This window comes from Bubalus kerabau, chromosome 11, assembly GCF_029407905.1.
Source record: "Bubalus kerabau isolate K-KA32 ecotype Philippines breed swamp buffalo chromosome 11, PCC_UOA_SB_1v2, whole genome shotgun sequence".
Lineage (NCBI taxonomy): Eukaryota > Metazoa > Chordata > Mammalia > Artiodactyla > Bovidae > Bubalus > Bubalus kerabau.
The window spans coordinates 12203834-12345106 of record NC_073634.1 but is presented as its reverse complement, the minus strand read 5'-3'; the positions used below and the strand labels follow the sequence as shown (position 1 = coordinate 12345106).

At 49.2% G+C, this 141273-nt stretch overlaps 4 protein-coding genes and 1 long non-coding RNA gene across 9 annotated transcripts; 3 read left to right on the top strand and 2 right to left on the bottom strand.

Annotated features, from left to right (window-relative positions):
* Nucleotides 1-38116: 38116 nt before the first annotated feature.
* Nucleotides 38117-62920, top strand: FHL2 (four and a half LIM domains 2). 2 transcript variants are annotated; one of them, XM_055539539.1, is made up of 6 exons: nt 38117-38188; nt 49659-49836; nt 56087-56261; nt 60848-61017; nt 61699-61885; nt 62445-62920. In XM_055539539.1, exons 2-6 carry the CDS (start codon nt 49681-49683, stop codon nt 62594-62596), a joined length of 840 nt encoding a protein of 279 aa, XP_055395514.1. In that variant the 5' UTR covers nt 38117-38188; nt 49659-49680; the 3' UTR covers nt 62597-62920. The 2 variants fall into 2 exon arrangements, with proteins under 2 accessions (XP_055395514.1, XP_055395513.1); XM_055539538.1 differs by lacking the exon at nt 38117-38188 and adding an exon at nt 39864-40227.
* A 4307-nt stretch (nt 62921-67227) lies between these two features.
* On the bottom strand, nt 67228-75428 carry C11H2orf49 (chromosome 11 C2orf49 homolog). The gene is made up of 4 exons (XM_055539537.1): nt 75157-75428; nt 73265-73431; nt 69374-69749; nt 67228-67554 (listed from the first exon to the last, which is right to left on the bottom strand). Exons 1-4 carry the CDS (start codon nt 75253-75255, stop codon nt 67498-67500), a joined length of 699 nt encoding a protein of 232 aa, XP_055395512.1. The 5' UTR covers nt 75256-75428; the 3' UTR covers nt 67228-67497.
* A 78-nt stretch (nt 75429-75506) lies between these two features.
* On the top strand, nt 75507-78160 carry LOC129622818 (uncharacterized). 2 transcript variants are annotated; one of them, XR_008700144.1, is made up of 4 exons: nt 75507-75645; nt 76311-76361; nt 76731-77421; nt 77751-78160. It is a non-coding gene; the product is annotated as an uncharacterized LOC129622818 (long non-coding RNA). The 2 variants fall into 2 exon arrangements; XR_008700143.1 differs by lacking the exon at nt 77751-78160 and having other exon boundaries at nt 75548-75645; nt 76753-77104.
* Nucleotides 78161-81750: 3590 nt separating this feature from the next.
* TGFBRAP1 (transforming growth factor beta receptor associated protein 1) lies at nt 81751-115893 on the top strand. Of its 3 annotated transcripts, none has more exons than XR_008700142.1 (13): nt 81751-82129; nt 88719-89419; nt 92226-92420; nt 94845-94999; nt 102732-102814; nt 103771-104112; nt 106018-106075; nt 107744-107887; nt 108797-108940; nt 109686-109845; nt 111088-111521; nt 113349-113872; nt 114609-115893. XR_008700142.1 is itself a non-coding variant. In XM_055539535.1 (12 exons), the coding sequence occupies exons 2-12, from the start codon at nt 88732-88734 to the stop codon at nt 113523-113525; spliced, it is 2580 nt and encodes an 859-aa protein (XP_055395510.1). In that variant the 5' UTR covers nt 81751-82129; nt 88719-88731; the 3' UTR covers nt 113526-115893. The 3 variants fall into 3 exon arrangements, 1 of the variants encoding a protein (XP_055395510.1); XR_008700141.1 differs by having other exon boundaries at nt 114539-115893; XM_055539535.1 differs by having other exon boundaries at nt 113349-115893.
* Nucleotides 115894-121380: 5487 nt separating this feature from the next.
* GPR45 (G protein-coupled receptor 45) lies at nt 121381-122502 on the bottom strand. The gene has a single exon (XM_055539065.1). The coding sequence runs from the start codon at nt 122500-122502 to the stop codon at nt 121381-121383; it is 1122 nt and encodes a 373-aa protein (XP_055395040.1).
* Between the last annotated feature and the right edge of the window lie 18771 nt (nt 122503-141273).

The following is a 141273-nucleotide window of genomic DNA, read 5'->3' as shown; positions in this document are numbered from 1 at the left end:
CACCGATATCAGATTGATTATATTTTTTGCAGCCAAAGATGGAGAAGCTCTATACAGTCAGCAAAAACAAGACCAGGAGCTGACTGTGGCTCAGACCATGAACTCCTTATTGCCAAATTCAGACTTAAATTGAAGAAAGTAGGGAAAACCACTAGACCATTCAGGTATGACCTAAATCAAATCCCTTATGATTATACAGTGGAAGTGAGAAATAGATTTAAGGGCCTAGATCTGATAGATAGAGTGCCTGATGAACTATGGACGGAGGTTCGTGACATTGTACAGGAGACAGGGATCAAGACCATCCCCATGGAAAAGAAATGCAAAAAAGCAAAATGGCTGTCTGGGGAGGCCTTACAAATAGCTGTGAAAAGAAGAGAAGTGAAAAGCAAAGGAGAAAAGGAAAGATATAAACATCTGCATGCAGAGTTCCAAAGAATAGCAAGAAGAGATAAGAAAACCTTCTTCAGTGATCAATGCAAAGAAATAGCAAAAAACAACAGAATGGGAAAGACTAGAGATCTCTTCAAGAAAATCAGAGATACCAAAGGAACATTTCATGCAAGGATGGGCTCGATAAAGGACAGAAATGGTATGGACCTAACAGAAGCAGAAGATATTAAGAAGAGACGGCAAGAATACACAGAAGAACTGTACAAAAAAGATCTTCACGACCCAGATAATCACGATGGTGTGATCACTGACCTAGAGCCAGACATCCTGGAATGTGAAGTCAAGTGGGCCTTAGAAAGCGTCACTATGAACAAAGCTAGTGGAGGTGATGGAATTCCAGGTGAGCTATTCCAAATTCTGAAAGATGATGCTGTGAAATTGCTGCACTCAATATGCCAGCACATTTGGAAAACATAGCAGTGGCCACAGGACTGGAAAAGGTCAGTTTTCATTCCAATCCCAAAGAAAGGCAATGCCAAAGAATGCTCAAACTACCACACAATTGCACTCATCTCACACGCTAGTAAAGTAATGCTCAAAATTCTCCAAGCCAGGCTTTAGCAATATGTGAACCGTGAACTTCCTGATGTTCAAGCTGGTTTTAGAAAAGGCAAAGGAACCAGAGATCAAGTTGCCAACATCCGCTGGATCATCGAAAAAACAAGAGCGTTCCAGAAAAACATCTATTTCTGCTTTATTGACTATGCCAAAGCCTTTGACTGTGTGGATCACAATAAACCGTGGAAAATTCTGAAAGAGATGGGAATACCAGACCACCTGACCTGCCTCTTGAGAAATTTGTATGCAGGTCAGGAAGCAACAGTTAGAACTGGACATGGAACAACAGACTGGTTCCAAATAGGAAAAGGAGTACGTCAAGGCTATATATTGTCACCCTGTTTATTTAACTTATATGCAGTGTACATCATGAGAAACGCTGGACTGGAAGAAACACAAGCTGGAATCAAGATTGCCAGGAGAAATATCAATAACCTCAGATATGCAGATGACACCACCCTTATGGCAGAAAGTGAAGAGGAACTCAAAAGCCTCTTGATGAAAGTGAAAGTGGAGAGTGAAAAAGTTGGCTTAAAGCTCAACATTCAGAAAACGAAGATCATGGCATCCGGTCCCATCACTTCGTGGGAAATAGATGGGGAAACAGTGGAAACAGTGTCAGACTTTATTTTGGGGGGCTCCAAAATCACTGCAGATGGTGACTGCAGCCATGAAATTAAAAGATGCTTACTCCTTGGAAGGAAAGTTATGACCAACCTAGGTAGCATATTGAAAAACAGAGACATTACTTTGCCAACAAAGGTCCGTCTAGTCAAGGCTATGGTTTTTCCAGTGGTCATGTATGGATGTGAGAGTTGGACTGTGAAGAAGGCTGAGCACCAAAGAATTGATGCTTTTGAACTATGGTGCTGGAGAAGACTCTTGAGAGTCCCTTGGACTGCAAGGAGATCCAACCAGTCCATTCTGAAGGAGATCAGCCCTGGGATTTCTTTGGAAGGAATGATGCTAAAGCTGAAACTCCAGTACTTTGGCCACCTCATGTGAAGAGTTGACTCATCGGAAAAGACTCTGATGCTGGGAGGGATTAGGGGCAGGAGGAGAAGGGGACGACAGAGGATGAGATGTCTGAGTGGCATCACTGACTCGATGGACGTGAGTCTGAGTGAACTCCGGGAGTTGGTGATGGACAGGGAGGCCTGGCGTGCTGCAATTCATGGGGTCGCAAAGAGTCGGACACAACTGAGCGACTGATCTGATCTGATCTGATAAACAAGGATATCCTTATTTACTGATAAGTGAAAGAAAGTGAAAATGAAGTCGCTCAGTCATGTCCGACTCTGCAACCCCGTGGACTGCAGCCTTCTAGGCTCCTCTGTCCATGGGATTTTCCAGGCAAGAGTACTGGAGTGGGTAGCCATATCCTTCTCCATGGGATCTTCCCGACCCAGGGATTGAACCCAGGTCTCCCAAGTTGTAAGCAGATGCTTTACCGTCTAAGCCACCAGGGAAATGCAAAAGTGAAAGTGAGTAAGGCAGGAAATATTCCATTTCTCAACAGAAAACATAAAATAAAAACGGCCCAATTTTCCACCAGCCCCAGAAAGAAAACCAGAGTCTGATGTGAACAATCCAATGGGCATACTTTTCAAAGTATCTCTGGGCAGCTCTCTCCATGGTCCATGTATATGCGCACAGCACTTACCATGCCACTTTACATCCACGGAATCCTGCCTTACATGCTATTTTATGTTATGCTTTTTAAACGTAATACATGTTGTAGGTGATTTACTCAGTCTACATACATAGTTCTAGGTTGAATTATGTTCAGTGTCATATCGCTTCGATGTACAATCATTTATTTGACTAAAACTGCAGATGACCATTTTGGTTGTTCCCATTCTTTCTACTACAAGTCAGTAAATGATGAAAATCCTCTCATCTATATCTTTTCACAATTATCAAATATCTTCTTAGAACAGAATTCTAGAAAAGGAATTTCTACATGAAATGGCATGCTTATGTTAAATTTTACAGTAAACATTGTCAAACTGCCCTCCATAAATTTGACCTGATTTATACTCCCACCAACTGTTATGTGGTAATTACCTTTTAATTGTGGTGCCATCAACATTGAGTGACATCATTTTTCTTTGGTCATGCAGCTCGTGGGATCTTAGTTCCCCAACCAGGGATCAAACCCATATCCCCTGTATTAGAAGCTCGGAGTCCTAACCACTGGACCATCAGGGAAGTCTCGAGTAATTTCAACTTTCAATCTTTACCAATTTTATAGAAAGAAATGGCATCTCAGTTTTGCTTTTATTTGCACTTTATCACTAGTGAGATTGGCATCTTTAAATAAGATCATTGACTTTTTTTCTGGTGGTTGCTAAATTATCAGCTTTATGTACTCAACCTTTTCTTCTATTGGGTTGTTTACCTTGTCTTTTTAATTTATACAAAGTGCATTGGGTATGTTAGTTCAGTTCAGTTCAGTTCAGTCACTCAGTCATGTTCGACTCTTTGCAACCCCATGAATCAAAGCACGCCAGGCCTCCTTGTTCATCACCAACTCCCAGAGTTCACTCAAACTCACGTCCATTGAGTTGGTGATGCCATCCAGCCATCTCATCCTCTGTCTTCCCTTTCTCCTCCTGCCCCCAATCCCTCCCAGCATCAGAGTCTTTTCCAATGAGTCAACTCTTCGCATGAGGTGGCCAAAGTACTGGAGTTTGAGCTTTAGCATCAGTCCTTCCAATGAACACCCAGGACTGATCTCCTTTAGAATGGACTGGTTAGATCTCCTTGCAGTCCAAGGGACTCTCAAGAGTCTTCTCCAACACCACAGTTCAAAAGCATCAATTCTTTGGTGCTCAGCCTTCTTCACAGTCCAACTCTCACATCCATACATGACCACAGGAAAAACCATAGCCTTGACTAGAGGAATCTTTATTGGCAAAGTAATGTCTCTACTTTTTAATATGCTATCTAGGTTGGTCATAACTTTCTTTCCAAGAAGTAAGCATCTTTTAATTTCATGGCTGCAGTCACCATCTGGTATGTTAATACTATGTCCTATTATAAATATTTCTCCTAATTTGTGTTTGCCTTTTTTAAGCTTTGCATAAGGTATTTTTTGGCTCACATTTAATGTGGCCCAATTCAATGTTCTCATTTATAGCTTCAATATTTCATGTCTTCCCTTATTTCAACCCCAAAATAGCCCATTGGATGTTTGTGTCTGACGATTAGATGGATCCAGCTTCTCAAGTCAGAAATCTGTGTTTCACGTGTACACCCATGGTGGATGCATGTGGATGTATGGCAAAACCAATACCATATTGTAAAGTAAAAAAAATAATAATAATTTTTTAAAAAATAGGAAAAAATAAAATAAATCTGTGTTTCACTTGGTAACTTACACTCACTCTAGTTTTTGCTCCTGAGCAAGTCTCCATTCCTGTTCCTGAATTCTCTTCATGGTGCTAGGGGATCATGGGCAGCCTCTCTCTCCCTGTCACCATGGCTGCAGCTCTCCATCAGCGCTCGGCCAGGCCAATGCCAGGCTCGGGTTACCAGCTACGGGCCAGAACTGACTTGCACATGATCACAGAAAATAAACACCAGTTATCACAGCAACAGTTGCTGTGGCCCAGCCTCCAAGACCTGCTTCTCATTTGGGTCCACTCATCTTGAATTGGGCTCGTATGCTGAGCTCAAGCTAATGTTGGTGACGGAGTCTGAAAAGTCAGCTTCTCCTGGGACCTCAGAGTGCTCATGGTGGTTGCTTGTTTCTTCCTCTATGATTTCATCTGTCTGAGACCCAAGCTTTGAATCCCACTACACAAAGCTAAAGAGTGGCTAGAGATACGAGGTGATTCAGATTCAATCGGGGGTCAGCAATGACTCACTAAACATGACTTTCACCTGAGGTTTCTCCTTAGTGCAGCAGAACAAAGGTTCTCTGAGGTCATGGGAAGCCGTTATTAGGAATGAATGCCCCGCGCTGTGCAAGACAGCATCACCTTTCTCATAAGAGGTAACTGTAAGAATTTCCTGAATGATGAAAGCATGAATAATGCAGGAATGAATGATGATGACTCCCAAGCTACACTACACTATTGCTACATAAGGGCTTAAATTCTATACTGGGGCAGGTCATGATAAAGGAATGCAAAGGATTCTAGTTTCCTCTAAAGAGAGGGTTGTTTTAAGTGCCTTTGAGATGGGCATCTTGTCCCACCACTTCATGACAAATAGAAGGAAAAAGTGGAAGCACTGACAGATTTTATTTTCCTGGGCTCCAAAACCACTGTGGACAGTGACTATAGCCATGAAATTAAAAGACACTTTGGAAGGAATGGTACGACAAACCTAAACAGCATATTAAAAAGCAGAAACATCACTTTGCCAATAAAGTCCATATAGTCAAAGCTATGATTTTTCTGGTAGTCATGTACAGATGTGAGAGTTGGACCATAAAGAAGGCTGAGCACTGAAGAATTGATGCTTTCTAATTGTGGTGCTGGAGAAGACTCTTGAGAGTCCCTCGGACTCGGGCATATGGCCCTGGTGGTATGGCAGGGGCAAGGGTGAGGGTGGATCTAAGCGAGGAGATCCAGAGCCAGCATCCCAGTCCTCCCTGTCATCATGGACCAACACAGACATGATGTGGGGAGCAAGGACCAAGAATTCCTGGGAGTCGGGTCTATTCATCTCCTGTGGCAGGAGACCAGGCCTTCCCCCTGCATCTTCTGCTTTAGCTGTTTTCAGAAACACCTGGATGATAGTAAATGATACACATACACATTTCCTGAGTTATTTTGCAGATGTGAAAAACCACCCTCTCCACCAAATGAGCTTCCCTCGTAGCTCAGCTGGTAAAGTATCCACCTGCAATGCGGGAGACCTGGGTTTGATCCCTGAGTTGGAAAGATCCCCTGGAGAAGAGAAAGGCTACCCATTCCAGTATTCTGGCCTGGAGAATTCCATGGACTGTATAGTCCATGGGGTTGCGAAGAGTTGGGCAGGACTGAGTGACTTTCACTTTCACTTTCCACCAAATGAAAGATGTTAACTACTTGACAATGTTGAGCACACAGCCCCAGGCCTCCTGGAGCCTAAAGACTGATGGTGTTCATCCCCATGACACCACGGGCTGCCGCACCATCAGTCAACCAGAGGACTGTGCATGAGCTGATCACACACCCTGAGACCCTCCTCCGTCACCTGCTTTAAAAGTGTTTTGCTGAAATCCTCTGGGGACCTTGGGGCTTCTGGTGCCTGAGCCACACTCCTTGCTAGGCCGTGCAGTAAACCTTTCTCTGCTCTAAACTCTGAGGCTTTGGTTTGTTTGGTCTCACTGCTCGTTGGTCACAGAAACTCGCGTTAACACTCCCTCAGTGCTGTTGCAGACTTCAAGGCAGGGAAATGTCCACAAAACACCCACTCTTCTGACATTTCTCCCAACTGAGGCACAGAGGCCAGCCAGACTTTTCGGATTCTTAAGTTGTGCTTCAGTGTATTTATTCTAAAAAAGCGTACAAGGTGACTTAAGAAAGTAAATTGTTACCTGTGCCACCCACCATCCATCGACCAATATACGAATGTTAGAAAACAAAATTCAGATGTTAGAAAACAAAATCTGAAGATCTTACTGGCTTTTCCCAACAACTGGTGAATCCCAGTAGCTAGAATTGTGCCCCAGGGAGTTATAATAAATGGAAGGTTACTACGGGTGGAGGCGGGGTGGGGCAAGGAAATCAGTAGCAAAAGAAAAGAGCTGTTTCAGGCCAGATCACCTCCCCTTAAGGGGACAGGCAGGGGTCTTACTGTGCAGATGACTGCATTCTAGGGCTGACGAGGAAGTTTCAGATTGTCTGTTTAAAGGTTATGTTTCTGGGAGAGGTTAAAATTGCAGTTTTAGTCTTAATTGCTGTCCTGGAGGCAAATGACCTCATCCTGGAGGCAAAGGGATCCTATGGTTTCTTTCTAACAGGATCAACAGAATGTGTATATACATGCAATGAAATATTATTGAGCCTTAAAAAGGAGGGAGGGACTTCGCTTTTGGTCCACGGTTAGGACTTCGTCTTCCAGTACAGGGGCCATGGTTTTGATCCCCAGGTCTGGGAGCCAAGATCCAGCATACCTGGTGGCCAAAACACCAAAACAGAAAACAGAAACAATATTGTAACAAATTCAATTAAGAGCTTAAAAAAAAAAATCATAAAAAAAAGAAAGGAAACTCTTGACACCTGCTGAAGCATGATGAACACTGGAGACCTGTGCTACCTGACGAAAGCCAGTGTGAATGAACAGTCGCATATATGTACAGACCACATGGTTGCCAGTTTATGGCCAGACCACCTAAAGCCCTTAGAATTTCTAAGAGATAGGAACAAAAGAGGCATCTTTTGTTATAATATTTGGGTTTTGTCCCAGGTCCTAAAATAGCTCCAGAGGGTAAAGGTGAAAACAAGGTCCTGATGTTCACAACAAGCCTCTTTCAACCAAACCTGAATTTATGTCAGTGAGATGACTTTCTGGAAAGCCCCTAAGGATGCGGGCTGCTTGTTGCCAAGGGAACCAGTCCTGTGATTAGGGTTTGGCACTTTCAGTCCTACTCCCGACCTCAAAGAAGGAGAGATTGAGTTTCTCTCTCCTGAAGTCATTGACTTAATCGATTGCACTTGTAATAAAGCCTCCAGAAAACCCACTGGAGATGGAAAACTTCTTCCATCAATTAAAATTCCATTTTACTTCTTAGAGGGAGGGGGTTCAGAGAACACAGAGGTTCTTCACCTCTCTAAACATGGAGGTAAAGAACGGATTCTTTACTACCACACCATCTGATTGTGTGTTGTATATATTCTACTGCAATAAAAATCCTGGCATTTTAAAATGTATCTACCTGGTGAAAAGGGGAGGGTGGTGCACCTGGGGTTACTCACGCCAGGCCCATGCCCCCACCCACCCACACCTTGCCCATGTATCTCTTCTCTCTGGCTGTTCCTGAGTTCTGGCCTTCATATTAAACAGGTAAACATAAGGAAAGTGTTTGCCATCCTAACAAACCATAGAGCCAAGGGAGGTGGTCATGGGAAAAGTCAGAGGGATATTGCTGAAACTGGGGTGGCCTTGGGGGCCTGAGCCCTTCGGCTGTGTAATCTGACGCCACGTCCAGCAGGACGGTGTCAGAACGGACGTGACTCGTAGGACACTCAGCTGGTGTCCACAGAGCATTGGAGAACTGGTTGATGAGGACTAAAGAAAACACATTTGGTGCCGGAAGTGAAATGCGAGAGCATAAAGGGGAAACAGTGTTGTTCCCTTTAGCTCAGTGCAAAAGGACAAATCCTGCATAAAATTCCACTTACCAAGGTACCTAAGGAGAATGCTGGTTGCCAGGGGCTGGGGAAGGAGAGAAGAAGGAGTCAATAGGTGCAGAGCTTCCGTTAGGAAAGGTGGCCAGTTATGAGGCTGGGTGGTGGGAAAGGCTGCACAGTGACATGAATGTACTTAATGCCACTAAGCTATCCATTTAAAATGGTTAGACTGGTTGACTGTATGCTATGTATGTGCTCAGTACTCAGCTGTGTCTGACTCTTTGCCGTCCTGTGGACTGTAACTCACCAGGCTTCTCTGTCCATGGGATTGTCCAGGCAAGAATACTGGAGCGGGTTGCCATTTCCTACTCCAGGGAATCTTCCCAACCCAGGGATCAAACCCTCATCTCCTGCATTGCCTGGAAGATTCTTTACCACCACGCCACCTGATTGTGTGTTATGTATGTTCTACTGCAATAAAAAGCCTCGCATTTTAAAATGTATCTACCTTGTGATTTTTTAAAAAAATCTTTATTGGATTTGTTACAATATTGCTTCTGTCAGGAATCGAACCTGCACCCCCTGCTGTGAAAGGTGAGGTGTTAAGCCCTGGACCACCAGGGAAGCCCCACCTTGCAGCTTTCCTCCTGAACGTATACAAGCCCATAATCCCAGGCATTTAGGATCTTCTGAAATGACTCTGCGGGTACAGTGTGAGTCATGAGGACTGCGCTTTGAGTGACTCCTGAAACGCTCTTGCTTACAATCAGGCGGGCACTCTGGCCATTCGCAGTCAGGCGATGCTCCACTGGTCCTGGAGAAGGTGGCCCTGCCCAGGTCCGCGCAGATGGAGCCGCCATCAGAATGGTGGTGCACACAGACTTGGTAAACGCTTCAGGCACCGGGGGAAGGAATGAGGCGTGCCTCTCCTCTGATGCAGCAGGAAGCATGAGGTGAGTGAGTGCTTCCTCTCTCTGCTCTTCAGTTTCAGCTTTTATGAATGTGGGAGAGAGCAGAACTGAGGGGTAGGCCTGGGAGGTGGGAGGGAGCCCCACCTGCAGAGGGTTTCCTCTCTGTCTTCTCTATTTTGTCATTGGTCTGGCTTCAAATGTCACCCCCTTGGGGACAGCGAATGGCACTCAAGCAGATGGAGAGTTTCCAGGAACTTGGGTGGCACCTGTGAAGCCGCTGCCGGTGGAGTCCCCTCTCTCTCTGGGCTGAGCTGGGTTTGCCTGAAGACCCTCAGTCTCCTGCAGCTCAGAGGTCCCCTCATCCCCTCAGAGGAAGATGAGGCAGGTGAAGAGTGAGGGCCTCCACAGTCAGAACACTGGCGTTTCCCCAGGCTTCCTCTGGGGGGAAGGGATGGGCAGCCTGGCTTTCACCAGCAGGACCATGAGGCTCGTGGACATGGCCTTCAGGGCACGCTCCACCACATGGATGGCTCCTGGTGTATGGCAAGAGTGCATGAAATGGCAGGGGGCATTGTACATCTTGGTCTAGAAACACAGCTGTGCAGGAAATATTGCTTCATTTCCTATAAAGCAATTTAATGAGGACCTGGGGCACCCACTCCCACAACACAGGAGGAAGTTCTCCCACGAGGCTCTGAGTTCTTTTCTGACCTTTGCTGCTCCAGAGCCTACAGGCTGTGTGGCCCTGAGTCGTGGGTGAGGCAGTCCATTCTTGGATGTGAGCTCCTGACCACACCCCAGCTGTCCCTTCATTCACAGCCCTGTGGGCTGGGGGACAGGGCCCCGCCCGCTAAGGAAGATACTTTCTGTGCCTGTCTGGGTCCAGGCTGCAGAGAGGTTGCACCTGATCCAGGTAACTGGAGGCGTGAAAGTTAAAGTGTAGTTCTCAGTTGTGTCTGCCTCTTTGCCATGCCTACCAGGCTCCTCTATCCATGGGATTTTCCAGGCAAGAATACTGGAGTGGGTTGCCATTCTCTTCTCCAGGGAATCTTCTCCACTCAGATCGAACCTGCCTCTGCTGCAATGCAGGCAGATTCTTCACTGTCTGAGTCAGCTGGGAAGCCAAAGGTTCTTTCTCCTAAGGTGTGGGTGGTGAGAGAAACCAGTAAGGATGGTTGAGGATCTTGGAGCTGGTGACTGTGGAAGTCTTCACACCCTCAGCCCTCAGAGTTCATGAGAAGGGACTGGCACCAGAGCCCCGAGAGGGGCCCAAGGGTGCTGTGGGCGTCCCCAGGTGGACAGAGCCAACCACGGGACCTGACCTCACTCTCCTGTCTTCTGCTCTCCGCTGGTCTCATCTACTGGCCAAACCCAACCAAAAGCTAGAGAACAAATGCAGAGGAGAAGCTTAGGCAGAGAATCACGGCACTGCTATCAACAAGGTGAACTGTTGTGGATGAAGATGGTAAGAGCAGATTTGATAGGGGCTTTTAGAGGAGAAAGGATGGCAAAACAGTGAAGAATCCACCTGTAATGCAGGAGACGCAGGTTCTATCCATGGGTCAGGAAGATCCTCTGGAGGAGGAAATGGCAACCCACTCCAGTATTCTTGTCTGAGGAATCCCATGGACAGAGGAGCCTGGAGGGTTTCAGTCCATAAGGTCGCAAAGAGACACGACTGAGCGACTGAGCCAGAGCTTAGAGGAGAGGACATCAGAGTCCATCGTGTGTGCAGTTGGAGGAATGATGCCTCCCACCTTGGGTAGCACTTGGTGTGCCATTGGAGTGTCACTTGCAGCAGAGTGATGGGTCGAACTCAGGGTTCTTAAATGTGGAGTGCTTAGCCCTGTCCTGGACACACCTGAGATTTCTTCCTGCACTTTCAGTAGTGACCAGGACCCCGAGACCCTGCCATCACTGACTTAGCTTCCCCACTCTGTAATTTGGTTCATTTCAACACCCAGACTAGCTCAGCAGAAGCCAAGTGCAAAAGAAGAGATGCCTGGATTTTCTCACTCCCAACAAATGCTGATGCTGTTTTTCGGGTTGAAATTTTCCAGAGCTGTTTCCAGCCATATTTACACTACCGAACGGTGACGCAGCCATTCCTGCCTGTTTCTTGTTCTGGGAAGTGCGGAAGGAATGTTTATAGAGAGATTTCAGCCCTAGCGCTTGGAGCAGACAAGGACACACAGCAAATGCCGGGCTTGTCCTCATGGCTCCCTCAGCAGATGAGCGGCATCAGGCACCCCTGCATGGCCCAGCTCAGGAGCTGATGCTATTCCTCCCCTCCTACGTGAAGCTGCTCTCTGTGCCCGTGGGCCTCATCCCTAGGTTCCCCTCCTCATGCCCTCTGTCTGTCCTTCTCTGGCTGCCTGGTTAGCTCATCTTCCATCATCTTGAAATCCCCTAATCCAACCAGGGAAAATCTGTCTGGGGCAGAAGAGACAAGCTCCCTCCCGCTAGGGGCAGGTGCATCAGGCCCCGTGCTTTCCCACTCCAAGAGGACAAGGAGGAAAAGGCCGTTCCAGCAGCAATCAGGCTGGGTGGACTTCTGGCCTCAGCAGCAGGGTCCCCTGGCTGCACTCAGGCAGCTGAGGGAGGTGCCCATACCACTTATAAAACTCAGCCCTGGCAAGTTCCAGGAGCAGCCAGGGCCACAAACGGGTGAAGGCTGCCCACCCTAGAGCAGCAATCCCATGAAAAGGTGACAGTGGAGGCCCAGCAGGACACGGCCTCGACTGTGACCAGGAGAGAAAGATGCCCCAGGTTCCAGGTGAGAGGCTCGGGCTCTGACGACAGCACTCAAGAGATCCTTAAGAGCCTCAAGGCGAGAGCTGAGGCCCCAGATCTATCACAGTGCTTGACACGTGGAAAAAGGTCAACGAATATTTTTTAAAAAATGAATAGTACAGATGAATGAACAAGGAGATCTCATGACCTCATGGGCAGAGGGCCCGACAGCCAAAATGCTGGCAGTGCAGGTGACCAGGGACAAAGTCCCGGAAGTCCCGGGATGAGGGTCTCCATCCATGCCCCTCCCGTCTTGGTCCCTGGGGCAGGGCAGCAGGGGGCAGGGCTCAATACACAGATAAAGGATGAATGACAGTGTTTGTCCCAGACCAAGGTGTCCTTCAGTTTTGGTCCCTGAGTTTTTGAAAACTGGACCAAGAAAGGCCGGACAGCCTTTCTCTGTGATGTTATGGAAGTGAGGTGGCACCTCGTCAACAGTCAGTGCGTCTCCCTGCACCCCCAGTCCTGGCCACACCCCAGCATCCTGGGCCACAGCCCCCACCTGTGTCTGCTCCAGGGGACACAGTCTGTCCCAGCCCACCTCTCTCCCTGAGGGCCAGGTGCCCCCGAGAGGAGGGAGCCAGCACTGGGTGCTGCCGAGCGCGTCCTGGAACTCAGAGAAGAGACTTAAACCAGCCCTTATGGAGGACGCATGCTCCGTGGGCACCTCAGGTCTGCTTCCTCCAACCCCCCTTCACCCCGACCCTGCTCTGATTTCTTCCCATGTTTGGGAAACTGGCCTGAGACTGGAAGCACCCCTTCTCAGCTGAACCCATGAGTAGCCCTGAAGTCAGAGGCAGGTAGGCTTTAGAGGGACTGTCCAAGTGGGACTTGGGCTTGGAACTGTCTGGAGGGTAGCTCAGCCTCCAGGCTCTGGCCCTGGGGAAATCTGTATAGGCCCCCTCCTGTATCAGTGACTTGACACAGAGCTTTTTTTTTTGCTTCTCTGGGTCTTGTTATGGCATGCAGGGTCTAGTTCCCTGACCAGGGATCAAACCAGGGTCCCCTGCATTGGGAGCCTGGAGTCTTAGCCACTGGCTGCTGCTGCTAAGTCGCTTCAGTTGTGTCCGACTCTTTGCGACCCCATGGACTGTAGCCTACCAGGCTCCCACATCCCTGGGATTCTCCAGGCAAGAACACTGGAGTGGGTTGCCATTTCCTTCTCCAATGCATGAAAGTGAAAAGTGAAAGGGAAGTCGCCCAGTCATGTCCAACTCTTTGCAACCCCATGGACTGCAGCCTACCAGGCTCCTCCATCCATGGGATTTTCCAGACAAGAGTACTGGAGTGGGGTGCCATTGCCTTCTCCACTGGACAACCAGGCAAGTTCTCAACATAGCTCTTTGAAACCACCCATTCTGTGCCTGAGGGCTTCCCAGGTGGTGCTAGTGGTAAAAAATAATAAAAAATAAAACAACCCGCCTGCCAGTGCAGGAGACGCAGGTTCACTCACTGTGTCCGGAAGATTCCCTGGAGGAGGAGATGGCAACCCACTCCAGTATTCTTGTCTGGAGAATTCCATGGACCGAGAAGCCTGGCGGGCTATAGTCGGTGGGGTCCCAAACAGACAGACGTGACTGAAGCGACTTAGCGTAGCACACAGCACATTCTGTGCCTTAGACCAGGTCCTGTTTATAGAGGGGGCAGACCCGCTCTAGTCTCTGCATCTAGAAAAGGAAGTTTCAGAGGGTGGGGCCCCTCTGTACCACAACCCCTGGAGCCCAGCGGGAGGGGAGGCCCCTTACCATTACACACAGCAGTGAAATCTGCTCTACCCACACAGGTGTGGAGGTCAAACACGTAAAAGGAAGTTGTCATCAGGCATACAAATCCTACAAATAAAAGGCACGAAGCGCCTTTGTCCTGTCCTGTTAGAGCATGAGTGGGGATGTTAAGTCAGATGGTGTGACCTGGGCTATGGGTGTTCTCTATCACCCCTATTACATACACGCTCTTACGCTCGAACTGCTCTTTCTCTTAGTGTTTTTGTTTTCTTTCCTCTCTCCTGCTGACTTACCTACCTTGGCCTTGGTGGGGGCTCTGGAGGCCCTCTCGGTCTTACTACATCACATGGTCGGCACCAACATAAAGAAGAGCTGCTGAGTGCTATGGAGGTCTTTCCAGAGGCTGGGGAGACCCTGAGGAATCCCATAATTCTGAAATAAATGTGGTTCCTTAATGCAGAGGTGCAGCAAGCTCTCTTCTCAGTCTCAGAAATTTAGATTTTAAAAGGAGTTGAAGTTCTTATTATAAAAGCAATATGAGAGCATTGTAAACAATTTAGAGATGGTGCATAAGCCAAAGAAGAAAGTAAAATCAGTCATAATTCCACTATCCAGCAGGCATCCTTTCAGAAGCGGGTGGACAAGTGAATGCAGCCTGTTACAGCAAGTACCCCATGTTCCCCTTCAAGTGGCTACTTGCTTAGTACCGGTGATCGTATACTGTTTCTACATCATTAAACCCTCTTCCACAGCCTGGCTGAAGTTTGCCATGTGTTTCCTTTATGGACTTACTTTTCCTTGTGTAACCAGCCCTCTGTTTTTAGTGATTCCAGTTGCTTCCAGCTTTTCCCAATTATGAAATGAACTGCAAGAAATGTCCCCTTAGGACTTCCCGAGCAGCTCAGCAATTAAGATACATGCTTTCCAAAGCAGGAGGTGCAGGTTTGATCCCTAATAAGGGGGCTAAGGTACCAGATGTCTTGCAGCCAAAAAAGCAAAACATAAAACAGAGACAATATTGTAACGAATTCAACAAAGACTTTAAAATGTGTGTGTTTGCATGCTAAGTCATTTCAGTCATGTCCGCCTTTGTGTGACCCTATGGACTATAGCCCACCAGGCTCCTCTGTTCATGGATTTCCCAGGCAAGAATACTGGAGTGGATTGCAATGCCCTCCTCCAGTGAATCTTCCCCACCCAGGGATCGAACCCTTGTCTCTTGCATTTCCTGCATTGGCAGGCAGATTCTTTACTGCTAGTGCCACCTGAGAAACTTGACTCTAAAAATGGCCCACATCAAAAAATATTTTTAAAAGAAAGAAATGTCCTCTTTGCTGCATCTATGTTCACATCCATGGCTCCCTTCTTAGAATAAACTCCCAGACCTGGGACCCCTGACTTCACACAGACGGCAGTCCCAGATGAAATGCTTTTAGGAAGAAATTCAGTGAGTAAGAAATGTAGGGATGAATGAGACATGGCTGCTCCCCCCAGTTAATCTTCTCCCTTCTCTTCCAGCATATTATTTTGAAAGACTTTCGTAAGATTTCATTTTCTTTAGAGAAAATTACTCGAGGCTCTATTAGCCTGGGGTGGAGAGATTGGGGCCAGGACTTTCTGTAAATGTATCCAAGCTTCCCGGATGCCCAGGATTGATTAGACCCATTCCTGGTCTTCCCAGAATCTTCACACAAACAAACACCCTTAAAGCTAGGGATGGAGTGGTGGGGGGATGGGGAGTAATCAGCTGAAAACCCATGGGGACCACAGAGGGCTGTGTGTGCTGGGGGAGCTTCCTCTGGCTCCTGGGTCTCAGTGACAGCCCCCTAGCCCAAGCGGCTCACCGCCTGGGGGCCTCAGAAGCTCTGCCACTTTTTGGACATGGGGAGATTGCTTCCTGGTGCTCTGGTTCTCCTGCCCCTCCCGCTGCATCAGTACGTGCCAGGCCTGGGATGTCCTTGAGGCTGGAGGGCCAGATGGGGAGCTGGCAGTCCCTCTCATCTAGGGGCTGAGGCTCCTTTAATTTGCATACCTTAAAAGGCTTGCAGGAGCCAGGGGTTGGGTTCTTATCTCCTGTGCGCTGGACCAGCCTTATTTATAGCCCAGTTGGCCGGCCGCTGCCTGAACATTGGGGTGAACCCACAGGCTGGTGGCCCCAGGCTCCTGTCCTCCACTCTGGTCAGGCTGGAAGGCAGAAACAAGACAGGTAAGGTGCCCAGTTCTCTCCTTTGTCCCCTCCCTCACAATTCTCCCTCTCTATATGTACAGCCTACATCCTAGCTGTGCAGGGGTGTGTCCCAGCCCGGGGAAGGAGCTTGCTGGCCCTGTGGACTGCAGGCTCCAAGCAGGGACCCCGAGGATAGGCAGGGGGAGCTGGCTCTCCTGCAGCAAAGCTCCAGCTGTTCCCAGAGCCACAGGAGGGACACACGGGAACACAGAGAACACGAGAGCACCACTGTGCCTCTTGCATCTTACTGTCTCTCAGTGAGAATCAGGAATTTGCACCGAGTTTTGAACACCGAAATCTTAAAAAAAAAAAAAACAAAAAAAAACATTAAATCAACATTGAAAGGGGGAAAAACCATGGTGAGCCATTTCTCCCTGACAGAATTTCTGAATGGCCTGGGGTAGAAAGGTCAGTTACTGATGAGTCTGATTATGCTGGGGAAAGGTGTGTATACAAAATGACTGGTTACGGCTGATGGTTTAAAAGTACAGATCACTGTGGTGTGCTTTCAAAAGGAAACGCATTAATAACTTACTAATTTCTAGAGTGGGATACAGGCAAAAGGCAAAATACTTAGTAATGCTCTAATGTTCAGGCTGAATACTGATAGAATGGCACATACCTGATAAAAGGTATAACAGGTATAAACATCCTCTAGCCAGACCCTGAGCAGGGCATTTGATCAAGTCCAACCTAAAAAGAAAAAGAATTGAGCTCAGTTATTTAAAAATAATTCTGAGGTCAAAAGAGAAATGAATGTCTGTGTTATTGGGCTAATGCTACTTCATCTCATGTGAAAAGTGAAAGTGTTAGTCACTCAGTCGTGCCTACTCTATGCGACCCCATGAACTGTTGCCCACCAGGCTCCTCTGTCCGTGGGATTTCCCAGGCAAGAATACTGGAGTGGGGTGCTATTCCCTCCTCCAGGGGATCTTCCCAACCTGGGGATCAAACCCTGTACTGCAGGCAGATTCTTTTAGTTTTATTGTTTGTTTCTTGAGGAATGCTATTTGAGTCTTGTTTTATTATTGGGTTTATAACAACAAGATGAGCTGTTATAAAGTCGATTACATTTTGGGATCCATTCTATCAGAAAAATATTTTGTTTTTAATGGAGTAGCCAACGAATCAACTCAAATGATTGCACTGTAGAGCCCCTTTTTAATATTAAGGAAATATTAATGTCACACTCTCCTGCAAAGCTGAATACTTTCCCATAAAGTGTACCATGACTGCTGACCCCTATCTCACCTGTCTTTGAGGACATTGTGAAAATTTGGGTTTCGTCGTCCTGTTAGTGTTTCTGATGAGCTGGGGTCCCTGAGGCTGGGCCGCACATTTCTCTCTGCTTCCTTCTGCTCCACACAGGCACCTACACACTTCCTGTTGTTGTTCAGCTGCTAAGTCAGGTCCGACTCTGTGACCTCACGGACTGTAGCAGGCTGGGATCTTCTGTCTCCCACTCTTTCCTGGAGTTTGTTCAAATTCATCCACTGAGTTGGTGATGCTATCTAACCATTTAATCCTCTCTCACCCCCTTTCCCTTTTGCCTTCAATCTTTCCCAGCATTAGAGTCTTTTCCAATGAGCTGGCTCTTCGCATCAGGTAGCCAAAGCACTGGAGCTTCAGCATCAGTCCTTTAGTAAATACTCAAGGTTGATTTCCTTTAGGATTGACTGGTTTGATCTCCTCAATATCCAAGGGACCCTCAAGAGTACCTAAAATACTCCTGTGTGTGCATGCATGCTAAGTCACTTCAGTCATGTCCAACTCTTTGCAACGCTACGGACTGTAGCCCGCCAGGCTCTTCTGTCCATGGGATTCTGCAGGCAAGAACACTGGAGTGGGTTGCTGTACCCTTCTCCAGGGGATCTTCCCGACTCTGGAATCGAACGCTTGTCTCCTGTGGCTCCTGCCTTGCACACGGATTCTTTACTTTGAGCCCCCAGGGAAGCCCAAAACACTCCTACTGGTCCCTAAAACATTCCATATTTAAAGATAGATGTCCAAAATGCACTGATTTTAAATTCTCTTCTCCTTATTGGAAAAGACCCTGATGCTGGGAAAGATTGAGGGCAGGCGGAGAAGGGGGTGACAGAGGATGAGATGATTGGATGGAATCACTGACCCAATGGACATGAGTTTGAGCAAACTCCAGGGGATAGTGAAGGACAGGGGAGCCTGGCGTGCTGCGGTCCATGGAGTCACAAAGATTAGGACACGACTGAGTAGCTGGGAGGGATTGGGGGCAGGAGGAGAAGGGGATACCAGAGGATGAGATGGCTAGATGGCATCACTGACTCGATGGACGTGAGTCTGGGTGAACTCCGGGAGTTGGTGATGGACAGGGAGGCCTGGCGTGCTGCGATTCATGGGGTCACAAAGAGTTGGACACGACTGAGCGACTGAACTGAACTGAACTGAACTGAGCAGCTGAACAACAACAACGAAGTCTTGGAGACAGATTTCTTTTCTCCTGAATCTTTACCGACTCAAGTGAGCCCCCCTCAAACATCCCCCTCTCTGTACAGGGCTTTGCGCCGTCCTTCAGGCAGGAGCTGAGGAAATGCTTTCCCTTCTGGTCAGCTCTACAAATGGGAGTCTTCACCGAAAAGGGAAAAGGCAACCAAAAAAACACAGAACAAAACACAGCAACCTGTGCCATTTCCCCAAGAGGGAAGGGCCGTATGGGTAGAAGTCTGGGGGGAGCGAGACTCCACCCTTCCCCTGCAGCGTCTCCCTCCCCACTGCATAATTCACTTTCCTTCTATGCCCCCAAATGAGTTAAAACACGCAGCCTGAGGACCCGGCCCCTTAGGCCTTGTTTCAGGGTCTCTGCAGCCGTGCTGGGCTTCCAGCCTCTTCCTGTAATTTGGGCGGAAGGGCTGGGGTGGGGGGGGCGGCACAGGGGTAGGGGGTGTGCTCATGGGTTACCCCCACATCAAAGACTGCCTTTTCTGTGACTGCTGGCCAGGGGAAGGGAGAAGAGGGGGTGCAGAGCTGAAGGGAGCAGGCTGTCTGGGAGGAGGAAGAAGCACACTGCCAAGGTATTTTAATAGACGTGCTGGTCTCATTCCTGGCCATGTGTTTCTCATTCTGATTTTGGTTACTCTTGCCTTGAGTTATGGAGCTTTGTTTCTTGGTTTAGGTGACTTAGATGCAATGGCTTTTCCTTTTTTATAACTTTATTTATTTTTGGCTGTTCTAGGTCTTCGTTGCTTCACGGGCTTTTCTCTCACTGCAGTGAGTTGGGGCTACGTTTTGTTGTGTTGTTGGACGTCTCATTGCAGTGACTTCTCTTGTTGCAGAGCACAGGCTCTGGGGCTCATGAGCTCTGGCAATTGTGGCTCCCGGGCTCTAGAGCACAGGCTCAGTAGTTGGGGTGCATGGGCTTAGTTGCTTCACAGCGTCCCTTCCCAGACCAGGGATCACACCCGTGTCTCCTGCATTGGCAGGCAGATTCTTTACCACCACGTAAACTTTGCTACTGGTTTTCTACCTCAAAAATGAATACTGACTTTTTCAGAGTGGGGCTGAGGTTGGTGGTAAGTGACCAAGACAGAAAGTGTGTCGCCTTTCAGAAGGCAGGGAATTCCCTCTCCCTCTTTCTGGTGGAACTAGAGAATGTCTATTTGCAAAACCCAGGGGACTTTGATCAATACAGATGGTAGAACACATCCATAGTGGAAGCGCCGATGGTGTGATGGTGGGGCCCTTCTGCTAAAGAGGAAGCAGCCCTCTCCCCAGAGGCGCAGGACATGGGGACAAGCAACCCCCCACTGCAGGAATATGGTGTACACACCCTAAGGCTCAGCAAGCACTTCCACTCTTCTCCTCTAAACAGGAGGAGTTATATTTGTCAAGTGTCATGAAATATGCTTTTGAGATCCTCGAGTGGCTTCTGAATAGCTGACAGTTGAGCTCCTGTGTCCAGGTTTCGGTGAGCTGCCCCATGGCCTGTGTTGGAGCCCTGTTGCTCTCCCGGACTTTCCTAGCATCCAGGTCTCGGGAACTACCTGAAAAGTGAAAGTGTCAGTCACTCAGTCATGTCCGTGCAACCCCATGAACGTAGCCTGCCAAACTCCTCTGTCCATGAAATTCTCCAGGCAAGAATACTGTGGTGGGTTGTCGTTTCCTACTCCAGGGGATCTTCCTGACCCAGAGACTGAATCTGAGTCTTCTATATGGAAGGCTGAGTCTTTACTGTCTGAGCCACCAAGGAAGCCCAGTTCTGGCAGCTACCTAGTTCTGTGGCAAAATATAGAAGCATCTTTACTCCTCTGGGAGCGAAGATCAGAGAAGGAGAGGGAAGAGGGGCCCAGGGACACCACTGCCTGGATCTGGCCCATCTGAACTGCAGGTAAAGGGCAAGAAGTGACAGAGAAAAATTAAAGCCCTGCTACGGAAGACCTCACCATAGTTCCCTAGACACTTGGGGAACACAGTGTCTACTGAATGGAGAAGTCACATGAAAAACAGTCAGACTGCAAAGATTTTGGTATCTTGATCAATGCAACCCATAGAATAACTGATCCAGACAATTATTGTCTCAATCAGTCATCAAATAAAGAGGACACAAAAATCACCCTCGAGACATAATTTGATTGCTATCTTAAACTGCTGCTGCTGCTGCTAAGTCGCTTCAGTCGTGTTCTACTCTGTGCGACCCCATAGATGGCAGCCCAGCAGGCTCCCCCGTCCCTGGGATTCTCCAGGCAAGAACACTGGAATGGGTTGCCATTTCCTTCTCCAATGTATGAAAATGAAAAGTGAAAGTGAAGTCGCTCAGTCATGTCTGACTCTTAGCGACCCCATGGACTGTAGCCCGCCAGGCTCCTCCATCCACGGGATTTTCCAGGCAAGAGTACTGGAGTGGGGTGCCATTGCCTTCTTCAATCTTAAACTGCAGACCATATGTAATTTCACTGAGATTTCTTTCATCTGGGGCATTCTGTTGTCAGAGATAAGTCACATCTGTTTGGGCGAAAGGAAATTGGTAGAAAATTTATTTTAATAGTCTTGATGGTTTTAAGTGGCTATAGATTCATGTCTAATCTAGAGCTATCATCCTGTAATGAAAAGGTGAATCAAAACATGAGGAGACTGACGAAAAAAAATAGTCCGTCCTCGTTCATGACCTAGGGTTCACGTCTCGGTTTTGCTTCCTCCACGCTCTATCTTCTCTGAGAAGCACTCACTGTCCATGAACGCCAGTCCCAGCCATTCCCACATGTGTGCACACGTGACCTTCATCTCTGCATCCACCTTGACACCAACTTGGGAAAGCAGGGAATTGGTTATAGTTTGTTATTCTCACCAGTGATGTGCATGCTCATCATTGTGTTGTGTTGTTACTCAGTCATGTCCACTCTGCAACCCAATGGACTGTAGCCCGCCAGGCTCCTCTGTCCATGGGGTTTCCCAGGCAAGAATACCGGAGTGGGTTGCCATTTCCTCATGCAGGGGATCTTCTGACCCAGAGACTGAACCCGTGTCTCCTGCATCTCCTGCATTGGCAGGTGGATTTTTTACCATTGAGCCACAGGGGAAATTCAGAAGTAAAAGTTTATGTTGACAAGTACCTGAGATGGCTATGCAACAGCTCTCTTTTCCAACCATATATCTGTGTGAAGCTGCACTATACTTTGACTGTAAACACATCTCTCAAAAGATGAAATGTAGAAGCTGGTATGAGACCCGCCAGCCATCCAGCTATCTTCTATTAAGACTGATACATGAAAGAGATTTGCAAAATACTTTTCTTTTTTTTTTTTTTTTTTTTTTACTATACAGTAGGTCCTTCTTGGCTATCTATTTCTTTTAACTTTTTATTTTATATTGGCTATAGCTGATTAACAATGTCATGATAGTTTCAGATGCACAGCAAAGGGACTCAGCCATACATATACACGGATCTATTCTTCCCCCAAACTCCCCTCCCATCCAGGCTGCCACATAACATTGAGCAGAGTTCCCTGTGCTGTAGAGTAGGACCTTGCGGGTTATTCATTTTAAATACAGCTGTGTGTACATGCATCCCAAACTCCCTAACTAGCCCTCCTCCCCATCTGGAAAGTGAAGTCTTACCACTGGACCACCAGAGAAGTCCCTTTGTAATTTTTAAATGAATTAACTTTTTCTTTCTCCATTTTAATTTTTAATGTAGTTAAAAAAAGAAAAAAGCTATTGGACTAACTCACAGAAACAAAAGCTCTCCTTTGGGATCCTGAATAATATTAGAGTGAGTGAAGGGGTTCTGAGAACAAAGGTTGAGGATAACTGGCTTAATTAAACTTGAAATTGGTTAAATATGATTGCACACATGGAGTTTCAGCTCCCTTAATGTCCCTCACCTACCCCATCGTGTGAAGCACTTTGTCAGAAGCACATGTTTGGGCTTAAATAATCTAGACAACGGGACTGTACAGGATGTGTCCTTATTGCCAGTGACCCCTGTTGTTCCACTTGGGTGAAGACCACAGAGGAATCCTTCAGGGGAGCTGGAATCTCTTGTGCCTTTAAGGAATTTGCTTTGGCGACTATTTTTTGTTGTTGTGATCTATTTTAGGAACAAAAGCTCATCAACCTTATTTTCCCAATACAGACTAATGTGGTTTTCACACACAGTTTTTGTTCTTGCAAACAGATTATTCCACTGCCTATTGTGGAATCACTTTCTTTGTCTCTCTTTTTTTTTTTTTTTAATTAGTTATTTTATTTATTTTTGGCTGTGCTGGGTCTTCGTTGCTGCATGGGCTTTTCTTTAGTTGCAGGGGTTGGGGGTACCATAGTTGCAGTGAGCAGGTTGTCTTTTTGGTGGCTTTTCTTGTTGCAGAGCACAGGCTTTAAAGTACAGGCTCAGTAGTTGTGGAGCATGGGCTTAGTTGCTCCATGGTATGCGGGATCTTCCCAGATCGGGGATCAAACCTCTGTCTCCTGCATTGGCAGGTGGATTCTTTACCACTGAGTCACCAGGGAATCCTTCTTTCTCTCTTTAAAGGCATTAATAAATTTTATTCTTTAAAGACTATTTCAATTGTCATTGCTCTGATAACAGGAATTTTCATTCATTATTCTATTTTGTTGAGTAGATTTCAATGAACATGGTTGCAAAATTCAAAAGGTACAAAAGGAGGAATACGGTAAATCCCCTGCAACGAATGAGTTCTAAGAGTGCGTTTGTAAGTTCAATTTGCTCCTTAAGTCTGAAGAAGTTAGCCTAGGCACCCAATTACAAAATCTGCTATAAAATACTGTACTGTAATAGATTCATAACACTTTTCATATAAATAATACATTAAAAAGCAAACACAAAAAATAAGGGAAGCATCTTTAATCTTATAGTCCAATACCTCTAAAAGAACAGTAGTACCAGTTACATCACTGCTACTTCTACACTTGTTTCTGGACATCCTGGGCTTGAAATAAAGATGTCATACTATTGTACTCTATTTGCTGTTCAGTTGCTTAGTTGTGTCTGAGTCTTTGCAACCCCATGGACTACAGCACGCCAGGCTTCCCTGTCCTTCATCATCTCCCAGAGCTTGCTCAAACTCATATCCATCAAGTCGGTGATGCCATCCAACCATCTCATCCTCTGTCCTCCCCTTCTCCTCCTGCCTTCAGTCTTTCCCAGCATCTGAGCTTTTTCCAATGAGTCAGCTCTTTGCATCAGGTGGCCAAGTATTGGAGTTTCAGCTTCAACATCAGTCCTTCCAATGAACACTCAAGACTGATCTCCTTTAGGATGGACTGGTTGGATCTCCTTGCAGTCCAAGGGACTCTCAAGAGTCTTCTCCAACACCACAGTTCAAAAGCATCAATTCTTCGGTGCTTAGCCTTTTTTATGGTCCAACTCTCACATCCATACATGACCACTGGAAAAACCATAGTTTTGACTAGACAGACTTTTGTCAGCAAAGTGATGTCACTGCTTTTTAATATGCTGTCTATGTTTGTCATGGCATCCAGTCCCATCACTTCATGACAAATAAATGGGGAAACAGTGGAAACAGTGCCTCACTTTATTTTGGGGGGCTCCAAGGTCACTGCAGATGGTGACTGCAGCCATGAAGTTAAAAGACACTTACTCCTTGGAAGGAAAGTTATGACTAACCTAGGCAGCATATTAAAAAGCAGAGATGTTACTTTGTCAACAAAGGTCTGGCTAGTCAAGGCTATGTTTTTTCCAGTAGTCATGTATGGATGTGAGAGTTGGACCGTGAAGAAAGCTGAGCACCAAAGAATTGATGCTTTTGAACTGTGGTGTTGGAGAAGACTCTTGAGAGTCCCTTGGACTGCAAGAAGATCCAACCAGTCCATCCTAAAGGAAATCAGTCGTGAGTGTTCTTTGGAAGGACTGATGTTGAAGTTGAAATTCCAATACTTTGGCCACCTGATGTGAAGAGCTGACTCATTTGAAAAGACCCCGATGCTGGGAGAGATTGAGGGCAGAAGGAGAAGGGGATGACAGAGGATAAGATGGTTGGATGGCATCACCGACTCAATAGACATGAGTTTGGGTGAACTCCGGGAGTTGGTGATGGACAGGGAGACCTGGTGTGCTGCGGTTCATGGGGTTGCAAAGAGTCGGACATGACTGAGCAACTGAACTGAACTAAGTTTGTCATAGCTTTTCTTCTGAGGAGCAAGAATCTTTTAATTTCATGGCTGCAGGCACGATATGCAGTGATTTTGAAGCTCAAGAAAATAAAGTCTGTCACCGTTTCCATTGTTTCCCCATGTATTTGCCATGAAGTGATGGGACTGGATGCCGTGATTTTAGCACTTATAGAGGATGCACGCATGTGACAATGTACACCAGACATGTGAACTAACTTACGTGACTGGACATGTAAATACAAATTCACATCTTTGAAAATTCTCAATTTGAAGGTTGTATGTGGGGGACTTGATGTAGTGAAAAGTGATTCCTTCCCCATCTCCAGGCTCAGTCTCCTCTGCAGAGGCAGCTGTGATCACCAGCTAGAGACTCATTTAACCTGGGAATGACCAGCCCTCTCTGATCTCAGCCTTGAGTGCTCACTGGTGTGTGTCTTGGGTGAGGCCATGTTGACACTGATATCTATAGACCTGAGTGGGAAACCCTCGCCCACAGGATAAAACTCCCTGAGGTGGCACTTGGGATTTCCACAGCCCGCCTGCACTCCCAGCCTCTTTCCTGGCTGTGTCACGCTTGACGTGCCACGGGGACCTCGGTGCCCCGTTTTTGTCAGCCAACTGGCCACCTCGTGCCCCACTGTCAAGACTCAGATCCAATGACGTCTCCTCCAGAGGTCCATCCAGAGGTCTCCTCCAGGACCATGTCTCAGTCAGCCAGTCAGCATTCTCCAGAAATAAATCTCCAGGGATTTATTATTGGGGAAAAAAAAATGGCTCATGTGCTTATGAAGCCCGAGAAGTTCCCAGCCCCGAAGACTGAATTGACAGGTTACACCCCAAGAGAGCCTGTGTTTCAGGTCTAGTACAAAAGCAAGATGAATACTGATGTCCCAGCTTGAAGGTCATCACGCAAAAAGAATTGTCTCCTCCTCAGGGGAGAGGCAGGCTTTTTGTTCTCTGCAGACCTTCAGTCAGTCTGATGGTATCTACCAGTAGGATGGGATCTATCCCGCATAGGGAGGGCAAGCTGATTAACTCTACAGGTTCCTATACTCATCGCATCCAAAACCCCCCAGAATAATGTTTAACTGAATATCTGGGCAGCCTGTGGTCCCACCAACTTAACACATAAAATTAGCCATCACAGACCCTCAGGTTGGGCTAAGGGCCTTTTGTATTCTCATCACTTTCTATGAATGCACTTTTCTGTAATTTTTCTTAACCATCTTTGGTTATAAGTGTACACTGTAGTAGTGTTAGAAATATTCACATTGTTGTACAACAAAGCTGCAGAACATTTTCTTCTTGCAAAACTGAAACTCTATATTCATTAAACAGCTCCCTGTCCTCTTCTCTCCCCAACCCCCGACATCCACCGTCTACTTCCTGCCTCTATAAATTTGAATATTGTAGATCCCTCCTATAAGTAGAATCATTCAGCATTTTTCCTTTTGTGACTGGTTTATTTCACTGAGCATAATGTTCTTAAGGTCTTCCTCAGTGGATCAGTGGTAAAGAATCCTCCTGTTAATGCAGGAGATGCAGGAGACACAGGTTCAATCCCTGGGTTGGGAAGATCCCCTGGAGGAGGAAATGGCAACCCACTCCATTATTCTTGCCTGGGAAATCCCATGAACAGAGGAGCCTGGCAGGCTACACTCCATGGGGTCGCAGAGAGTCGGACAGGACTGAGTGCACACATCTGCACAGCAATGTCCTCAAGGTTCATCTGTGTTGTAGCTTTTCATGAACGGGATTCTCTTCCTTTTCAAGACTGGATAATCTTCCACTGTTTGTATAGACTATATTTGGTTTATGTATTCATCTACTGGTGAATACTCGGAGGAGGGAATGGCAACCCACTCCAGTATTCTTGCCTGGAGAATCCCATGGACAGAGGAGCCTGGCTGGCTACAGTGCATGGGGTCAGCAAAGAGACACAACTGAGCCACTGAGCACTATGAATCTTTGAGTTGCTCCCATCTCTTGGCTGTTGGGAACTCTGCTGCTATAAACACGCAAGTGTTTCTTTAGACTCTGCTTTCGACTCTTTTGAATATATACCCAGGGGTGGGATACACTTCCTGTATCTTAACCCAGATGGGATTGTATTGGGATTTCATCTCTACCACGCTGGCACCCTCCTTTCTAGTCGAGCTGGACTGTGGGCTCTGGGAGCGATAGCCCAGGCTTTATTCATCTCAGTGGCTTGCTGAGGATGACTCACTCGGCAAACAGCAAGTTCCTGCTCAATCACTTCCTCTTGCCTCCCCCCACCTTCAATCCAATGGCTTTGAGAAGGATGTCGTCTGAGCTTCTAATATCGAAGCAGTGCCAAATTCCAAGACCCTTCACAAATTTTTGAACAATCATTCACAAGCCGAACCAGGCAGGAGTCAGCTTGTCCTCTTGGCAGAGGAGAGAGCTGAGCTGAATTATCTGCTTGTTGGAAAAGCACAGTGGGGCACTTCCATGTGGCTCCAGACCCCGGGGGAGGCCAGACGGAACTGGGATGCTGCAGGTGGATCTTTCATCCCCTCTCTGCCTCCTCTTTCTTGGGCGAAGAGTCCTCCATAGGCACTTCAAAAATAGTATCACATGATTTACTAGCTTCCTAAATAGGTCTCTTTAAGAGCAGACCAAGTGCGAACTAACCTGATTAGTCCTGGGCTCAACTGTACTAACCATTTCGTTCAACAAAGATGTAAGTCACCATGAACTTGAGGCCGCTCCAAGCTGATAGATGCCCTCTCTCTTTCCTCAGCTGCTCTCCCACGGGGCTTACAGTGTCCTGGCCTTGCTTGGAAAGGCTGGAGCTGAGTGTGAAGCTAAAGTGTGGGGAGATTTGGGGTAACTTCCTCTTTGTCCTCGGATTGGTTTTTGATTATTCAGTCACTAAGTTGTGTCCGACTCTTTGTGACCCCCAAGGACTGCAGCATACCAGGCTTCCCTGTCCTTCACTATCTCCTGGAGTTTGCTCAAATTCATGTCTATTGAGTCGGTGAGACTATTTAACCATCTCATCCTTGGAAACCACCCTGATTTCCAGACATTGCTTGTGAACAGTGGCCTTATTTGCCCTCAGAAATGAAGCAGCCATGGGACTTCCCTGGTGGTCGAGTGGTTAAGACTTTGGCTTCCAGTGCAGGGATTGCTGGTTCGATCCCTGGTCGGGTAGCTAGATTCCACATGTCTCCTGTCCAGAAAACCAAAACATAAAGCAGAAGCAATATTGTAACAAACTCAATAAAGGCTTTAAAAATGGTCCACATCAAAAAAAAAAAAAAAGTCTTAAAAAAAATGAAGCAGCTAAAGCAGCCCTCTCCCACTTCCCCAGTGGAAGCTTCCTTTCACTTGCTCTGGCCACCTTCCCACCTTCCTTCCCTCACTTCTGTCTGTCTGTCTTGCCAACACTGTCCCCTCATGCATCCATCACAGCAGGCCCCTGCAGACCCTTCACTGAGTCCCAAGGCTTTTCCTGCCACTACATCCAGCTGCTTCCTGGCCCCACCAGGAGGGACCCCACAGTCACCCTGGCCACCATGGACTCCCACCCTTGCTCTGCTCTCCTGCATCATCTTGACTGCAAGGCCCGCCTCCCATCGCCTCCCCTCCTGGAGTTTCAGGCAGAAAAGAATCCTCCCAGACCCTAAATCTGAATCCATACCCATCTCACCTTCCTCTGCCAAACAGGCATCACAACGGCAGTCAAAAATAAATAAATAAATAAAAAGGAGCAAGAAAGAAAAGAAAACGTGTTGAACGGTGATGGTGAATCAGGGATATCAAGTGGACATCCATTGACTCTCGGCGTTTCCTTCAACTGCTTGCCGCAAGTCCTGGGGACTCGAGGGACCCAATACTCATGTAGGGAACTAGATGCACCACCAAAAAAAGGGAGGAAGATGGATTTGAGCCCATGCAAGTTTAAAGAGGTCAGGGAGCCTGTGTATGGCAAGGCCACCTGCCAGGTGAAAAGAGAACTTCAACTGCTGAGAAGAAGGGGAAACAAAGAAAGGAAGGAGGATAAGAAGGAAGGAAGGAAGAGAGAGAGGGAGGGAGGGAAGCACCTTGAATGCTAGGACAGTGAGACGAACGTTTGGATGCCTGACAGTAACTTGCCCCTGGCGCATCCCTGCAGGAGGCGTGTGACCAATCTTGTGCGATTATAGGGTAATTGCTCAGCATCTAACTGGACAGAAGTTTCCAAAAATGTTTATGCAGCAAGGTTGGACCAGAATTTTAAAAGATGTTTTGGGGGACAAAGAGTCCCTTCAAGGAGAGGCTGAAGGTCAGATGTTTTAGAAAATCTTTTCCTGGTTTTTGAACAGTCTACTGTTGCAATGATGTAGAAAGAAGCTTGGCTGTTTCGGAAAGCCCTGCCATGGCTCTGAGGTCTGGAGTCAAAGCACTTTCTGAAAGAGGTGGAAAATAGTCCTTAACTTGTTTTATTTAGAAGAACAGAAATCAACTTAAAATACAATTCTTTGGTATATTCAAATTTGCACGGTGGTAAAGAACCACTCATGGGAGACATTACAGAAATCTTTCAGTTATTGATTAGCCATGAAAATGAGTTGAAGAAAAACTAGATTAACCCTTTAAGGTAAGAAGTGAGTGGTATATTCTTTGTCTCACAGGTCAGGTGGGGTTGAGGGCGTCTCTTATTGTTCATCGCTTAGTCGTGTCTGACTTTTTGCAACCCCATGGACTGCAGCACGCCAGGCTTCCCTGTCCTTCACTATCTACTGAAATTTGCCCAAGTTCATGTGTATGGAGTGGGTGACGCCATCCAGCCATCTCCTCCTCTGTCGTCCCCTTCTCCTCCTGCCCCCAATCCCTCCCAGCATCAGGGTCTTTTCCAGCGAAGGTCTCTTGCCTGTGGTCATATATACACATCCTCCATCAGAGCTCCTGGCTTGGAGCCCTGCCCATGCCCACCCAACTCCGCCCCCCCAGGGCCTGGCACCCGGCTCTTCCTGGCTAGGCCACAGGTTTTCTGTTAATGACCCTGATCTAGGCGGAAATAGTACAAAAGAACTTTGGGATTTTAAAGTTTTAGTGTTGACTCATAAAGTTACTTCACAAAGAACAATTGTGATTTCAGTGTGGTTTAAAATCGACATTCTGAGAAATAAGTGAGGCATGAGGGGCCCCCTTGGCAGGGATGCCAGGAAGGATCATCAGAGGCTGCAGGTAAAGTGCTTTGGGGGACCCTGACATGGTGCCTTTAAAACAGGGTTTTGCCAGGTTTGCACAGACCTAGGATATGTATATGTCCTTTAAATAGATTCTAGACTAACAGACACATGGAAAAAAACAATTGCTGGCAAGCAGAGAGGTGAATCGGGGCTTCCCAGGTGGCTCAGTGGGTAAAGAAGCTGCCTACCAATGCAGGAGACATAAGAGACACGGGTTCAGTCCCTGGGTTGAGGAGATCTCCTGGAGGAGGGCATGGCAGCCCACTCCAGTATTCTTGCCTGGCGAATCCCATGGATAGAGGAGTCTGTGGTGGGCTATAGTCCATAGAGTTGCAAACAGTCAGACATGACTGAATCAACTGAGCACAGCATGCAGAGAGGCGAATGGATTGCTACAGAAAAGGGCTGGAATCAGAAAAGAAATGATCCCAAAGGAAAAGAAAGAAGCAGAGTTCTTCTGGGCCTAGAGTACAAATAGCTTCATCCATCACAGCCCAGCATTTCCTGCTCCGAGGCGGACCCAGAGGAGCCATGGTGTGACGGCCTCCTCTCGCTGGATGTTAAGCCTCAGACAGAGGCAGTTCCTCCTGACTTAGCCAGGCTCCCGGGGACTTGTGTCAGTTGCTCAAACACGCAGGAACCAACCAACGATGCAAAGTTCGATCCTGGCACTGCTTGTGGATCCAAGTCAGACATGTCTGGGGGCTTTACGGCAGCAGTCCCCAACCTTTTTGGCATCAGGGACCAATTTCATGGAAGACAGTCTTGCCTTGGACATCCAGGGTGAGATTGGGGACCCCCTGCTTTACATACTGACTGTTTGCACCCAGTAAGTCAGTTTATGGAAAGGGGAGTGTGCAGAAATAGGATGTGGGAAAGCAGGCGTCTTTCTTCCTAGCCAGAGGGTGGTTAGGAAGGGGTAGGGGCAGTGTCTATCTTTTATGCCCACCTATGCTGTATGCCAGTCCCATCCAGACTCTTTGAAACTCCCTGGACTGCAGCCAGTCAGGCTCGTCTGTCCAGGAGATTTCCCAGGCAAGAATAATGGAGTGGGATCCTCCAGGGGATCTTCCTGACCCAGGGATCGATCCCGAATCTCCTGTGTTGGCATGTGGATTCTTTACCACTGAGCCACCTGGGAGAGCAGAGCTTTTTCTGACCGACTGCCAGGCACAGGAACAACATGGGTCCTTCAGGAGTGAGCTATGTGGAACCACTGTAACCCGACCAGGTTCCTTCCTTTTGCTCCACCAGCTCAGGGGCACCAGCAGTGTGCCACCCTGCCTTTGGGGCCAGGTCCCAGAGAGGGTTTCCTGTGATTTCAGGAAGAGGGAGCACCAGTGCCCTGAACAGCCACAGGCCCTGCCTCCTGAGCCTGCTCCCTTCCCCTCTCCTTTTTCCTCCCCGCTCCTCCCTTCTCCCCTCCCCTCCCCTCCTGGGAACAGGGCCAGCCTTTAGTTCTGAGACACTTACTCCCTGCCCAACCACGAGGCAATTACAGATGATTACCTCTGAATCAGGGGCAGATCATCCAGCAGCTTCCTGCCCCAGGTTGCCGTGGGTGGAACCAACTGCCAGTGAGAAATATCTCTTTAATCTACTCTGAAGATCTCTGTTGAGATGGTGGTTTAGGGTGACTAACCCTCTCCTCCTGGTGGGGGTGAGGGAGGGGGTGCCACAGAGGTCTGAGTGGGCCCACTCTCTGGGAAGCTGGCCCTCCTCTAGGGGTCAGGAGGAGAGAGCTCAGCTTCAGCGTTTGCATCACCGAGACGCATCTGGAACTTCTTGCCTGTACGGGTTGCACCTTGTACTTCCTTCACAAGCCGTGCCTACCTGCCTAAGTGGTACTTGCACTTGGATCCGAGTCCCTGGGCCTGGTCTGTGATTAGTCGATGCTCCCCGCCCCCCATAGAAGTCTCTGGTAAATTACTGAGTCCAGAGATAGGAGTCCTTGGTGAGCGTTTCACCTCAAAGCATGAGCAGTCGTCAGTATCGCTGGAGGCTTGTTCAAACAGAACCCGCCTGAGAAGTTTCCTTTCACCAAGTTTCCAGTGATCCTAACGCTTCTGGTTCCAGATCACCCAGAGGACCACTGGCTGGGCTTCCCTGCTGGCTCAACAGTAGAGAACCTGCCTGCCAATGCAGAAGACAAAGGTTTGATTCCTGGGTCAGGAAGATTCCCTGAAGAATCCCTGGACAGTGGAGCCTGGCGGGCTGCAGTCTATGGGGTTGCGAAGAGTTAGACACGACTGAGCGACTAAACAACAACAGCCCCACAAAGTCTTCCCTCTCCTTCACGTTCCTTGCTGTGCCTCTCCCAAAGCTCTGCAGTGTTGGCTGGGGCAGGATTTCAGGAGAAGCGAAATAAACCCAAGAACAAGCTGAATGACCCATCCGCATTGCCACAGAATCCCTGTCCCAGGAGAGGGAATTTCTTAATTTTGTCCTTCTATGCACTCGACTCAGATCTATATCAGAGAATTGTTCTCTCAAAAAGACAGTCTTTTATCTTGAAAGCAGGATCTAAAGTGTCATCCTTCCTTCCGACAAGAATGAAGTCTGTTTACTGATTTTTGTTTGTGGAGATGCAATTGACATATAACCTTATACTACTTTCAGCGTGATTTGACATTGGCATATATTGTGAAGTGATGACCGCAGTAAGTTGAGTTAACATCCCTTGCCTCACAGTTTTTCTTGTAAACAGAACTTCTCAGTTTCTGTTTACAAGAACTTTTAAGTCCTGACGTCTCTTGTGTGCACCGTGTTACATTCAAGTACACCACACAGCGCTGTTAACCGTGGTCACTGTGCTGTACATCAGATCCCCAGGACTTACTTATCTCACGCAGCAAGTCCCCTACATACAAGCCTTCAGGTTATGAACTTTCGGAGGTGTGAGCGTGCGTTCACACGTCCAGTCACGTGACTTGGTTTGCACGCCTGGCGTGTGTTGTCATGTGCGTGCGTCCTCTACAAATGGTTGTGCTTTCGTGCACTTTACTTGCTACTGTACAGAGAAGAGTCGTACAGTATCTTTATTTGAAGGCCAGGATGTCTGGAAGCAAATGTCAAAGCCCTGGTGATGTAGCTGGTACTACTGTACTTATCAAAGTACTCAACCATAAGATGAAAAACGCTTCTATATTTTGTGTTTCTCATGCATTATTTGTGTGAAGAGTATTACAAACCTACGACAGTACAGTACTCTATAGCCGATTATGTTACATGGGTACCTAGGCTAACTTTGGACTTAGAAACAAAGGGGACTTACGAATGTGCTCTCAGAACGGAATTAGTTCATATGTTGGGAACTTACTGTTACTGAGAAAAAAAACAATTGTACCATTTAACCACCTTCACATTCCCTTCTTATCCTGGAGTCGTCTCTCCTTTAGCCATGGAATAAAAGCTAGTGTTTACTGAGGGCCTACTATGTGCCAAGTGTGTACTACTGGGAAGTGGTTCATGGGCACCGTGTCAAGGGATCTTCCCAACAGTTTTGCAAATAATATGTCACTGGTCTGTCTTACACATGAGCAAACTGAGGTTTAGGGTTTTGTGTTTGCTTGGGGCTACCAAGCCAGTCACAGGTAGGACAGGGGTTCAAAGCGGGGTCTGATGCCAGTGGTCTGTTTTCTATAATATTCCATCGGCTATCCTATGAACTAACAAATTACAAAATGAGAGATGTCACATATTACAGTTCTTCTATGATCCATCCATTTATTCAAATTCTTTATTTAGTAAGCACCTACCATGCGCCATGTGTTGCAGTCAGGTCCTGGGATTACAGCTGGCCCCCTATCAAAGGGTTCAGCATCTGAAAATTCAACCAACCTCAGATGGTAAATACTTAAAAAAAACAACAAATTAAATCTCAGAAAGTTCCCAAAAGCGAAAACTGAATTTGCCAGGCTGATAACTAGTTACAGAGCATTTACAACTAGTTACATAGTCTATGTATTATAAATAATCTTGTTGTTTCATAGTTGCTAAGTCATGTCCACTCTTTGGGAACCCATGGCCTGCAGCAGCAGGCCAGGCTCCTCTGTCTGTGGGATTCTCCAGGCAAGAATACTGGAGCGGGTTACCATTTCCTTCTTCAGGGGATCTTCCCCACCCAGGGATTGAACTCGTGTCTCCTGCATTGGCAGGTGGATTCTTTACCACCGAGCCACCTGGGAAGCCCTGTTAAGTAACCCAGAGATGATTTAAAGTATACAGGAGGATATAAGCATTTTATATAAGGAACTTGAGCATCCTTGGATTTTGGAGTTCTAAGGGGTCATGGAACCAATATCCTCCGACATGGATAAAACAACTGTACAATGATGTTCTGCTGTAGCCACAAGTTCCAGAAAACAAACTCACTCAGGAGGACGATGCAGATAGTGGAGTGCAGTTCATTACAACGGCAGGCCCAAGGCCGAGTCTCCTCTTAGCCAAGGACTTCGACCAGTTTTGTGAAAACCTTATATACCTTAAGTGTACCTGCCCAAATCCACCTCCCCTGATTCCCTGAAACTAGTCTGAACAAAGGAAAACAAAGATACAATCAAAGTTAACCCGTGATTCATATGCCTTCAGCCTAGGTAGTTAACAGTGGACAATTATCAATAGGCCTGTGGTCATACCCCAATAAGCATAATAGAATGTATGATTCTATTCAGTTACACAGATAATTAGGGTATTCTTCTGGCAACGGAGAGTCTAGGTACAAGCCCTGGGGCTCTTCCCTCAGGGGACTCTGGTTTTCCAGTTGGTATGTTGTTTCCATAGATACTGGGCATACAGCTCAAAGTCCACAGTCAGGCCCAAGATGGAGCCTTGCTTTCAAGATAGAGCCTGTTCTGTCTGTTTCCTCCTTCAATACAAGAGAGAATTTTACAAAATAGTTTCCCAGAATGCCTGGTGAAATTTTATTTTTTAGTAGTTTGTCCTCTGGTTCAAGTTGTTCAGAAAATTACCTCTATCATTAGGCCCAGAATGCATTCCTCTGTCTTCAATTTGTTTTCTGGCAAAACATGTTTGAGTTTCTAATAACTTAGTTTGATAAATTTGTTTCCTATTCCTCCTAATGAAGGAACATGCATTGCTTTAATTTTTAAAATATTTTTAGGATTTCTCTGGTAGCCCACTGGTTAAGAGTCCGCCTTGCAATGCAGGGGACACAGGTTTGATCCCTCGTCCCGGGAGAATCCACATGCTGAGAGGCAACTAAGCCTGTGTGCCACAACTAAGACCCAATGCAGTCAAATAAATAAAATATTTTTATTTTTGAAGGAACAGAGCATTTATAGAGATGAAATTTTTAAGAAAACAAAGGATGCATAGTAAACATGTCTCTCTTCTCCTGGCCCTCAACCCCTCCAAATCTCCCCAGAACAACCATTATTATATACCTATATACTGTCTCTCCCTTCTTTCCTTATCAACACAAATGGTTGGTTACTATTGCGCATGTTAAGTCGCTTTCAGTCACGACCCTATGTACGGTAGCTTGCCAGGCTCCCCCGTCCCTGGGATTCTGCAGGCAAGAATTCTGGAGTGCGTTGCCATGCCCTCCTCCAGGGGATCTTCTCCAGCCAGGGAATGAATGTTTGTCTCTTCTGTCTCCTACATTGGCAGGGGGGGTTCTTTACCACTAGCACCGCCTGGGAAGCTCTTTACAAAGTGCCACTTCAATAAACAGTTACCTTGTTCTTCTTCACAGCTGCATATAGAAACAATTCTAAAAGGAACCATGTGATACTGAATTAGGCCCTGTTGATGAACCTATTACATGGTCCAGTATTTTGCTATGACAAACAGTTCTATGCTGACTACTCTTGTGTGTATATGAACTTACACATGAGCAAGTCCACCTATAAGATAATTTACTTTAAGGGGAAATGCTGGGTTAAGGGCAAATGATATGTGCATTTGTAATTAAAATTTTTGATTACTGAATATTTCAAGCATTCAGTAAGCAAAGAGACAAGTACAATGGACTTCTATACACACTCCACCACTTTTCAATTGTTATCATTAATCTATGGCTGATACTATATCATACATACTATATATATATATGTATATAGTTAGGTCCTACTTATCCCCTTCATCCCAAATTATTCTGAAACAATCCTGACATAGTATTTTTTCCATGGGTAAATATTTCTGAAAAGTAAGGGCTTAAAGAATGTGTGTGTGTAATTTCATTAGCATATCTAAAATAAATTAATATTATTTCATTAATGTCATCATTTGTTAGTATCACATTTCCCCAGATTGTCTCATGAAAAATTATTTTTTCAACAGCTTGTTCTTTGAGTCAGAATCTCAATAAGTTTCATCCATTCACTGCAGTTGGTTAAGTTTTATTTTTTTAATCTATTGGTTTTCTCCTTCACCTCTCTTTCTTTCTTTCTTCTTTTTTCTTCTTCTTCCTGAGTGATATTACTGTAGAAACTGAGTGAATTTGCTTCCAGAGGCTGGATTTTTCTGGTTACATCCCCATAGGGACATTTAAAAAGCTCCTCTATCCTTTAGATCAAAGGAAAAATGTAAAATTAAACTGTAGAATTTCTTAAAATGATCAAGAAAAAACATATCCGAATCTGTGTGGCATAACTAAAGTAGTTATTAAAAGAAAACATAGAGAACTAAATATATCAATCAAAAAATTAAAATAAATGAATTAAACATTCAACTTAGAAAGCTGAAAAATATAGCAATAAAAAATTAAGTAAGCAAAAAAAAGCAGAAAGAAGATAAAATACAGAAATTAATGTTTTATTATTTTTTTCAACTTGCTGAAAAGATTTAGGATCATCATTCCAGACCTAGGTGGTCATTTTGTGATTTACAACTAAATAGACAACAAATGGTACTTCCCTGGTGGCTCAGTGGTAAAGAATTCGCCTGCCAATACAGGAGATAGGGGTTTGATCCCCGGGTTGGGAAGATCCCCTGGAGAAAGAAATGGCCACCCACACCAGTATTCTTGCCTGTAGAATCCCATGGACAAAGGAGCCTGGTGGGCTACAGTCCATGGGGTCGCAAAGAGTGGGACACGACTAAGAGACTAAACCGCCACACCTGACACCATAACCTAGGTTAACTGTCAGAGGGAAAAGGCTTTTATACCCAGTTTGCTCTGGATTTCAAGATGAGGCCTGCTTTGACTGTTAGTAAGAAATCAGGTCCGAACCCACACTTAGGTTCTTGGTGAAAAACTTCAAGGATCAGGGAGGAAGCGGGGAAGGGAATCTTGAGGGGTCAGGTCTGGGGCGAGTCGCAGCCCCCGCGGCCCTGGAGTGACTGCTGGGCGGAGAGCATCTCCTCCCCTGTGGGATACAGGGCTTTGCCTTCCTCAGGCTCCAGGTCAGATCACCACTGCCAGAATCATTCATTGCTCGGGAGGCCTTAAGCAGATCCCTCTGAGAGAAATGTCTTTACCCTCAAGCAGGAGTGTTAACCCTTACCTTAAAGGGGCGAGGGTCCAATGAGATGCCCTGTTAGAGCTACATCTCAGTAGGTGACAGCTAACAGGATGGCGCTGGGGTTCTGTGATTCTACGATGGGGACCCGCTGACACATCAGGGGACACAGAGCATCGAACAGGAGAAATCAACCAGACTGCTTCCCTTCTCCGAGGCCCACTCCTGCTGAACGCGCCACGTCCACCCCCGGGCCTTCTGTGCTGCCTAGGCCTCCATCCGCCCACCTTGCACCCCGGCTACGCGCTAGGACAATTCCAGCCCCGCGCGCCGGGTCCTGGCCGGGCTGCTGTGGCTCTCGCCCGCAAGCCGTGCCGCTGAGCCCCCAGGCCGGGCTCGGGGGTCTGGGATCCAGTGGGGGAGGCGCTTTCTCCAGCTCAACTGGGTCTCCCTGCCCCGGAGGGACCACAGAACATCAAAGAGCGCTCCTCCGGCCTGGAGCGTGGGGACTGGTCCTTCCCGTCCCCTCCCCCGCAGGACAAAGACCCGGCCTTCCCCATTCTTCCTGCCATCGGCCGGCTTACTTGGAGGCACGGGAGCCGCGGGGACTGAGTAGAGACCCCCAGCCCCACCCCGCGCCCCGGCGCTCCCTCAGCTCCTGCAGACCGGGTAAGTGGACGCCCCTCCACCGCCGCCCCGCACCTTCCCGGCGGGGTCGCCGCGCGCCAGGGACCTGGCGGGAGCCCTGGAACCCGCGCCCGCGACGCCCGGGGACGCAGGAAACGCCCGCGGCAGACAAAGGGCCGGGGTCCCCAGCGCCGCCCTGAGCCCGGGGGCGCCCGCCCGCCTGGCCCGCGCCGCCCAGCGAGCGTCTCCTTATTTGGTCAAATGACACGCGGGGTTCTCCGGGCGGGGCGCGCCTCTCCGCGGGCCCAGCCGCGCGGACCTCCGCTCCCGTCCGCCGTCTGTCCGCGAGCCGCCGCGCGGTGAGTGAGCTCCAGTCGGGCCAGGGACTGGGGGCTGTCGGTGGGGGACCTGGGAACAAGGGAACCCGGGAGGAGGAGGGAGATCTGTGGACAGTGTGTGGCTGGGGGTGGTGGGGAACCTGGGAGCAGGGGAGCCCAGGGACAGAAGAGGACTTGGGGACAGCTGGCGGTGGGGGATCTGGGGACGGGAGGTCTGGTGCTGGGGATACCCAGAGAGAGGGGAGCCGGCCATGGGGGGGATCCAGGAACAGGGGAGTTGACCCACGGGGACACCTTAGAGGTACCTTAGGTGGGAGAGACCCTGCCGGGGATGGACCCCACCTCATCCTGAAGGGAGGAGGGCAGCCAGCCTCCTGGAGAGGAGGGCCACCAAGCCAGTGGTCTTAGCACGCTGGCCGAGTGAGTCTGCTCTGGGCGCCAGGCTTTTCCTGGGGTAGAAAGGAGTGGACCTTGCTGGTGACCTCAAGCATAGATCAGAACCTGAAACATCAGAGCAGAATAAAACCAAAACGGGCTTAAAAAAAAAACAACACAGTACTCATCTTAAACTGACTCCTGTGATATCTTAGCATACCTGAAATTGCAGGAACAAAGTGTTAAATGTTTCCATTTTAAAGGAAGGATTAATTCTCTTGACTTTCAGATCCCCACTTGGCTTTCCATTCCCATTAGTCTAGCCTGGTCACCTGTGCTGCATTAGGGCACTTGGGAGGCAGTAACCCACCCACCTCTGGGACTTAGAATCCCAAGAACTGTGTTTAGGATCCACCCCCTTGGCGCTAACCCCGCTGATGTGTGTTTTGTAATAATACCTTAGAGGGAGGAGGCTTTCATATCCTGAAGGTGATTTCGACTAAGAAACAAGTGAGGAGAGTCTGAGAAGTACAGGCATTCCTAGGCTGACACTTAAAAGTCCTACAAAAGCAAACAATGAAGAATATTTCATTGTGCAGCTGTATGAATTTTTTCACAGTGTTTTCCAGCCTGTATTTTTAAGCGTCATGAGTTAATAGATGGAATGGGGTTTCCACAGTGTCTATTATCTGGTGAGCTTCGATGCTTCTGCAGAGCTACGTGTTCGCAGGGCTGTGTTGGCTTCCCACCAGCCAGGCATGGTGGGGTAGGCTCAGGTATGGACGTGCTTTGAGGCAGGTGTGGCTCATAGCCTGTGTGCTTAGGCTGGAGCTAGGCTGCCTGGGCTTAGGTTCCCGTTGCTCCCCATCCCTCAACCTCAAGCTGTGCAGTCTTGGCCAGGTCATCTAAACTCATGGTGCTTTGGTTTCCACAACCTGAAAACACAGGATTGGTGGCTTGCTTGCAGGGTTTGTTATAAAGCCTGCCCATCAGAAGCAGTGTACACAAAATGGATATTACCCTTGTTTTACAGATACACTGGAACACAGAGAGATCGAAGTAACTTTTCTCAAGGTTTCCTAGCTTAGAAGCGGTGACTTCAAGAGCAGACCCCAGACAGCTTTAATTTGAGAGCCTGAGTTCTAACCACTAAGCTGAGGGTGGGGTTGGGGTGGGGGAACCTGAACATTTCAATGAGGGTGTAACTGCATACCTTCACCCATGGTTGTTGTTAAGTCACTTCTAGTACTGAAAGAATCTAATTGTAGCCCAGCAGGATATTGAAAAAAAAAAGACTGAAGACTGGGCTCAGGAAGCCTGGGTTCTCTTCCTGTCCTGCCCCGAGGGCCTGTTTCCCAGCCTCTGGGGCTCCGGCTGCCTTATCAGCAGGAGGCTGGAGGAGGTAGCTTACCTAAGCTGCTCTGACTCAGCAGGAGATAACCCAGTTATCTCAGATAACTCAGACCAGGAGATAACCCAGTTCCGTGAGCTCCCATGAACAGAACGAGCCATTGGAGACTTCCTGGTCATTCTCTTACACCAGATTTATCAGAGCCACATTGTCACATGGACTTACACTAAGCGGTCACTTCCTGAAGATGACCACCTGGAACTGAATGCACAGGCCCATCTCTAGGGACTGTGAGCCCAGTCTTCCAGAGCCGGAGGCTGGCAGTGACTTTGGGGTGAGTTATGTGAATGGCCTCTCTTGTCCTGACTGGTGGATTGCAGCGTTAGCTCTTTCGGTGGTTCATTTTGCGTCAACCTGATTGGGTCACCCGGTGCCAAGACATAAATGTAACTTCTGGATGTGTCTGGGAGGCTGTTTGTGGATGTGATTAACATTTATTTAATCAGTAGCCTGAGTCGCCCTGCCCAGCTGGGGTGGCCTCGTGCAGTCAGCTGGAGACCTGAGTAGAACAGAAGGCTGAGCAGGAGGGGACACCCTGTGCCTAACTGTGGAGCTGGGACCCGGTCCTTTCCAGGCTCTGGTCACAGCTGGAACTTCAGCTCATCCTGGGTCTTGAGCCTGCTGGCTTTTGAGCTAGAATTTACACCTCTGGTCCCTGGTTCTCAGGCCTTCAGACTCAGACTGGAACTTCAGACTCAAGACCTCGTAGCTGTGCTTTGCCAGTAGGTCTCCAGCTTGCCAGCTGCTTGGGACTTCCAGCCTCCATAATAATATGATCCAATTCCTAATAATCAGCCTCTTCATATAATATATACTTTCAGTTCTGCTTCTCTGGAGAACCCTGAATACTACCATTTCTCAGTAACTTTGCTTCACAATTCTCTCCGTACACTCAGTTTTGCTTTTTTTAATTTTTATTGGAGTACCGTTGCTTTACAACATTATGTTAGTTTCTGCTGTACAGCAGCATGATTCAGCTTTTTGTATACATGGATGCCCTCTTTTTTGAACTTCCTTGCCATGGCAACCCACTCCAGTATTCTTGCCTGGAGAATCCCAGGGACAGGAGCCTGGTGGGCTGTGGCCTATGGGGTTGCACAGAGTCGGACCCGTCTGACGTGACTTAGCTGCAGTAGCAGCCATTTAGGTCATCACAAGAATCGAGTAGCGTTCCCTGTCCCCTACAGTAGGTTCTCATTAGTTATCTATTTTATGTTGTTCAGTTGCTAAATTGTGTTCGACTCTTTGTGACCCCACAGACTGCAGCACGTCAGGCTTCCCTGTCCTCCACGACCTCCCAGAGTTTGCTCAAGCTCATATCCATTGAGTAGGTGATGCCATCTAACCGTCTATTTTATACCTAGTATCAATAGTGTATGTGTATCTATCTCAATCTCCCAGTTCCTCCCCTGCCCCCATCTTGCTTTTTAAAGATTCCGTCATCCCACTGCCACTGGTGGTCCTCACATTCCCTTCGCTGTAAAAGGTGGTTGCCCGCCCTCTTGGGTCTCTGATGAGCTGTTTGGGGGCAGCCTCTGGTCTGTTGATCTTCAGTCTGGTTCTCATGGGTGATTCTCACGCCCCGTCTGAGCTTTGGACATCACATATCACCCTGCTCGTCCTTCGCCTGTGTAAGTGGTACCTTGCTGGCCCTAAATTAGTTTGTGACTTAAAGATCTCCTTTAAGTGTTTCTAAGTGAGGCCAGTGATGTCTGAGCCCATGGGTGAAGTGGCTGCCCTGTTTTTGTAAGTAAAACCAGTGTTGAAGGGCATCCTTGAAGCCTGTAAACGTTTGTGTTTCAAGAGAGCAGGTCTGTCTGTTTGATGGTACAACCTTTGGAACAAATGAGAATCAGCCAGTTTAGGCAGTGGTGGGAACGGCAGGAGGAGTGCATGCCTGTCGTGACAAGATTCTGCAGGCTGTGCTAGAAAAACACCAAGGGGTGCGGGGCTGTGCGAACAGGGAGCGGGGCTGGTCTTTTGTGGAAGTTGGGGTCATAGCAGACGGAGGCAGAGAGGCAGACGAGAGTAAACTGCGAGCTGCCTTCTGGAGATAGGAGGAGACGCGTGAAGGGGAGTGCGGGTTTCTCCTTTTGTTTTTGTGAAACCCAACGTGGGTTAATTGGGCCACACGTAACCAGGAAGCGGAGGGAAAGAGGCTGGGCTCCCCTACACACGTTGATGCCAGTTGAGGACCCGAGGCCTCCAACCATTCTAGCCTGTGTAATTATGCTTGTCCTGTGCAGACAGAGCTGATATGTTTTGAGATTAAATTGCCAGATAGACTCTTAAAGGTGATTTAAATTCTTTGGAGCTAGAACTAGACAACTCTTCCGGAGACTGTGTGTTTCATCTCAGTCTCCCGGGGCCGTTTCATTATTCAGTACTACCCAAAAGATAATTCCAAAGACATCAGCTCACCTTATCCAACCCTGTCTCTCACACAAAATATTTCTTAATACGATCATAAACGACTCAAGCTTTTTAAATGTTTCTGAAAGTTACTAGTTAATATACCAAGTTATAATACATTCATGACCCCTGCCTATATACTCACTGAAGACTCAGTAAGTGAACTCTTAAATATACAACAGGTATGGCTGCCCAGGTGGCTCAGTGGTAAAGAGTCTGCCTGCCAATGCAGGAGATGCAGGTTCGATCCCTGGGTCGGGAAGAACCCCTCGAGAAGGAGTTAGCAGCCCACTCTAATATTCTTATCTGGAGAATCCCATGGACAGAGGAGCCTGGTAGGCTACAGTCCATGGGATCACTAAGAGTTGTATGCAACTGAGCTCACACACACACGCGCACAAGGTATAGTCATTCTTACCAAGAATCCCAAAATGGATTTCAGAAGGATTTAAAATACATTATAATACTTTTAAAAATAGCAACATCCTTTGAGATGGTGTCCCTCTCCCTTTCAGCAGACTTTCTGTTTAAAAGAAACAATTCAGCTGGACTAATGGCAAGAGCTTTGGGGTGAGCTGGCCTGTGTGTCTGATCCTTCTGTCCACGGAAAAACAGACTGGTGCAGAGTGTTCTCTGGCTTCTCTGCTGGTGTGAGAGCTTGTGCCTTTGGACAGAGACCTCTGGTTTATAGCTACTGTGTCTGTGTGGGACACCCCGGGTTCCCCCTGGTGCCTGGAGCCTGCGTCCAGGGAGCTGGTAGTTCCGCACAAAGATATTGGGGGCATCTCCTGGGGGGATGTGGGCTTCTTGACCTGGCCAGCCTCATTTGGGGGCCATGCAGCTGTGTGCTCACATGGGTGTGGATCCAAGCACAATAAGAACAATTCTACCCGCTGAGGAAGCAGCAGTTTATCTGGAAGAGGGACGAGGCCAGAGGCGGAGAAGAAAGAATGAAGCTTAAATCTGTTGCTTTAGAAATTGCAACGGTGTCGGATGCCAAACCACATTACATCTGGGGTTTGCTATGCAAAGTGGGTTGTTCACATAACACAGGCCTCGTTTCCTCTGGGGATGTTGCCCACGTGTTTGTGCTCTGGGATATACGTGTTCACCCACCAGCCATTGCGTGTCCATTCATTCATTCTCCATGTGTCCCTGAAGCCCCGGACCCGTGCTTGTCACCTGGTGACACCCTTGCAGGGCTTACGGTTGAGGGTGGTGTCAGGAAAACATTGCATTTTCAAATATATTCCTTAAAAGAGCCCACATGCCACAGACTGGTTTTCTTAATCCTCCCTAGAAAGCTCCAGATGCTGGTAAGCAATGGCGGTCCCCACCTGGAACCTGGCTGTCAGTGAAAGCTGGGCGGGGATTCGTCAGGATGACTTGCTGAGGCTGTGTCGCAGGTTGTGGGATGGTTCCGGGGATGTTTGCAGATTTCTCAGGAGGAATCAAGGCTGTTAGACCAGGCTCATCAGGCAGCATGGATAAAGACGCACAGGCATCATGGGGCTGGAGGCACATGGCATCTCTGGAGTCAGGTTGAGGTGCTTAGTTGGCAAGGGGAGCCCTGAAGAGAAGGCTGAATGGAAGGCCCACTGTTCCGGAAGGACAAGCTGGACGCCTGGAACTCTGGCCCTCTCCTGATTCCCAGGAAATCTTTCTGGGAAAAAAAAAATGCAAAGGGACTCAGCCATACATAACATGTATCCATTCTCCCCCAAACTCCTCTTCCATCCAGGCTGCCACATAACATTGAGCAGAATTCCCTGGGCTCTGTAGTAGGCCCTTGTTGGTTATCCATTTAAATATAGCAGTGTGTGCTTGTCCATCCCAAACTCCCTAACTATCCCTTCCCCACATGCTTCCCCACTCCCGCAACCGTAAGTTTGTTCTCTAAGTCCGTGAGTCTGTTTCTGTTTTGTAAGTTCATTGGTATCATTTCTTTTTAGAGTCCACATATAAGGTATGTCACACGATATTTCTGCTTCTCTGACTTACTTCCCTCAGTATGATCATCTCTAGGCCCATCCATGTTACTGCAGATGGCATTGTTTCGTTCTTTTTGACGGCTGAGTAATATTCCATTGTGTGTATGTATCACATCTCTATCCATTTCTCTAGGTTGCTCCCATGTCTTGGCTGTTGTAAATAGCGCTCCAGTGAACATTGGGCTGTGTGTATCCTTTTGGATCATATTTCTGTTTCTTCACTGTTCACCGGAAACTATCACATCATTGTTGGTCAGCTATACCCCAATACAAAATGAAAAGTTTTTTAAAATGAGGTGTGTTCTTCCCAGCCCTAAATGCCTTCCTCCCTCCTCCACTTCCTTTCCTCCTCCCTTTTCTTCTCATTTCTCTTCTCTTCCTGGCTCTCACACTCCCCTCCCACCCCAGACTTTGACAATTCTTACATCTGAGAAGATAAAAATAGCTCACACATACAAGCCTGTGGACCTTGTGCAGTCCTCATTTTCTGTGGGGAGCCCTCTGCACTCTCTGAACCTGCATCCTCACACCTGAGTCAGCACAGGTGGAGAGACTTGGATCAAAGCACTCTCCCTCCTACCACCCCCGGCCTGCCAGCTGCCCCAGGACTGTCTACTCCCAGCACCGTCAGCTGGGCCTGCAGCCACATCTGTAAACCTGTCCCCTAAGATCGGCTTCTTGTTCAGAGCCAAAGGGGGATGACATCAGAGGATGACTTAACCTGGGGGAGGGGTAAGAACGCCTCGACACTGGGATCTGGGTTCAGTCCATGAATGACAAGTCAGCAGTCATCCCTGAGGTCCAGGGTCTCCTTGGCTGCTGCTTTGTACACTTAGCATCTGTGCACAGGCGATGGTCTGAGTGACAGGTAACCCACAGGGAGGGATGTGGTGGTTTGGTGAGGGTAAGCAGGTTGTGCACAATTAGGTAAAAAACAAAACAAGATGTTCTGGTTTTGTTTGAGGAAATGATTCAGAAGTGGTCTTAGACACCCCAAAAACATTTTGAAAGAGTCACTGCCTCTTGGTTTTGTCTCCCGCAGCCCCACAGAGTGAAGTCAGGCTTCCACACAGTAAATCTTCATTCACTGCAGGCTGAGGAGTTCACGTGCTACAGCTAACTGCCCGTGGGGCCCATCTGTGTTCAGGGTCATGGTCACAGGCCCTCCTTCCCCTGGCCTCTGGCTATCTCTTCAGCTTCATCTTGAATACTCCTGGAATGACCCGAGTCACTCCCATCTTCCTGGGGTGTCTGCTCTCCCCCCTCTCCGTGATTCCTGTCCCTGAGCCTCCACTTTCTGCCTACATCATCACCTGGATAACTCTTTCCCGGCACAGGTAACATCTTAGGAAGCCTGTCCACCCTTCCAGGACGGGTGACTCAGGGGCTGCTCCTCCCGCTTCCCCTGGTACCCTTCGGGTCTCTCCCTCAGGGTGCTGAGCATGGAACTTAGTCTGTTGGATACACACCATGCATCTGTTTCTCACTAAACAAATTCCCTCTGGGAGGTCCCGTATCTTACTCATCTTTATAGCTTCAGCTTTTTGGATAACATCTCACACAGTTCCAGCTCAGCTGATGCCTCTAGAATGAATGAATAACCAAGCATTTTAGAACTTCCCTGGCGGCCCACTGGTTAAGACTCTGCACTTCCAATGTAGGGGGCATGGGTTGATCCCTAGTCTCGGGAATAAGATCCTGCATGCCGTGTGGTGCATCCCCCCAGAAAAAAAATTTTTTAAGTAAAAAAAAAAAAAGAAACAATTTTAATTAAATAAAAATAAGTCATTTTATAAAATTTAAAAATGGAGTTATAGGGGGTGTCTAAAGCAAGGCTGTAGCTAAAAATTTCCCATTAAACAGAAGCTTAAGAAGATTGGACTGTAGCCTGCCAGGCTCCTCTGTCCATGGGATTTTCCAGGCAGGAATACTGGAGAGGGTAGCCATTCCCTTCTCCAGGGGATCTTCCTGACCCAGGGTCATACCCGGGTCTCCTGCATTGCAGGCAGACTGTTTACCGTCTGAGCCACCAGGGAAAGCCCCATTCAAATAAATAAATAAAAATCAGGCATTTTATAAGATTTAAAAGTGGAGTTATCAGTTCAGTCTCTCAGTCGTATCCGACTCTGCGACCCCATGAATCGCAGCACGCTAGGCCTCCCTGTCCATCACCAATTCCCAGAGTTCACCTAGACTCACGTCCATCGAGTTAGTGATGCCATCCAGCCATCTCATTCTCTGTCATCCCCTTCTCCTCCTGCCCCCAATCCCTCCCAGCATCAGAGTCTTTTCCAATGAGTCAACTCTTCGCATGAGGTGGCCAAAGTACTGGAGTTTCAGCTTTAGCATCAGTCCTTCCAAAGAAATCCCAGGGCTGATCTCCTTCAGAATGGACTGGTTGGATCTCCTTGCAGTCCAAGGGACTCTCAAGAGTCTTCTCCAACACCACAGTTCAGGGGATGTCTAATGCAAGACTATAGTTAAAGTTTTTCCCATTAAACAGAGGCTTAAGATTGATAGTGCAACTTTGGATACACAATTGTGTCATTTTCTGTTTAGTAGCATTAGATTAAAGAACTGGTTTCAAACTCTGCAGGAGAAGGGAGGCTCTTAGATTCCTTAGGAGCTCGTGTGCTGCTTGTTCTGAGACTCAGGGCTTGTGCTTCGTGGAACTCACTGGAAATGGGTTCAGATTCATGTCCGTCTGCTCTGCTTCTGATTAGTGGTGGTCTTGCTTTCCGCCCCAACCTGTTGGTTTAAGCAGAAGCACTGTCCTGATCAATAAAGCTGTTGTGACTCTTTAGAGGAGATAAGGAGCAAGGTAGGAGAGAGACCCACCAGCACCTGAAACGATCTGCAGAAGTGGGGGCCATCGGACCTGGAGGGCAGGTGGGGACGTCACTCGTCCTGCCAGAAGTCAGGATCAGCGACGGGGGCTGTGCTGGGGCCACCTCAGCCGTCTTCATCCGCCATGGGGCCCTGCGTGTGCTCACAGTTGACTTCTGATGACTTCTGTCACAATCCCGAGGAGTCAGAGGAGGCAGAAAGCACATCCCAGGCATATGAGCATTGTTGGGGCAATATCCTGAAGGAAACAAAGCCCCCTTTCATAGCTCCAGAGCACAGGAATGGCTCTCGATGGGGGTTACTGGTACAGCCTGTCTCCTTCCCCCAGAAGGGCCTGTGCTCTTCCAAACCCACATGGAACCGCTTTTCCATGTTGACTGGAAGTTTATTTTGTTCTAAGTGAGAGGGCTGTTTGGAAACCAATGCCCATATAGTCTTCTGTTTTCGTGAATGTTTCTGGCTTCCCATTTTTCCGCCCATAAAATGAGGTTGTTGTTGTTTAGTCGCTCAGTCATATCCAATTCTTTATAAGCGTACGGACTGTAGCCCAGTAGGCTCCTCTGTCCATGGGATTTCCCAGGCAAGAATACTGCAGTGGGTTGCCATTTTCTTCTCCAGGGGATCTTACAAACTTAGGGATCAAACCCTCAGTATCCTGCACTGGCAGGCGGATTCTTTACCATTGAGCCACAAGGGAAGCCCATAAAACAAGGTAGTTGTATTAATAGATAATCTCCTGGGTTGTTCCCAGATTTAAAAATTTTCTTTTTTGTAGCCCTATCTTCTTTCCTTGTTCTTATTTCAAATCTTCAGGTCATTATTCTGAAAATTGTTTGACCCGTATAGGGAATAAGATTCTGCAGTTAAATCATAGTCTCTGTGGAAAAATTCATAGGTTGGAAGGATGGTGCTTAATTGCAATGAACTGAATGGTGGCCACTTTCAAGGCTAGTAACAGATTTCAGAAAAGCATCACGTCTTCTGCCAACTTAGCAGCTGAAACCTGAGATGGCCTTAGGACAGATGATATTCATACACTGGGTTTCAGCACAAAGATCAAGCACTCAAGAGCCTCATCTTGTGATGTTATCTTAAGAATATCCCGGCAATGTTTTCTTTAACTCCAGGAAGAGCGATTTAGAGGGATGGATCTTGCCACATGTGTCCAGCTGCGAGTTTAATACTTTCGGGAAAAAAGACTGTCCTATAAACACAGAAGTCACCAAGTATGGGTGCCTGAAAGTTGTCTGTTTCTTTGCTTACAGTCGTCAGAATCTTGTATACACAAAGTACAAAATTAATAAACATGGTGAAATTCACTATTATCGTAAACCAGCCAGCAATATTTTATTTGCACCCTAGGGTATCATTTTGGAATTTCACTCTTCAGTGGGTGGAGATGACCGAAAATCGAATTGAGTTTCATCAGTTTGTGAAACATCCCTCAGGAGTTGTATGGTCAACCTGTCTCCAGATTTAATCATTTATAAAGCTTTTCACTTTTCAGTCAATTAAATATTGCCACCTGAAAAGCTATTTCTGAAGAAGCTGGACGGTGTTTCTCATGGCGTGGAGGCGTTTCTCCACACCTGGGCTTCCCAGGGTAGACAGGTTCTTTGTGGGGTGGCTCTGACATGTTGGTGCAGGAACCGCGTGGGAGGAGGAGGAGGGGAAGTCCTGCCTCCCTCTATCCCCACCCAGTCCGTTCTGCTCACACACACGCCATACTCATCTTGGAAACATGCAAGTCGGGGTGTCGCCTGGGGAGACGGTTGATTGCGGTCACCGAGTTTCCAACCTGATAATCCCTGTGCCTGGCGGCCAGCCTTCCCTGTACCCTGCTTGCTGGCTGCCCGGGCTGCAGCGGGGGGGCAGGGCGGCTCCTCTCATGCGAGGGCAGGGGGCATGGTGTGCTTCCTGGTGCCACCCGTCCAGGTGTGCTCCTGTGGCCTCAGGTTTCCAGCTCCAACAACCCTCCCCTGGCTTCTGTGGTCTCTCCTTATTCAAATCCATGAATCATGGAGGAGCGCATGGAAAGTCTTTTTATAGACATGAGCATATTGTTTCTATCCCTGCCGAGCTATTCTGGGGGCAGCAGATGGAGAAGATGCGATGTGCAGGTCCATCCTGTCTGGGGCAGGCACTCCTGGGGGATGAGGGCTCTGGCTCCAACTCTTGACTTGTGTCCAACATCAAGACCACTTTTTCTGACATGGTCACCAAGAGCTAGGACTTTAAAGGAAGCGGAATGTGCTCAGACACAGAACTTCCCCCAGATAATTTTTTTTTTAAAGTACTATTGAAAATGACAAGGTGTTTCAGGGGTGAGTGTCGATTGCTCAGCCAGGAGACGAGCCACCGATGGTAAAAGTGATGGTCAAGGTGACCGTGATGGAGGGGACAGTCATGCCATGTGAACGCTCGCTGGAACCTGTCCTTCTCTCCTCCCTGGTAGGTGACAGACATCCGGGGCCAGGATGACCGAGCGCTTTGACTGCCACCACTGCGAGGACTCGCTCTTCGGCAGGAAGTACGTACTTCGGGAGGAGCAGCCCTACTGTGTGGCCTGCTTTGAAGCCCTGTTCGCCAGCACCTGTGAGGAGTGCGGGAAGTTGATCGGCTGTGACTGCAAGGTACCCCGGCCCCTTGGGGGACCCCCTGTGCTCCCCACGTCCTCCCTCACCCCCTGGCTTCCCTGGGCCCCACCTTGGCTGCCCATGTTTCTCTGCATAGTTTGCACTCAAGTCCTGGTTCCCATCACCTTGAACACTCCCGAGCCCCATTCTGTTGGGCTGGGACCCTGCATGAGCCCTTGCTAGCCTCCCCCTGCAGGCTCAGTCTCTGCCCTCTCCCATTCGTGCCTGCTCAGGGCTTTCCAGGAAGTGTGCGCCTGGCCTCCCAGGTACACTTCTGATGGCCCCAGGTCAGCATCCTTATCTAACCAGACACCTGCCGCCCAATCCCTTGCTCCCCTGAGGCTCCCAGCTCTCCTCCTGGGCTGACTCACAGGGCAGGTGTGCGAGGTCAATATTTGCGAAGTGAGTGTGGTGCGGGTGACACGGCGCCCGCCTCTTGGGTGGAGGGTTTCAGAGGCTCTGCCTGCCCTGGGGCATCCGGGGAGCTTCTGGTCTTCGTGGGGAGGGTCAGCTTGTGTAGCTGCTGGCTGAGCGCGTGCGGCTGGCTCTACTGCGTGTCTGCCCCGGGTCTATCTTGCATCTCATCCTTCCGAGGTCCCGCGGTGAGCAGCTGGTCGCACACCAGCTTCTGTCTCTGTGTGTTTAGTAACAGTCTAGGAATGATTTCCATCTGGTGAGGAAGGCAGACTTTGCCTTGAGCAGAGACAAGGGGCGTGGGATGCCAGCCGCTGCAGTCACGCATCCTGGCTCCAGAGCAGGGTGGATTCTGAGAGGAAGGGACATGGGGACCCTCAAAACAACTAGAGCTTTGGCTACAACCAAGAGCAAAAACAGCTGGTTTTGCTCACCTGAAATCTGCTGGCCCTCCGGCCTCCAGCTCTGGGGGCATGTGTGTCTGAGTTCCTCCGCATCCATCTCCAGGCCAAGCAGGAGAGCTCAGACACCAAGTTGCCCTGTTCCAGCCCGGCTCTGTCTCACTGGCTGTGTGATCTCAGGCCCATGTCTTGACTCCCTCAGTGTCCGTCTACCTGTTTACAAAATGGAGCCATGACAAGGAAGCCTGGGTCATGGGTTCTCAAATGTGCAGCTACGAAGCAGCCAGAATTCTAAGGAGCAGCTACGTGTGTGCTTAGTTGTGTCCGACTCTTTGCAACCCCATGGACGGTAGCCCGCCAGACCCCTCTGTCCATGGGATTTCCCAGGCAAGAATACTGGAGTGCTTTGGCATTTCCTTCTCCAGGGGATCTTTCCAACCCAGGGATCAAACCCGAGTCTCTTATGTCTCCTGCGTGGTCAGGTGGGTTCTTAACCACTAGCGTGACCTGGGAAGCCCAGGGAGCAGGTGCTGGTGGTGTGAACTCCAGTCCCCTCTTCTCTGCCGACTGCACCCCTGCTCTTTCTGCAGCTCAGTCCCTCCCCAGGCCTCCTGAAGCTTCACCCTATCAGTTTGCACTAGAGAAACATCAGTAAGAATGTGTGCTTTGAGGGAGAACTAATAGGCAGAGAGAAACATTATTTTCTAAAGGCTGTCCCCGGAAAAGATGTAAATAGGTGAGCGTTTTGGATATCATTCTGACAAAGAACAGCTCTGGGTTTTGGGGGGTCTTTTGGAGCATAATTGCTTTAGTGTTGTGTTGGTTTCTGTGTACAAGAAAGTGAGTCACCCTCCACATCCTGTTCCTCTAGGTCATCCCAGAGCACCAGGCTGCTCCCTGTGCCATACAGCATCTTCCTTCCCACTAGCTGTCTGTCTCACACATGGTCGTGTAGATACGTCAATCCCAATCTCCCAGTTCATCCCACCCTCCTTTTCCCCACTCCGTGTCCACAAATCTGGTTTCTACATCTGCGTCTTTACTCCTGCCCTGCAAATAGGTCCGTCAGTACCATCTTTCTAGATTCCACATATGTGTATATTCATATACGATGTTTGTCTTTTTCTGGCTTATCAACTCTGATTTGAAGGAGATGTTTTGGAGATTTGGGGCTAGTCATCCTTGGCTGGGAGCTAAAGTGAAAACAAAACTAAAGTCACTGATCGTTTCTTCAGTATGATTTAGTGGACAGGCCCTTGAAACTGCTTATCCTTCCGCACATGCTTTATGAGTAAATAAACAAGAATCCCCCCAGAGCGGCCAAAATCAACAAGACTGCTGCAGAGTGAAGACTGCTGTTCAGTCAATCACGCTGAACTTTTCAACCCGGATAACGGTCCACTGTGGAGTCTCAGCATGTGATTCTGTGCATTTGGGAAGGAAACAAAGAAGTGAACTTGCAGTTAGACCTCAGCATGTGGGGTTTTGAATGTTTGGAACTGTTTTCTTGGCTTTCGGAAATAATTACGAAGTTGGCTTTGTGGAGAAAGTGATGGCAGGAGAAACGTCCCTGCCTTTCAGGAAGCGAACCCTGAGCCTGGCAACAGGGTAAGTGGCAGGGTTTCTGCCAGAGTCTTTCTTCAAGGATTTGAGAGACCATACGGATGGGGACGTAGTGGCCTGACTGGCACAAAGCACGGAACATCTTTGCAAAGTGCTGAGCCGAGTGGCATGGCGCACCCCCCGACACGGCGGGATCCTGTGGGCCTGAGGACTGGGTAGCTCGGGAATCAGCAGCTGAGCTTCCCCCAGCCCAGGAGAGACAGACAGGGGCCGGAAGACGGCGAGGGACCCCACCACCCTGGGCCGCCCCCGTTAACTGGGGGGTGCGGGGTCCCTCCAGGCCACTGACTCCACCCACGGCTCAGCCGAGGCCTCAACAAGGGCAGAGCAAAGCCACAAGCCCTTCCCACATTAGGAGTGTCTCTGAAATGGAAAAATGGGAAATCTGAAAGGAAGTGTTTGCGGCTAATCTCACATTGTTTATCAAACATTTTACAGCAATTTATGACATTCTGTGTGCATAAGATTACCTTGCTAGTTTTTCTGGGATGTGTTGAAGATTTTTTTTTTCTTCCTTTCTTTTTCACCCCTTCATGCACTCTCTCTCTAGAGAACCTTTAAAACAGGGGCATTTTCTAGGATGTTTCAAAGTTCTTGAAAGTTAGTCAGCGAGCCCCTACTTCTTAGCCTTGAACCTCTGGCATCTCAGTGGTGTCTCTGGGGACCACCCGGTAGGCTCGACGCACAACAGAATTCAGCGAGACAAGACTAGCTCAGTACTACAAGACTGAAACTCCATTTGGAGCAGCAAATGCCAGCGGAGAGAAGAGTCACTCAGAGCCCAGTTTACAGACACACGTTTAGAGCAGGCGTCAGCCTGATTCAGGCACCAAGTCGGATCACCTAAGCAGACCAGATGCCTCGGCCTTTCTGTGCCGACTTGCAGTCCAGGCCCACGAGCCCCGAGCCAGCAAAGCCTTTTCCCACCTTGGCGCCCGTGCAGTGTGGACTTTTCCACAGAAGGGAGTCCCAGAGGAGGTGGGGACGTGAAGTATCAACTTGACTCAGACTGACATGTAAGGACGGCACGACAGAAGGAGGATTCTTAGGGAAGCTGACAGCACGGCCTCAGATGGGGCTTCCCACAAGTGCCCCTGAGCAAGCTGCGGGATGTGGCTTTTCCAGGTGTGCCCGTGGGGGTGGTACACTCGTGGCCACACGGGCATCACCGAGCAACTGATGTTCTAGCCCGGCCTCATAGCTAAGGGGGATGAGGGTGAGGGCCTTCAGAGGCCAGGACAGTGCAAGCCGGGGTATGGTCAGGGGAGAGGGGAGCGTAGCAGAGAGGAGGCTGTGGCAGAAGGTGAGTCTGGGTGAGCATGCTGGGGCCTGCTTGTAAAGATGCTGCCAGGCCAGGTAAAGGTCTATGCCCTGCCAGATGCAGACCAGGAAGAGGGATGCAGGGGACCGGGTTCACGGCATCTTAGCATCATTCAGTTAAACTTTCTCACCTATAAAATCGGAATAAAACGTTATTCCATGGCGTCATTGTGTGGTTCAAAACAAGAGGGGATTAAGGGAATTTTAGAGTTAGAAGGGCCGCGGAGGCTGAAAGTGCTGTACAGGGTAGAGTGACTGAGCCCAGGAACCTGGAGCTCTTAGAGGAGGGCATGGAATCCATCTTCGTCTCATGAGTAAAGGTGACCCCAGCAAGTGACGCTTTGGGGCACCTGCTGTCACCATGAGCTGGGATCGAAGACCAATGTTAGCTGAGCAGTTACAGTGTGCCAGGACTGTGGTCAAGTCTTCACCATCATCTCTGCTTCCTGGGTGGCATCTGAGGCTGGAAGGGGTCAGGTTACTGACCCCACCCACCCACCCACCACCCCCTCACCCGCCACCATGCAGCAGGTGTGCGGCAGAGCCAGGACTTGAGTCTGGAGCCTTCAAGTTTAATCGCTGGGGTGAAATACATCAGGCGTTTTAGACACGTGCTCCCAGGGTCCCCAAGGGCACTAGTGGCATGGCGGTGTGCAGGGCGGTGGCTCGAGGTTCCCCACCTGCCTGCAAGCCAGGTTTCCTCGGCCTGGGGCGGGCGCCGCTGACTGCAACTGGAACAGGGGTGGGTGAGCTGTCGTCCCGCCTCAACCCACCCCCCTCCCCGCCCCACTGATGGTGATGCCAGCTTGTTCAGAGAGAGTTGTGACTCACCATGGCTCCTGAGAGCGTGGGCGTAGATTGGTATTTATCTTCAAGAAAAACATTTTTGTCAGAAGGTTGAAGAATTATCAAATGTCTTTGAATGGACAGTTCAGGGCTGTTGTGTGTTAATGCAGAAACGTGTGTGTGCGCGTGTGCGTGTGTGCAAGAGAGGGCAGACAGAGGGAGCAGCTGTGCAGGGGGGTGAGGATGCCCCAGGGAAGGGATGGCCGGTGACTCAGCTCGGCAGGAATCTCGGCAGGATGGTGACCAGCCCCCCGGAGCGGGTGTGGGATGGGGGCGGGCGAGGGTTCCAGGCAGCTGCTGTCACCAGCCTGGAGGGCCATACCATAGCCAGGGTGTGATCAGTCCCTCCCTTGAATGCAGGACGTGGGACTCGGGACAGCGAGCTACCAAATGACCAACAGCCTCAGGAGGGTGGAGGCCAGGAGCTGGACCTCCCTCTGGAGGATCTAGTCAGGACAGGGCATAGTATCAGATTTAGAGGGAACTTTCTAGTGTCAAGGGGGCTTTCTTAGTGGCTCAGTTGGTAGAGAATCTGCCTGCAATACAGGAGACCCAGGTTTGATCCCTGGGGTTAGGAAGATCCCCTGGAAAAGGGGATGGCAACCCACTCCAGTATTCTTGCTTGGGAAATCCCATGGACAGAGGAGCCCGGTGGTCTGCAGTCCATGGTGGTGCAGTCAGCTTAGCACACACTCATGCAGTGTGTGTCAGAATTTCTTTCATTTTGGACGCTGTGAATAAGAGTCCGTGTTTGTCCATCACTATCTGTCCACTCCGTGATGGACACTTCGGTGGCTTCCACCTTTTGGCTTCTTGAGGGCTCTACAGAATCTGGGTCTACAGATTCCCGCTTTCAATTCTTTGGGACATGTACCCAGAAGTAGAATTGCTGGGTCATGGGGTAATTCTCTGTTTAATTTTTTGAGGAACTGCCTGCCATACTGTTCTCCATACCAAAAAGAAAAAATTGTTAAATTCATTTATTCCATAATCAGCATTACAACAGTGACCACGTGATCCAAACCCCAACTCGTCTTTAATTAGGCTGATTACTGTCCTCAGTGGAGAGGACTTTAGATGGTTTGTCGTCTTTATTCAAATTCTCAACAAAGACAGAGCTGAACTGTACTCACCTGGGTACATTCATCTGGCCTCCTAGTCCAGCCCAGTGGGAACTCTCCCAGCCAGCACCCCTCCGTCTGACCCTCCTGGTCTGTGCCCTTTCTCTGCCCAGCTCACACATCCTCTGGTCTTTGATGTTCAGCTGGTGGCACTTCCTGGAAGTGTTCTACCTGCCTTCTGCAGGTTGACCCAGGGCCCCCACCCCAGGCTCTGTCTCTGAGGTTCCCGCAGCCCAGCCTCCCTCCCCTGGGAATCACAACCACCCTCTCGGGCATGGTTGGCTCTGCCCCACGTGCTTGTGGCCACTGGACCCCCAAGGTCTGTGCGTCCAGCTGAAGCACTGATGAGTTTCATGCGCAGCTTCTCTTTCTTACAGAGAGTTCCCAGGGAAAGCCACCTGTTTTTCAGCAGCTTCTAAACAGTGGCTCTGTACCCCACCTGACCCGTTCCAGCCCCTCGAGTTCCATTTCCCTGCCCCCCAGTCCCTCTCATGTCTCTGTCTCTCTGCTCTGGGTCTGCAGGACTTGTCTTACAAGGACCGGCATTGGCACGAGGCCTGTTTCCATTGCTCACGGTGCCGGGGCTCCCTCGTGGACAAGCCATTCGCTGCCAAGGAGGACCAGCTGCTCTGCACTGACTGCTACTCCCAGGAGTACTCGTCGAGATGCCAGGAGTGCAAGAAGAGCATCATGCCAGGTGGGCGCCATGATCCTGCCTTTTGCACATGCGTGGAGTCCCCAAGCCCTAACCCCCGAATCCCTCCCCATGCCCTCCTCCACCCCCTGCACACTCGTGCTGGATCTGGAGCTGGGTGCTGCGCCCCATGCGGGTGACATCCTGGCAGACTTGACCGCAGCTGGGTCTAGTGGCCAGAGATGAATGACCTGTCTTTTGATGGGGGGATGGGACTGTGTCCCTTGCTTTTGGTGGGGTGGGGGGGGTTCTTTGCTTTATGGGAGAGAGGAATCTTCTTTTAAAGAACAGAATGGACAAAAATGCTATATGAAATATTTCAACACAGTATTCAAAAAATGAATCTTGTTAGACACACAAAGCGAGGGCAAGAAGAACCTAAGATCTGGACCCTGGATAGTTCATCGGCCACGGAGGGTCAGTAACTTCCTCTGTATGACCAGTAAGGGGTGACTGGACATAACCTTGCCAGACTTAGCGAATAAAATACAGGACTCCCAGGTAAACTGGAATTTCAGCCGATCCCACTTGAGCCCTTGTTAATCTGGCTTCTCTGCCAGACAGCCACATAAAATCAAGAGAGGCCTCTGTCCTTTGACTGTCTTCTGGGGGTGTGCCCCCAAACCAGGCTCAGGGTGGTAGGAGCAGGGCACAGGTCTAGGGTCCCCAGCTCTTGGAAAGCTGGATGCTGCTGCCTGGGGAGCCCTCAAATTGCTCAAGAAAGTGTCTGTCCTCAAGATGGCTTCTTGGAGGATGCGCTTCCTTCAGTCCTGAGAAGCTTTAGAATTAAGGGCACACTTATCAGGAGAATCCAACCCAGAGCAATAATATTGTGTTAAATAATCTGATAAAGCATGAGTGAAGTTTAGAAAAAAAAATTGGTCTCAAGGGTTAATTTTTTGATTCTAACTAAAAGTGTGCAATTGAGTGATTTAGGTTTGTGGTTTTATACGGGGATTTTCTTAATCTGTAAATGTTTTTGACATTTAAGATACCTTAGTTTTTAAGGTTGTGAATAACGGTCCATGTTTGTCCATCATTATCTGTCCACTGTATTTATATATTTAGCTAACTTCATCGACAATTACTTAAGAACCTGAGGTCCAGTTTGCCAAGGTCCTCCTTGGCATCGAACTTAGAAGGGATATCAAATACATTAAATTTTGTTGTTCATTCACTGAGTCCTGTCTGACTCTTTGCAGCCTCATGGACTGCAGCACGCCAGGCTTCTCTGTCCTTCACCATCTCCCGGAGTTTGCCCAGACTCATATCCATTAATTCGGTGATGCCATCCAACCATCTCATCCTCTGTCACCCCTTTCTCCACTTGCCTGCAATCTTTTCCAGCATCGGGATCATTAAATTCTAAGTGTCCTTTTAAAGGACTTCACTACATTGGTGAATGGAACCAAACATAAAGTCATGCCCCTTAAGAGTGATTTTTAAAATGTGCTGTATCCGTGAACACGCTGATAAGATGTGCAGGGTGAAGTTCGATGGAGGGTTTTCAATTTTCAGCTTCAGTAGAATGAATGTCAGCTTGTAGAAACCTAGGTGCCCTGCAGAGTCATGCTAGTCCACACAGCAGCTGGGGTTGCGCCGACACATTCAGAGAACTTAGGCTGCAGGGATCATTTAGAGTCAGACTCCTGACTCTGCAAGGAGACTGACCCAGGGGATGCCCAGCCGCCGGGACCCGAGCCAGGGCCATGCGTATGGTGAAAGACACAGCTTTCCAGGGCAGCAGTCCAGATTGGGAAGAAAAATGTTCACTGCCGTTTTGACAAAGACAAATATACCTTAGAATAAGAGGTGAATTTTTCCTAAAATTCCTGAGGCCACCAAGATGATTCTTGATTCTGGCAGGCTGGTCTCTGAGGGCTGCTCCCCCTCCCCCGCCCCGCTTTCTCCCCAGGGACATGCATCTCACCATCTCTGCTGTTGGGGTTTTTAGGAGAAGCCTGGCTGGTGTCTACTTTGATGGAGGCAGTAAGTCAGAGCAGGGCAGCCAGGAAAGGGGCCCTTGGGGATGTGACCTTTGAGCAGTCTCAAGGTCGACCTGATGTCAGCGGATGGAAAAGTCAGAAGAGGGCACATCTGGCAGAGGAAATGGACCAGGCATCAAAGGTGGTGTGCCCAAAAAGGCCTGCAAAAATAAAACAAGTACTAGATACTTAAAAAAACCAAACAGGAAAAAACCCACAAAACTAGATCAGAGCGCTAGCTTCCTTCCTTGGTTTGGTTTTCAAAAGTGCTACAACCAAATCCAGATGAGAGCAATGCAGACTGGCAGCACGGCTTCTGCAGGCGTCCCCACTCAGCACCCACAGCTGTGAGTCACCAATCTGAGGTACGAGGCTCCCGAGCCCACGCAGGGATGCTGAGCCCTGGCTTGAAGGCGCACCACGGCTTCCAGGCAGCTTCATGCTGTTGCCAGGCCTTCACTGGTTTTCAGATTCCTCACTTGCTCCTTTGAATCAGAAAGACACCCCTTCCTCCAGGTGGTCTCTGTCCCCTGGCTCCTCCTTATCCGCACGTCCTTAGAAGGAGGAGCTTTGCCGCCCCCTGCTGGCGACTCTGCGCAAGGACCACAAGGTCTGCCCCAGGTCTGTGGGTACCCAACCTGGGTGGGATCTGGGACCTAGGACTGGACATCTCCCTGAGCTCCGGGGTGGACAGAAGGCTCATTCTGAACATGCAGAAGGCATGTGTGGTCTTGTTTGGGGGCTTTAGTGAGACTCAGGATTGTCGGGTATTTATGGACAAATTCTTTGGGCTGAGTGACCAGAGGGAAGGTCAGAGGTTAAAAGAACTAGCGTCAGAGGTGTACATGGGAGATTAAAATCCCAGAGACCAAAGGAGATTTTGGTTCTAGAATTTACAGCAAAGTTCTTCCATCATTTTTACCTGAAATTTAATTGCTTGGTGTAATTTTTGCCACTTTCAGGATTCATTGCCTCACAATTTAATCACATAGTTGTGAAGATCACCATTTGCTCCCTACCCCCTGCACACACACTCTGAGTGTTTTGTACTCTCTCTGGGAGGCACCACCTCCCAGAGAGAGTCTAAAAGGCCAGGAAGCTGAGAAAGTGAACCTGAAAAAAATGACACCTGCTAAAACAAGCAGGCCGTGATTCTGGAGCGATGCTCAACTCTTTCCAACCAGCTACAATTTGGCTGTGTCATTTCAGCCTCAGTGCTAAAACCTAGTTACCCAACGCCTGCGTCCCAACACAAAGCCCCCCACACCCCGCCTCCAGCTCCAGAGCCGCCTCCCTCCTTGCTCCCTGATCTGAGTTCAGTCTGACTCACGTCTTCTATCTGTAAGCTCTGTCCTTCAGGTGCGCCCAGGGGGTGGCCAGAGAGGAGAGAACCACAAAGCAGCGCCCATGGTCGAGGATGAGCCAGCGGGTGGGTTGCGGCTGTGTCTGGGAAGACCTTGGTGATGACCTGCGGAGTCCGGTCTGCCCCTGAGCTGCCCAAGGACCAGGAACCCTTCTGTTTCCTCACCCAAGAAGCTCCTTCTCCCTAAGTCCTTCCTTGTGAGCATGCTAAGTGCTTGCTAAGTTGCTTCAGTCACGTCCAACTCTTTGTGACCCCATGGACTGTAGCCCACCAGGCTGCTCTGTCCCTGGGGATTCTCCACGCAAGAATACTAGAGTGGGTTGCCATTTCCTCCTCTAGGGGATCTTCCCCACCCAAGGATCAAACCCCAGTGTCTCCTGCATTGGGAAGCAGTTCTTTACCACTAGCGCCACCTGGTAAGCCTGCAAATTCTTCTGTAGTACTTCACAAAGGGAGCTCGCATACACATTTCTTTTACTTAAACCATCTCTTTCTATAAACAGACACATGCTCTTTTTTTGGCAAATATAGGGAAGAAGTCCAAACAAATACAGCCCTCCCTGCTGTGAATCAAGCCTGATGGGGGGTGGGGGGGGAGGTGAACCAACAGCGTTTTCTTGATTTCTAGTCTGCTTGAGAAATAATGTAACCTCTCAGCTGATAGAACTTTTTCCGGAAGGAAATGGAATATCGAGATAAGATCAGAAAATTGTTCAATGGAAGTACAAGTGAGGCAGGTGGGTTTTAACCACTAAGATTCATCACAGCTCAGTCTACATGGCCGGCTGCATCATGTGAGAGAGACTAAGGCTCCTCCCTGAAGCAGGCATTAGACTATAGGTCACTTACAGCCGCCAGTTTCCACCCCGCTGGGAACCAGACGGGTGTTCATCCTCTGGTCCCCGTGCTCCAGATTTATGTTCCCTAAGGATGAATCTGAGCTGTGCCAGGTGTCTGTCAATATTTCACAAGCTGAGAGACAAGTATTTTTTCCACTTAATGTTCATAATCGTCCTGTTTAACACCTAAGTACCGACTACGTACAGATTCTGTTCCAGGAGCCAGGTGTGTGGCTGTGAATCGACTAAATAGGAAAGATGCTGGTTGAGAGGCAAGCCTTCCGAGCTGGAGTGACTCTATGCGGGTCCCAGGACTGGAGGGCGGCAGGTTCTCAACGTCAGTCACTGGGCCTCCCGGGTGGTTAGTAACGACGCAGCTGCTGTCTCCTTGACCCCCGACAGGCACCCGCAAGATGGAGTACAAGGGCAGCAGCTGGCACGAGACCTGCTTCATCTGCCACCGCTGCCAGCAGCCCATTGGAACCAAGAGCTTCATCCCGAAGGACAGCGAGAACTTCTGCGTGCCCTGCTATGAGAGGCAGTATGCCCTGCAGTGCGTGCAGTGCAAGAAGGTACCTCTTACTCGCCCGGCCTGTCTGTCTGGCATCCTTTCCTAAACAGCGTCCTCCCATCCCCAGGGTCCCTCTGCTCACCGCTCTCCTTGAATAAATGAGAAACCAGCCCTGGACCGGGTCAGGGAGGAAACAAGGAAACTGGAAAGGTCTCGGGGTGGGGGTGGGGGTGGGGGTGGGGGTGGAAGCAGACCACTCATCATACTGTCCAGGGCTGTGTCCTAACACCACTAGACACGGTAGGGAGGCAGGCCCTGGGCTCATTCCCCACGCCTTCCAAGAAGCCGGTTCCACGGTGGTGCTGACTGACCCCAGGTGTCTGTTAAGGCTCTTCCTTCTAACGCCCGAGTAGCTGAATAGACTATTGAAGGAGGTACCCCTGGAGGTAGAGAGATGCTCAAAGGGACCTGCGCGCGGGCGGGGCTGCCGAGGACGGCGGGTGACATTGCATTCTAGCTGGAGCTAGTCTCCAGCTTTGCCCTCCTGCCAGCCAGTAGGCGGCGCTTTCCTGGGCAGATACCCTGGTAACCCGGTCACAGATGGGGACCCGGGTCTGCAGTGGAGGGCATTGGGACGGGGCTGGGGGGGGTGCCCTTCCGTCTGGAGAGCGTGTCTGGGGCGAGGACCGCACGTCCTCCAGAGGAGTGGGCATGGCGGGAGCTGAGGTCCCTCTACCTGCAGCCCATCACCACCGGGGGCGTCACGTACCGGGAGCAGCCCTGGCACCGCGAGTGCTTCGTGTGCACCGCCTGCAAGAAGCCGCTGTCGGGCCAGCGCTTCACGTCCCGCGACGAGTTCGCCTACTGCCTGGGCTGTTTCTGCGACCTGTACGCCAAGAAGTGTGCCGGCTGCGCCAACCCCATCAGCGGTGAGTGTCCCCTCCGGGCACTAACCCTAACCTGCCCCTCCCCGCGGGTGTCCTGTGTTAGCTTGCAACCGGGCCTGTGTCTAGACTGAAACAAGGTCCTTTTGTTTCAGTAAAGGATGGTTTTCTCTGCACACAGCCTCCTAACCCGCTCTCAGCTCCACCACCCTGTGCAGGAGAGTCCACCCCACCCCGGCCCACGCAGCGTCTCCTCCGTGAGGCCACGTTCCACCTCTCTTCTCCCTCATTCTTTACATCAAGAACTTCTGAGCACCAGACCTGAGGTGCACAGTGAAGGAGTAACAGAAATCAGTTCCCAGACGCACAGTAGGAGGAATACACACACACAGCAGGAGTCTCATGACGAGTGATGACCATGTAGTGCTGGAGCCCGTCGTATTTTTCTGAGGCTCAAGAGCTCCCCAACCTGAGTGTGGAATCTGATTTAAACGTGGAGCCCAGCCCCTCGAAGTTGTAAGAGGTTCACACTGTCTATAGTGCAGGAGCCAGGCCGCCCGGCTCCCTCTTCATCTTCACCCGTGTCTTCTTCCTGCCTCCGCAGGACTGGGCGGCACCAAGTACATCTCCTTCGAGGAGCGGCAGTGGCATAACGACTGCTTCAACTGCAAGAAGTGCTCGCTGTCGCTGGTGGGGCGAGGCTTCCTCACAGAGAGGGATGACATCCTGTGCCCCGACTGCGGGAAGGACATCTGAGCGACCCCCCACTACTCTGACTCCCCCACCTACCCAGGTCCCTGCTCGAGCTGCACGCAGATGCTGTTTGCTTCCTCCGCCTGCCACCGGGCAATGCTGCAACCCGGTCCCCTGGCCACTGCGGGACTTTCCTCTGCGCTTCTCAGCGATACTCACCTGTTTAAGTCCTTTAATCCACACTCTGTGCATGGGAAGGAGAAAACTCATGGGAACCTTAGGCGGGAAAGGGTTTTGACTCTGTAATCAAGCGAGACCAATCCGAGTGTAAAAATCATTTTGAGTGATATCTTTATAAACGTTTCTTTCACGCGTATTTAAGTGCAATCAGTCTGTCACAAACTTGACCGTTTCTTAACTATGGTAAAGTAATAAGGAGCTGGTACTTCCGGTGTAACTTCCTGCTGTGTGGGGCTGCAAGCAAGATGACATGGCTTACAATAAAGGTATCCAGGGCAAAATCTTTTGCCAGGCGCAGTGTGTGATCTGGTGATGAAACATGCAGGTTCTGAGTATCAACAACACTTTACGGGACTTCCCTGATAGTCCACTGGTTAAGACTCTGCGCTTCCATGTCCCCCTTCCAGGGGCCATGGGTTCAATCCCTGCTCAGGGAATTCAGATTCCGCATGCCACACAGGTTCAATGCCTGGGTCGGGAAGATCCCCCGGGGGGAGAAATGGTAACCCACTCCCGTATTATTGCCTAGGAAATCCCATGCATGGGCCTGGCAGGCTACAGGGTTGCAAAGAGTTGGACAGAACTTAGCAACCAAATAGCAACAACAAAAGCTTTAATTATTAGCCTATATATATATAAGTTCAAATATGCTTAAAAAAGATCAATAATTTTTACTAGAAAAAATGTATAGAGCTATTATGTACTTACTGAACTAGTCTTATATCTGTTCTTTGATTAAACTGAACGCTTAGTTAAGGCTGGACACAGTTAACAGTTTCCAGTTACCCTTAGAATCAAATCCTAATTCCTACACGGCTGTGTAAATCCTAGGTTATCTGGCCCCTGCCCTCCGCCCCCACCCTGGTTTCTGGGTAATTTCATAATAGGCTACCTGCTCTCACTGATCTGAGCCACAGCGGCCTTTCTGCCATGAGACCCTCATTATGCACCTAGCTGGTGTCTGAGTTATCCAGGGCTGGGAGCAAAGAACCCCAACACTTTCTGCTCCTCATGATTCCAAGTCAGCTGCTGGCGCTGGTCTCATCTGGCAGTGGAGAAGGGTGACCCACAGTCAGGGGTCTGGGGGCATGCTGACTGCTGGCTGGGACACAGTTCTCCAGTGGGCTTTTCCCACAGCTGTAGCATGGGTCCAAGCATGAGCACTTGACTGGTTCCACACCCAGCAGTGGGACGCAGACTCTGCCTTTTATGGGCAGAGCAGCAACGACCACACAGTCCTTTGAACCCCATGACAAACAGGACTCTTCTGAAAGCTTTCCAAGCTGCCTCCCCTTAAAGCACCATCTCTTCCTGGAGGACCTTCCCTAACACTCCTCACCACCCCCATCCCTCACTGTTCAACTGCAGAGTCTGAGTTTCCTCCTATCATTGCTATTATCTACCATCCACTGAGCAGGAACTTAACTAACTCGCATCTTTATCTTTTCTGCCACAACAAGGAAGACAACCGAGTTCAGTACAGATAGCACAGAGTACATCAGTCAGCAAAAGGCACTTTGGTAAAACTGATCTAAATGGAAATGAGATTTTTTTGGTCTCTTCTGTCCAGACAAAAGAAAAGATCTACGTTTAAGTTCAAGGTAGAAAGTCACCTGAGGCTTTTCCAAAGTCATTAGTTAATTTAGAGCTTCAATTTCCAACAGTAAAACATCAGTAAAAAAATAAGAGATAACTTGTTCAAGATTACTCCAGAAACAAATCACCGCTCAGCTGAACCTCTGGTCAGTCCACGTTTGCCAGGAGAGCTGACCGAGGACACATGGGGGCTGGTGGTTCCATCCCTGGAAGCACAGGGGCCACCAGTGGGTAGCCCAAGGACCCCCACTCAGCCCCTCACGCAGGCCCAGGATGTGGCTAGACTACTGAGAAGTCGATCCAGGTACAGAAGGTTGTACTATAAGGAATAAACAAGTTTCTATACAGTAAAAAAAAAAAAAAAAAAAAAATCAAATCACTACATGTTTTTACATTTTATTTTTGTTATGAATGACAGACCTACTCAGTAATTTTACTCCTTTTATTTAAATAAGGATAAGGCTACTTAAAAGACTGTTGACATACAAAAATGTATATTACAAGGTTAAACTCTCTGTAAACTCTCTGTACCGAATTACAAAACAAGCATGTAATAAAAGAGCACACTTAAAACATCATGGCCATTCTGGAGCCTCTAAGGATGACAAGTTCCACAGCAATCAACAAAGGAAGGATGTCTCACAGACCTATGATTTCACCTACAGGAAGTTTCACTTAATGTAAGTTTTTAGAAGGTCGTTGCTATTGAATGAGTCTCTAGATCAGTTTTAGAATCATCTCTCAAAACTTAAGTCAACCAAAATGCTATTTCAAATAAGAATTACAATTCTGAAGAATTTTAATACTAGCAGAGATATGATGGCCTAATAGTGGTATTTGCAAAGTGCCTGGTCGCTGCCCATAGATATTCTGGTGAACTGCTCGCCTCCTCGGCCACTGGGCGACAGACCCTCTCAGACCCCTGCACCAGCGTCTGGTCCGCCAAGGAGCTCGGGGCTCACCTAGCTCCGGCCTCAGTGATCAGCGGGCCAAGCAATCTCTCTTGCAAATAAATGTAAGCCTGGAGTTCAGGATCTATAGGGTAAAGGAGAAGGAGCAGAGAAAGTAGAACTGTGGGAGAGGAGAGTACGAAAAAGGAAACCAGGGAGCAAAGAGGGAGAAGCATAGGAGCCCACGTGCCTAGGAAGTAGACATGTGCCTACATCGGGAGCCACCTGACTTGACCACCCACCCTCCACTCACTTCATCCAAGCCACCAGATGGCCCCATGCCAAGGAGCAAGGGGTGGTCCCCATGAGCGCTGCTCAGGTCAAGGCCTGGAGACAAGCCCATACAGTGACTCTGGGACCGCTGTCATCGCCCACGGAGCCGTGTCCACTCTGTGCTCGGATTTGGCGAACGTGACCCACAGTACTTGGCCGAGGCTTCTCCACTCTTCAAACTCAAAACGGCTCAATAATATGCTGCTATATGAGCACTGACGCTGAATGTTCATAATATAAACTTCAATTTGAAGCAACAATGTTACACAGTTCAGCTGTTATTACCAACCTACTCTGTAAGTTAAACATACAAATTAAAAATTATTTTTATTGAGTAACTAAAAACAAGTTTCCACTGACGTAAAACTGTCAAACAGCTAACTCTCTCTTAACTAGGAGAGAGATGCAAATGGGAAAGGAGACAGCAGAACATAAAATACAATCTGCCATTCTACCCTAAAATCTGCACTTGCAAAATCTCCCTTTAGGCACAGTATGTATAGGATTATGGTTGTCCTTTAACATACCCAGATGTCAGCCCTGCAGATAACAAAGCATGTTTAACAATTTCCCGTAACATTAACAACTGACACAGCACTAGTGTCTGTCAGTTTTGTCTTATGTGTACGGATTTACAGTCTGGATAAAAGCAGAAAGGCTGAAAAATGTAGGGTTAAAGTTTGGGTATAGTACCTATCTTCAAGGCTGAATGAATGTTTTGTAAGGCGATTCAAGAGCTAAAATGCTTGTTTTAACAAATCAACAAAGGGATGAACTGCTCTAGGAAGGAAAACTCCAATCTGAGGGTCACTCATACGAGGGAAGAATGCGAAGTGCCCTTGACCTTGGTCAGAAACACACGGCAGAACGCGGACCTGGGAACTCATGAGCACGAGGCTAGCGTGTCTCCCCACTGACTTCTGCTAGCGGACTGGAGTGACACCACTTCACACACCATGAAACCTCCAGTGCCTCCGCGGTACCCCCACTGCCCCGCGCTGCTCTGAGCGACCCCCAGACTCAGCGGCCTCTCTCCTGCCAACTGCACGTGGCACTGAGCCCCCTGGCTGTCTCCCAGGCTTCCTGGATCCTCAGGCTCTAGCCTTCTACCCCGTCTTCCTATCCCCCGAGTCTCCTGCCATCAGATACCACCTCCAACAGGATCACTCCCCTCAAGAGCTTAAAGCCAGCTTCACTTGGAAAAGACTACGCTCCCAGGAGGGAGTGATTCCTGACTGAGAGGGAGGTCAGAGCCGCCATGACTACATGGCAGGAGCATCCAAGGGCTGGGCACTTTACTCTCCAAAAAGCAACTCACAATTACAGGGAAGAAGGAGCAGGAAGAAGCACTGGGCTCCCTTTTGGCTTCTATGAAAAGAGGCAGCATGGGCGTCAAGGACAGCAGTGTCCTCTGAACGTTCTGCAGGCATGCTCTCCGTGGGGGCCCTGAAGAGGACGCTGGCAGTACTCACTAAACACTGTGATGGACCGCTATATTCTTTTGATTGGGAAAAATAATAAAAATCATGAATTTCTAATGTATTTGAGTTTAAAAAAACCCTCAAATTTCCCCAAAGACCAAAACAGACAATTGAGCATAATTCTTAAAATTCAACAAGACTTGCAGCTAATTATGTGACTAGGGCCAATATAAATGACTTTATTACACTGCTTGTTTAAAAAGAAATTCCTTCCTAATCAGAGCATGAAAGGCAAGATTTTCCCCCCCCACAGGAAGGAAAGGAGGGAGAAAGGGAAAGAAAAGGACTTTATTTTTTTGAACCTAATTTAAACCTCTTAAGAAAATTCCACAATAATCAAGATCTCTGTAAATACTGTCAATATATGTGAACTTGCTTGAAAAACTACAGTTACAGTTATATTTACATTTTTGGAAACTTTCCTTCACGGCCATGTCACATGCTGTATCTTCCTCTTGGCTTCTGGGGGTTTCAGGTTAATCTGAAAACACAGGAGCAGAAGTCAGTGCACACTTGCAGAAATGTCGAAGGATACCCCAAAGGCGTATTTTACACCAAGACTGACGGCTGACACAGGAATGGTGGCGCGCTGCTGCCGCCTGGTGAGGGAACTGGAGGCAGCAAGAAAGAAGGCCAGCCCCCAGTCCTGTGTTTACAGCTGCGTTCTCAGAGGTCTGTTGGACAGACTGGCCCGGGGCACAGACAACATGCCCAGGCTTGGACCTCACCCCAGAGCCAACTCAACCAACACCCTCAGGAGGTGCTGGAATGCGACCCTGACCCCAGCGGGGTTTTCTGGAAGCGCCCCCAGTTACACTCAGAGCTGAGAACGACAGCCATTCCAGACCTGCTTCCTCCCTGCGGGGCCCATCGCACCCCAACCTCACAGTCTACGATCTGAGTACAAGATTTAAAAGAAAAGTCACACCTCTGAAAGAATGAAAGTTTTCTGAGTAGAAAAATGCTTTCCAAGAGCTTGGGGGGAAAAAAAAATCCTCAGTGCTCACTGACCATAATATTCAAGGGCCTCCCTCACAGTTCCACCTCTCCTCTCCCCCCGCGCCCCGCAGTGACTGAGGACAGACGCAGTGTGGTGCCATGAGAAGTGCGTGTGCTGGGGTCAAGCAGACCTGAACTCAACTACAGACTGCAGCCCTAGACTAGTTTAAATTATTGAGGCGGCTTCCTCCTCATCTGTGAAATGGGAAGAGCTACTGTACCCACTGCAGGGGGTGGCTGAAAGGAGTCTGAACAATGAACTGAAACGAGAACTGTGGGCTGGTCAGGTCACTGCAGCTCTCTCTCCGGGGTCTGCTATTTAGGTCTCAACTAGTCAGTCTTGATCTCTTTGACATAGAACATGAAGATGATAACAAAGCTGAAGAATATACAGGAATGCTGTGGACTGAATACCTTTGTCCCTCAAACTCCCTGTGCTGAATCCTGACCCACAAGGTGGCGGTGCTGGAGGGGGGCCTATGGGAGGCAGTTAGGTCATGAAGGGGATGAGTGCCTGCCCCCATAAAACAGACCCCAGAGAGCATCCTGCCCCTTCTGCCAGGAGAGGACGCAGAGGGAGCGGCTGACTCTGAACCAGGAAGTGGGCCCTGACCAGACGCTGAGTCTGCCTTGACTGTGGGCCCCAGTCTCCAGGGCTGCAGGAAACGAACGTTTACTGTTGGAGCCACCCAGTCAGTGGCGTCTGTTGTTAATATCGGCCTGAATGAACTAAGACAAGGAGTGAAAGCTATAAAACTGCACATATATATATATGTAAAATCTCATAATTAAACTCAATATATTCTGGCAACTATACAGATCTGCCATTTGAAATGCAAGCATTCAGACAGTAAGTCTAGTGGAGCCTAACAGAGCAGAGTCTCCCAAACCACCTCCATCCTCCTAAAGACAGGTGCATGTGAGGCGGGAGGGGGAGGCAACTGGTAAACCCTAAAGACTCTGGTGTGATTTTAAGGTAAATGCAAAACAGACCGATTCAAGGTCAATATCTACAATGCCGCTTAATAAATGTGTAAGCCTGCCCAACCGAGTTAACATTCTGAGTCTTGCTAACACAGGACTACTTCCCTCCTTTAGTTCCAAGAGCACAATCTAGGAAAAGTGCCCAAAAGGCACTCCCTTTACATGTTTTAAGCAGAAATAAACTGAGTGCACTTTAAAAGACATTAGCTTATCATGGATCCCAGGGCCACACACAGGGACTGAGACATAGAAACGAGACATCTCTGCAGAGCGGACCCCAGGCATGCAGCTGGCGCAGACCGCGAAGCAGCACTCACCGAGGCCTCGGCCTCCTCCTTGGGAGCAGCTCGCTTTAACTTCACGGGAGTGGCTCCCATAGGCGACAAAGGCGGCGACCTCACAGGGCCCAAGGGACTTTTCCTATGTGTTAAGTCATGGTTCTGCTTAGTGTCATTATTATCGTGTTCCATTTTATTGTTCGTAGGCAAATTGGAAGACAAAACTAGGGGTGAAACACTTGAGGAGGAATTTGACGATTTTCTAAAGGCATTACTGGTAGCGCTCGCCTGGGGCGGGGGCCTGAGCCGGTCATTATCCCCGTTCTCCGTCTTCTTCACTTTTATGCTTGTACTTGTTGAACTTCCGTCAAACACAATGAGGGGTCTTTTCCGCAACCCATCTGCAGGGCTACTCCTGAAATCACAGAGATGTATTCATGAAAAGTACTCTCTGAATGGCAAACCAGTTCCCTGGAACTCAAAGCTAAAATGATCAAAAAAGACTTGCCTAATCCAAGTAGGACTACTGGAAATGAAGTTTTCTATGTTTACCCTAAATGAAATAACTTTCTGCTGCTTTGAACTTTACAAAATTTATCAACAAAAATTTAGTTATCTTTCATGTATACAAAAGACATAGTTATTTTTAGAGCATCAATCCATCAACTAACCCTAAAACTTCAAGTGGGCCTTATGAAGCATTATACGAACAAAGCTAGTGGAGGTGATGGAATTTCAGTTGAGCTGTGTCAAATCCTAAAAGATAATGCTTTGAAAGTGCTGCACTCAATATGCCAGCAAACTTGGAAAACTCAGCAGTGGCCACAAGACTGGAAAAGGTCAGTTTCCATTCCAATCCCAAAGAAAGGCAAAGAATGTTCAAACGACCGCACAACTGCACTCATTTCACATGCTAGCAAGGTAGTGCTCAAAATCCTTCAAGATAGGTTTCAACAATACATGAACTAAGAACTTCCAGATGTACAAGTTGGATTTAGAAAAAGCAGAGGAACCAGAGATCAAATTGCCAACATTCACTGGATCATAGTAAAAGCAAGGGAATTCCAAAAAACATCTATTTCTGCTTCATTGACAAAGCTAAAGTCTTTGACTGTGTGGATCATAACAAACTGTGGAAAACTCTTCAAAAGATCGAACACCACACCACCTTACCTGTCTCCTAAGAAACCTGCATAAAAGACAAGAAGCAACAGTTAGAACTGGACATGAAATAATGAACTGGTTCAAAACTGGCAAAGGAGTACATCAAGGCTGTATATTGTTACCCTGCTTATTTAACTTCTATGCAGAGTACAACATGCGAAATGCCAGGCTGGATGACTCACAAGCTGGAATCAAGATTGCCGGGAGAAACATCAACAACCTCAGATATGCAGATGACACCACCCTTATGGCAGAAAGTGAAGAGGAACTAAAAAGCCTCTTGATGAAAGTGAAAGAGGAGAGTGAAAAAAGCTGGCTTAAAACTCAACATTCACAAAACTAAGATCATGGCATCCAGTCCCATCACTTCATGGCAAAGAGATAGGGAAACAATGGAAACAGTGATAGACTATTTTCTTGGGTTCCAAAATCACTATGGATGGTAATTGCAGCCATGAAATTGAAAGACTCTTGCTCCTTGGAAGAAAAGCTATGACAAAGCTAGGCAGCACATTAAAAAGCAGAGACATCACTTTGCCAACAAAGGTCCCTATAGTCAAAGCTATGGCTTTTCCAGTAGTCATGTACCAGTGTGAGAACTGGACCATAAATAAGGCTGAGTGCTGAAGAACTGATGCTTTCGAACTGTGATGCTGGAGAACTCTTGAGAGTCCCTTGGATAGCAAGGAGATCAAACCAGTCAATCCTAAAGGAAATCAACCCGGAATATTCATTTGAAGGACTGATGCCAAAGCTGAAGCTTTAATCCTTTAGCCACCTCATGTAAAGAACCGACTCACTGGAAAAGACCCTGATGCTGGGAAAGATTGGGGGCAGGAGAAGGGGACAACAGAGGATGAGATGGTTGGATGATATCACTGACTCAATGGACATGAGTTTGAGCAAACTCAGGGAGATGGTGAAGGACAGGGAAGCCTGGTATGCTACAGTCCATGGACAGAGACTTGGTTATAACTCATTGACTGAACAACAACAACAAATTTTAACTTTTAAAAATTACCATCCTGTTTACAGAGTTATCCTGCCCATGTATCACTGATTATTTAGAAAGGCTAACAAACTACAAAACTACACTAATCACCATACTGGCAGCTTACAAACAAGGAACTGACAGGACATCTGACCCCACTCATTAAAAGTCCTTAAGTCCAGGCATTTTCCAATCTAACTGTAACATTTATATAATTTTAAGTTTGTAACTGCCAAGTCTTCACATTCAGTTTCTGAAAACCTAATTTCCACTCTTAATTGTAAGTATAAATAATAAAAGCATTCATTTGTTCAGTATTAATTAGACCTCAAGTGAAACAAACGTCTTGGCCGGGACGGGGTGGGGGGGCACTTTCAGTTAGACATGTTAAAAGAACTTGAACAACCAGTTATTAGGAAAAACACTTCAGCTTTGCTACTGAGAGTCCTAGTAGGGACCAGCAGCATCAGCACCATCTCGGGAGCTTATAAGAAATACGCTCATCCTGAGCTGACTGTGTTCTGATCAACACTGAGACTGTATACACATCTGTTCGCCAAAAGACTATACACAGACGACACACGTGTTATGTTCTTCCGCTCTTCTCAGAAGTGGGAAATAATCACCCATCAGTCAGGAATCTTTCTTCGTCACTAGAGATTAAAACCACTAACTCAGAGCTAAGGTGCTCCTTATGCAGCCCTCTTATGCCATCTTCTCCCATTGTCTGCACTGCCTAGGACAGTGAGGCTCTACAAAAAATATTCAGTGATTAATCAACAGCACCCACATGTAATGAAATAGACACAGGAAAATAATTAATTAGGCCACTTAGAGATCTTAAGATACTTCGTCCTAACTAACTATGCTGACTAATTAAATGTACAAAAGGAAATTCATCTGCTTGTGGTTTTACAAAAAATTTTCTGGAATTTAAAATTTTCTGGACTTTTCTGGGGTTTATGGAAGTGATACAACTTTATTTCTATTTTATTCACAGACCTCATGGCCTTATCTGACTCCGCTTTTTTCTCCTACTTTCGCTTTTTTCTCCTACTTTAATAAATCTTGTTGGCTCTGCCTCCAAAACACAACCAGACCCCAAATACTTCTGACCAAGTCCAGTACCTCCCCCAGAATCACCACTGTCTACTGCCAGGAATACAGAACAACACCCGGCCTGGTTCCGTCACCCTCCCCCAACCTTAAACCACGTCTCAGTATAGCAGCCAGAGTAAACCTCTTAACACGTGCATCAGACGGTATTATCTCTCTGCTCGAAATCCTGCGGTGGCTGCTCATCTCAGGGCAGCCCAGGTCCTGGCGCACTCACCCTCTGCGCCGCCTTCCCTGCTCGGCCCCACCTGCCTCCAGGCTGCTCCTGGCCATCGTGCGGACACACCCCTGGCCTGGCGCTCGTGTTCAGCCCAGAACCTGGCTCACCCCCTACTTTCCACAGGTCTCTCCACTGAAATGTCACTTCTCAGCGAGGCTGTCCCTGGGCACTTCACCCACAGCTGTCACCCTCTTCCCATGTCACTTTTCTCCTTCACGGCAGTATGCCCTGTATTTGACTTAACTTTTTTACTGTGTTTCTCCCAATTCAAATTTGAGCAAGGAGTTCGGGCAGTTTGATTTACACTACAGCACAATGCCTATGCTCAATAAACAGCAGCTGAGTAAGTATTTTTTTTACTTAAATTCACCTGGGGAAAAAAAGAAAAGCAAGATTGTTCAGTCATATAAAACAATAACCAGAACCACAGAAAAAGTACCTTTTTGTCTCCTTTTTTATCTCGTGTTGTTCTCTCTTCTTTTCCATCATTTTCCCCCATCTACTCTTTGGCAAATCCCTCTGAGGCAGTGGTATTGCATGCTGAACATAAAGGTCGGTCAGGCTGTCTTTGTTTACTCTCATGTCATTTTCAACAGTTATGTTCTTCTGTGGAAAAGGAAGCAAAAGCAATTTCCAAACAACAGCCTTCATTTTAAGCACCTATCCAACAGGGTAAGACATGAGTGCTGAGATAACAAGTATGAAGCCCCTTCCATGTTTGGACACATGCCTAACATCCTGTATGCTGCTGCAAGAAGCGGTACTATAGAAAGGCTAAGCTCTTCAAGTTTTCTGTCCAGCTTCATCCTAAAGACAATGGTCATGTGTCCTCAGTGTGGAAGGACAGCAGTCCACACTGCTCAACCCACACAGGAGGCATAAAGGCCATTTCCAGTAGCAGCATCTTAACCTATGAATGCAACTGCAAACTGGGAACTGTCTGGGGAGACCAGACAAAAGCAAGCAAGCAATGATAACAGTTACTCCATCCTGTCAGAAAGGTATCTAGAGAGTTACTGTCATGAGCAGATCGGCAGGCTGGAGGTCTCACCCCCTATGTTCTTCCCCTAGTTTTCCTCCTTGGGAAACTATATTAAACCTGGGCTCACCACCCAGACCTCAAAGCGATTCTCAAACTGTGGTCTCTGGACCAGCTGCCAGAACTCGTTAAATATGGCACTCCTTAGGCCACACTTCAAAATTACTGAACCAGAAACTCTGTGCATTGAACCCAGCAGTCTGTGTTTTCACACATGCTGGGGTGACTGTGAGGGACCTAAAACGTTTCACAACCACAGGGAAAAAAGGTAATTGATATCTCTAAAAAATTCTCCCGGGGTGTGGGGTGGGGGGTGGGAGGTGAGAGGGCCCGGTTTGAGGAAACCAGAGAAAGAGTATTGAGGGGAAAAACAAAAGGAAAATAACAAAACATGCCACTTAAACCCCCCCCCCAAAGTTTTCAGCAATTCTCCACCACTTTAAACAAAACTCATCACTTAAAAAACAAAAAACAAAAACTTTTTTATACTGGACGATTAACAATATTGTGATAGTTTCAGGTGGACAGCAAAGGGATCCAGCCGTACATATATACAGATCCATTCTCCCCCAAATCCCCCTCCCATTCAGGCTGCTGCACAACACTGAACACAGTTCCCGGTGCTCTCAGATCAGATCAGTCGCTCAGTCGTGTCCGACTCTTTGCGACCCCATGAATCGCAGCACGCCCGGCGCTCTAGAGTACAACAAAACTCAACACTTTTTTTTTTTGGTCTTATCTTTCGTCTGCTATCAGAGGTCACAACAGCTGAAAAAGAGCAAACGCTGCTTTGAGAGCCAGGAGCCCTGAGTTCTCCGGCTGCACCATCTAACGGCGGTGTGAACACAGAAGTCACTCCACCTGTCTGGGGCTCAGTTTCCCCATCTTTGAACTCAGTGAGTGTGGAGAACTGACGACTTCTCCGATGCCCTCCAGGCCGGCAGCCGGGGACCGCCACCCCTTGTTCCCATTCTTCCACGACCTTCCCCAGCCCCTCTTGGCAGGCCCTTGATCACACCCAGGCCGCGGGGGCCGTCTGGACTCCCCTTTCCGAGCCATCGGAATCCCAAAAGACTATTCCTAACTCCCAGGAGTCCCTAGAACTCTGAAGACGTCTCTCTCTCGACAGGCGAGGGCGGAGACCCGGCCGGTCCGCGCGGGGCAGAGAACGGCTCGATCCGGCGGCTGGCACGGCGGCGACGGGTGTGTCGGGTGCCGCCGAGGACTACTCGGGGCGAGCTCAAGTCCCAGCGCCTCCCCGAAGCAGGCCCGCCCGCAGCAGCGCGCCGCACCTGCTCTAGGGTGAGGAGAAGGAACTCCTGGGACAGCAGCTCCGGGTGCAGCAGTAGCTCCGAATCCGTGCAGCTGCGACCGCCCACATCCCCCGCCATCGTCGTCGCCAGGAGACCCCGGCCGGCTACCCACAAGTCTCCCGCGAGCAAGCGTCCCGGAAGTGACGTCACGCAGGCGCGGCGGCCTCGGGTGTGTAGTCACTCTGTGTGTGCCGCGCGTCGCGCTCCGCCTCTCCGGGCAGGCTAGGGTGCTGGGCGGGCTCTAACCGGGGACTATCCCCGGAGGCATAAAGAAGTGAAAGAGCTCCCTGCAGAGGAAACTGGCGTTTCCAGTCTGGCAGGAAGAGAGGGAAAGGCGAAGTTCACGAGCCACGATTGGTCGCGCCTGGTCGCGCTTCCTATGGCGTCATAGACAGAAACCAATGGGAGCCCAAGGGCAGCCTCGCGGGAAGACGGCGAGGGAGGACGGTAGAAGTTAGTGTAAATATGGTGAGTAGTGTTATGAAAGCGTCTTGGCTTTATTTTTTGAACCTTTTTATTGTTTGTTTCCTAATCTTCCTTCAATATGATGTAAGGCCAAAGGCTTTAATTCCCTGGAACCCAGCGCCTGGCACATAGTAGGCACTCAAATATTTGTTCCCGAACTTAGACTCGGAATGAACCTACTCCCACATGAAAGTAAGAGCAACCGAGAAGTGCCGGGGACACAGACGCACGTTAGTTTAGTTTCCCCAGTTGTGAAATGGGAATAACGCCCCTCACACTGTTGTGAAGATGGAGCCAAAGTAGGGCAAATCCCTCCCCTGTTACCTCTGCTGCTGCTACTGCTAAGTCGCTTCTGTCGTGTCCGACTCTGTGCGACCCCATAGACGGCAGCCCACCAGGCTCCCCCGTCCCTGGGATTCTCCAGGCAAGAACACTGGAGTGGGTTGCCATTTCCTTCTTCAATGCATGAAGGTGAAAAGAGAAAGTGAAGTCGCTCAGTCGTGTCCGACTCTTAGTGACCCCATGGGCTGCAGCCTACCAGGCTCCTCCGCCCATGGGATTATCCAGGCAAGAGTACTGGAGTGGGGTGCCATTGCCTGTTACCTCTGGCTACCTGGAAATGTGACTACCGGTTCTTGTTTTTTTTTTTTTCCCCCTGTGGTTTTCAGGACTTAACTTGATGTCTCAAGCGCTTCATCAGCAAAAACGTTTTATGGCAGGTAAGACCTGTGCTTTTTATTTTTTTCCTCGTATTTTCCAGTTTAAAACTAGAAGTACTTCCCTGGTTAAAACGAAATCCTTTAAGATAACTATTGGTGCCTCTGAAACAAACGTTTCAGGATAGGAGTGTCGCCAGGGCAGAAGAATAAAATCAAGAGTCAGAGAGGAGGAAGTATTGGTAAAGTTCCCGTGCCCTCCCCACTCCAGGGGAAGGAGAGACAGGGTCTTTGGTAATGCCTGCCCTCACTCCATCCTAGGAAGAGCCTTAGAGAGAAGAGCCTCTGAAAACAGGTGGTCTGCTGTGTTTTAATCAGTTTCTGATGCAGAAGTAGGGTGGGGGATAATTTGCCTTTCTAACGATTTTTGAGGTGCTGTTTCGAATGTGTACAGGCAGAAGGGCCACCTGAAAGAGACTTCTGCCACATCAAAGCAAGGAAGCTACAGGCATCTGACCTGCAAGCCAGGCAGACACCGTGATTGGAGGCTTCAAGCCGGGCTTGTCAGCACCTAAACCACAAGACTGAAAACCAAACCCCAGAATGGACAAAGAGCGCCTCTGAATTCATGCGGGACCAGAGATGTGAGGACCAGACATCTCCTGCTTCTCCTTGTCCTGGCACCTTACACATTCCCTAACCAGACACAGCCCTGAGGAAGAGCGCTGGCCACCCGTGATAAGATTATTGTCACTGGCAGCTAAGTGGGGCTTAAAGTAGAAATAAAGTTCAGTTACAGAAAAAAAGTTCCATTTGTTCCACATTTGAGTTTCTAGACTGAAGTTCATTCCTGCTACAACAGTATTATCTGTGTTATATAGTAACCGAAAATGCTCAGGTTTTATTATGAGAATTTCCCCTTCCTCAGAGATCATGAGGTTTTCATTAACATTTTTATTTGGGGCCTGTAGTTGTCAAGAACAAAGCTGAGGAAAAACAACAAACACTGCCCTGCTTGGTGTCGTCGCCTCACTGGTTATGAGCTCCTCTGGAACATAGTCCACCACCCCACCCTGACCCCCTGCCTCGGCCCTAGCAACACAGTGCATACGCTTAAGTATGCGTAAGTATTCAGTGTCTACTGAATGAATGAATCATGAACAAGATATATAATGAGAACCTGGGGTGTTGATTTCTCTTATTAGCAGTATAATACTAAGAATTCAGTTGTATCTATTCAATGCTTAATCTTCATTAATGTTTTAGGCCATCTTTTTCACACTCCATAGAACTTGTTTAGTATGGACCAAAGGGATATATAATAAGGATAATAATTACTTCCCTGGTGGTACAGTGGATGGGAATCTGTCTGCCAGTGCAGGGTACATGGGTTTGATCCTTGGTCTGGAAAGATGCCACATGCTGCAAGCGACTAAAGCCTTTGTTCCACAGCTGCTAAGCCCACACTCCAGAGCCTGTGGGATGCAACTACTGAGCCCATGTGCTGCAATTACCGAAGTCCATGAGCTTAGAGCTGGTGCTGCACAAGAGAAGCCACCACAATGAGAAGCTCACACACAGCTAGAGAATAGCCTCTGCTTGCTGCAACCAGAGAAAGCCTTTGTGCAGCAACGAAGACCCAGCACAGCCAAAAATAAATAAGTATCATCAGTTCAGTTCAGTTCCATCACTCAGTCGTGTCCAACTCTTTGCGACCCCATGAATTGCAGCTCACCAGGCCTCCCTGTCCATCACCAACTCCCGGAGTTCACTCAAACTGACGTCCATCGAGTCAGTGATGCCATCCAGCCATCTTATCCTCTGTCGTCCCCTTCTCCTCCTGCCCCTAATCCCTCCCAGCATCAGAGTCTTTTCCAATGAGTCAACACTTCGTATGAGGTAGCCAAAGTACTAGAGCTTCAGCTTTAGAATCATTCCTTCCAAAGAAATCCCAGGACTGATCTCCTTTAGAATGGACTGGCTGGATCTCCTTGCAGTGCAAGGGACTCTCAAGAGTCTTCTCCAACACCACAGTCTAAAAGCATCATTTCTTCAGCGCTCAGCTTTCTTCACAGTCCAACTCGCACATCCATACATGACTACTGGAAAAACCATAGTCTTGATTAGACAGACCTTTGTTGGCAAAGTAATGTCTCTGCTTTTGAATATGCTATCTAGATTGGTCATAACTTTCCTTCCAAGGAGTAAACATCTTAATTTCATGGCTGCAATCACCATCTGCAGTGATTTTGGAGCCCCCAAAATAAAGTCTGATACTGTTTCCACTGTTTGCCCATCTATTTCCCATGAAGTGATGGGACCAGATGCCATGATCTTTGTTTTTTGAATGTTGAGCTTTAAGCCAACATTTTCTCTCTCTACTTTCACTTTCATCAAGAGGCTTTTTAGTTCCTCTTCACTTTCTGCCATAAGGGTGGTGTCATCTGCATATCTGAGGTTATTGATATTTCTCCCGGCAATCTTGATTCCAGCTTGTGCTTCTTCCAGCCCAGCGTTTCTCATGATGTACTCTGCATAGAAGTTAAATAAGCAGGGTGACAATATACAGCCTTGACGAACTCCTTTTCCTATTTGGAACCAGTCTGTTGTTCCATGTCCAGTTCTAACTGTTGCTTCCTGACTGCATATAGGTTTCTCAAGAGGCAGATCAGGTGGTCTGGTATTCCCATCTCTTTCAGAATTTTCCACAGTTTATTGTGATCCACATAGTCAAAGGCTTTGGCATAGTCAATAAAGCAGAAATAGATGTTTTTCTGGAACTCTCTTGCTTTTTCCATGATCCAGCGGATGTTGGCAATTGGATCTCTGGTTCCTCTGCCTTTTCTAAAACCAGCTTGAACATCAGGAAGTTCACGGTTCACATATTGCTGAAGCCTGGCTTGGAGAATTTTGAGCATTACTTGACTAGCGTGTGAGATGAGTGCAATTGTGCAGTAGTTTGAGCATTCTTTGGCATTGCCTTTCTTTGGGACTGGACTGAAAACTGACCTTTTCCAGTCCTGTGGCCACTGCTGAGTTTTCCAAATTTGCTGGCATATTGAGTGCAGCACTTTCACAGCATCATCTTTCAGGATTTGAAATAGCTTCACCTCCACTAGCTTTGTTCGTAGTGATGCTTTCTAAGGCCCACTTGACTTCACGTTCCAGGATGTCTGGCTCTAGGTGAGTGATCACACCATCGTGATTATCTGGGTCATGAAGCTCTTTTTTGTACAGTTCTTCTGTGTATTCTTGCCACCTCTTAATATCTTCTGCTTCTGTTAGGTCCATACCATTTCTGTCCTTTATTGAGCCCATCTTTGCATGAAATGTTCCCTTGGTATCTCTAATTTTCTTGAAGAGATCTCTAGTCTTTCCCATTCTGTTGTTTTCCTCTATTTCTTTGCATTGATCGCTGAGGTAGGCTTTCTTATCTCTCCTTGCTATTCTTTGGGACTCTGCATTCAGATACTTATATCTTTCCTTTTCTCCTTTGCTTTTTGCTTCTCGTCTTTTCACAGCTATTTGTAAGGCCTCCCAAGAAAGCCATTTTGCTTTTTTTGCATTTCTTTTCCATGGGGATGATCTTGATCCCTGTCTCCTGTACAATGTCACGAACCTCTGTCCATAGTTCATCAGGCACTCTTATCAGATCTAGTCCCTTAAGTCTATTTCTCACTTCCACTGTATAATCATAAGGGATTTGATTTAGGTCATACCTGAATGGTCTAGTGGTTTTCCCTACTTTCTTCAATTTCAATCTGAATTTGGCAATAAGGAGTTCATGATCTGAGCCACAGTCAGCTCCCGGTCTTGTTTTTGCTGACTGTATAGAGCTTCTCCATCTTTAAATGAAGTTAATTGATAATTCCTTTGAAAACTTTATATTCTTAAATATGATGAATCAAGACAACATGAGGAGTATAGAATTAGCCATGTGCAGATCTTTGCATGTTTATGGATTAGTTACATACAGCTGCCAGACGTGTGAAATAGACTTCTCAAAAACTTCAGGAAGGTTTGTAGATGGAATAACATGCACGTGTAGAGTTTGCCATTTTAAGAATCTTCTGACAAATTTTTTCAAAAAGGAAATAACTATTTCTGAATTATCTTCTTTTGCTCCTCTTTGTTAACACATCTTCACTCCTAGATTGTGTAAAGCAGAACACAAATGTTCCATAAAGTATTTCAACCAACAGAGCTTAATTTTATGTATAAAAAATTTCACCATGGTGTTGAGTTCTTATCCTTGCTCTGTTCTTACTCTGTGGAATGTAGGAGAAGTCTTTCACTTTGTGTCTGTTAATTCCTGTGTACAATGTAGAAATCAATAGGGCTTACTTCATAAGGATATTGCTTAAATGAGGCCACCACGGTAAGTCCCTTAGCCCTGTGTCTGGCTGGCAGTCAGTAGGTGTCACCTCTACCTAATCTCATGCCAGGGCATGGCAGAGCCCTGAAACGACAAAGCAGAGTGGATTCTAGGCCAAGTGGGCCAGTGATGAGCTGAGTCACACATTCTCCATGGGCCTGGGCAAAATGAGATGGATGAAAACTCAGGTGGAGCCAGAGAGCTGGCTCCACCAGACCTGCACTTGCCTTTGAAGCTCAGGTAGCTGTACACTCTGGAAACCCCTTACCCACCTGGAGGTTGGGCCAGTGATGCTGGATCCACAGGGTCAGGACTGAAACTCTTGTCTGGGTGTGGTGGGACGTGTGTAGCCAGAAAGGATGGACGTAAGAGGTCACAGAAAATTAATTCCTGATGATTATTTGCTTCACTTGACTTTTTGGGGGGTCATTTGTTTTTCTCCCTTTGAAACAGAAGGCTGCAGAGTAGTAGCTGGTATCTGCCTCTAGATAGGGGACTACGTCTTTGTTTTATATTCTCCAGGGGCTGGAGGAAACCTGAGGTCTTGGGGGCTCTTAACGTCAGGAAAATCATTGAGAAAATTGGGCTTTTCACATGCTGACAGTTGCGCACTGGCGGCTGTAGGGGGAATCTTCTTTTTCTCTGTGGAACTGGAGTTTGACTATATGTTGAAGAGAGGCCCATGGATTCATCCTAACCTAGGACTCTACGCTGTAGTTTGACCCACAGGGATAGCTATCGATTGGCGCTCCTGAAGGAGTGGGTAAATAGTCCAGGACTCCCTGCTTCAGTAAGGACACCCTGCGAATTCACCGCCCCTGGGGCTCGGGGCTAGCTGTGGGCCTGGGGCGGGCGGCGGGCGGCTCGTGCCCGGCCAGTCCATTTCAGCCCTACCGGGGCCACCAGCCGCCATCCACTCGCTCCTCCAGTCCAACTATGTAAGGTGGCCGTGCGGTCCAGCCTTTCCCGGGATGGAGGGATGGGTTCATTCACTTGTTCGTTCAGCAAGTACACTGCCCAGCGCCGTCGCGGTGCTAGAAATAGGGCGGCGAGCGTGTCCAGCAGGCCCGGGGGAGGAGAAAGCGCGGTCCCGGCAGCTGCAGCCTTGCAGCGTTACCGACCCCGCCCAGGGCCCGGCAGGCTCAGCTCGTGCGCCGCGGAGATCTGCGCGTCTCCCCGCCCACCGCCCCCGCGAGCCCCGAGGCAGGCGCTCCGGGCCTCCCAAACCCGGGGCATCCGAGGCCGGAGGGGCGCCCCCTCCCGCGGCCCGGCCCAGGGCGGGGTCTGCAGCCGACGCGGGGCGCAGGCCGGACGGGGACCGGCGCTCCCGCCCCGGCCACCCACGTGACGGGAAGCGGCGGGGCCGGGCCGGGCCGGAGCCGAAGCCGGGGCCGGGGCCGGGGCTCAGGAGCGCGCGGCCCGGGGCGCGGGGCCCGGAGCGGCCGGAGCGCGGCCGGTGAGCGGGCCCAGGGGCGGAGCGGGGGCGGGAAGGGGGTTAGGGGGCGGCGGGTACTAGCAGGTGCGCGCGGGCAGGTGGCGAGGAGGGGACTGCGGCCGAGCTGGGGGTGGGCGCGCTGCGCGGGGACCCGGCGGGTGTGCGGCGTGCGCGTGTTCGGGGCTGGGAAGACCCGAGACCTCGTCCGGGTTTGAGTGAGCTGTTCTGGGGGGAGGAACCCAGCAGGACGACGCCCCGCGCCCCCTGCCCCTCCACCCGAGCATGCGATCGTTTCGTCGCCGTGGTTGACATTTCCTGGAGCTCCTGGGATTTGAGAGCGCAAATTCCGGGCCACAGTCGGGGCCGAATGTCTGGCCTGAACTGGGAGACCGGGCAGGGGTGTGTGATGGGAGGCGGGGATTCCTCGCCGCCGTTCTGTCCTGGGACGCAGGTGCTATGGAAGTTGGCTTCTCCTCTGCCCGCCTTCTGTGTTTTAAGAGGTGGCTTTCAAGACAGAAGCTGTCACCTCTGGTTGCTCGCACCTGCCATCACTCCCGCCAAAGGCTTCCGGTGACCATCAAACCCCCCTCCTAGGTCCTAGCTGGCTGCAGGAAATGGGGTTTCACACAGCTCTTCTTCATGCACATAGGCCGTATTGAGTTCAGGGGTCCCAACCTGTCGGATCAGGGTTCCATCCTTGAGCAAGTGCCCGGGGAGGGCAAGCAGCCGTGGGGACAGTGGTGGCAGGTGGAGACCCAGGGAGAACGTGTGTGGAGGGTCCACCAAGGTGGGAGCCGGCAGCCCGGCCCGGAGCTCACGGCTGGAGGGGGCACCGAGCCCACTGCCCTCCTCCGGCCTCCCTTCTCTGTTGGTCAGCAGGAAGCTCCAGCCTTATGGTCGGATAGGAAGGAAGAGCTGGACAGCTGCTTCCTTTTCTTTTTCCTTCCACTTCTGCCAGCCCTGCTGCCTCCGCGGTCACTGAAGCGGCCTGTCTGGCGTATGACCTTCCCAGGCTGGGTTCTTCGCTTAACAGGGGCAGAGCCACTGTGTGGTGGGAGTGGGGGGATGGAGTTGTGGGTTCAAACGCTGACCCTGCCCCTTCTAACTGGGAGCCCTGGGCATTCACTGGACGTTCTGAGCCTCAATTTTCTCAATCAAAACCAGGGAAATATGAGAAAAGATACATGCAACGCATAAAGAGAATGTGCATGTGGCACAGAGCCTGGCACTTAGTAGCTGCTAGATAAATTACAGTTCATAAACAGAAGTCATGGGGCCAGAGCTGTCTGGGCTCTGAAGTGGGTGGGCTCGGCTCTGAGTAATTGTTAACCAGGTGAGGGCTCCCTCTGCAGTTAGTAGACCCCTCCTGGACTCTGAACTCAGAGTGCGCATTTTCTGTGCTCATTTTCCAAAGACCTGGGGGGACAGGTGTGGTGGCCGTCACCTGCAGGTCCGTCCTCTGCCCCTTTTCCACTCGACAGTGAGCCTCAGCCCTCTGGTCCTGGAGGCAGCTTGCCCTCCACTGCAGGCTCCCGGGACACTCCAGCCTCTGCCTAAGCCTCCAGCGACAGGGGTTTGCCTGGGGTCCCTTTCTCCTTCAGGCAGATCCAGTGGACAAGTTTTAAAAGCACAGAGATCAGTGTTTAAAAAACGCTAAACTTTCCAGGCCTGATTTGCAGCTAACCTCTCTGTTCTTACACAAAACATTATGGCTATTCCTTCATGCTAAAGGATCATGTGATCCTTTAAGAAAACTCGAGGAAATTTTCCTTAATAGGTTAAGCATCTTCATCTTGGCCTGAGCCCAGTTCTCATTAGAAATACATTAAAGTAATCATTTGTGGTGGCCAGGTGTTTGGAGACTGCCCAAGAATTTGGCCCATACTTTACAACTCATCTCTTCTGTGGCAAACCTGACTCGTTTTTCTTTATTAAAAAACACTGTACTACTAAATGAAGGCAGAAGAAGCAAGTTAATCTGGGGCTACCCTGAGTGAGCTGAAATGCCTCATGCAGAAGGGCAGGAGGAGTCACTGAGCGTGCTGTGAAATCTTGCAGGTGATTTGAGGTCAGGATCTTGTCTTGATGGTCAGGTAGCTTTGTTGAGGAAATAAACATTCAGGAAAAAGAACATGTAAAAGGGGACAATTGCCTAGCATCCAGAAGGCCCTCAATAATTCTTAACAGCTGTTTGAAAGTCCAAGATTGAGGAAGATGTTACAAAGGCAATGCCCTGGAGACCCAGACCACCCTCCTACCCCCCACCCCTGCTCCTGGCCCACCTACCCTGCCCTCTCCAGATCCCTATTTTGCTTGTAACTGTTGCTGTTGCTCTTATAGGATCCATAGGATAGGTATATAGACACACACTGTGTGCATGTATGTGTATACAGGTGGTGTGTATAAATGGTGTATCTGTGTATGTGTACATACACTTGCGTGTGTGCTCAGTTGCTCAGTCCTGTCCGACTCTTGTGTGACCCCATGGACTGTACCCTGCCAGGCTCCTCTGTCCATGGGATTTCCCAGGGAAGAATACTGGAGCGGGTTGCCATTTCCTCCTCCAGGGGATCTTCCCAACCCAGGGATCCAACTCACATCTCCTGTATTGGCAGGCGGGTTCTTTACCACTGAGTCACCTGGGAAGCCCAACTTTAGGTAGAAGGTCCTTTTTAAAATGCACATTAGAATTCATCTTTAGTGGATTCATAGGAAGAGCCTCCTGTTACAGGGCTGTGATACCCATCAATGGGTCTTTACCTCTAAAGTGATGCCTCTCTGGTGCACACACAGCTGTGTGGGGCTCTAAAGGGTTTGTTTCATTTTAAAGGGTTGGTGTAATTCTCGAGTGTGTGATTCTTTGCAGACACATGGGACGCCACGCCCATCTCAAGGCCGTTCTCATATCACGTGCGCATTGTATGACAGGAGGTGACTGTCCTTTGGTTCAAGAAAAATAATCATTGCTATTATTTTTGGCTGCACCTCTCAGGGGATCTTAGTTCTCTGGCCAGGGATCAAACCCGTGTCCCCTGCATTGACAGCTCAGGATCTTAACCACTGGACCACCAGGGAAGTCCTCCAAAAAATAAACATTGGCGAGGATCCCATTTCAATCAACTGCACTTTGTCATAGCATTATTTTAGGATATGTTTATTTCTGTCTCAGATCAGGAGTCTCTCTCTTTCTATATATATACATATATATATATATTTTTTTTTTCCTTTCTGTATAATTTTATTTTTGGCTATGCTGGGTCTTTATTGATGCATGGGCTTTTCTCTAGTGTGGTAAGTGGGGTTCTCATGGTGGAGGCTTCTCTTGTTGTGGAGCACAGGCTGTAGGGCACACAGGCTTCAGTAGTTGTGGTGCACGGGCTTAGTTGCTCCACGGCATGTGGGATCCTCCCAGACCAGGAATTGAACTCGTATCTCCAGCACTGGCAGGCAGATTCTTTGCCACTGAACCACCAGGGAAGTCCTTTCCCTTTCTTTAATCTTGTGACCTTGAGTCTATTAGCCAGTTTCTGCAAATAGATAATCTGTCTACTTCAAACATTGCCTTTATTCTGTTTTTATTCTTTGAGTGGTGACCTTTAATGCAGCCTGGCCTTGGTGAGATTTAGTTCAGAGAGAATGCAGAGGGAAGCCAGGCCTGGAGTAACACAGCATGCAGCTCCAGCTGGCTGTGGATAGAAATGGAGGCATTTGTGTGGCCGGGGTAGCAGAGGCTGAGCAGAGGTCGGGAAGTAAGAGGCTGGGGCCCTGAAAGGTGCCCACACTGCCCCTTGCAGGGCTTCTGACTCTGCTGGACCGTTCCCCATCTTCCAGTAACCCGGGATGTATGGAAATATTCAGACTTTGTAAATACAGATTCAGATGAACTAAGCTCTGGATTTAGATGAACTAAGAAATGACAAGTTAATCATTGACATGGGTTGTAAATGTTTCCGTGAAGTGAGATTGTAAACAAGGAACGTGCATTTTATGATTCCTGCCAGGCTTATTAAGGGCTTCCCCAGTGGCTCAGTGGTAAAGAACCCTCCTGCAATGCAGTTGACGAAGGTTTGATCCCTGGGTGGGGAAGATCCCCTGGAGAAGGGAATAGCAACGCACGGCACTACTCTTGCCTGGGGAATCCCATGAACAGAGGAGCCTGGTAGGCTACAGTTCATAGGGTTACAAAGACACGACTGAGCATGCGTGCACACCAAGCTTATTTAACCGAGGCTCTGTATCTATTATGTTTCCAGGGTAAGCTGGTTTGGGGAAATGAGTATATTTTTTATAAATATTTTTAAATTAATATTTTATATATTGAAAAGAACATTTACAATTCACATGAGATGTAGAGAGGAGCAATAAAAGCAACTTGGCATAGGGAAACAGACATGACTAATACCTTTGAGATCAGCTTCTGCCCACTCACATCCTATCCCCCTTGGGTTTCTGTTCTTTATTCCCTTACTTTTCTTTATGATCTCACTATGTAGGGCTGCAGCTCTAAATAGTACATTAGTTGGGACTTCCATGTTTCTGCATCTTACAAGGCCTGAAGTATCAGGCCGAATATAGCATCCGCAGCTCCCCTTTCCAGGGAGGTTTACCGAGTCATGGGTGGGCTGCAGTGCATGCCCTCACTGCTGCGTGGTGCTCCATCCGTCCATCCATCCATCGTGGCATTTCCATTTCCCCCCAGTTGCAAACAGGACTGCTGCTAGCTTCCTTGCTCATGTCCTGCTGAACATCAGTGAAGCCAAAAGGAGAATCCCCAGCTCCCCAGTTGCCAAGGGCTTCCTCCGTCACCCACGTGGTCTGGCCAGCCCAGAAGCCTCCACCAGCAGCAGGGGCATGCCCATGGATCCGGATTCTTGCAAACCCCCAGCATCATCAGACTTGGGAGGTGTCCATTTGATGGGTATGAGATGAAGTCTGCTTGTAGCTACAGTTTGCAATTACAGGTGGTTCTGCAGGTTGATCTCTCCCCCATGGCTGTTGATCATCGTGTTTTCTCTTCTGAATGTGAGCCCTTTGTCTGAGATGGCTATCACAGATTTTTCTCCCAGTCTGGGCCTTGCCTATTCATTTCCCTAGTGGTGTCTTTCAGTGGACACTCTTTTTAAATTTCTATAAAATCCTGTTTACCAGCTTTTTCTCTTTTATGGTTAGTGCTTTTTGTAACCTAAAAAAATCTTTATGCACCCCAAGATCCCAAAGATGTTCTCCTATCTTTTCTTCTAGAAGATTTGTAGTTTTAGCTTTTGTTTTTAAAATAACTTGATGCATCTCAAATTAATTTTTATATTAAGAGATGATATGAGGTAGGGATAACCGAGGTTAACTGGAAGATCCCCTGGAGAAGGGAATGACTACTCACCCCAGTATTCTTACCTGGAGAATTCCATGAACAGGGGAGCCTATTGGGCTACAGTATATTGGGTCGTAGAGTCAAACCTGACTGAGCTGCTAACACTTTGACTTTTCACTTTCAATGTTAACCACATGTTCCAGCAGCCATTGATTGAAATGACTTTATTTTTCCCCACTGAATTGCACTGGTGCCTTTGTTTCTGCTACTTCTAATTTGTGAAACCAAAGTCCTTTCCAGAGGAAGAAGTAAGAAGCCCAGGCTTCAAGTTTGGGACAGTGTGTCTTCCAAAGGGAGTAATCTATTAACTGACCTCACAAATTTGCTAAGTACCTCAACTCTCCACCTGCAAGCCTTGGAGATTCAAGGCACATCTTTACCGCTCCACACCAACAGATTGATTCTGGGAGCCAAACATGGCGCTGGGGCAATGCGCACACCTCAGTGAGAAGAATGCAAGGGAATTGGGGGTGTGGTCCCTGCTTCTGACTCCTGTGAGATCCAAGGGGCAGGAGTGAACCCCACCATGGAGCTGTGCTCCACCATTCACTTAGACATCCAGTCAGGTGGCTGGTGGGGTTTGGGGGCACATTAGTGGCAATCATTTTTGTCTTTTTCCAAAATGTTTGTCTTGTGTTGTCTGTGGGTGAGTAGACGTGCTCTTCTTCTACCCAGAGGTTTGTTTCTGAAGAACAATGTAGGGAGACTCCGTATATAATAAATCTCAGCTCTGTTGAGAGTTGAATATTCATTGGAAGGACTGCTGCTGAAGCTCAATCCTTTGGCCACCTGATGTGAAGAGCCGACTCATTGGGAAAGACCCTGATGCTGGGAAAGATTAAAGGCAACAGAAGAGGGCAGCAGAGGATGAGATAGTTAGAAAGCATCACCGACTCAATGAACATGAGATTGAGCAAACTCAGAGAGAGAGTGGAGGACAGGGGAGCCTGGCATGCTGTAGTCCTTGGGTTCAAAGAGAGTCAGACTTGACTTAGCGGCTGAATGACTGTTGAAGAGAGTTGGCAGTTACTTACAAGCACGTGTGTGCTCTCCTGCCAGGGTCTCTGTTTGCCTGTGGGAGAAAGCCAAGTCAGAAGTCTTTCTTTCAGTATTTTTCACAAGTGTCAAATGATTTCCTTTCTCTGAAGTTACAACTGGGAATTGACGTTTCTTTGTCACGCCCGGAAATGGTTCTGTCCGTCCCTCGTTCCTCTAACCTCCCTTTCCTTTCCTGTCCCTCAGAGCCGCCGCCAACATGATGAGTACCAAGGCCTTCACCCTGGTCCCCGCCATCGAGCGGGAGCAGCTGCTGGGCGACCGGGACCGGGGGTCGCTGGAGTGTGTGGAGTGCTGCGGCCGGAACCTCTACGTGGGCACCAGCGACTGCTTCGTGTACCACTTCCTGCTGGAGGAGAAGACCTTGCCCGGCGGGTCAGCCACGTTCACGGCCACCAGGCAGCTGCACAGACACCTGGGTTTCAAGAAGGCAGTGAGCGAGCTGCGGGCCGCGTCGGCCCTCAGCAGGCTGCTGGTGCTGTGCGACGGCTGCATCAGCCTGGTCCACATGCTGAGCCTGGAGCCCGTGCCCTCGGGTGCCCGCATCAAGGGGGCCACGGCCTTCGCCTTGAATGAGAACCCGGTGAGCGGGGACCCCTTCTGCGTGGAGGTGTGCATCATCTCGGTCAAGCGCAGGACCATCCAGGTCTTCCTGGTGTACGAGGACCGCGTGCAGATTGTCAGGGAGGTGTCCACGCCGGAGCAGCCGCTGGCCGTGGCTGTGGACGGCCACTTCCTGTGCCTGGCCCTCACCACCCAGTACATCATCCTCAACTACAGCACGGGCGCCGCCCAGGACCTGTTCCCGTTCTGCAGCGAGGAGAGGCGGCCCATCGTCAAGAGGATCGGGAGACAGGAGTTCCTTCTGGCAGGCCCTGGGGGCCTGGGTGAGCAGGGCGCCCAGGCGCCTCCACTAACCTTGCCACTCTCTGCCCTGTCTCTCCACCTTCTGTCCTTGCTTTCATGCTGAGGTTGGAGAGGGAGGTTGTGGTTGTGAAAAGCAGACACTCGTGGACTGTGTTTGGCGACATTGAGGCAACAGGCAAACAATCGCATGCCCAGTGTCTGCTCAGTTTTCATTAGACTGTTTTGTGAGTGTGGGTTTCATGGCACAAAAATAGGCCAGTCATAGCATCACCTATTTTGTGCTAAAGTACAGCCTGAGGAACTTCCCAAGTGGCTCAGTGGTGAAGAACCTGCCTGTCAATGCAGGAGCCTCAGGAGATGCAGGTTCAATCCCTGGGTCGGGAAGATTCTGGAGAAGGAAATGGCCACCCACTCCAGTATCCTTGCCTGGGAGATCCCAGGGACAGAGGAGCCTGGCAGGCTGCAGTCCTTGGGGTTGCAAAGAATCGGACACGACTGAGCACAGTACAAAGTAGAGCCTGAAGATGGCTCCAGAGAGAATTCCTGTAAGGGGATAAGAGCAAAAATAAGAATCTGTAAGACTTCCTTATAGGATTTTCTTCTGTGTATGGGTTTCCACCTGGTCTGTGTTTATTCTCCATTCTAAAAAGGAGTTGGGGGAGCTCACTTCTAGATATTTTGAAGTGTGGAGGCTCCAAGGTCATGGCCCTGATTTTCTCTTATTGACTGCAGTTTCATGCTACCAAAAAGCATCTAGTTTAGTCGCCAGCTTCTTGGAAGGGCTTTCCTTGTGTCCTGTGGCCTTTCTATTCTCGGCATCACCTCCTGAGAATCATAGCTAGCCGCGTCGTTTTTGGTTGTAGGCATGGATGACACACAGTGTCAGGCAGAGCTTTGTTTCCTGCAAGCTGGGAATTAGGATGATAGGTTTTCCAGATCAACTGTGTTTTGTTTGCTTGTCTGTATATATCCCCACACCTGCTTCAGGAGTCAAAAAAGTCAGACACGACTTAAGGACTGAACAGCAGCAGTTAGCGCTTTAAGTACAAAGTAGATAAACCGTCAGTGAGTATGGATGTTATCATTGACAAACACTCAACAGCAGACTGTCTTGAATTGCAGAGTTAATTGTACCCCTGTATCAGAGAAAATGTGGAACCAGAATTATACCTGAACTCTCAGTGGTGGCAGGGGGAACAGGACGAGAGTTCCGTATGGGACATCTTGTCGAGTGGCCCACATACAGTAGGTGCTCAATAAGTATCTGAATGAATGCGTTCAGTGTGGAGTGAATGTCTAGGGAAAAGCTGGTGCGGAGAAGGCAATGGCACCCCACTCCAGTACTCTTGCCTGGAAAATCCCATGGATGGAAGAGCCTGGTAGGCTGCAGTCCATGGGGTCGCTAAGAGTCAGACATGACTGAGCAACTTCACTTTCACTTTTCACTTTCATGCATTGGAGAAGGAAATGGCAACCCACTCCAGTGTTCTTGCCTGGAGAATCCCAGGGACGGAGGAGCCTGGTGGGCTGCCGTCTATGGGGTCACATAGAGTCAGACACGACTGAAGTGACTTAGCAGTAGCAGAGACGCAAACCCATGGGAGGACTGGATGTGGCAGAAAGCTTGTGAAGCTTCTTAAATTGTGCGGAATTCTCTCTTCCCCACGTGTGAGGACACGAGCAGCGTATACCTTCATGTGGGTGTGTGTACACTATTTTTGGTTTGTTTTTTATTTTGTTTTTGTTTGTTTGTTTATATGGCTGTGCTGGGTTTTCATTGCTTGCAAGGGCCTCTCTCTAGTTGCAGTGAGCAAGGGCGACTCTTTAATTGTGGTTCATGGGCTTCTCACTGCGGTGGCTTCTCTTGTTGCAGAACACGTGCTCTAGGGCGTGTGGGTTTCCGTAGTTAGAGCATGTGAGCTTAGTTGCTCCAAGGCATGTAGGATCTTCCCGGATTGGGGATGAAACCCTGTTTCTTGCATTGGCAGGTGGATTTTTTACCACTTGAGTCACCAGGGAAGACCCATGTGCACATTTTTTAACCTTATGTTTAATTTAGTTCAGCTCAGTCACTCAATTGTGTCTGACTCTTTGCGACCCCATGGACTGCAGCACACCAGGCTTCCCTGTCCATCACCAACTCCTGGAGCTTGCTCAGACTCATGTCCATAGAGTCGGTGATGCCATCCAAACATCTCATCCCCTGTCGTCCCCTTCTCCTCCTGCCTTCAATATTTCCCAGCATCAGGGTCTTTTCAAATGAGTCAGTTCTTCACATTAGGTGGCCGAAATATTGGAGCTTCAGCTTCAGCATCAGTCCTTCCAATGAATATTCATGACTGATTTCCTGTAGAATTGACTGGTTGGATCTCCTTGCATTCCAAAGGACTCTCAAGAGTCTTCTTCAATACCACAGTTCAAAAGCATCAATTCTTCAGCGCTCAGTTTCCTTTATGATCCAACTCTCACATCCATACCTGACTACTGGAAAAACCTTAGCTTTGACTAGACGGATCTTTGTTGACAAAGTAATGTCTCTGCTTTTTAATATGCTGTCTAGGTTGCTCATAGCTTCTCTTCCAAGGAACAAGCATCTTTTAATTCTATGTTTAATTAGAAGGAGGTATAAGGTGGACATTCTGGGGAGAGAGGTTCCCTTCATTAGAACAGATACGAGGGTCTTCTGTCCACGCAGGCTGGTATATCATCTCTCCCATCCTGAAATGTGATGAAGAGAACAGGTATTCCACGTCCAGACACCTCTGCAGAAAACAGGCAAGCAAACCACAGCTCTCTGAAGCCCCCTGACGCTCCCTGTTTTCCCAGGCATGTTCGCCACGGTGGCTGGGATCTCCCAGCGTGCGCCTGTTCGCTGGTCGGAGAACGTGATCGGAGCGGCTGTGTGCTTCCCGTACGTCGTCGCCCTGGACGACGAGTTCATCACCGTGCACAGCATGCTGGATCAGCAGCAGAAGCAGACCCTGCCCTTCAAGGAAGGCCACATCCTCCAGGATTTTGAAGGTACGAGTTTCCACCGAATCTTTAGGTCTTTTGTGATGCTATTTCTTCACTAAATGCTATTAAGGAACCACTGGGAACATGGCCTCTTGCTGAACACAGAAATTCCATAGGCAATGGTGATACAGTCTTTGAGCTTCAGGGGCACGGAGATTAAAGGGAAAGAGGCATTTAAAAAAATAGCTGCAGCATTTGAGAGCTTGACAGCAACAAATAAGGCCACCTAGGAGAACAGAGTAGGAAGTATTTCCTAACTATACCAAGGAGGGCTTCCTGCAGGAGGTGGCATTTGAGCCAAACTTTTGAGGATGAGCTGGAATCAGCCAAGCACGTATGGTATGAAGGAACCTTTAGGCAGAGAGAAAGGCACATGTGAGTCTGCACAGGAGGGAAGCCCAGGTCCCGGACTGTGTAGGTCATTCAGCATGACTGCGGTGCCCAGTATGTGAGGAGGGCAAGCAGGGGATGAGGCCTCAGCAGATCAGGGCAACCAGGGAGCGAACCACACGAGGGATCTATTGTGGCTCAGTGGTAAAGAAACCGCCTGCCAAGCAGGAGATGCGGCTTCCATCCCTGGGTCTGGAAGATCCCCTGGAGAAGGAAATGGCAACCCACTCCAGTGTTCTTGCCTGGGAAAGCCCATAGACAGAGGAGCCCAGTGGGCTCTAGTCCACAGGGTCTCAGAAGAGTCAGACATGACTTAGCAACTAAACAACAAGAACAACAATTTCATTATGAGCATCTTCACATGTACTGAAAAGTTGAAAGAGAAGCAAAGTGACTTCCCATCCCCTGTTCACCTGGATTTGGTACTGGTTCACTTTCAGCTGAGCTGTCTGGAAGTGTGTAGAAGAGATCATGATACTGAATCCAGAACCCTGCAGCAGGCATTTTTCCACATAACCCCAGAGCCCTTTCCATACCTCGGAAATGCGCTCTCAGCCCTGCCCCTGGCCAGATTTCCCGGCTTCCTAAGAACACCGCTTGTGAGGTTGCTTTGAAGCCAGGAGCTCATGTCTATCTGTGCAGTCATTGCCTTTGCCCCCAGGGCTCCCCAGACACTGCCCTTCCTGTGTTAGGTGCTAGGGACACAGCCTGCTGAGACTTGTCATCCCACATGAGTGTGTCAATGTTCAGCTTGGGCTCCAACATGTACACGCATGGGAGAGCTTATTCACAACAATGTTACATCCTCCGTGGGCTGAGGGTGGAGGCAGCCCCGGGGGTCACCGGCACAGGGAGGCTGGTGGCATAACTACCCCAGGCGGGAACATGGGAAGCCTCCTGGAAGGAGGACCCAATGCGGAGCAGGGGCTGAATCTCCCAAGTGTTGGGGGATGATGCTGGGTGGCGTGGAGACAGAGGACGCAGACAAGACCACCAGGCAGGGAGCCCAGGAAGGGAGGTGCGGGGGCATCCGGCGGGAGAGACCAGGTGGTGGGCCTGGGCTGAAGGTGATAGATCCCAAGGAGTGGGGAGCAGAGGGAGCAGGAAGGTGTGGCTGACCCTGAACAACTTTCAGACAGAAAGACAAGGCCATTCCACTGCTTTCTGGGAATAGGCATTAATTTAGTTGAAACGCACCTCCAGAGAGAGCAGAACTCGCTCTCAATGCTTGGCAGGAGGAGTTCTCTTGGGTGCAAGTCTGACTGTCCTTTGGATTGTGCAGGACTTCATGGTGCCGAGGGTCAGGGTCTCTCATGGGATGGAGACCATAACCCTGGGACTCGGTGATCTTGACCATAGTGGGCAAGTGTGAGATGTTAGCTTATGGTTCAGAATGTCACCTTGTAATCTTAGTTTCTTGTAAACTGACCAACCTGGAGAGAAAAGAATTTTGAACAGCTTTATTTGAAAAAGTGAAAGTGTTAGTTGCTCAGTCATGTCCAGCACTTTTGTGATCCATGAACTGTAGCCCACCAGGCTCCTCTATCCATGGCGTTTGCCAGGCAAGAGCACTGGCATGGGTTGCCATGACCTCCTCCAGGGGATCTTCCAGACCGAGGGATCAAACCCAGGTCTCCCGCTTTGCACACAGATTCTTTTCCATCTGAGCCACCAGGGAAGCCCCAGCCTTATATGAGGAGTAGCATAATTCTTATTGCTCATTTTCTGTGATGGAGCTCTACAGACTCATATGGATCTATTCAACTGGCTTTAAATTTATCAGCATCATAGAATAAAAAAAGGCAAAGCATCTTTATGTCTTATACTTCAAAAATGTAGTGTTAAGAGTTTGCCTTTTTCTCATGATGGAAAGAAGATAAGAGAAGCATTAATTTCTGATTGCCGTGGCGATTCTCTGTTGGGAGAACTGTGATGACATTGTTCAGACGTCAGCTTGCGCTCCTGTGTGGGGTGAAAGCGGGGTGTTTTCTTGCCAGCACAGTGTCTGTTTCCTCTCCAACCTGTTCCATTTCTTCCCAGGAAGAGTGATCGTTGCCACGAGTAAAGGTGTTTACATCTTGGTTCCGCTACCTCTGGAAAAACAAATACAGGACCTGTTAGCCAGCCACCGAGTGGAGGAGGCTCTAGTTCTAGCGAAAGGCGCTCGGAGGAACATCCCAAAGGAAAAATTTCAGGTTTGTAGTCAGCTAGCCATGTGGAAACGTGCCTCCAAGCTAACATTAGAAAATGTTAGGATCTAAGGGCGCCAGGCCCTGCAGACCACTTTGTGTCTGTCATTCAAGTTCTCTGTGCGTCCACGTCATACAGATAAGGACGCAGGCTGCGGGAGGGGGTCACGATGCCGGCAGAGGCCAAGCCAGGATTTGAGCCTCTGACATGATTCCCATGCTTAATACACCACATTGTATTTCCAATCGTGTTCCTCCAGAGTAGACTACGGGCACTGTGATTACAAGCCAAGAGATCCTCAGCGTAATTGGTTTCCCAATGTAGAATTTGTATTTGTTGGGATGGGGTTTAATTTTTTAAGTTTCTGTTATCTGTAGGAAAAGCTTTGTGAACCATACTCATAAATCGTCTAATATTGCTGAAATCCATATAATTAATTTCCTTAGGAGAAAGCTTGTAATGCATTTAAGAAATGCTAGCTTTAATATCGTTGGTATGATCAATATAGTTGATGAAACAATCATGAATTATTCTCACATCTGATGAAATCAGGTTTTCTCAAATTTGCTTCTTGATTGGTTGCAAGGTGAGTTCAGGTCACTCTATGTATTTGAGAATGATGACGACTGAGTGACTTCACTTTCACTTTTCACTTTCATGCACTGGAGAAGGAAATGGCAACCCACTCTAGTGTTCTTGCCTGGAGAATCCCAGGGACGGGGGAGCCTGGTGGGCTGCCGTCTATGGGGTCGCACAGAGTCGGACACGGCTGAAGTGACTCAGCAGCAAAGTGTAATATTGGTGCATGCACGCTTCTTACAAACATCTAAGTCACTCATGAAAGATTCTCATGAAGTCAGAGTGATCCCCCTCTTGTTACCTGCTGGCCAGATTTTCAGGACGATATGGTTTGTGGGATGAAGCTGTGCTTTCTGGCCTCCGTGGCTTTTTGCAGCAGAAGGTAGACTAAAGGTGGAAAAAGTCAGGACGTGTCATTTATGGTCACAGGATAAATATTGATAAACTTTTCATCTTTATTCCTTATTTTAAAAAGTTTTATTGAAGTATAATTGATTTACAGTGTTGTGTTAATTACTGTGACTCAGTTATAAATATATATACATTCTTATTCATATTCTTTTCCATTATTGTTATTGCAGGATTTTGACTGTAGTTCCCAGGTTGCGCTAGTGGTAAAGAACCTGCCTGTCAATGCAGAAGACAGAAGAGGTGTGGGTTCGATCCCTGGGTCTGGAAGATCCCCTGGAGAAGGAAATGGCAACCCACTCCAATATTCTTGCCTAGAGAATCCCACGGACAGAGAGAGGAGCCTGGTGGGCTACAGTCCACGGGGTCGCAAAGACCTGGACATGACTGAGTGATTTAGCACACATGCAGCCTGTGCTATGCAGCAGGACCTTGTTTATCTATCCTGTGTGCTGGCATCTGCTAATCCCAAACTCCCAGGCCTCCCCTCACCCCAGCCCTATTCCGTGTGTTTCAAGTGAGATGATCTGGGAACTTTCAGCAGGGGGCAGCAAAGCACAGAGAAGGAAGCTGTCAGTTCAGGGCGAGTTTCCGAGTGGAGAGCACCTGTTTCTGCCCAGTACATTGCATCCTGGTGGGAAGGCCAGTGGGGCTCTGGCGGCCTCTGCTCTCAGCTCCTCTCCCCTGGGAGTGGCCTCGGGGGGACGGGCACATATCAGGATCCCCTCTTGGACACACCCAGGGACATACCTCAAATGTGTCTTAAAGAGGCTTCCTGTGTTGAATTTTTGCCTCCCCCTTGTTTTCCCATGAGCACCTGGACAGTGGGCACTGGCTAGTGTTGGCCCTTATCCTGCCCTCCTGTGTGATGTCCCTGTTGGGGTCTGTCCATCTGGCAAACCCCTGTCTCCCCCCACCCCCTGTTGTTTTAGACTCCTATTTGGGCCCAGGATATGCAGCCTCAATGACCTTGAACTTGGCCCTGGTTCTCGTGCCTGCATGACCACGGGGAGCCCTCCTCCCTTTTTGCTGGAATTGTGTTCACAGCCCCCTCCTGCATGTCTGCAGCCCATCCACCACGCCACCGCCAAAGGAGCTTTCTGACGTGTCCACACCCCTTGCTGTAGGGCCTACAGCGGGCACCTCCTGGCCAGATCAGGTCCACACCAGGTGGCCTTGGTGGCTGGACCCTGCCCACATCCCCAGCCTCTCCCACCGCCTCTGTCCCCCTGTGACTGGGCCTGAGCCACCTGCCGCCTGTGTACTGGGTAGGCACTCCAGAAGCACCCTGAGAACAGGTCAGAAATAAGCAGCGTCACCGACCAAAGACGGAGGGTGCTGGGGAAGACAGCTGCCTCTGGGCGTCCCTGGGGAGTCTCGGCTGGTCTCCGCCCCTGCGCCATTGCTTTCTTCCCTTGTTGTTTGTGCTATTTTTTGTCAGTGGAGAAAACATCCATCATCCACCAAATACAGGGTTTTTGGTTTTTTTAGATTTTTTTTTTTTAATGTGGGCCATTTTAAAAATCTTTATTGAATTTGTTACAGTATTGTTTCTGATTTTTTATTTGGTTTTTTGGCTGCAAAGCTTGTGGGATCTTAGTTCCCCAACCAGGGATTGAACCCACACCCCTTGCCTTAGAAGGCAAAGTCTTAACCACTGAACCACCGGGGAAGTCCCCTAAAATATGGTTTCTATACTGTGCTTACATATGTCTCTTCTCTGAATCTGCCCCATCCTCCAGGCAGCACTGACTCCTCTGAGCTCCCACGGTTATCCCTGTTAACCTATAACACACAGCCGTTTACTCCCCAGCTCCAGCTCACTCCTCCCCCAGTCCTGGGCAGACACTCGCCTCCATTTCCCTCGGCCCCTGCTCGCGCCTGGGGCTGAACATCGAGGAATGAGTGATGGTTGATTCAGAGCTTTGAACTGGTCTTCAAACAGCTAGGCTCTGTGGATCAGGGAGCAGAGGAGTTTTGGTTTAAAATAGAACTATGAGAGGAAAAGAAGACAGTATTGACAAAAAGGTTCAGAGATAATGTCTCATTCATATTAATGTGTTTTTAAGGGTTGACTGTGACTTTTACAAGGATTAGGGATGTTAGTTATTTTAACTTTAGGAGGCTTTGCAATCACATGCTAGACCCTGGGCTCAGGAAAACCAGAAAGTGGGGAGGGAAAGAGACCAGAAGTTGAGGGGACTGGCTTTTCACAGTTCGCCTTTCTCTCCATTAAAGCGAGTGTTGGTTTTGCTTCACTGAGTTCTGAATTAGGGAGGGATTTATGGAGAAGTTTAACTGTGGGACTCGGATTAAAGGAATATTCCTTCCAGAGATCCAAAAGGTGAGAAGGCTTAGATCTTTAAGAAGCCAAGCTTAAATTATATTAAGGTTTGGGATGTTGTAAAGACAGAGGCAGTGAGGGGGTATTTACAGACATAGGTGTGTGTCTTATAGAAAGCTTGTTTGATGTGTATCATGTAGTATGGATAGTGTCATATTTAAGCTTGGGCTTTGATACCTGTTCTTTTTTTTTTTTTTCCCATTTTAAGCTTGGGCTTTGATACCTGTTCCTTTTTTTTTTTCCCATTTCATCTAAAACTATTTCACTGTGTGTCTTCAAAAGACAAGAAAGCCCCCCTTTGAAACATAAGTGTCACATACATCTCCGAAATAAACACTGATTCCTTCCTAGGCTGGGGCGTCCCATCTGCCCAAGTGTCGCCAGTTGTCCTGTAAATGTTTGCATCTTGCATCCTTTCAATCCTGGAGGGAAATCCTGTTAGGGCTGCACCGAAAGATTTCTCTGTTTCAGAGTCATGGGGCCCAGTTCTCTGAGCTGGTCTGCCACCTACTCTTTCCTGTAGATACTTCAGTTCAGTTCAATTCAGTCACTCAGTCGTGTCCGACTCTTTGCCACCCCATGAATCGCAGCACGCCAGGCCTCCCTGTCTATCACTAACTCCCGGAGTTCACTCAGACTCACGTCCATCGAGTCGGTGATGCCATCCAGCTATCTCATCCTCTGTCATCCCCTTCTCCTCCTGCCCCCAATCCCTCCCAGCATCAGAGTTTTTTCCAATAAGTCAACTCGTCGCATAAGGTGGCCAAAGTACTGGAGTTTCAGCTTTAGCATCATTCCTTCCAAAGAAATCCCAGGGCTGATCTTCTTCAGATTGGACTGGTTGGATCTCCTTGCAATCCAAGGGACTCTCAAGAGTCTTCTCCAACAGCACAGTTCAAAAGCATCAATTCTTCTGCGCTCAGCCCTCTTTATAGTCCAACTCTCACATTGATACATGACCACTGGAAAACCATAGCCTTGACTAGACGGACCTTTGTTGGCAAAGTAATGTCTCTGCTTTTTAATATACTATCTAGGTTGGCCATAACTTTCCTTGCAAGGAGTAAGCATCTTTTAATTTCATGGCTGCAGTCACCATCTGCAGTGATTTTGGAGCCCAAAAAAATAAAGTCTGACACTGTTTCCACTGTTTCCCCATCTATTTCCCATGAAGTGATGGAACCAGATGCCATGATCTTCATTTTCTGAATGTTGAGCTTTAAGCCAACATTTTCTCTCTCTACTTTCACTTTCATCAAGATGCTTTTTAGTTCCTCTTCACTTTCTGCCATAAGGGTGGTGTCATCTGCATATCTGAGGTTATTGATATTTCTCCTGGCAATCTTGATTCCAGCTTGTGCTTCTTCCAGCTCAGCATTTCTCATGATGTACTCTGCATAGAAGTTAAATAAGCAGGGTGACAATATACAGCTTTGACATATTCCTTTTCCTATTTGGAACCAGTCTGTTGTTCCATGTCTAGTTCTAACTGTTGCTTCCTGACCTGCATATAGGTTTCTCAAGAGGCAGGTCAGGTGGTCTGTTATTCCCATCTCTTTCAGAATTTTCCACAGTTTATTGTGATCCACACAGTCAAAGGCTTTGGCATAGTCAATAAAGCAGAAATAGATGTTTTTCTGGAACTCTCTTGCTTTTTCCACGATCCAGCGGATGTTGGCAATTTGATCTCTGGTTCCTCTGCCTTTTCTAAAACCAGCTTGAACATCTGGAAGTTCACGGTTCACATAGCGTTGAAGCCTGGCTTGGAGAATTTTGAGCATTACTTTACTAGCATGTGAGATGAGTGCAATTGTGCGGTAGTTTGAGCATTCTTTGGCATTGCCTTTCTTTGGGATTGGAATGAAAACTTTTTCAGAGTTCAATGAGACCTTTTCCAGTCCTGTGGCCACTGCTGAGTTTTCCAAATTTGCTGGCATGTTGAGTGCAGCACTTTCACAGCATCATCTTTCAGGATTTGGAATAGCTCAACTGAATTCCATCACCTCCACTAGCTTTGTTCATAGTGATGCTTTCTAAGGCCCACTTGACTCCACATTCCAGGATGTCTGGCTCTAGGTGAGTGATCACACCATCATGATTATGTTGGTCGTGAAGATCTTTTTTGTACAGTTCTTCTGTGTATTCTTGCCACCTCTTCTTAATATCTTCTGCTTCTGTTAGGTCCGTACCATTTCTGTCCTTTATTGAGCCCATCTTTGCATGAAATGTTCCCTTGATATCTCTAATTTTCTTAAATCTCTAGTCTTTCCCATTCTGTTGTTTTCTTCTATTTCTTTGCATTGATCACTGGAGAAGGCTTTCTTATCTCTTCTTGCTATTCTTTGGAACTCTGCATTCAGATGCTTATATCTTTCCTTTTCTCCTTTGCTTTTCACTTCTCTTCTTTTCACAGCTATTTGTAAGGCCTCCTCAGACAGCCATTTTGCTTTTATGCATTTCTTTTCCATGGGGATGTTCTTGATCCCTGTCTCCTGTACAATGTCACGAACCTCCATCCATAGTTCATCAGGCACTCTGTCTATCAGATCTAGTCCCTTGAATCTGTTTCTCACTTCTACTGTATAATCGTAAGGGATTTGATTTAGGTCATACCTGAATGGTCTAGTGGTTTTCCCTACTTTCTTCAATTTAAGTCTGAATTTGGCAATAAGGAGTTCATGATCTGAGCCACAGTCAGCTCCTGGACTTTGGTTTTATAAAGATTGCTTTATTTATTTATTTTTGGCCATGCTGGGTCTTTGTTGCTGTGCATGGGCTTTCTCTAGTCCGCCAAGCAGGGGATGCTCCCTAGCTGGGTTGTGCAGGCTTCTCATTGCCGTGGTTTCTCACGTGGAGCACTGGCTCCAGGCGTGCGGGCTTCAGTAGTTGTGGTTCCCTGGCTTCTGAGCTCGAGCTCAGTAGCTGTGGCACACGGACTTAGTTGCTTTGCAGCATGTGGGGTCTTAGCTCGCTGACCAGGGATCCAACCCACGTCCCCTGCATGGCAAGGTGGCTTCTTAACCACTGGACCACCAGGGGGGTCCTCAAAGTGGAGTCATAAAAACTGATCAGGTCAGTGGGTGATTACAAAACAGCAGGTACCATGCCAGGATGTGAGGATGCTAAGGTAAATAGTGGAGTGGCTTCAAGGAAGTGATAGCTTCTTGAGCAGCAGGGTGTTCTGGAAGGGGGAGGAATCTAAACGTGATTGGAGTCTTCAGTTGTGAGGCAGTGCAGGCGTGAGCTGAGGTGCTGGAGCCAGGGAGGACACAGCAGAGACGGCTCCCCAGAGCCTTTCAGACAAAGGTGGACAGAGCTCACGGCTGATCAGCTGGGCAGTGACAGGGTCGCGGTGGAATTGAAGACACCACAGGGCATCTTTTTTTTTTTTCTTTTGAATTTTTGATTTCGTATTGGAGAATAGCCGACGAACAACAGGGTGATAGTTTTCAGGTGAACGAGGAAGGGACTCAGGGCATCTTCCCTGAGTGTGCTGCTATTCCTGGAAGTTTCCAGAACCAGGGGCTCGTGGTCCAGGAAATCTGGGTAGGACCAGATGAGACAGAGATAAGCGGCGCTTGTACTGCAGGAATCCTCAGACTGACTGTGGGCCTGAATGTGCGTCACCGCCGGGGGAGGGGACGGAAGGCACAACATCTCCCCAGCTTCAGCAGGAAAGCCTGCTTATTGATCTATCGTTAAATGAGATGGACCCCGTGTTCTGAGGGATGCTCAGAAATGCTGCTGTGAAGAGAGTTCCGCAAGAGTGAAGAGGGGTGGGCAGCTTCTAGGCTGCCGGGAACACTGGCCTTGTTGACATCCATCTGAGCGCTCGAGGTAGCAGCGATCAAGAAAGCCAGGGAGGGTGGGAGGAGGAATACAGACCAGTGGGAAAAAGTGAAAGTGTTTGTCACTCAGTCGTGTCCGACTCTTTGTGACCCCATGGACTGTAACCCACCAGGCTACCCTGACCATGGGATTCTCCAGCAAGAATACTAAGAGCGGGTTGCCATTCCCTTCTCCAGGGGATCCTCCCGACTCAGGGATCAAACCTGTGTCACCTACTCTGCAGGTGGATGCTTTACCACAGAGCCACCAGGGAAGCCCAAAGTATGTTAGTGACTCTGTGATACAGACCAGGATGGATGGGAAATCATGAAGAAGAAGGAGCAATAATTATTCAGAGAACAACTTGATCTCAGGAACAAGGGGTGGATTGACATATATGTGTGTGTACTAACATGTTGAGAATAGTTTTGAATAAACCTTGTTTCTTCCTTACCATATAACTTCAGGATTCCCTGTAATAATTAACATGTAGTCTGGGTTGTGACCAGGACCTCAGTTTCCCTCCCTTGGTGAGTGACTCCAGCTGGTCTGAGCGACGACGCCTGTGTCCCCTGCAGGTCATGTACCGGCGGATCCTGCTGCAGGCGGGCTTCATACAGTTTGCACAGCTCCAGTTCCTGGAAGCTAAAGAACTCTTCAGGTAACTCGAGGTGTTGGCAGCGAGCCCTCCTGTGTCCCTGCAGTCAGGTCTGCGGTTGGACCTCCGTCGTCACTGGGATGCTGTGACGGGAGAGTCGCGTAGCTGCAGTGCTCTGGGAGGAGTGGGGAGGCCCCCGCCCCCCTTAGCCCAGGGGTCACTGTCGTGTGTCTTCAGGGTGGGGCTGATGAGAGGCGTACAGAGTGGTCCTCGGAGAGAGGAGACGGCAGTTCTAAAGAGCACATGTGATGACCTGTGGATTCCCTGAGGGCTTGGTTTCCCTTTGCTCCAGAGATTTTAACTAAAGGCTGTGAGTCTAGAGAGAGAGCAGGTGGATTTATGAGAACTGTTCTTGTTCTAGAGACACTGTGAACCATGTGCTCCTGACTCAGTGTCTTAGGAAGCCATGGTCCCTTCTGTACGTCATGAATCCTGCACACGGGGGCCCTCCCACCCCCACTCCCTACATGGCCCAGCACCCCATCCCCAGCAGCCCTTCTTCTGGTGGGGGGGAGCAAGAGGGGGTGGTCAGGTGTGTGCTCCGGGGTCAGCAGCTGTTTATGTTCGCTCAGCACTCATGCAGAAGATCAAATTGCACCTGCTATGATAGCCCTTAAATGTCCCACGAAGGTGTGGTCTGTAGAGTAAGTTTTCTAAACGTCCAAGTAGAACAGACTTTGCACTTCCAAGCCGTGAAGGAGGAGGTGTGCACCGAGCCTCAGAATCCGCCTTGGATCAGAGGTGCAGTGCCACTGCCGTTCCTTCCTGCCCGGGCTTGCAGGGACCACCCTCAGCCCTGGGGGTGTGATGTCCTCGGCGGCCGAGCCCCCTGTTCCATTGTGGGGCCTGAGGTTGGCGGAGCGTGGTGCTGGGCTCTGCGGGCAGTGGTGGGGTCCACTCCCAGTTGGCTTGCACCCTTCTCTCTCTATGCTTCACAAACTCCGCCCCTGTGGTTGCAGGAGCGGCCAACTCGACGTGCGGGAGCTCATTTCCCTGTACCCGCTCCTGCTGCCCACGTCCTCCTCGTTCACCCGCTCCCACCCGCCCCTGCACGAGTTCGCAGACCTCAACCAGCTGACACAGGGTGACCAGGACAAGGTGGCCAAATGCAAGCGCTTCCTCATGAGTTACCTGAACGAGGTCCGCAGCACAGAGGTGGCCAACGGCTACAAGGAGGACATCGACACGGCCCTGCTCAAGCTGTACGCCGAGGCCAACCACGACAGCCTGCTGGACCTGCTGGTCACCGAGAACTTTTGTCTGCTGCCCGACAGCGCCGCCTGGCTGGAGAAGCACAAAAAGTGAGTGTCTTTCCATCCCCACCCCAGACGCTCCCCAGGGGCTCCCCGCCTGGCCCTTCCCTGCCCCCCACCTTCGGATGCTGTTGTGCTACTGATGAACCAGAGCGACTTCCGAGTCCCACACCTTCCTCCAGGGACCACCTGTCACCCTTGGGTTCGTCAGCCCCATCACGGTCTGCAGACTGGCCAAAGGGGTCTCAGAGACCACTCAGCTCCCATGTCAGTCACTCAGATGGGTCCATCTCTAGGCAACCACATGGACTGTAGCCCGCCAGGCTCCTCTGTCCATGGGATTTCCCAGACAAGAATACTGGAGTGGGTTGCCATTCCCTTCTCCAGGGGATCTTCCTGACCCAGGGACTGAACCCGCATCTCCTGCACTGCAGGCAGATTCTTCACCGTCCGAGCCACCAGGAAAGCCCCTCCATACTAACTCGTTAATGACAGAACATGCAGTCATGGGCCTTGTGAGTCCGCGCATCGTCCCATCTTCTCCGTGTTCCTTCTCAATGGGATTGGCCTGTGCTAGCTGCCACATGTGTGTTGGTAAAATGACAACTCACTTCAGCCACTGATGACCAGATTGAATAGAGAGGCGGATACCTGGATAAGTAGATAGAAAGGCAGGCTTCCTGATCCTGTGGGCAAAAGGGATCAAACTCTGCCTTCATTACAGGCATGAGCTGGTCAGCACCCATCCCCTTGCTGACTGACCGCCGGGTACCATGCGGGCCTGTCTGCAGCGATGACCCGACTAGACCAGCTTCATCCTGGGGGCAGGGGTCTAAGCCTTCCAGGCCTGGGCTGGGGGTTTCTTTAAGAATGAGGGTGTTGGGTGCTCCCTGTAAGAGTTTCTGTCTGTGACCTTTGTTGAGCATGTGACATGGCCGAGGTGCTGGTCAAATCCTGGGGGACGGGCTCACAGCCCAAACCCCGTTCAGAGGCGGGACATCACGGGCCGGTGACTGGTCTCCACGCAGGCGGTGTCTTCTTCGGCCGTTTCCCTGAGTTTCCAGAATGCACTGTGGAGCAGAGTGATTTATGAAGGAACCAGACAATGCCCTGCCCTCTGGTGGCAGCGACGCTGCGACTTGGGACGGGAGGGTCCGGCGAGTCAGTGTAACGCTCTAAAATCTCCCTAGAGAAGAGAAGGGTTCCAGGGGATAGTGTAGTGTCTTTGCTCTTTGAGGGGAGAAGCCTGACAGTCCCTGAGGCAGCTTGCCGGGAGAGGAGGGGGACCAGGAGGGGACACCCCTAAGAGCCGGGGAGGTGGGAACAGCTCTCGATCCAGGCAGTCCCGTCTTCTCACTGATCCTGTCCACTTAGAAATGAGAACACAAGGGCCACAGAGGGTGAGCTGCTTGCTCAGGGTCATACAGTCCATGAGTGATGAAACCTGGATTGAAACTCAGGGCCCAGGACTGTGGGTGCCCCCCTGCCCCTGCCACCCTGACTCTCCCTGACCTGTTCTCTGCCATGCCTGCATGCTGTTGGCCTTTCTTGCAGTTCAGAATCCCCCCTTCCAGAATAGCTCACACAGCCTCCCTTCCAAACAGTCTTAATTCCCTGTGATGATTTTAATTTCCCTCAAGAGATGGGAAATCATACTATTATTGGAAGTAAATAAAGCAATTCCCAATGCGAGTTTCCATCGTATAATTGTAGTTTTACTTTTCAGCTTATCTTAGATTTGAATATGGTCCTTTATGGAAGTTGATAGGGAATACATTTTCATATGATACGTAAATAAACAGAGGTGGGGGTCTTCTTGCTGCTTGAAATGTGTTGCTGATCTGAGTTGAATAGAACACGCGGGGCTGGGGAGAGGGCTGGGGCATCGCTGTGGGGGTGCCACCCGCAGTTTGCGGTCAGGAGAGGGTGCCCTGACCCTGAGCTTTCTTGCAGGTACTTTGCTCTGGGCCTGCTCTACCATTACAACCACCAAGACGCCGCTGCGGTTCAGGTGAGTTCAGAGGCTTCTAGGTGTTGCTGTAAAACCACGTTTAACTCCGAGTTACTTGAAAAAAAAAAAAAAAAAAATCACAGCTTGGTAGAGACCGCTCTTGCCTGATCATAGCCCTTTTTACAGAACAAAAGTGACACCGTTTTAGAAAGTAAATTCCCCGAGAAACACCAGCCAAGGATTTTCTTGTCTTTGCCTTTCTGTCTCTCTAAAGAACATTGTTAAGACTGAGTTTTTTTAAATGTGAGAAAAATAGGATTTCATACTGAGCCACGAGGCCTGTGACATCATTGCCTTATCAGAAATTGAGACTGTGAGTAGTAGTTTGTGATTTCTACCATTAATGACAGCAAGTTTTGCAGGCAGCTGAGTTGCACATCATCTGCGACAAAACTAAAGCTGATTAAGGCCAGTCGCTTGCCCATGGGACACCACTGGTCAGGGGGGAACTGGGGTCTGAGCCAGTGCTCCGGGCCTTGGCAGGGGTTCTGTGCTCAGATGTCTCGGCCTGTCTCTTACGTCTTTTGTGAGCGGCTGGGAACACGGCAGTGCTCACAAACTCACCAAACATGCCTGGTTGCTTTGAGAAACTACCATGATAATCTGATTGTGGAATAGGTAAAAAAAAAAAATTCCCATCAACATGTACCCCCATGGCTAAGAACAGATTTGGGAGTCTAAGATAGCATTTTCATTTTTTTAAACACCAAGTTGTAAGAATTGTAGTTTGCTTTAAATGTATTAATAACATTAGCAGAGCTGCATAGAGAAGAATTTATAAAACTGAAGTAATTAGGAATAAATCTCCATCTATGGCAGAATTTTTTTAATGACACATTTCAATGATTGTGTGAGTAGTTGGGTTTAGGGAATTCAGCACTGAAGAAATTAGTAATATAGAAAATGTTTGTACACTTGTATCAGAATTGCAGCGTTTACACTGCCCACCTGTTTCTCAGGCTTCTTGCTGGGGGTGTGGTTCAAAGGTCAGTGTGGACAGGTGGGTGAGGTCTGCGGCACAGGGATGATGCAAGACAGGCTCCCAGACAGCGCCCATCTCTTCCACCCCTCGTGATGCCAATTCATTCTGAGTCTCAAAGTAAGATTCCATCTACACGGCAAGGAAGTGCCTGAGTGAAATAGCAAAGGCCTTTATTATGAGAATCTACCCTGAGCCTCGTGCCCACAGGGGTGGGAACACCAGGGCACAGGGTCACTGAAGTGTTAGAAAGCACATCTGAGTACAGCAGCCCAAAAGGGGCTTCAAAATGAGGAATTCCTGTGATCGAGAAGGTGGAAACGCCTAGCTGATGGGTGCAGGTCAATTTCGTCTCTGTCCAAACATTGTCAATGATTATTTTATTTCAGGAAAAGACGTTTTATAATGCATCCACGTCTCCCCATATTTTATATTTACTATTTGTATTACTGAGATCTCACGAGAAAGAAAAGAAAGAACTTGATGCTTTATGTTCTTTATTTCTTAGGCCATGTCCTCTGTATTTTTTTCATTTATTAGAAAAAAATTAAGATGGACTTAAGCCTTTAAAGTTTGTGTTACCACTCTGAAATATTTCAAGGCCAAGTAAGCACACGCACATCCTCTCTAAGCTGGTTCTAAGCTGTCTGTGTCCTTCGATCCCACCCGTCCCGGCTCCGCCCCTCCAGCTCTGGGTGAGCATCGTGAACGGGGACGTTCAGGACTCCACGCGCTCAGACCTGTACGAGTACATCGTGGACTTCCTCACCTACAACACTGACCCCGACCTCGTGTGGCGGCATGCCGACTGGGCCCTGCAGAGGAGTCAGGAGGTTCGTGCTTCAGCAGTGCCTTTGCAGGCGGGCGGTGTGTTCAGACGGGCTGGGGAAGCGTCTCCAGGCTGGTCACATGGTGGAACTGAGACTTGGGTCCTGGCTCATAGAACTCGGAGTCCATGCTCATTAGAGCTATGCTGTGTTTTGGGGTTGTGGAGTGTGTGTGTGTGTGTGAGAGACGGAGCGTGCATGTGTAAGTCCAGGGACACGCTCCCCCCGACCCCCACCACCTCAGTAGCATTTCTTGGAAGATAGTGTTGTACTACGAGCTCCAGTGACTGTCGGGAGGCGGCCTGGAGATGCTGGGGTCCCTCGCGGGTCAGGCACACAGTCTGTCGGGGCGTCTGGAGAACCAAGTTGACTGAATCTTCAGCCGCTTATATCCTCTTTCACTTACCATAAGTGGACGTCCTTCTTTTGCTTGATCTGAGTGTAACAAAGCTGTCGTTTCACAGATTGTGGAAACCCGCTATATAAATGTGTGGTTCTTTAGTTTCCAAGCCTTTTATTTATTTATTTTTAAGATTTTTTTTTTTTTTAATGTGAACCACTTTCACAGTCTTCATTGAATTTGTTACAGTATTGCTTCTGTCTTATGTGTGGGGTCTTTTGCCCCTGAGGTGTGTGGGATCTTCACTCCCCAGCCAAGGATTGAACCTGCACGCCCTGCCTTGAAAGGCGGAGCCTTAACCACTAGACCACCAGGGAAGTCCACCCCCAGCTTTTTTAGAAGGCCCAGCGGGAGCTCTGGGTCATTTCCTGTCTCTGTCAGCACTCCACACTGCTCTGGTTTTCTGAATCATCACGATTTTGACAGTGCTTTTACCCAAAGCATGCAGCACTCACAATAAAGATAAGATGGGGTCTTTGAAAAGCACGCTGACCAAATGGCTACTTTTCTTTCAGGTCGGAGTTCAGGTTTTCACCAAGAGACCACTAGACGAACAGCAGAGTGGTTTTAACCCAGATGATATCATCAGTTGCCTTAAGAAATACCCTCAAGCCCTGGTTAAGTACCTGGAGCATCTCGTCACAGAAAGGAGACTGCAGGTGAGGCCCGGCTCTCAGGCCAACGTCGTGGGTTTGCAGGGGCCCCATGGAGACCTGAACTTGGCCAATGGGTCTAACTGAACGTCTTATGTTCCTGGTGCTCAATCTGTACTTGTGGGAGGTCAGAGAGGGAACCAGACATTTGTGAAAGAGACCAGAGGCCCAGGTGGCTTGTTTTCACCCTCCACCTCTTGTCCCATCCACTTTCATTTTTCTTCTTTGTTTTTCTTCCTTGTTATTATTCTTAAAGGAAATGAGTGAAGCTTCCTTTCTTTGGAGGCAGCTAAATCTTGTGGGCCTTACCTAAATCCTGTGGCCCTTACTTCTCAGAATGAGATACTTTCCCCTAGATTCTGTTTCATTCTATTTATTATTTATTAGGCTGCATTGGGTCTCAGTTGTGGCACGTGGCATCTTCCTTGTGGCATGCGGGCTCTTTCCTGTGGGCTTAGTTGCCCCCCAGCATGTGGGATCCTAGCTCCCCGACTAGGGATCAAACCTGCGTCCCCTGCGTTGGAAGGTGAAGCCTCGACCACTGGACCCCAGGGCAGTCTCCCATAAAGTTTATATTCAGCTCCTCCATCATGCTTTCTGAAAGCTTTCTCTCCAGTACTTGCATTCTATTGACCTGGAGCCCCTGCTCACGTCACACATCTGGGCTCCCACACATGCCGTCAGGGGCGGGGGTGGGGTGGTCTTCAGGCCCCCTGCACATGCTGCCTGTCTGCTCGCCCCTGTCCTGCAGAAGGAGGAGTACCATACGCACCTGGCTGTCCTCTACCTGGACGAGGTGCTGCAGCAGAGGCCCTGCACCCCCGACAAGGATGCAGAAGTGACTGAGACGCAGGCGAAGCTGCGACGCCTGCTCCAGGAATCTGATCTCTACCGAGTCCACTTTCTGATGGGTGAGTGGACCCACGTAGCCTCTGTGGATAAACGTCACAGGGTGCGGGGGGGACAAGGCGGCGGTCTGTGAGCCTCTGTGGCACCGAGTCAGCCTCCCGGAGGCCAGGGGTGCCTCCCATCTGTCCTCTGCCCTCTGGCCACAGATAGGCCCTTTAGCCAATGACCCAGAGGCTGCGCAGGGTGCTGGGAGGTCTGTGCATTCGCTGAGCAGAGCTGCTTTGGACTTGCTCACTCGGCTTTGAAGCCCTCTGATCAGTTCCTTCTGAGGCTCAGGCTGTAACCATGACTTTGCTGGCTGGCACTACCCCCAGCAGCCCACTCAGCCACTCCAGGCTGGGAGGAAGGCATCCTTCCTGGAGGGGGTCCAGTTTTCACTTCCTCCAGGGCAGGGACCGCAGTGTCCATGTTGTCTGGCAGAGTGAACTGTCTCCTACTCTATGGGCACTGTGGGATTTCCAAGTTGTCCTTACTGGGTTAAAATATTTCTCTTTAGCAGCATTTAACTCTAGTTTTTGAGCATTAGCTACAGTCCTTTCTCATGGTTCATGGGAGGTGTGTCCTGTATAGACCCCACAATTGAACTCACAGGCACTACACCATCAGGCCTGGCAAACCACTGGCCACATGTTTCCATCCATACCTAACCTTGTTTATGTGTGTTCTGTTGAAAATGCTGTATTTAGTGTATATTGTTGATTCACTGACACTGACCTCATGGCCGGAAAGAAGCACATGACTCAGGCCTGAATGATGTTCCCGTGAAGAACTTTGTCCCAAGGCACCTGGCAGTCCTCCTGTACCTAGACACCCCCAAACTCTGTTACCCAAGGCGGTGTCCAGGTAGCCAGAGTGGCAGTGTTTAGGGCTGTCTGGGCAGCCTGGGGGACTTCTCAGTGGCTCAGCAGTAAAGAATCTGCCTGCCACTGCAGGAGACACAGGTTTGATCCCCGGGTCGGGAAGATCCCCTGGAGGAGGAAATGGCAACCCATTCTAGAATTCATGCCCAGGAAATCCCATGAACAGAGGAGCCTGGTGGGCTACAGTCTATGGGGTCGCAAAAGAGTTGGACGACTGAGCAGCTGAGCACAGGCAGCCTGGGTGGTGGCGTCTCGGGGTTTCCATGTAGCCAGAGTTGCTTTGGGCACTCTTAAGCTCACGGTGCTGGCGGGCAGGTGCAAGGCTGGATGTCCCCCGCCTGGCACGGGCGCTTCAGTCCCTCACTGGCAGGTCCCACCCCGCAGACAGGACCCGGGGCGCCGGGCTGCCCCTGGAGAGCGCCATCCTGCACGGGAAACTGGAGCAGCATGAGGAGGCATTGCGCATCCTGGTCCACGAGCTGGCGGACTTCCCGGCAGCAGAGGACTACTGCCTCTGGCGCTCTGAGGGCCGCGACCCACCCTACCGCCAGCGGCTCTTCCACCTGCTGCTGGCTGTCTACCTGGGCCCTGGCCCTGCCCCGCCCGCGCGGACCGTGGCTGCCGTGGACCTGCTGAACCGCCGCGCCGTGGAGTTCGACGCAGCCCAGGTGCTGCAGCTACTGCCGGGCACGTGGTCAGTGCAGCTGCTCCGCCCGTTCCTGATGGGCGCCATGCGGGACGGCATCCACGCCCGGAGGACCGCGCAGGTGGCCGTGGGCCTGGCCAGATCGGAAAACCTCATCCACAAATATGACAAGGTGAGAGCTCGGCCCTCCTGGGTGAGACGTTTAACGTTGATGTTAACCCTGGAAAAACAGTCTTGGTCTGTTTTCTTCTCTATGACTTCGACACAGGGCATGTGTGGGTTACTCACGCAGACACAGCTGTGGGAGCTAGGCTGGCAGTGGTGAGGTCGGGGCAGTCTCCCACCCTGCAGACACCAGCGATCAGGAGAACAGGGGGAGGTTGTGGCCAGGCCCCAGTCCACACCGCAGGTCACGGTGTCACTCCGTCCATCCAGCACATCCGTGCAGAATTGGCTGTTACTGTCCCCTTTCACAGAAGGGGGTGCAGGGATGTGGGGTGTCACAGAAAGCACACAGGAGCCAGGTGTGGACCACAGGCCGGTTCAGAGCCCCATTCTTCATCCTGTCTCCATCCTCCAGGGCTGCTGTAACAGATAAGAGCGAACCCCACAGGCCAGGGGCTCAGATGACTCACAAACAGTTCTCCCTGTCTGGAGGCTGGAAGCCTGGAGTCAAGGTGCCGACTGATTCAGTGCTTTGGGAGGCCCCATCCTTGCTATGTGCACATGTCCAGGCGTGGGCACCAGCCTCCTCTAAGGGCCGTGCAGCCATCATGGGGGCCCCGCCTCCAAACACCGTCCCGCTGGGAGTCAGGGCGTCCACGTAGGGAGAGATACAGGCATTCAGTCCATAGCAGCCCCAGCTCATCAGAAGCTCCTCTCTGGTGAGGCCCTGCGTGTGCCCTGCGGCTGGCAGGATGTCCCTCCAGAGCAGGAATCTGCAGGTTTCTCCCGCTGGGGAGACATCCTTGACCTCCCCCAGTGGAGAAGCTGAGGTCTGGAGGATCTGGCCTCCCTCCTCTGACCAGTCCTTGCCCATCTCACTGTTTCCAGGACACGTGGAAGGAGCAGTGGGCCTGCTGTTCCATTCAGACAGCCTTGATGTCCACCGGTTCCTCTGCCTGTGTCCCATCTCTTCCTTTTGTGCCTGGTGAATGCCTCCTTGAAACCCAGGCTAACCTCTCTCCCCTGTGAAGCCTTCCCATCCCTCTAAGCAGACTAGCACCCCGTATGCTCACCCAGTGCCGCGCCTGTGGTGTCCCTTCCCCTGTGAGGCTTTGGGTACTCTGAGGGCAGGAGCTTCCTTTACTGATCTCCATATTCCTGAGCCAAGGCTGGTGTCATCTTGACGGCATCAAATGTTGTTGAACGACTAAAGAAACTAACAAATATGGTGATTCCCCAAGCCACCAACAGGCTGACTTGCTGGGTTTACTCACGTGAATTGTGCAGAAAGGCTTTTAACTTACAGAACTCAAGTCCTGTGTTTCAGACAGGAAATGATAAAGTTGTATTAGTTTCGTTAATTACCTTTAAAGAAAGGAAATTAAGTGTCCTGGGACAGGTCATGAATGTGCTATGGACAGACCACGTGGCTTGGACCCCGTCTCTTATCTGGCCTCACTTTTCTGGTGTGCAGACAGGGGTAGCAGGAATTAGATGACTTTCTTGGCCTCGTCAGCGTTAACGCTCCATGACTGCATAATGACTTTTTTGAAAGCATCAGGGCTCAGAGAACGTTTGAGAGAGGATCTTGGTGAACAATGCCTCAACCAGAGAAGAAGCAATTACTTTTGAAAAATAAGAAGGCAGTTTTGTAGCTTTTTTGATTTTTCTAGTTCCTGAGGATAGTTTTGTTTATTTTCACTGCTGAGATTCTGTTTCCAGAATTTGATGTTCAAGCTGTCCCCACCAGGGATGACTTTAATAACTACCCAGGGGGTGATGCTCATCAGCTCTGAAAACTGGTCACAGACATCTCCATCTTTTCTTTCTGCAGATGAAGCTGAAAGGAAGCTTCGTTCGACTCTCAGACAAAAAGCTTTGCCAGATGTGCCAAAACCCCTTCCTCGAGCCTGTGTTCATTAGGTACCCCAACGGCGGTCTCGTCCACACCCACTGTGCGGCCAGCAGACACACAGAGCCCAGCTCCCCCAGCGCCGGGGCTCGGACTTGAAGAGGCAGGGCCTTGGGTCCTCAGCTAGCCTGCCGGGTGTGCAGATGGGAGGCTGTGACTGTGCTCTGTCGGCCGTCACTGGGTGCTGGGGGAATTCGGTCCACGGGAAACAGGCTGGGGCCAGCCCCCTGCCTCGGATGGAAATGGACAGTCCCTCCAATAGAGACATGCCAGGTTTCCGCGTCCAGGGACCTCGCCGCCCACAACAGACGTCTGCTCCCTGAGGAAGTGAGCCTTCCTGTACAGCCCAAACAAGTCAGACCCCCACCCCTCGCCCTGATCTGTAGACGCGTGTCCACACTGGAATCGTCTGCTCCAGGGTAACAGCGGTGATCTCGTCCTGGTCGGTGAGTGGCTGGAGAACCCAGCTCTCCATCCTGATTGCCCGCCCACCGGCCACACCTGGGCTCTGCCTCTGCCCTGCAGGACGGCTGACCTTGGGGAGGAATTTTTGTTCCTTTCCACTTCCCATCTGGCTACCAGCCCCCAAAAGATCTGCCTGGGTGCCCCACCCTTCCTTTTGGGGTAAATTCGTTCCCTTCTGGCTGTCTCAAGAATGAGGCTCCGAGAAGCCGCGGACGCGCCTGGAAGAGCTGCTCTCGGGTCTGGAGTCGTCGGCGGGGGTGGGAACCCACGGCGTGTGGCCTGCTGGTTTGAAACTCCACGATTCACATGGTCGAGCAGAACCTTTTATTTGAAGTTCTGTTCTCTTCGTGGTTTTTCTCTAGTTTGGAAATTCACCCATCATGTTCACTAGGGACAGTTTTCCTTATGAAAACATATCTGCCCTTGATCACTTGGGAAGTTAAAAGGGAAAGGTGTGAGCACAAGCCGGGTGTGTTTGCTGGGGCTGCTGGTGGTTGCCTCCATGCTGGGCGGGCTGGGCTGTGGGTGACAGCTTCTCCTGCACTGGGGGTCGTCACCCTTCCCGGGGGAGTGCTGCCCCCACAAGGAAGCCCAGGCAGGCTGCCTTACCTCCCAGCACTTTACACGCCTGTCCTGCGGCTTCCCAGACACACAGGACACAAGTCTCCCGCAACCTCGGCATCGCAGGCCCGCATCCACTCTTGCCTCTCTGTCCAGCATCTCGGGGAAGCTGACGCTGTGGTTACTTCACTGCCCTCCTCTGAATTTCGTCCTGCTGATGACTGACCGACCATCAGGGACTAAGAAGAAAGATGCCATGACCCCTACCATGAAGCTTGGCAGATATGCATCAGCCTGTGTGTGTGATGGGAGGACCCCCAGACCTGGCCTGTGTCCTCAGCCCAGGCCTTATGGACCAGGTGTAGAGCTCACCCACCTGTAGAAAGGATCTGTACTAATAACCGTCCGTGTTCTCGTCCCTCTTGTGATTCGAAGGGGCCGGGAAGCACAGGCACCCGCTTACCCTCCCTGCTGTGTCTCAGTCTCTATAGAGAGTCAATGATGAAGAAATTCTTGCAGCTCGGCTGTGTGCTGTGTGCAATACTGGCAGTCAAAGCCGAGTCACGAGTCTTGCCCTGCAGGCGGCCGTGAAGGCATGCTCATGTTCCTGGGGACGCTATCCTTACAGCCTGTGAGTTTGGGTTTATGCCTCAGAGAACGAGCAGCTAGGACTTGGAATTCTGCACTTCTGAAGGCACTGTTTCTCTCCACGAGATGGGCACAATCCGGGAAAAGCCTCCTGGTTCCTAACTCGGGGGCACAGGTCTTTCTTTGCTCCACACTTTGATCGATATTTTGACGTTTGTTATCCTTTAGAATAATGGAACTAAAGTTGAACAGTTTTCTATCTCTACTGAGCCCTCAGATGCAGCAGGATTCTGTGACCCTGTGCTGAATTGTAAAAACTTTGCCTCTCTAATCAGCGCCCCCACTGACCAGGCCCCTTTCTCAAATTATATTTTTAAAAGTTCATGGTTCTTTCCAGAGGCCTGCTCTTTTGTGATCGTACCGTTGATTAGAGGAATTAGAACCGTCACTCGTTCCTTTCCTCCCTGGGTCAGTTTGGTGTCACCTACCTAGTTAAAACAGCATGAAGTGGACACAGCTGACATTAATATTCTCTGGGCAAGACTTTAATTTCATGAGCTGTTAATCTGCTGTAGCTTATCAGGCATCCCCATGGGAGGGTCGCGTGGGCTATGGAGCCTTGGGCCTGTGCTCCGAGCTGGAAGGACCCAGGGTGTGCTTGAAGGGGATCCGGGGCCTTGGGTCCCGCCCTCAAGTCCCTGCCCATCACACAGCCAGGGTGGCCTGGGCTTCCTGCTCGCCCTCCTATGGAGACCTGGCCCTTTACCCTTTAACCCCTGGATGGGTCCGAAATACACAAGATGTACAAATGTAAACTTGTTGATTTTATTAAAAATCCTTTTAATTCTTTGTTCCTCCTGTAGTTGTTTTTTTAAATAAAAGCTGTCTTGGTGAGAGGATGGCTTCCACCCCCAGGGCATCCAGCCTAAGGGGCTCCTAGAACTTAGTCCTCCGCCCTGGCGGCCCCTCCCAGCTCCATCAAGGACTTGTGTTGGCCACCTCGAAAATCCTTAGGTGTTACTTCACTAAATTGTAAGCGATGCACTTCTGTCTCCTGCGAAGTCTTTAGGTGCTCCTGGACACCTTAAGGCCTTTGGATTCATCCTGCCCTGCACAGTTCAACAAAGGAGATTTCTGGTTACTTCTCTGACAGGTCACCTTTAGCCAGATATTCCTAAAGAAACTTTCTGCCCTTCGCTTTCTGGCCCTGAATATATTCCGAGGATGTTTGTGTGTGCGTGGTCGCCAAGTCGTGTCCAGCCCTTTGCCACCCCAAGGACTACAACACGCCAGGCTTCCCTGTCCTTAACTGTCTTCCAGCGTTTGCTCAAATTATGTCCATCACAGTCTCATCCTCTGTCACCCACTTCTCCTGCCCTCAATCTTCCCCAGCATCAGGGTCTTTTCCAGTGAGTTGGCTGTTCACATCAGGTGGCCAAAGTATTGGAGCTTCAGCTTCAGCACCAGTCTTTCCAATGAATATTCACCATAAGGAAGCCCCCAGATCGATTTCTAGATTCTTTTTCAATACAGTGCTGTTGAAGTTGTTGTTTGGTCCTTAAGTAGTGTCTGACTCTTTGCAACCCCATGGACTGTGGCCCACCAGGCTCCTCTGTCCATGAGATTACCCAGGGAAGAATACTGGAGTGGATTGCCATTTCTTTCTCCATGGGAACTATCAGACCCAGGGATAGAACCTGTGTCTCCTGCATTGGCAGGCAGATTCTTTACCACTAAGCCACCATGGAAGCCCAAGTTGTGGAAGAGTATAATCTAAATTTTACCAAAAAAAAAAAAAAAAAAAAATCTACTTTTAATGTAATTTTTTTAAACTAGAGACTCTTCAACTTTGGGTAAAAAAGAGGTTTCATTCTACAAGGAGAAAATTACCTCTATAATAATTTTTTTAAAAAATCATTAGGTATTATTTTTAAAACTTGTCTTAAACCTAGGGAACATTCATTCATAAGGATAGCAAGTACACCATTCTCTTACAGAATCTAAATCTAAACTTTAAAGTATAGCATCACCTTGTGTCTAGTTAAGAACCTGCCTATACCTGCTTATTGCATCATTTGAGAAGGGAAGACTCAAGGAAAACGGAGAAGGGGGCCAGACAGTGAAAAGGATCTGAGGGCAGGAGAGGGTATAATGGAGATTTTACAAAGGTATAATGAAGATTTAGACGCTGGTGGACAAAAGTTGGGTGGAATATCACCCTAAGAGAGCAAAGGAGACCCCACGAGTGACCACACAGAGTGTGGCCTGAGCAGATGCACCTCAGCTGCCTGCTCCCCGGGAGCACTTCCCGGCAGCCTGGACCGCCTAATTCCTGGGAGGGCCCGCAAATCCGAGCCGGTGGCAGCCTTGGGGAGTCAGAGCCTCCTGCCTCCCACACTGTTTCTCCCTTACCTCTCTGTACGCCTTGAAAGCAAATTAGGGCTTTGCACTTTTCCATGTGCATTTCTAAAATTATTCAGTCCTGTTTGTCTTTTATGGAGAGGTGCCTGACCCTCTCTTCACGGTTTAATAAAACATTCGAAGTCGTCATGACACTGCAGCCAAACACCGTCAGGAGGGGAGACGATGGCAGCATTTCAATGAGGGAGGAAATGAGAAACGAGTCCCCAGAGGACACTTCATAAGGAGCAGCAAACCTGTCTTTTCAAACATGCTTCTGAAAACGAAGTTGGCTATTTTTTTTCCAGCTGGGATAGTTGGTGAAGGGACAGCGGCTGCCAGACCAGAGGCAGCAGGAGGGAGCCAGGGGAGCTGGACCACGTGGATCCCGGGAAAGGAATCATCCTTACCACCCCAGCCTTGGGGGTCGTTAGGAGTTTACCTGGACACATCCAGCCTGAGCCGGTGTATTGGCATCCTCGGATTCCTGATGCAGAAGGTATTGTTCCAGTCACACCTCGTTTCCATTCGGACGAGTTCTTTCTGCTCCCATCGGGCTAAGTAGGAAAATGCCCTGTGAGTCTCTCCCTGGTTCCCTTGGAGCTAGGCGTGCTCCAGCACTTCTCCTATTCCTGGAACACCTTATCCCCGGTCCTCCAGGACTACAGGGCAGACAGCGGGAGGTGAACTAGGACTGCCTGGTGCAGTGAGTGACCTTGGATGCCCACCCCAAATATTGCATACATGTGCATGCAAGTGCACACTCACACACTCACAGAAACACACACACCCACCATGCTCTTGTGTCCCAACATCTTTCACCAGGCCAGTGCTCTCAAACTGCTCAAGAAAAGGGAGGGCTAGGGACCCTAGGGGAGGTTACATCCAGATCGTGTAAGAATGAAGAAGCTGTGGTCACCCTGCGGGTGGCAGGGAAGGAAACAAGAGCTTGCTATTTACATAGGATTTTAGGACAAGGTTCACTGAAGGCTCAGCGAGGCTGGAGGGAATCACGAAGGCGGCAAAATGAAAGTCAGAGGTAAGGGACTTCCCTGGAGGTCCAGGGGTTCAGAATCTGCCTTCCAAGGGAGAGGATGCAGGTTCGATCCCTGGTCCGGGAACTAAGATCCCACAAGCCACAGCTACTGAGCCCGTGTGCTATAGAGCCTGTGCTCCACAAGAGAAGCCTGCTGCCACAAGGAGGACCCACCACAGCCCAAAAAAAAAAAAAAAAAAAGTCAGAGGTGAAACTAGCTAGTTGGAATTACTGAGCAGGGTGGAGAGTTTTATTAAAACCATGGGTGCTGCCTTGCAGTAGGAGATTCCCTACTGCTGAATCTCCCATTGGTCATCTAATCAGTAATGTCTTTCAGTCGTTGCAGCTCCGTTAATAGCTTACAAGTTCTAGGAAGTGATTGTGTCTTAGGAGATGTTTGACCCCAGATACCTGTCTTGCTATCATGGCCCTGGCGCTAATTTTGGCAAGAACACAGCCTTCTACACGGAAAGAACAATAATACTTTATTTAAAATATATACAAAATTATTACTTTGAAACATATATATTACTGTCCAACACACATCATATAACACTGATTGATGTAAATTTTGGTACCTTCATTCATTAAGTTTGGGGATTTCTCTTTTACTCAAGGCTCCTGAAGAACATTCTCTTAAACGGCCACCAGTGGGGAGGTGCCCAGAGGCTCAGTCCCTTTGGCAGGCGGGCTGTGCTCTCGGACACCACCAAGGCCATGCAGCTCTGCCTCGTGGGGACTGAGGGCAAACCCTGACCTTGCTGGGGGCTCACAGGACACAGACGTGAGGGACACACCTCAATCAATCACACACCAACTGCCCATCTTCAATCAACCTCTCTCTCAGCTCTCTCTCTGTCACTTCTCTCTCCCTCTCTGCGTATAAAAGGGTCCAGGGGCTCTGGGTCAGTGTATAAAGGGAGGGTGAGGTTGGTGAGAAAAGTGCCAACTATTTTCTGGAAAAGAACTCCTCTGGGCTTAGAGGAGTGTAAACTGTGTTATCTTTCTTTTTTGCTTCTGTCACAGGAGGAGAATGAGGAGCTAGTCTGGTGATACAGCCTTGGAAAGGAAACGAGAAGAAATACACACGGGGAGCATCTGAGTTCTTGCGCCAAATGTGAGTCCTGATTATCCTGAGATAACTCTGACATCTGCCTCCAGGCCCAGCCCCTCCCACCCCTCCAACCACACAGTGCCTTGCACCTCTTAGGCACTTAATTAATGATAGATAAACGCAGGCGGGGGGTGTGGTGTCGACGAGTGGAAAACATACGCATTTCAGAATGAGAGTGTGTGAGAGGTGGCTGGGACCTTGGAGACCTTCTAGACCTGCTTCCTCAGGGATGGGGAAACCAAAGCCCAGAGAAACTGGGGAGAAACCAGCAAGGTCGCATGACTAGTTTCTAACTGAGTTGGGCTTGGAATCATGTTTTCTACATTTCTCTTTAAATCTCCCACTCTCTTCAGATCTGAAAGTGTAAGGACAGTCCACAGAACCAACCGTGTGCCCTGAACTCAGGAAAGTCACTCTCAGCAGTGGAAGCTCCTGGTGGTAACAGTGGCCCAGGGCGTAGAGGCCCAGTGCCCAGGACAAGCAGAAGGGTCCCCTCCAAGCATCTGCCCTCTGGATCACGGTCCTGCCTGGGCTGGGGGACCGGGGTCCCAGGGTCCCGGGGAGGTGGCCCAGGCTACAGCGGTCAGACTCCTGCAGCCCTGCGTGAGGTAGAGGAACACAGAGGTCACAAAGGCAGCCCAGTGGGGGTTGTATTCCCGCCGCTGTGACGGGGTGATGTGGCGGGCCTCAGGGCATCACGAGAAACATGTAAACAAAGCCCCCAGCCACTTCTGAGCCTGAAAGCAAGTCAACACAAGTACTGAAATGATGAATCAGCAGGACAAGGCATGTGGTACCCGCTCATTGGTCAGATGGAAGGAGGGCCAGGTGGGGCGGGGCAGGAAGCAGGAAGAAGAGAAGGGGCAGGGCTGTCACCGCTGGCCCAGAGGTGGCTTCAGGTAAGGGGCCATGGCGGGGAGGAGGGTTGAGGACATGCATGAGCAGTGGGGTGGGCTTCTCCTCTCAGCTGAGCTGCCCTCGAACATTCTCTGGGCTTCGAGCCACCAAGGTCTCCCCTGTGTCACACGGGAGCTGAAAGGCCCAGGGCCCCTCTGCCTCCTATGTGACTTTGGTTTCCAGAAATGATGGTTTGGGATCACCCCAAATGCCCATCTGACCAACATAAAGAACTCTGCATGCTTCCACCACACACACACAGACACCAACGCCTGTGGAGGATGCTGGCGCCGCGGACAATGCCTGACCACCCAGAGATGGACGCACCGGGGTTTCTCACATCAGAACAGGGCACCCTGGTGTCTCCAAGGCAGGCCTGGAGAGGGCTCACAGAGCCTTCCTCCTGCCACTCAGCCAACCTCCCTACTGCTCCCCTTCCTCCCTAACTTTCAGCCCAACTCAGGCATCACTCATAGCTTAGTTGGTAAGGAATCTGCCTGCAGTGCAGGAGACCCGGGTTTGATCCCTGGGTCAGGAAGGTTCATTGGAGAAGGAAATAGCAACCCACTCCAGTATTCTTGCCTGGAAAATCCCATGGACAGAGGAGCCTGGGAGGCTACAGTCCATGGGGTCGAAATAGTCGGACACGACTTAGCGACTAAACCGCCACCACCTGCATCACTGCACGCATCTCCCCTTTGGTCCTGATGGCCTTCGGGTTTCCAGCAGGTCTGCACTAATGTTCCGCAGCAAGAAACAGAAATAATTCATCGTGCAAACGCGGGAGCCCGTTTCCCTGGTGACCAGCGGGTCCCTTTGTGCTAAGCGCTGACTGCTCGGGAGTCCCAGGAAGTCAAGTGAGGGGCAGATGGTGGCTATTGCTCGGCCCTCCCCTAAACCGCGGACTGGTTCTCCGTGCACGCGTACACGGTGCTCGGCTGGATTCGCCTCCGGATCCGCTCAGGCACTTTGGGGAGGATCTGGAAGGTGGGGGGCAGCAGCTCCAGACAGGCCTCGCGGAACTTCTTGATCCGCCAGCAGTAGACGATAGGGTTGAAGACGGACTTGAGGTAGCTCAGCCCCAGCACGCAGGAGCTGGTGGCGTAGAAAGAGGGGCCGCAGTAGAAGCGCCGGCTGAACACGGACAGCAGGCTGTACACCGAGTGCGGCAGCCAGCACAGCGAGAAGCCCACGAAGAGGATCAAGATGGTGGTGAAGGCCTTGGTCTTGAAACTCAGGTCCAGGCTGGCCTGCTGCTGCTGCCGCCGCAGCCGCCGCAGGCAGGCGCGGGGCAGCCGGCGCAGGTCCAGGCGCTCGGACTGGTTGTGCACACGCACCGCGTTCTTGCGCACCGCGTGCAGGACGCCCAGGTGGGCGCCGAGCATCACCGCAAAGGGAATGAAGAAGGCGGCGCCCACCAGAGTCAGCACGTAGGCGCGGCCGGCCGGGAGTTCGGTATAGCCCAGCACACACTGTGGGGCCCGCGCCGGCACCTCCACCAGCGTCCAGCCGGCCAGCGCCGGCGCCGAGACGCAGAAGGACAGCGCCCAGGACGCGGCGATGATTACTTTGGCCCGGCGGGGATTCAGCCGGTCCTGGCGCTGCGCGATGATGAGGAAGCGGTCCACGCTGACGATGAGCAGGATGGACACGCCCTCCAGGACGAAGAACCAGTAGAGTGCGGCTGAGAGCCGGCAGAAGGAGTCCCCAAAGTGCCAGTGGACAGTGACGAGGGTGACGGCCGTGAAGGGCATGCAGCACAAGCACAGCATGATGTCCGAGAAGGCCAGCGTGGCCAGCAGCAGGTTGATGGCGGAGCGCATGGTCGGCCTCTGGTACACGATGATGCAGACCACCGCGTTGCCTAGGAACCCCACCACGACCATCAGCATCATGAGGACCGCCAGGGACATCCTGAGCGTGGCGGGCGGTGGGGGCACCCTGGAGTCCCCCTCGTGGCTCCCGTTGGGCAGCAGGTATTCGTAGGTCTCGATGGACGATTGGTTACAGGCCATCGTGGAAGAGGCCCTGGCGGTGAGGCAGAAGCGGAATAGGAGGGGCCTCAGCGATTCGGGGGCTGCATGTTCCTCCTGCTGGCTTGGATCTCAGGGGAGCTGGAAGGGCTGGGAGGAGCCTGTCTTTGGGAGCAACAGGCTGGGACTTGCGATTCATCAATCACAGCCTCATCGTCTTCGTGACAACTGGCTGTGCAACTTCGTGGGCTCTGGATGGCCTGGAGCAAAGAAGCAGGAAAGAAAAGGGGGTTAGACCTTCCAAGCATGTGTGGAATAGAACAGTTTTTTTACCTTTTACAGGTATTTTAAGCATCGGAGTGGAGATGACTCACTTATTTACCACTTGGACCAAGGCTGGGTCTTCACAAGTATGACAAGCCTTGTCACATCACCTGGGAAACCTAATCAGACCCGCCTTGTGGGGGACCAGAGTTTGCAATCAACATTTCCATAATCAGCATTTATTTAATACATCCTAAAAGAAATCAACCCTGAATACTCATTGGAAGGACTGATGCTGAAGCTGAAGCTCCAATACTTTGGCCACCTGATGTGAAGAGCCAGCTCATTGGAATAGACCCTGATGCTGGGAAAGATTGAGAGTGGCAGGAGAAGAGGGTGCCAGAGGATGAGATGGTTGGATGGCATCACTCAATGGACATGAGTTTGAGCAAACTCCAGGAGATGGTAGAGGACAGGGACGCCTAGTGAGCCGTCCATAGGGTTGCAAAGAGTCAGACACGACTGAGCAACCGAACAGCAATTTATTAACCTGAATTATAAGCACCCTGATCCAGCGAAGCTTTGAATGAGGCACTGCTGGAGCAAAGCCAGCTTTGTGAGGGCAGGGCTTTGTGTGTGTTGTTTGCTGTGTCCCCAGCAGAGAAGATGCTCAACAGAAACTTTGTGGAGTAAATAAATGTTGGTGTATGCCGCCACTCCTTGTTTAGCCTTTTTGTTGTTTAGTCACTCAGTCATGTCTGTCTCTCTTGGGATGCTATAGGCTATAGCCCGCCAGACTCCTCTGTCCATGGGATTCTCCAGGCAAGATACTGGACTGGATTGCCATTTCCTCCTCCGGGGGATCTTCCTGACCCAGGGATTGAACCTGCATCTCCTGCATTGGCAGGCGGGTTCTTTACTGCAGAGCCACCTGGGAAGCTTGTTTGACCTAAAGCAGTTGTAAGAAATAATCCAGCAGGATCGCATGTCTTCTTCCCCCAGTTTCCACTGTGGTAACACTCCAGAAAACTGTGGTGCTGCCAGAGTGTTGGGCTTCCCTGGTGGCTCAGATGGTGAAGAATCTGCCTGCAATGCAGGAGATGCAGGGTCAATCCCTGAATTGGAAAAATCCCCAGGAGGAGGGCATGGCAACCCACTCCAGTATTCTTAAGTCTGGGAAATCCCATGGACAGAGGAGCCTGGAGGGCTACAGTGCATGGGGTCACAAAAGAGTCGGACTCAACTGAGTGACTGATCACACCACACACACACACGCGCGCGCGCACACACACACACACACACACACACAATTATATAATAGTTGGGGTAAGAACCCAGCCTGGGAGTCAGATAGATCCTACCAACTGGGTTGATTTTGTTTCTTAATTTCTCTACATCTTTCTTTGCCTGTGACGTGCCCCCCAGGGAGGGCTGTTACGGGGAGCACAGGCGGGGACTGGCCCTCAGTGCTGGGAGCAAGGCAAGCAGGTCGCTGCCCTAGCTGCTCTTTTGTTTTCTTCTTGTACCTGAGCTTTTACTGAGAGACTGTCGACATATCACACGTGTCAGTTTAGGGTGATGATGTGATACACATATATACTGTGAAGTGATGCCCACAGTAAAGTTAGTTAATAGCTCCATCTCTTCATGTAATTATCAGTTTTGGGGTGTGTGTGTATGTGGTCATGAAATTACGATTTCCATTCTTTACAGCAAATTTCAACTGTATAATACAATCTTGTGAATTGTACTCACCATGCTGGACATTATTCACAGTATCCAAGGCATGAAAACAAGCTAAATGTCCATTGATGGATGAATAAAGATATTTTCATATGTGTGTGTGTGTGTGTGTATATATAATGGAAGCACTTTTGAATTATTAAACAAGATATCAATTATATACTTTATTTAAAAATTACCTAAAAGGATAAAGCAATTTAAAAATATAAGACTTAATGAGCCAACAATTTGACTCAATTTTCTTTTTATAGGCCCAATCTTTATTTCCCCTGAGAAATAAATGTTTCATAATTTCAGTAAAAAGATTGTTGCAGTGGAGCATGTAGGTGACTGAGGTGGCCATGGAACCAGGAGGGGAGGCAGCATCAGCTCTGGGTTCCTCAGGCTCCCCCAGAGGAAGCCCCACTGGCTGTAGGGAGGGATCACATGGGCAGTCCCTCGCTTGGGCTAGCATAGGCAGGGCCCACAAGGAGCCAGAAGAACACACTTGACCGACTGGAGCCCCCTGCCATCGGCAGCGGTCCGGGAATGAAAACATTCGAAGGAGAACTGAATTGTTTCTTCTTTCCACTACCTTCTGCCAGAAACAAAATGCATGAGCCAGGTGTGAATCAGACCTGTAGACGCTCCTAGAGACACCTTAGGGATATGGCAGCTTCTCTCCTTTAGAAGCCCTCTGGCTTTCCACTTGTTTGCACCCACTTCTTCCTCTGTGCTGGTGAGAAGCATCTTTTTTTCCAGATTCCTTAGAGTCAATATCATAGAGATCTCAAGTTGAAGGACTGGGGTGGCGAAGGAATTCAGGAGGTCTCACACCACATAGTCTAAAGGCTCAGCCAGTGACAATGTCTTGGTGATGTTACTTCAGCTCAGGTCCGCCTGGTCCTCAGTGCTCCAGGGTAGACCCCACGGTCTGAGCTCCAGTTCTGAGCATGGCCAGAACAGGCTTATCTCAATGGTGGAAGCAGTTATCCAAACCTGTGGAGGTTGAGCTATATAAGTAGAGATCTTCTGTGTTATTCTGTAAGTGAGAAATAGCTCTCTGCAGATCACAGATACTTGTGTTAGCACGAAACAATACTCCCGTGCCTCTGTCTTCCAATCTATGAAATGAAACCAACCACGTGTCTACCCCCAGAGTTGTAAGAACATGTGCAAGGCCGGGTACAAAGAAGGGCATTAGTCAGTAACTCACCAACTAGTAATTAGTAAGTTAATTCCACATCCCTCATTGTTTCGAGTTCATGGATTTCTGTCTCTTGAATTAAAGAACAGGAACCATGACAGGTATGCTTGAAGCCCTGGTGGATCAAGTCCCTCTTGGAGCACAGAATACGGGCCACTGAGAAAAAGACAAACCCCTGCGTGTCCATGTGTTTATCAATCCTGGCTGAGCCTTTCACCTGCCCCCGTCTCCACGCTGTAAGAGTGGATCTTTCCTGCAACGTAATTATAGGGAGCGATTTCATGCTTAACCAAAGGAACAGATGGTGCAAGGAATTTTTTTTTAAATATGTGTCTTGACGTTGAATCAGATTAAAATTGTTTGGGCTTCTGGGCAACAACTTGTCTCAGATATTTTAATTCAGCGTTTTGGTCACAGTCCTGTTGTTCGTCCCCAGATCAACAGCGTTTTTCTTAGCAAGTGCTCGGGCACATTAAAGATCAAAGTAAGAGGTAACAGGCGAACGGGAGATGTTCTGGGGCCTTCTTCAGTCTGAAGCAGCTCTCAGCATCTCTCCTGCGGCTTGTATGTGGAAGAGAGGGGTCGTGATGGGAATTGTAAGCCCAGGAAGCATCGAGCTGGGAACGGAACCATTTCAAGGCACTGACTGTAGTTCCCATGCAATTGATCCCACCCTGGGGCTAAGTAGACGTGCAGGTGTTGAAGATAAATAAGCATCTCGGTCTCACAGAGAACCGAGCTGAGCTCCCTGTGCTGTACAGCAACTTGCCACTAGCTACGTGTTTTACACATGGTCGTGTATTGATGTCAATCCTACTCTCTGAATTCATCCCACCCTCCCTTCCCCTACTGGGTCCACATGTCCATTTTCTATTGACCTAGAGGGGAGAGGTGGGATGTGGGAGGTGAGTGGGAGGTTCAAGGTGGAGGGGATATACGTACACACATGTGCTGTGCTAAGTTGCTGCAGTCATGTCCTACTCTTTGCAACCCCGTGGACTTTAGCCTGCCAGGCTCCTCTGTCTGTGGGATTCTCCAGGCAAGAATACTGGAGTGGGTTGCCATTTCCACCTCCAGGGGACCTTCCCGACCCAGGGATCAAACCTGTGTCTCTTCTGTTTCCTGCATTGGCAGGTGGGTTGCTTACCACTGGTACCACCTGGGAAGCCCCCGTGTATATATATAGCTGATTCATTTCACTGTACAGTGGAAACTAACACAACATCGTACAACTGTACTCCAATTAAAAAATTGTTGGCATATTTTAAAGAATAAAGAAAAAGTTGAGAAAAAATAACAAGCATTGTAAACTGAGGTTTCATTTACTAAGGGGAGGTGACAGCCTGTGCTCCGCTGTGAGCAGGGGTCCACTGGCGGCATGCTTAGTGAGCTGTGTCTACACCCGGGGTGGAAGGAGCCACTGGCAGTGAGCAGAGAGGAGACACTGAATGGAGCACGGCATTTGTTGTCTGCAGCTCGTAGGGTTGCAAAGAGTCGGACATGACTTAGCAACTTAGCACCCACAAAGGGTTTTCAACAGAGGCTCATGCCTCCTTTCTTGTCACGACTGAAGCAGGATTGTCCAAAGGTGGGTCTGCGTGGAGGCAGCAGATCGTCTTATTACACTTGTTAACTGGAAAAAAAAGAAATGTGCAACCTAAACGTTGAGAGTTACGTTTTATTCGGAGGACAGAACTGAGGTCTTATGCCCGGGAGACTGCCTCTCTGCAGTCTCAGAGGGGCTGCTCTGAAGAAGTGCCAGGGTTTGGGGAGAGGACCGATGGCAGGAAGCCAGGATATGCAGGAGTTTTTACAACAAAGACCAGGTAGTCAGAACCAGAGATTACTGTTAATTAAAGAAAACCAGACATCTCAAGTTAAAGAATTTACCGCTTTTCTAAGTGCGAGAAGGTGCAAGAGCCTGGGCTCACTGAAATCAGCCCTTTGATGTGCACCTCAGCTCTCCACGGCCAGTATCCTGTGTTTGCACATCCTGAGCCCCTTCAGGGTGCATCACCAAGGTGGCTGTAATGTGATGGCCTGATGTTTACCGATATGGCTGGTGGCATTGGCAGTTCACACAAGTCTGAGGTTGGTCCGGCCCAGAAAGCCCGAATCACCATTGGGTGTTCAGAAAAACGACTGACCCTCCCCACACGACGGCAACAGCAGCTGCCCACTAGTCCCACTATCTTCAGAACCCTGCTGCTGCTCTGGCTGCCCCCATAGATGCTGCTCCTCTACGTCCTTCAAGCAAAGGTGGGCGCTGGCCTTCCTCAATCTGTGCCCTGGGTGTCCGGAGAGTCTCCCTGGGGTGGGGCCACCATCCACTTTGAAGAATAAACTCTCAAAGCACTGGGTTGGGGAGCAAGCACTTCTTAGGGAACTATTTTCCAGAAATATTAAAAATAATTCTAATAGTCACTTCACAGCAGCACATCTACATTCTAATTCACAGATTTAGAAATATGTATATAATCTCTGGGGCTTCCTTGGTGGCTCAGTGGTAAAGAATCTGCCTGCAATCTAGGAGACGTGCGTTCGATCCCTGGGTCAGGAAGATCTACCTGGAGAAGGGAATGGCAGTCCACTCCAGCATTCTTGCCTGGAGAATCTCATGGACAGAGGAGCCTGGCAGACTGCAAAGAGTCGGGCATGGTAATCTCCAGTAGAACTTGCTGTCTCTGCTGGTGGGGAATTGGTGAGTTCTTTCTCTGAAGCTGTGGTTATTGCTTCCAGTAACCAATCACATTTGTGATACAGGACTTTTCATCCTTTACTCCAGGAAAATGCTGGTTCACAAATGCCGGATCTAAGGAGTGATGTCAGCTTGGGCAGATGGGGAAGTCTACCGTGGAAACAGCTTGAGTCTGTCTTTACCTGCAGCCGTGTCACCTGTCTTTTTGATACAAACTCTCAAACAGATGGTATATCCCAATTTCAATAACTTTATTGGCAATGAAAAACTAGGCAAGAGCTGCCAGAAGTAATTCATCAATAGCTTTGCTTAGAAACAGGTGTTAGGCTACATGTCTCAGCTTCTAAGTGAGCTGAGAGAGACCAGATTTTTTATTTCTCGGCTCAGGCAAGACTCCTGGGAGGAAAATTTTCAAACAGAACAAAATTGGAGGGACTTTCCTGGTTAAGACTTTGTGCTTCCACTTCAAGGGGTGTGGGTTCCATCTCTGGTTGGGGAACTTAAGATCCTGCATGCCCCATGGTGTGGCCAGAAAAAAAAGTGGGGGAAGGGGGAGAGAACAGAATCGGGGAGGCTTTTAATGAAGCACAGCTTTACTGAGGATTCTTAGGATCACCTGAAATGTATTGTGTGCATTATTACTGCCAGGCTTAGCCCTGTGATAGCTCAGGGGTCCTCTGAACCTGCATTGGCCAGGATATAGAAACTTGTTAAAAATGCAGGTTATCAGGGCCACCAGACCTGCTGAATCACAACCCCAGGGTTGGGGGCCCAGCAAGCCTTCTGTTAACTATGGCTCTAGGGAATTTAAAGTTCTCAAACCTCAATTTTGGGACCTGCTGACAGCCTACCTTGTAGAACCCTGCCACTGATGCAGTTTTATAGACTTCAGTCCTTCACCTAGAAAGTGGTGACAAGAGACGCCCACATTAGGACCCAGGAGGGCTGGCTTAACCCTGAGCTGGGCCACTTCCATGAGATTTAGGTGGGCGTTCACAAACATGCGTTTTTTAAAACTATTATTCTTTATTTATTTTTGGCTGCGCTGGGTCTTGATTGCTGCTTGCAGGCTTTCTCTAGCTTCCGTGCCTGAGCTTCCCATTGCAGCGGCTGCTCTTGTTGTAGCACATGGGCACAGTAGTGGCAGCTCCTGGGCCCAAGGGCACAAGCTCAGTAGTTGTGGCTCACAGGCTTGTTGCCCTTGGCATGTGGGATCTTCCCAGACCAGGGATTGAAGCAGCGCCCCCTGCATTGCAAGGATTCCTAACCACTGGACCACTAGGGAAGCCACACGGGTCTTTCATATTAGCAGTGAGTTAGTATTTTGGGACAGGAGCAGTGAAGTCTTTCAGCAGGAATAGGAGGAGGTAGGAACAAAGTAGCTTGGAGGCTCTGTGGGAACAGAGAGGGGCAGGAGCACATGGGGCCACGGCAGCCGTGGACAGACCCCAGGACTCTGGCTGCCCTTGAACGCGTAGGACACGCATATCTGAGCTCTCCCGGGTGCTTCTGGAGAGAAGTGGGTGAGAACTCCTTGTCCCCCTGGAGTTAACGCTGCTGGCTGCAGAGAATGTAGGATGACTGCCACATCCACGGGAGATACAGGGAAGCACCAGGATTTGGACACTATCTGGTTTGTTCAGTCCCCAATGCCACCCCGAGGATATGTACAAAGAGCATTCATATGGCTCCGTGGAGTGACCAGGCTTGGGCCTGAGGGGGCTAAAGCCTGGACACACTGGCAGCCTGGGCATTGCTTTGGGGTCAGGCACCCAGTTGGGAAATTCTAGTCTGTGGAACCAGGCTGCAGGACTCTGTGTGAACACGGGGGTCTAAGACAGACTGAATTCTTGCTCGGACCAAAGAAACAGTAATAATACCTACTGTTTGGATAAGATTTCAAATGCACAAAATGGGACTTCCCTGGTGGCTCACTGGATCAGCATCTGACCATCAATGCAGGAGACACAGGTTCGATCCCTGGTCCCGGAAGATCCCGTGTGCTGCGGAGCAACTAAGCCCGTGCTCTACAACTACTGAGCCTGTGCTGAAGCCCATGAGCCTGGGGCCCGTGCTCTGAAACAAGAGAAGCCACAGCGGTGAGCAGCTCTCGCACATCAACGAGAGAGGCCCCACTCACCACACTAGGGAAAAGCCCACACGCAGCACCAGCCAAAAGAAACAAATACTTTTTTCATAGGGAATAACTTTATTTTTTTAAATTTTATTTATTTTTTAATTGAAGGATAATTGCTTTACAGAATGTTGTTGTTTTCTGTCAAACCTCAACATGAATCAACCAGAGGCATACGTATATCCCCTCCCTCTCGAACCACCCTCCCATCTCCAAAATAAATAATTTTTAAAAACAAAATTTTAAAAATATACAAAATGTTCACAGCCATTCGATTGCATTAATATTCCCATTTAAAGATGAGAAAACAGTCAAGTGGACTGAGGGCCTCCGGTCACTTCTGCCTCCTCTTGGGCCCTGATCCCTGCTCTGTTCTGGGGCCTTGTTAGCGGTGCCCACTCAGGGTGCAGGTGGGTTTCATTGTGCAGACGAATCCCTTTCTACAGACTCAGATGCCGACTTGGATCCACTGGCTACCTACACTTGCTCTAGTCATGACATAGAACAGTTGGTGTTATATGTCCTTCTGAGAAGTCCAAATAGCCCACCCAACCTTTACCAAATGCCCATTTTTTTCATCTTTATCTTTAGTTGCTCAGTCGTGTCTGACTGCTTTCGACCCCATGGACTATAGCCCACCAGGCTCCTCGGTCCATGGGATTCTCCAGGCAAGAATACTGGAGTGGGTTGCCATTCCCTTCTCCAGGGGATCTTCCAGACCCAGAGATTGAACCCACATCTCTTGTGTTTCTCTTGCATCGGCAGGCGGGTTCTTTACCACTACTGCCACCTGAGAAACCCTTTGTATCTTTATATCACCTTTAAGCATATGGCTCACTTAGGGACCTTAGGCTCCAAGTGATTCTTAAAAATTGTATTTATGCATTCCACTGTGAAAAGCCAACTTCCCCCCTCTCTGATTTAGAAGTATTGCATCTAAGGGGTGGTGTTTAAAGTCTCTGAACCAGGTATAAAGATTTTGCTAGAGGCACAAAGCATATGGTGCTTCTTTAAAAATAGACACAGTTTGATGTTTTAATGAGATCTGAGACACTTAGCCCTTTTTCAAGATGCTAAAAAATAAGATCTGCCAATGTCGAGTTTCTCCATGTAGAACAGGTGATGTCCCAAGCCACTTGCCACCTACCACCGGCCCCCACCCAACCAGGCTCCCAGTGCAGCTGCGGCTCCTTTAAATTCTAGAAACCCTGGATGCACGCGGGCTCCTCAGACTTCTCAGCCTTGCAGCCTGGCTGCTTGGCAAAACCTTTTTCCTTCTCCAAAATCACATCTGCAGGTGCCCATCCTTCCCTTGAACTTGACTTCCTCTGAAACTATTTTTAAACTCTTGGGTACCTTTGCAATTTTTCTAACATTTTATCCCCCTATTCTGAAAAAAGAAAACCCTGACTCTGATAAAAAAAAAAAATATATATATATATATATATATGCTTTTTCATTAGTAATAATGAAAACACAGCTGATAAATTCTATTAAAATGACTTTTGATAACATTTTAATGTTTTAACAGCTTTACTGAAGCACGATTTACATATCATAAAACCTGCCCATTGTAAGTTTACAATTCAATGATTTTTAGTCAATTTATAATGTTAGGCAACTCTCACTACAGTCCACTTCTGGAACACTTCCGTCGCCCCAAAAAAGACCCGTTGCGTCTGTTTGCAGGCGACTGATTGTGTTTCATTTAATTTCATTTAATTTTATTTTTGGTTATGCTGGGTCCTTGTTGCTGCATGGGCTTTTCCCTGGTTGTGGCAAGGAGGGGCTACTCGCTAGCTGTGGTGTGCGGGCTTCTCACTGCGGTGGCTTCTCTTGTTGCAGGGCATGGGCTCCAGGGCGCTTGGGCTTCAGTACTTGTGGCACGTGATCTCAGCAGTCGTGGCTCCCAGGCTCTGGAGCACAGGCTCAGTGGTTGTGGCACCCAGGCTCAGTTGCTCCACAGCATGTGGGATCTTCCTGGCCCTTGTCTCCATCATTGGCAGGTGGGGTCTTTATGTCAGAGCCACCAGGGAAGGCCTAGTGTTTTAAATTTATTTTCCCAGAGTCCCTAACACTGTTGTCTGGAGGGCTATTAATCTGGCAGCCCCGCGCTGACAATCCCAGCTGGGTCCACCCATGAGGGAAGTGGTATCGAAGGGACCACCTTTGTGATAAAGATGAAACAGCACTGGAACCATGTCAGTCCTGCAGCCTCGGCCCATGTGGAAATTCGTGACCCTTGAGTGAACAAGTATCAGTTGAGCAGGGAGCTTAACTCCTTCGCCCCTGCCTCCACCAAACCACCACCCAACCATCACGGAGTTGAGATGGACCAGTGATGTACAGGAGGCTTTGGCATGGGTCCAGTCAGGGAACTCCAGACCTAAAGCATCGTTCTGCCTCTGCTTCTCAGCCTGGGAAACTGGACCCAGAGACCACCACACTGAATGAAGTCAGTCAGACAGAGAAAGAGTGCATTGGTCTCTGCATTACATATTGACCAAACTTCCTCCATCAGCAGGAATACCTGCTCAACCATGCTGTTGTTCAGTTGCTCAATCATGTCTGACTCTTTGCAACCCCATGGACTGCAGTACGCCAGGCTCCTCTGTCCTTCACTATCTCCCGGAGTTTGCTCAGATTCACATCCATTGAGTTAGTGATGCCATTCAACCATCTCATCCTCTGTCGTCCCCTTCTCCTCCAGCCTTCAATCTTTCCCAGCATCTGGGTCTTTTCTAATGAGTTGACTCCTCCAATCAGGTGGCCAAAGTACTGGAGCTTCAGCTTCAGCATCAGTCCTTCCAATGAATATTCCAGGTTGATTTCCTTTAGGACTGACTGGTTTGATCTCCTTGCATTCCAAGGGACTCTCAAGAGTCTTCTCCTTGCTCAACCATAAATAGCAACATTCTCCTAGCACCAAGACAACTCCTTAAAAGATAGCATGCCTTCTTGAAGAGAAATATCATATGATGTCCCTTATGAAGTGAAGTGTTGGTCACTCAGTCATGTCTGACCCTTTGCGACCCCATGGACTATAGCCTACCAGGCTGCTCTGTGCATGGAATTCTCCAGGCAAGAAAACTGGAGTGGGTACCCATTCCCCTCTCCAGGGGATAGGTCTAGGTTTCTCATAGCTCTCCTTCCAAGGAGCAAGTATCTTTTAATCTCGTGACTGCTGTCACCATCCACAGTGATTCTGGAGCCCAAGAAAATAAAGTCTGTCACTGTTTCCAGGTTTTCCCCATCTATTTGCCATGAAGTGATGGGTCTGGATGCATGATCTTAGTTTTTTTGAATGTTGAATTTTAAGCCAGCCTTTTCACTCTCCTTCTCCCTTACTTCCTGCAAGTGTTTCTTCAAAAGCCCACCGCGGTGTGTCCTTTGCTGCCCACTGACGTTGACAACATCCAACCGGGAGTGCAGCCTGCACGTCCTCTCGGCGGGGACCCTGCCCACACGTCTCCAGCAACTCAGGCAGCTTAGAAGCTGTTCTTCAACATTCATTCAGTGGGGCTTCCCTGGTGGTTAAGGATCCATGCTGCAGTGCAGGGGATGCCGGTTTCATCCCTGGTCCGGGAAGATCCCACCTGCTGTGGGGCAACTAAGCCCGTGCGCCACAGCTATTGAGTCCCTGCTCTAGAGCCTGCGAGCCTGCAAGCTCTGAGCCCTCTCGCCCTAGAGGCTGTGCTCCGAAACAAGAGAGGCAACTGCAACAAGAAGCCCACACACCACCTAGACAGTAGCCCCTGCTCGCTGCTAGTAGAGAAAGCAGCATGCAGAACAAAGATCCAGTGCAGCCAAAAATAAAATAATTTTAAAAAACAAACATTCATTGAGTGAATGATTTTACTTCTCTTCCATTGCAAATCTATATATTCTAAACTTTCTGCAGATAACAGGCCACATTTTTTTTCCATAAAAGTTTCATTTTTTTAAATGTATAGCATTTATGGGCTTCCCTGGTAGCTCAGACTGTAAAGAATCTGCAATGCAGGACATGCGGGTTAAATCCCTGGGTCAGGAAGATCCCCTGGAGAAGGGAATGGCTACCCAGGCCAGTATTCTTTCCTGGAGAATTCCATGGACAGCAGGGTCTGGTGGGCTACAGTCCATGGGGTTACAAAGAGTTGGACATGACTGAGTGACTAACACTTCATTTCACAGCATTTTATCCGTATGTTTCAATTTTACACTATGTATGTTTTGAACTCAAGAATCATGGATATGATGGGTATGGTGTTGGGGGGAACAGACAGTTGAGAGGGAGGCAGGTAGAGGGGACAGGCACAATCCACTATTTCTGGCCATTTCCTAGACAGCAAGCAAATCCTTTACTAAATCAAAGGCCTGGAATTTAATATGACTTCTTATCAAGAAAGGCAACTCACTAATTTGAACCCAGGGCCAAAAGATTTCAATACCAGCTGCTCCAACTTCTAAAAATTCGCAACATCTTTTTATTGCTTAGGATGGTAATAACATCAAACACGTCCTCCCCTGCATGAGGAACACATTTAGTTCAAAACCAGCCAAGACGGAAAACATTCGGAACACACAAAGCCGGAGGGTGATTGGGCCCACAGGTCATCGAGTTCCACCTGGGCTTCCCCCAGAATCAGCCGGGAATAGTTCATTTACTATAAGGGAGCTTGGGTTCAGGTTTCTTGAGACGATGTTTAACAGTCCACTCAGACACACAGGCCTGTTCTGCATTAACCTCCTCAGGTAATATTATCCAGACGTCTCCAGTGTGTGGAAGATGAGGGCTGCCTTCTTACTTGGAGACAAAAATCTCTGGAGCAGGAACCATGAGGGTCCCGGGGTCTGCCCTGGCTTTTTTCACACACTCACCTGAAAAGATCCCTTCTCTTCCAAGACTCCTAATGTCCCAAGAGACTGCTCAGGCCCAATTCTAGAAGCCACATCCAGCCCCCTTTCTTGACTCCCAGGGTCCTCGGAACATCAACTCTTGGTCTGTTTTCTGCCCAGCCTGCCTGAATCAGAACTCAGCATCTTCACTCCAAACGAGGTTGTCCCCTCATCGCTCCACATCTCAATAACCAGCCCCACCAGCCCTGCAGGGTCATCTTTGACCCCTGCTTCCCCCCCACTCCATGCTACCATCTAATCATCTAGTCTCTGTCTTAAGAATTGCAGGGTCTTTCCTGGAGGCTCAGTGGTTAGGAATTCACCTGCTACTGCAGGACACGTGGGTTTGATCCCTGATCTGGGAAGATCCCACATGCCACTGAGCAACAAAGCCCATGAGCTGCAATTACTGAGCCAGGTGTCCCTAGAGCCCTTGCTCCGCAACAAGACAAGCCACCACAGTAAGAAACGCACGCACCACAACTCGAGAGTGACCCCACAGGCCACAACTACAGAAAAGCCTGCACAGCAGTAAAGACGTAGAGCAGCCCAAAATAAATAAAATTAAGAGGAAAAAAAAAGAACCACTGAACTGAACCCACTTCTCTCCACCCACTCTGCTGCTGCTCCAGTTTGGGGGGCTGCCACCTCTCAACAAGGTCACGGCCACCGACCAGCCCTGAGAAAGAGACGAGACCCAGCCACTTCCAGCTGAAAACCCATGGACAGCTCCCTACCGACCTTGGGATGAAGGGCAGCCTCCCTGCCTGAACATCCAAGAGTGTGTGCAGACACCCCGTGAAGGTGATGAGATCAAGTCTGGGGTCATAACCAGTGCTGACGAAAATAGAACAAGATGGACGTGGAGGTCTTTGTGCAGGCGAGTACGGCTGGTGAAGGCTGAGTCCTACCTCGCTGGGTGTCCTGAGCTACGACGTAAATGCATTTCTCACTCTGGGCTATAGTGAAGACTAGTTTGAGAAACGCTAGTGGATGAGACCTTTGGTGAGCTGGCCCCGGCCTGACTCTCCAGGCCCCTCCTCGTCGCCTGCTTCGAGGTACTCTAGTCACCTTCGGACTCAGTTGCCCACTGCCCCTGGCCTTTTGCACAGGCTCTTCTCTTTGCTTGCCCCACTCGGGACTTGCACGTCCAATTCTCACTCCTCAAATCTCAGCTGAAATGTCCTTCCCTCGTGGAAGCCCTGACTGGGTGGGTCCCCTACCCCATGTCACCTTCCCTTCCCCACTGTTGCCCACATCACAGTGCAGAGCAGTGGTTTGCATCTGCTTTCCCGCTATTGACTCCACCAAGGCAGGAATTATGTCTGTCTTTCCCCTCTGTGACTCCCTGGTGGCTCAGATGGTAAAGAGTGTGCCTACAATGAAGGAGACCTGGGTTTGATCCCTGGGTTGGGAAGATTCCCCTGGAGAAGGAAATGGCAACCCACTCCAGTGTTCTTGCCTGGAGAATCCCACGGACAGAGGAAACTGGTGGGCTACAGTCCATGGGGTCACAGAGAGTCAGACACGACTGAGTGACTTTCACTTTCACTTTTCCTTCCCTGCTCCTGGCACGCAGTACATGGAGCAGGCACTCAGTGACCACGTGCTGAATGAACAGACGCTTGAGCCTGTCTGTTAATTCAAGCCTTATGTGTTGCCTGAGCCCCTCTGCTGCACTGGCCCTGTGGACACACAAACAAACAAGGCAGCATGACTGCCCAGAATCCAGAGGTAACATCTTCCAGACCTCTGCATCAGGACCACTGCTCCCCAGGGACCACTGCTCCCCAGGGAAGAGCAAGTTCAGGAGCACAGCTTCCTGTGGGTGATGCCGGGTGTTTAAGGGAGACCCTTTCAGACCCAAAATAAATCAAACAAAACCTCCTCGAGCCCAAATGCGGGACTCAAGCATTGATTTCCAGCATGGAAATCTTGTATTGCATAGAACATTGTTATATGAAAATTATGCTTACATGTCATATAAAATTTCATATGAAATAGATATGAAGTCCTTGGCTTGCTCAGAACTTTAATATTCTGGGGCAACAACAAGGTGCCTTGAGGACCTTACATGCCTGACATGGTGTTTAAAAATAGCTCGACGTCTGCATTTAGTTCTTACGCTGGATTCCTGAGTTCTAGTTGTACTTTATGGGAAGGGTCAAGGGTCTCAGACAGGTTGGGGTAATGGGAAATGTTGGCTCTGGAGTCCCAAACTGTCCCTCCAGGGATGGCTGATGGCACCAGGGTTCCCCAGAGGCCCTCAGATGAGCTCGGGGTCCCTCCTTACTCCCAAGTCTGCAGAACAACAGTCTCCCTTGAGTCCGAAGTCTCCTCTGTTCTGACTGTCATCTCTTCTTGCATCTCTCAAAGGCAGAAGCAAGTCAGGGAACACCATTAGCCTTCTCAAACTTTGTTCATTCTCTTCCCCGCGAAAGAAGTGCCCCTCAGCAAACGCCCCCACTGCCCACTGACTGCATGAGCCAAAGACCCCTGGGGTCAGGCTGGACACTGTCCTTCCTGCCAGTTCATCACCAGCGCCTGCTGCTTTTATTCTTGTCTCTCTAGACTAGCCGTCCCCAACCTTTCTGACACCATGGACTGGTTTCCTGGAAAACAACTTTTCCATGGACCAGGACGGGTGGGGGCGGTGTGGATGGCAGCGGTGGGTGGGTGGGGGGGGGGCTCAGGGATGACTCAGTGCATCACATTTATTATGCTCTTGGTTGTTGTTATTTAGTCACTCAGCCATGTCTGACTCTTTGTGACCCCCATGGGCTGTAGCCCACCAGGCGCCTCTGTCCATGGGATTTCCCAGAGGAGAATACTGAATTGTGCCCTTTATTTCTAATCTAATGCCACCGCTGATGTGACAGGAGGTACTGGTCCATGGCCTGGAGGCTGGGGACCCTGCTCTACACCACAACCCCTGCATGAGTTTTGACCTGAATTAACACATAAAGGCCCTGAGAAGTCCTGCACGAAAGAAACCATTGGCACAGTTAACCCAGCCTTTCCAAATCCTATGCGGTCCTGGAATACTCGGCCCCTCCACCACATCTCCCAAAACTATGCCTCATGGGATACTCTTTGGGAAACACCTCTGACCTCCCTGGGGGTTCCCCAGCACGTCCACTCTGTCCTCAATGCAAGCTGCTTCCCGGGTTTAACCGACGCCAGCTTCCTCCTCTAAAACCCCGGGCACCTCCATCAGTCCCAGCGATGACCTGGGGACACTGCTCCCCATTAGGAAATGGTCCTCACAGTCAGATGCTAAACCAGGAGCCAGAGCACACATACTAAAGGCCAGTGAGGAGACATCACTTCAGTCTCTCAATTGTCCTGGTTTTCCAACCATTCGTTTAAGAAAAAGCTCTAGGACTGAGTAACTTCCCTAAAGTAACACTTACCAGCTGGCTGACCACAGAATCACCAGCCTCATTCACTAAGCAGGATTCTACACTTGGAGTTGGAAATACTGAGTTCAGCCTACTTTTTATATACATTTTTTTAAAAACTTTCCTTAAGGAATGACACCATGAATGGAAAGAACCCTAAAAACATAAATTCTCTACAATTGAGCAAATTCAGGGACAATGAAAAGTCTAATAATAAACTTGAGACAGACTAAACACCACATAATTAGCACACTTGAACCGAAGGCAGAAGAAAAACATGTAATTAAATCTGAATCTTTTAGGAGGAAATAAAAATGGTCCAATAATAGCTAAATCAACCAGAATGAGAAAAGTTATAAAAAGCAACCTCCAACTGATTTCCCCAAGAAGAAGATGATATAGGACCAAACAGCAAAGGCTGAAAGAAGGGGAGAAATTCTCTATGGATACAGAAAAGTGAGATGAGATGGTTGGATAGCATTACTGATCAATGGACACCAGTCTGAGCAAACTCTGGGAGTTGGTTATGGACAGGGAAGCCTGGCATGAAGCAGTCCAGGGGGTTGCAAAGAGTCAGACATGACTCAGTGGCTGAACAACGACACAAAAGAGTGAAGCTGATGCAATTTCCAAGAGCAAATGATTGCTTTTCCAGAAGCACCCCAAAGGCTGAGTTCTCTTACAGTTGGTGAGAATAAAAATCACAAATTTACAAAATTCAGTTCACATGTGAGTATTAATGATGCAAAAACCTGTGGTTCCTGGAACAGCCTACATCATTTCCACCCCCGGGCCTTTGCACTGTGGTTCCCTGCCTGAAGACGTCTCCAAATGATGCCAGGGCTCACTCCACCTCGTTCTCAGCTCCGCTCAGACACCCTCACTGACACAGAATCTCCAGGCACTCTCTGTGCTTCTACTGGGCTTTATTTTTCTTCAGAACAAAACATAACCTCTACTCAACACTGTACTGAGTTCGTGCTCAGTCGCTCAGTCATGTCTGACTCTTTGAGACCTCACTGACTGTAGCCTGCCAGGCTCCTCTGTCCATGGGATTCTCTAGGCAAGAATACTGGAGTGGGTTGCCATTTCCTTCTCCAGAGGATCTTCCCAACCCATGGATTGAACATGTCAAAGGCGTGAATAGACGCATCTGGGGAATTTGTTGACTCAGCTAAAGGAAAGCACGTCTTCACGCTCAACGTTGCTGTTACAGATGTTGCTAAGCAGTACTGGTAACTACAGCTGCCCTCAGCCCATCCCTGGGACTGAGTGGTCCTGGCACTGAGTTTGTTTCTCACGACTACCTTCTGGGGAGGTTCAGGTCTCTGGGGAGAAGGGATGCTTAGGGAACAGCCACTGAGGAGCAGACTCAGGACTGCCCAAGCTGACAGGGGAGCCAAGGGAGCTGGCTGGCAGTCCACACCCACAGGAGGCTCTCCGGGAACCAGCCGATCTGGGATGGACAGAACCATTCCGAGCACGTTGGCTTTTCTCCAGTTTCTGTGCAGAAAAGAGTCCAGTTACTTGCTTCTTCCTCTCTCTGCTAAGAGAAGCCACACAGGAGGGACAGCTGGCTTTCCAGGGACCCTCCAGATGCCCGCAGACACAGTGACCGCCAGCCCCAGGCCCAGGAGAACCACTTAGGGAGTTTGAGCAGTCAGATGCTCAGGCCCCACCCCCTCGCATTCTGTTTGCACTGGTCCGGGGCTGCGCCCTGGTATCTGCATTTTTTTTAAATTTATTGATTGACTGATTGATTTCATCTTTGGCTGTGCTGGGTCTTTCGCTAATTGCAGAGAGTAGGGGCTACTCTCTTGGTGTAGAGCATGGACTTTAGGATGTGTGGGCAGTAGCTGTGGCCCCCAGACTCCAGAGCACAGGCTCAGTAGCTGTGGCATACTGGCTTAGATGCTCTGTGGCATGTGGGATCTTCCCGAATCAGGGATCAAACGCATGTTTCCTGCATTGGCAGGCAGATTATTTACCACTGAGCCACCAGGGAGGCCTAAGTCACCTGCGTTTTTTAAAAGTACAACTTTTTGCACCGTGCCGGGGGTTGAGAGCCACTGGGCCCCAGAAGAGGTGCAAGGGGTGGAGGATGGGGCAAGGGTGGGGGGAGAGAGGGGCGAGGGTTGGGGGGAGAGAGGGGCCTCACTTTCTAAATAGAAGATGATAGCTAACAATTTTTACTTTTGTTTCAGGCTCTGATATGGCTCCACAACACTGATTGTCCTGTCTTTATTTAAACATTTTGCTATTTTGCTCATCGTGGGTTTCTTTGCATTCGTTTTTATTTTTTAAATATCACATTGAAATATTATGTTTATCGGGCTTCCCTGGTGGCTCAGACAGTAAAAAATCTGCTTGTAATGTGGGAGATGCCAGTTCAATCCCTGCGTCGGGAAGATCCCCTAGAGGAGGGCATGGTAACCCACTCCAATATTCTTGCCTGGAGAATCCCATGGGCAGAGGAGCCTGGCGGGCTACAGTCCATAGGGTCACAAAA

What these genes read in the sequence shown, in the direction of transcription:
- FHL2 (XM_055539539.1), top strand. Translation starts at nt 49,681, where the DNA reads ATGACCGAGCGCTTTGACTGCCACCACTGCGAGGACTCGCTCTTCGGC. An exon ending in TGATCGGCTGTGACTGCAAG is followed by an intron (nt 49,837 to 56,086) that starts GTACCCCGGCCC and finishes CTGGGTCTGCAG; the next exon opens with GACTTGTCTTACAAGGACCG. An exon ending in CAAGAAGAGCATCATGCCAG is followed by an intron (nt 56,262 to 60,847) that starts GTGGGCGCCATG and finishes GACCCCCGACAG; the next exon opens with GCACCCGCAAGATGGAGTAC.
- C11H2orf49 (XM_055539537.1), bottom strand. Translation starts at nt 75,255, where the DNA reads ATGGCGGGGGATGTGGGCGGTCGCAGCTGCACGGATTCGGAGCTACTG. An exon ending in ATAAAAAAGGAGACAAAAAG is followed by an intron (nt 69,750 to 73,264) that starts GTACTTTTTCTG and finishes CTGTGATTTCAG; the next exon opens with GAGTAGCCCTGCAGATGGGT. An exon ending in AGGAGGAGGCCGAGGCCTCG is followed by an intron (nt 67,555 to 69,373) that starts GTGAGTGCTGCT and finishes CTGTGTTTTCAG; the next exon opens with ATTAACCTGAAACCCCCAGA.
- TGFBRAP1 (XM_055539535.1), top strand. Translation starts at nt 88,732, where the DNA reads ATGATGAGTACCAAGGCCTTCACCCTGGTCCCCGCCATCGAGCGGGAG. An exon ending in GGCAGGCCCTGGGGGCCTGG is followed by an intron (nt 89,420 to 92,225) that starts GTGAGCAGGGCG and finishes CTGTTTTCCCAG; the next exon opens with GCATGTTCGCCACGGTGGCT. An exon ending in CATCCTCCAGGATTTTGAAG is followed by an intron (nt 92,421 to 94,844) that starts GTACGAGTTTCC and finishes ATTTCTTCCCAG; the next exon opens with GAAGAGTGATCGTTGCCACG.
- GPR45 (XM_055539065.1), bottom strand. Translation starts at nt 122,502, where the DNA reads ATGGCCTGTAACCAATCGTCCATCGAGACCTACGAATACCTGCTGCCC.